Below are 104554 nucleotides of genomic sequence, written 5' to 3'. Positions count from 1 at the left end.
CACCCAGGCTGGAGTGCAGTGGCGCAATCTCGGCTCACTGCAAGCTCTGCCTCCCGGGTTCACGCCATTCTCCTGCCTCAGCCTCTCCGAGTAGCTGGGACTACAGGCGCCCGCCACCACGCCCGGCTAATTTTTTGTATTTTTAGTAGAGACGGGGTTTCACCGTGGTCTCGATCTCCTGACCTCGTGATCCGCCCGCCTCGGCCTCCCAAAGTGCTGGGATTACAGGCTTGAGCCACCGCGCCCGGCTTGAAAGCAGTGACTTTTGATGGTTTCTGGGATAAAGATAAGGCTTCCCTGTGGAAAAATTTGTCCTGAGGTGATTGTGTGGGCTGCCTTCAGCCATAAGATCAAGGCTTGCTCCCTCCATGAAGCCAAGTGAGGTTTGGAGGTCTGTTTAATACAACTCTTAAAGCAGAACTCACTCCACAATACTCCAGTCTCTGCTAATATACTGGGAAGCTCATTACTTAAAGCAAAAATGCCCTCTCCTTCAAAAACTACAGACATTTCACAGAAGAGATGCAAATGGTTAAAACAATCCGTAAAGAGATGTCTGACGTCACTCATCGTGGAAGAAATGCAATGCAACAAGAAGGTATGTTGAGGCTGGGCGTATTGGCTCACGCCTATAATCCCGGCCCTTTGGGAGACCGAGGCGGGTGGATCACCTGAGGTCAGGAGTTCGAGACCAGCCTGGACAACATGGTGAAACCCTGTCTCTACTAAAAATACAAAAATTAGCCGGGTGTGTTGGCGCACACCTGTAATCCCAGCTACTCGGGAGACTGAGGCAGGAGAATCACTTGAACCCAGGAGGCGGAGCTTGCAGTGAGCCAAGATGGCGTCACTGCACTCCAGCCTGGGCAACAACAGCCAGACTCCGTCTCGAAAAAAAAAAAGAAGGTATGTTGAGTTTTTCAGTTTAGCAGAGTGAATTTTTTTTTTTTTTGAGACAGGGTCTCGCTGTGTCACCCAGGCTGGAGCCACAGGATATATTAATATATAAAAAATATATTTATAATATTTATATAGTACGTAATACAAAAATACTATATATATTCCATATAAATATTACATATAGTATATAGATAAAATGTATCTACTGCTTACCTAGCTCTGTGAGGTACACTTCTTGGCCCTTCCCCACAGCTCGGACACATTCTCCCAAACCTTCAAGGTCCTTCAATATTGTTATTAGAGGCTAGGCATGGTGGCTCACGCCTGTAATCCTAGCACTTTGGGAGGCCGAGGCAGGTGGGTCACGAGGTCAGAAAATCGAGACCACCCTAGTCAACATGGTAAAACCCCGTCTCTACTAAAAATACAAAAAAAAAAATTTGCCGGGCGTGCTGGCGCACGCCTGTAGTCCCAGCCACTCGGGAGGCTGAGGCAGGAGAATCGCTTGAACCTGGGAGGCAGAGGTTGCGGTCAGCCGAGATTGCGCCACTGCACTCCAGCCTTGGCTACAGAACAAGATTCAGTCCAAATATATACATGTATATTGTTATTAGAGGGCTATGTGGAAGTAGCTATTAAACACATGGGCTTTGAAGCTAGAATTCCAAACCCGTCTGCAAAGTTGTGCTCTCAGTTAACATCCTTTATCTGTAAGAGGGAAATCAAAACTATTTGATAAGGTCTTGAGGAGTAAATGAAGCAATGCATATAAACTGTTTAGCCCAGACCGGTCTGAAAATATATATTGAATAATTTATTCTTATTTTGGCCATTATGTAATATGCCAAAGTAAGTGATTACGGTGGGTTTTCCCCGACTATGTTGCCTAGGCTGGCCTCGAACTATTCGGCTGAAGCGATCCTCAGCCTCCTGAGCAACTGGGACCACAGCCTGGCGCCACCCTAGCGTTAATTAAGGCCGTTTTGTTGTTGTTATTCCCCTGCTCCACACAAGGGGCGCTGCCGCTCCGAGGCTGCCAGGGCGGGAGTCAGGATGGCGGAAGTCTGTCTAGCCACGGCCACCGCCATCATGGAATACAGGCCCACCTCACCCCGCGGGTGTAGCCGCTTCGTACTGTCGCTTAGGCAGACCCGCTCGCAGCGACCACCAGCCCTCGGCCTCTTTTCGCTCTCCCTTAAGTAATAAACCGTCTTTCCCTTTGACTAGTCTTAAACTCTTTGGAAGCAATAATGCCGGCGTCTTCCGGGAGCCGACCTCGCCCCATGAGCTCAGAGGTATACTTCCGGGACACGGAAGTGACCCGTCGCTCCGCCCTCTCCCACTCTCTCTTTCCGGTTTGGAGTCTGGAGACGACGTGCAGGTAGGAGGACCGGGCGCGACAATCGGGGGGCATCCTGCGGCAGGGGGACCCTGTGGGGCTTGGGACGAGAGACGGGCGTCTTTCCGTGGGAACCGAGCTAGGTGCCGGGCAAGAGACGCGCGGCTGGCCCACCTGGATCCAGGCCAACTCGGGACTGAGTTCGCGCCTGGTCTCAGAAGGCTCGTTTTGCTTCAGGGAGGAGCTTGTGAAGTAAGGGTGAGTGCGGGTCCAGCCTTTTAAGGCCTCGTTCCCGCAATACGGCCACGGCAGCGTTTGAGCTGCACAGCGTAGTTGAGGGAACCCGGGACAGACGTGGGCTCCCGCCTCTACCTCGCCAAACTTTTTTCTTGGTGATCGCAGGCCCGCGCCTAATCTCGTTTGTTTCCTCGTCTGCAAAATAGGAATAACAATAGCACCGATCCCATAGGTTTGTAGTGATCATTCAAAGAAGGAAAGCAGGGAAAACTCTCGCACTATGTTGGATGCTTCTAAATCTGGGCGATTCTTTCCGTTGCTGAGTCGGGCACGTTGCAAGTTCTGGGCGCTCAGGGCCCAGCACCAATGTTTGCTGTGCGCTTGCCCTGCGTTTATATACCCCTGATGACCACTGTGCTCGTTACTTTAGGGGATGTTAGGAACGGAGAAACTGCAAATTGGCATTTACTAAATGGCCGTCATGCCGAAACATACTCATGCTTACATAGTTGAGATATGCTGGAGCCTTTCTATGCTTCTCGAAGCAGAACTATGGGCTTCTCTCCTGTGGCGCGTTCCTTACAGTAGTTAACGCACTGGGTCGTGCTCATTGGTCTGATTTGAAGATAGGAACAGTTAACTTCGTACACCCAAGACTTACACTTGAAGTACTTACTGTGGTCACACACTAACTAAAGTTTGTATAGGGAAGGCACAGGAGAGATCTAGGAACACCTGAGACAGACTAGGGTAGTTATTTGTGGTGTGGAGGCATCTTGGCAGGAGGCAGAGAGTGCTGGGCTGGGAGTCAGGACACGTTGTTTCTAGGTTTGGTTTTGCCACTGTCTTTACTGTGACCATAGGCTGAGACACTCTCTATCTTCACCATCTGCAGGATACCGATTAGTGTTAGTGTCTTCTGAAAATGTTAAATTGTTCTGAACACCAGGAGGTTCAGAAGGCTTGGGGCTTTTTAGGCAGGAAGCAGTCTTACCCTAGCCTTCCACTTTCTCATTTCATTCTCACCCGCCTTCCTCCTGTCAGTTTCTCCCTCCCTTAGATCCTGTGACAGTATGATTGCACTTATAAGGCCATAATAGGTTGAGTTATTTGGTCTCAGGACCCATCAGATTTCTGGGATGGGTCTTTTCCATTAGCCTGCCTTTTGGATGTATTTTAGTGCCTTTGATATTTGATGTTGGTGACAAAGATTTAGTTCTAAATAGTTGTGGGTGTCAAATCAGTTGCATTTTTGGCTTTTGAAGGGATCAGGTGAAACACAGGAAAACAGGAGATGAGAGGCTTGAGGGCTTTGTTGGTAAGGGACCCTTGAATTGTAAGCTGAGGAGTTCATGCAGGAATCAGGCAGCTCCCTCACCCCATGAAGGGTGTTAGGAATGGTGTTACCAGTACATGGATAGCTATTGGTCTTGGGTTTCTTCTTGCCTTTGGGGATGCAGCCTTCAGGCATCTGCTGCTAGATCCCTAGGCTTCTATCCTGTAGGTGCTGTGAGCTGCGCTGTTGGTAGTTTCTGGGGAAAGGTTACTTCTCATGGTACTTTGCTATATGGCCACAGTTGACAACCCCCCAAGTGCAAGGGAGAAAGAAGTTTTAGTGAGGCATAGATGAGAGAATACAGTAGAGTATTGGATGGAAGAAGACAGGGACATGAAGCAAGACTTAGGGTTTCCTTTAATAGCCAGGGGAAAGGGATTCTGGAAATGTTTTGTCTGTTAACCTTGAGTTTCTTTTCTTTCCACTCAGAAATGGCACCTCGAAAGGGGAAGGAAAAGAAGGAAGAACAGGTCATCAGCCTCGGACCTCAGGTGGCTGAAGGAGAGAATGTATTTGGTGTCTGCCATATCTTTGCATCCTTCAATGACACTTTTGTCCATGTCACTGATCTTTCTGGCAAGTGAGTACCTGGGTGGAGAGGCACGCAGCTGGCAAAAGGCTAAGGAAAGCAATGGCTGGGACAGGCTAGCAGTCAGGGGATTCTCTCTAAAGAAATGCTGTTTTGTCCAGGTAAGAAAATGTGCTTGTCCATTTAGCCCACAAATATTGTGATTTCCCAGGGGTTACAAGAGAGGAGACACATTCTTTGTCCTTACAGTGTGATGGTCATTGAATCCTTGGTTTCTTGGGAATTCTCCTCTTTCCTTAGTTCCCTTTGTAGGAGCAGCAATGGACTGCAAGTGAGCTCTGGGTGTGGGTTTGACTGCCATTTAGCAAGTTGTGACTTCTGTGAAATCACTCAAATTCTGAGTTTTGGTTTCCTCATATGTAAAATGAGGACAGTAGTGTCTACCTTGTGGAGTAATGGTAAGGATTAAATGCAAAAGTAGATATATAAAATGTTAATACTGAGTTTAGCTATATTGGGCCATTCAACCCCACTGGACTGAACTCCATGACCATCATCCTCCACCATGACTGAGCTGTGTTGCTCTTCACTCATTAGGATATCGTAAGCACTCCTTGTTGGATGAGGAAGAAATGACCCTGTGCTTTTGTCCCCAGAGAAACCATCTGCCGTGTGACTGGTGGGATGAAGGTGAAGGCAGACCGAGATGAATCCTCGCCATATGCTGCTATGTTGGCTGCCCAGGATGTGGCCCAGAGGTGCAAGGAGCTGGGTATCACGGCCCTACACATCAAACTCCGGGCCACAGGAGGAAATAGGTACAAGTCGCAGAGGGGATGGCTGGGTGGTAGAAAACCTGCTGGGCTTGGGTGCTGGAGCACCTGGATTTGAGGTTTGAGTTTTTTGTTGTGACCTTGAACAAGATATTTTAGGCATATACATATTTAATAATTGGCTCCTGTGTACACCCCCCAGCAGCTCAGTGTTGAGCACCCACTGTATACCAGGAGCTGTGTTTCAGGTACTAGAAGAGAGTGATGGGGAAACATAGACATGGTCTCTACCCTCCTTGTGTGGGACCGAGGCTGGTGGGAGAGTCAGACTTTAAACAACAGAGCAGCAGGGAGTATGTGGTTTTCATTTGTGACAAATGCCGGGAAGCACAAGTAAGGAGTTGGTGATAAAGTGTAATTTAAACTAAGGTCTAAACGATAAGTCCGGAGTCCTTCCAGTGAAATAAGGACAAGAGGGGAGGGTATTCCAGCTAGAGACAACTGCAAGGAAAGGTCTTCAGGTGGGGGTGAACCTGGGCACCTGTGAAGGAAAGAGTGGCATGAGGTGCAGTCAGAGGGGAAGAGGTGGAGTCCTGTAGGAGAGGGGAAGGACCTGGATTTGAGTGATGGGGGCATGAAAGCTGAAATAGATGACTGTTGCGTGAACAAGCCAGACAGTGGTCAGAACATAACAACAAACCATAGTGGCCGCCTCAGCCTAAAATATTTACTGTCTGGCTTTTTTTTTCTTTTCTTTCTTTCTTTCTTGAGACAGGGTCTCACTCTCACCCAGGCTGGAGTGCAGCGGCGCTATCTCAGCTTATTGCAGTCTCTGGCTTTCAGGCTCAAGCAGTCCTCCCACCTCAGCCTCCTGAGTAGCTGGGACTGCTAGTAGTAGTGCCACCACGCCTGGCTAAATTGTGTATTTTTGTAGAGATGGGGTTTCACCATGTTGCTCAGGCTGGTCTTGAACTCCTGAGCTGAAGCAGTCCGCCCTGCCTTAGCCTCCCACGGTGCTGGGATTATGGGTGTGAACCACTGTGTACAGCCCTGTCTGGCTCTTTACAGAAAGTTTGCAGACCTCTGAACCAGCGGGGTGTTGGGATCTTAGAAGGGAGATCGTCCATTGACTTGGCCAAAGGCTTTTCTTAACTTAAACCTTCATTTTCTAGGACCAAGACCCCTGGACCTGGGGCCCAGTCGGCCCTGAGAGCCCTTGCCCGCTCGGGTATGAAGATCGGGCGGATTGGTAAGTGCCCCCCTCTAGCTCATGCTTGGGTTTATTTTGAAGCATTGGCCCCAAAAAGCACATGCTGTGCCCAGTGGATATGCAGTGGCTGGTCTGGTTGCTTTTGGCAGTTAAGTTTGTTAAGGGAGGCTGCAAGAGGCACCTTGTGACTTAAAAATCTCTCCCTGAATATCTCTGTCACCTTGATGTGAATGTCCTGTTTTCACTTGTGAATCTCTGTCCTACACTGCCTGGTGCAGGTAAAACTGACAAGAGATGAATTGTCCTTTCCTCCATTCTTGAGGTCATTGCTATTAGCATTTTGTGTGTACCATCTCCTGCATTGTAGGATGTTCAGCATTTTTGGTTTCTGCCTACTAAATATCATAGGGCATGCCAGTCGTGTGACAACCAAAAATGAAGTGGGGGGTACCAGCTTCTGTTATTAATACCCTCAGGCCTGTGATCTCCTGGCTACTTACAGCTCTTAGGAAGGGGACACTAGTCCTTCCCTGCACATTGTTCCTGTGCAGTTAGTAGTGACATACACTGACGCCCCAGGCCAAAGTTCCTACTGTGTCCTACTTGAAGGATGATTTTGTTTTCTTCAGACAGGGTCTGGCTCTGTTGCGTGGGCTGGAATTCAGTGGCACAATCTCAGCTCACTGTAAATTTTGACTCGTGGGCGAGTCAAGGGATCCTCCCACCTGCATCTACCGAGTAGCTGGGACTACAGTGTGTGCCACCACACCGGGCTTTTTTTTTTTTTTTTTTTTATTGTAGAGTGGGGGGTTTCACCATGTTGCCCAGGTTGGTCCCAAACTCCTGGCCTCAGGCGTTCCACCGGCTTCAGTCTCCCAAAGCCCAAAGTGCTAGGATTACAGGCATGAGCCACCGTGCCCAACCTTAAAAGATTTTTTTCAGACTTTTTTCAGTGTCTTTTTACTTAATGAAAAGGAGACAGTTGCAGTTACCCTGTCTAGAAGGATTTTTCCTCTAGAGAAGACGGTGGGCTAGATGTCAGAACCTGGATTTGTCCTGTGCCTCTGACATCTTGCACACTGCTCAGCCTGTTTCCCTTTCTGGAAAGTGAGTTGAGACCACGTCAGGAAATTCGAGGAACTGGCAGATGGGGCCGCTTCATGTTCACATCCATCTGTTATGTACTGGGGAGTCGTTTGGGGAGCAGCAGGATCTGTTGCTGATTGGTTAGGCCATTGGTCTAGGGAGTCCTGGGGGCCCTTCCCATCCAGTTCCAGGCAATGACGCTTTCTCTTCCTCCCCACAGAGGATGTCACCCCCATCCCCTCTGACAGCACTCGCAGGAAAGGGGGTCGCCGTGGTCGCCGTCTGTGAACAAGATTCCTCAAAATACTTTCTGTTAATAAATTGCCTTCATGTAAACTGTTTCAACTCCAGTCCTCTCCTTCATCAGGGGCTACTCAGGCGTTTGATTTTTTCCTCCTATTTGGCTTCTTGGGAGAAGAAGCCTGAGGAGAGCTGAGATCCTGGTGCTGCATTTGGGGTCTTTTCCACGCCACTTGCGGCATTAAGGTGCCTTGGTCATCTAAAGCAGACCAAGGCGTTGGAGACCTGGTTTTGAGTGGAGATGCTGGTTCTAAAAATGGACCAATTCTTAAAGAGCCAGAGTGGGAACTGTTGATCCAAGTGTCGCCTGAAGCGAAGAGGAGCCTTCCAGACCCATGCCATATATAAACACACGTGGGTGTGCATTCTCCCTCCACACTTTCTGTGCAAAGCTGGGAGCTCACTCTACTGTGTCTTGCTTTTTTTCACTTGGCAGATCTTGGAGATTGTTCCACATCAGTACATAAAGTACATAAAGATTGTCACCCCGCAAATACACACCAAGTCCTATTTTCATCAGCGATAAAAAAGAAAAGTTCTTGCTTTCCGGAAGCTTGCATGCGGCTCTGAGTACCCAGTGACACCAGATGGTACTCAGTGTTTTGCAAGGGATTACCACAAGGCCCTGTGATGGTGCCTGCCATGGTTAGGACAGGCTAGTGGCTGGGTAGGGTTAGTGAGGCCTGGTGGAGAGGATGCTGTGTGTCACAGGCTGGAGAGGTGAGACCATTGATGGTAGTCAGTTGTAGAGGAAAGAAACCAACAAGGGGAAAGTGTTGGGATGCTGCTTTTAGCCTTTGATGGTGTCTTCCAGGTAGAGGGAATAAGCTAGTAAATGGGTCCTGAGACAAGGGGTTACTGTGATGAGGCGGTGTTGGTTACATGCCAAACCTTGCTAGGGATTTTTTTTTTTTTTTTGGAGACGGAGTCTCGCTCTGTCGCCCAGGCCGGAGTGCAGTGGCACGATCTCGGCTCACTGCAAGCTCTGCCTCCTGGGTTCACGCCATTCTCCTGCCTCAGCCTCTCCGAGTAGCTGGGACTACAGGCGCCCGCCACCACACCCGGCTAATTTTTTTTGTATTTTTAATAGAGACGGGGTTTCACCGTGGTCTCGATCTCCTGACCTCGTGATCCGCCCGCCTTGGCCTCCCAAAGTACTGGGATTACAAGCGTGAGCCACCGCGCCCGGCCCTTTGCTAGGGATTTTAATAATCTCATTGAATCTTAACCTGATGAAAAAGATACTGCTATGCCCATCATACAGGTAAGAAAACCAGCATGGGAAGTCACTTGGCAAAGGTCACAGCTTACAAGAGGATAATAGTTCTGACTCAAGTAATTTACATACAATTCACCTATAAAATGATTTCTAGCACTGTAGATTATGAAACAATCAAAATGAACTTTAGGGCATTTCACACCGTGCCCCCCACCCCCCACAGGCACCAAAACCCATACCCCCCACAGGCACCAAAACCCATTAGCAATCGCTCCTTCCCCTGCCTTGAACAATCATTAGTCCATCTATAAATTTGCCTATTGGCATTTCATATATAATTATGAATTGCTTAATGATGGGGATACATTCTGAGAAATGTCAGGTGATTTTGTGCAAACTGTACTTAACAAACCTAGATAATACAGCCTGTTGATCCTAGGCTTCAAGTCAGTACAGCATGCTATTGTACAGAATACTGTAGCCAATTAAAACAATACTATTTGTGTATCCTAACTTAGAAAAGGTAGAGTTAAGGCCAGGCGCTGTGGCTCACGCCTGTAATCCCAGCATTTTCGGAGGCTGAAGTGGGCAGATCACGAGATAAGGAGATAAAGACCATCCTGGCTAACGCGATAAAACCCCGTCTCTACTAAAAATACAAAAAAAAATTAGCCGGGCGTGGTGGCACGTGCATGTAGTCCCAGCTACTCCGGAGGCTGAGACGGGAATGGCGTGAACCTGGGAGGCGGAGCTTGTGGTGAGCCGAGATCGCGCCACTGCACTCCAGCCTGGGCGACAGAGCAAGACTCCGTCTCAAAAAAAAAAAAGGAAAGGTAGAGTTAAAATACTGTATAATCATGGGACCACTGGTGTATGTATGGTCTTTTGTTGACTGAAACATTATTTGGTGCATGACTGTAAGTGGAATCTCCTTTGTGTGGTCTCATGTAAGTTCCTTTTTTATTGCCAAATGATAATCCGTTGTCTGGATGTACAGACTGCACTCCACAACTCATTTTTCCCCCTTGGACAACCTTTTTGAATCTTTCTTGAGAAAAAAGTCTGGCTCTTACCCATGCTGGAGTACAGTGGTGTGATCACGGCTCACTGCAGCCTCAATCTCTGGGGCTCAAGCAATCCTCCCGCCTCGGCATCCTGAGTAGCTGGGACTACAGGCGTGTGCTACCATGCCCAGCTAATTTTTTTCTTTTCTTTCTTTCTTTTTTTTTTTTTTTTTTTGAGACACGGTCTCACTGTGTTACCCAGGCTGGTTTTGAACTCCACTCAAGCGATCCTCCTGCCTGTCTTCCAAAGTGCTGGGATTACAGGCGTGAGCCACTGTGCCCCACTGAATCCCTTCATCTTAAAGGGTGTGGGCTAAGCACAGTAGCTCGCATCTGTAATCCCAGCACTTTGGGAGGCCGAGGTGGGAGGATGGCTTGAGACAGAAGCAGCCTGGGTAACATACTGAGACCCCCGTCTCTTAAAAAAAAAAAAAAAAAAAAAATTAGCTGGGTATGGTGGTGCATGTCTGCAGTCCCAGGTACTCTGCAGACTGAGCCCAGGAGGTCGAAGCTGCAGTGAGCTGTGATTGTGCCAGCGTACTCTACTCCAGCCTGGGCAACCAGAGACCCAATCTCACTAAAAAAAAAAAAAGGTTTTTAAATAAAGGATGTGATTAAGCCAAAAGCATAAGATAAATGAGTCTGTGTTGATACCGATGATTTTAATAAATGGGGGAGAAGGTACAGATCTTAGAATTCTAAATAATGTAAGTAGATACTCCCCTCTTCAGTTAAGTGGAACTGCCCACCCCTTAGGGTGTAGGTTGAACTTACTTAGTGATTTGCTTTCCTAAGAACAGAATATGGAGGAAGAAAATAGTAACTTTACTGTGGAGAAACTTGGCACATGCTGACTTAACCAAACTGAGGTTGATAGCACTTGTGGAAAAATCACATGGATACATACTCTGGTTTGACATGATAAGAAGAGCAGTTCACCTCTGATATTCTCCTAAAAACCCATAACCCAGTTAGAAGACATCTACAAAATAACAGTACTCCTTAAATTATTAGAAGTCATGAAAGTCAAGGACAGGAGATTAAGGAGGCATGAAAACTAAATGCCCATTGTGGTATCCTGGATTGGATTCTGGAACCAGAATAGGGTATTAGCATAAAAACTAGTGAAACGGGATAAAGGCAGCGCACAGTGGCTCACGCCTATAATCCCAACACTTTGGGAAGCCGAGACAGGAGGAGGGATTGAGCCCAGGAGTTTGAGACCAGCCTGGGCAACGCAGGGAGACTCTGTCTCTACAAAAAATAAAAAATTAGCTGGGCATGGTGGCACATGTCTGTACTGCCAGCTACTTGGGAGGCTGAGGTGGGAGAATTGCCTGAGCCTGGGAAGTAGAGGCTGCAGTGAGCCGTGATTGCATCACTACATTCAGCCTGGGCCACAGAGCAAGACCCTATCTCAAAAACTAAATAAGTAAATAATAAATTAAAAAATATGAATAAAGTCTGGAGTTAAAGTCTGGAATAAAGCTAGTAGTAATGTACCAGTGGTTTCCTACTTTTGGCAAATGTATCATGGCGATGTAAGATGGTTAACAGGTGAAACCGGGTGAGTGGCACACAGAAACTCTATCTGCAACTTTTTGGTAAACTTAAAATTATTCCAAAGTCAAATTATTAGGGAAGAAAATGAGGAGTGCTTTTGTACTGTCAGTCTGGTTTCTAAGTCAGGATGTGGTGCACAGACCGTCAAGAGGTAGACACACACCTGGAGGAAAATCTTATTCCACAGCTTCAGACCGTTCGACCTTAGGCAAAGTACTAACCTCTCAGCTGTTAAGTGGAAACTCCTGTGATGATGGCTGTCTCAAATGGAATCACACAAGATCAAAGTGTTTAGCGCAGTGCCTGGCACTGAAGAAGCTGCTGCTATTCTTACACTGGTGCAGTTCTTGTGCCAAGCAGCATAAAGGACAGCTGGCTGGAATCGTGGTAGAAAAATGCTGCCAGTTGCTGGAGCATTCTTTTTATTTCCTGTGGTGAGACTGTAACTTGTCCTGCTCTTTCCTGGTAACAAGGGATGCAATCAGCCGGGTCTTTGAAAGCAGTTCCTTTCGGGGGTTTTGCCTGAAAGGAGAGCCAAGTTGTGGTGTGGCTCAGGTGGGAACGTAGCAGCCTATTGACGGCAGAGGCGGCTGGGCTGCTGCCCACCTGAGACTGCAGCCTGCAGCAGAGGCGCCTGAAGCTGACTGCAGCCCCAACCAGGCCTCTAGACACAGTCCCTGCCCCTCTCCCCTGCTCCCCTTCTGGCTGCCTTCTCATGCCATGGTTTCCTTCCTAGCGTTTCCCATTCTTCCCTCTGGCCCCTGCCTATCTCTAGACCACATTGCAACATGCCATCTAAAACTAACTGGATTCTGTCACTCCCTGCTGTTTTCTTTGAGACAGTTTTGCTCTGTCACCCAGGGTGGAGTGCAATGGCATGATCTCAGGCTCATTGCAACCTCTGCCTCCTGGGTTGGAGAGAGTCTCCTGTCTCAGCCTCCAAAGTGGCTGGGATTACAGGCACCCGCCACCATGCCTGGCTAATTTTTGTAGTTTTTAGTAGAGTTTCACCATGTCGGTTTCACCATATTGGCCAGGCAGGTCTCGAACTCCTAACCTCAGGTGATCCGCCTGCCCCGGCCTCCCAAAGTGCTGGGGTTACAGGCGTGAGCCACTAGGCCTGGCCCTCCCCTGCTGTTTTATCACTGCCCTCTCTGTTGTCTTTAGAATAGGATCCAATCTCCTCAGTGAATCTCCTGTGTTTTAGCTGGCCCCACCCCATCCTCCGCCCTCCTCTCACTCTGCCCAAGCCAAGCCTGGTTCCCTCAGTTCTCCCCTCCTCCACGCCTTCTCGTGCGTTCAGCCTCTCCTCTGTGTCTTCCCCCCCAGCTTGGCTCATGGAGCATCTACTCTCCCCAACTTGGCCTCACTATCATCTGCTTACCTGTTAGAATCTGTTTTGTTTTGTTTTTTGTTTTTGAGACTGGGTCTCACTCTGTTGCCCAGGCTGAGTGCAGTGGCACAATCACGGCTCACTGCAGCCTTGACCTCCTGGATTCAAGTGATCCCCCTCCGCCTCAGCCTCCTGAGAAGCTGGGACTACAAGTGTGCATCACCACGCCCACCTATTTTTAAATTTTTTGTAGAGACTGGGTCTCCCTATGCTGCCCAGTCTGGTCTCGAACTCCTGGACTCAAGTGACCCTCCTGCCTTGGCCTCCCAAAGTGCTGGGATTTACAGGCATGAGCCACCACGCCTGGCCTGGAATCAATTTTTCATCACTGTCTCAAAGGTATCTTCCTGGAGGCTAGGCGCGGTGGCTGATGCCTGTAATTCCCGCACTTTGGGAGGCTGAGGCGGGTGGATCACCTGACGTCAGGAGTTTGAGTTCAAAAGATATCTTCCTGGATGCCTTCAGGGTACCTCTCCACTGAATTCTCGTAACACCTCTATTCCCCCATGGTACCACTGGTCACTCTCTATCATAGCCTACCTGCCCCCCCACCGCCAAAGTCTGTGAGCCCTGAGAGGGAAGGGAGTATGTCTTGTTCAATGTCTGCCACATCAGCAACCAGCCTGCTGAGGCAGAAGAATCACTTGAACCTGGGAGGCGGAGTTTGCAGTGAGCCAAGATCATGCCATTGCACTCCAGCCTGGGCAAACAAGAGCAAAACTCCATCTAAAAACAAAAAAAAAGAAGAAGAAAGGAAAAAAGAAAAAACCGAATGGAAAGCTGCAGGCAAAGAATGGTGGAGAATCCTTGAGAGCGGCTGGGAGGTTAGACCTAGGTTCTATCACTCCCCATCCCCAACCCTAAACAAAGTGAGGGAGCTGAACTTGACATTCACATTAAGCCCTAAATACTCTGATTTCTGGGCTAGCATGAGCCCAGGTAGGAGTGTCCTTGAGCTCTTCACAGAAGCAAAAGCACATCCTTTCTGAGTAGAGTCCTCGACAATGGAAGCCCTCCAGTTTCCCACACATTAGGTAAAACCAAATACGGGCCCACTCCCTGCCCTCTCAGAGCTCATAGAAAAAAATCAACACACATGCAAATAAACCACCAGAATGAGAGGCAGCAGAAACAACAAACAGTTTAGATACCCAAAAGACTTCTGATGATATTAGAATTAGAATATAACTACATATGAAATGTTGAAAGAAATATGCAATGGAACAAAAAGAGTGGACAAAACCTATTAAAAAATCAGGTATATTCAAAATGGAACCAGAGAAAACCCTCAGAAAGAAAAATACATATGATCAATGAAAGGAAATGCTCAGTGGATAGGTTAAATGGCAGATTAGAGCCAGCTGCAAGAAGAGTTACTGGCCGGGTGAAGTGGCTCACGCCTGTAATCTCAGCACTTTGGGAGGCTGAGGGGGGCGGATCACGAAGTCAGGAGTTTTAGACCAGCCTGACCAACATGGTGAAACCCCATCTCTACTAAAAATACAAAAATTAGTTGGGCCTGGTGGCGCATGCCTGTAGTCCCAGCTACTCGAGGCTGAGGCAGGAGAATTGCTCAAACCCGGGAGGTGGAGGTTGCAGTGAGCCAAGATCGTGCCATTGCATTCCAGCTTGGGTGACAGAGCAAGACTCTGTCTCAAAAAAAAAAAAAAAAAAAAGTTACTGAACTGCAAAATAAATCTGAAGAAATTACAAAACAGAGAAGATTCCAAGAGGATTTGGAACTGAAGACAATTCTGCCTGAGGGAGCACCAGCCTTGCCAGCCACTCTGGTGCCCAGTGAGCCTCCATTCACCTGGGGGACCTTGCAGTGACCCCCTGTTGTCCAGAGAGGGCACTAGCAAGGCCATCCTCAATCTCTTGGTGCAGGATCAGGAAAACCTTTCCCAAGATGTGGCTGCAAAGGAGGGTTATTTACTTTAAATGGGCCAAAAAGGAAAACGTATAAGGGATTTCAAATAGATAAAGTTCTGTCTCAAGGAAGAGGCAGCAGTGTTGTTGTGTGTGGTCCTACAATGGTAGAAGTTGGCTAGGGAAGGAGTTGTAGAGAGGTAGACTTGACATCAAATAAACAGGGGTTTCCTTCCTTCCTTCCTTCCTTCCTTCCTTCCTTCCTTCCTTCCTTCCTTCCTTCCTTCTTTCCTTTTTTTTTCTTTCTTTCTTTTTTTTCTTCCTTTCTTTCTTTCTTTCTTTCTTTCTTTATTGTTTTTGAAGACAAGACCTCTGCCCAGACTGGAGTGCAGTAGTGTGATTGTAGCTCACTGTAGCCTTGACTTCCCAGGGTCAAGCAGTCCTCCCACCTCAGCCTCCTGAGTAGCTGGGACTACAGGTGTGCACCACCATTCCCAACTAAATTTTTCCCCACTTTTTGTAGAGATAGGGTCTCACAATGTTGCCCAGGCTGGTCTCGAACTCCTGGGGTCAAGCAATCATCCCACTTTGGCTTCCCAAAGTACTGGGATTACAGATGTGAGCCACTATCCCTGGCCTAAAGAGGAGTTTTTTATTTTTATTTTTTTGAGACAGAGTCTTGCTCTTGTTGTCCAGGTTGGAGTGCAATGGCACCATCTCTGCTCACTGCAACCTCCGCCTCCCAGGTTCAAGCAATTCTCCTGCCTCAGCCTCCTGAGTAGCTGGGATTAACAGGCGCCTGCCATCACACCCGACTAATTTTTGTATTTTTAGTAGAGATGAGGTTTCATTATATTGGCCAGGCTGGTCTCGAACTCCTGACCTCAGGTGATCTGCCTGCCTCGGCCTCCCAAAGTGCTGGGATTACAGGCGTGAGCCACTGTGCCAGGCCTAAAAAGTAGTTTTCTAAAAGAGCTGCTCAAAGAGAGATTTAAACTGCTTCATGAAGTAGCGATCTCTCCATCACTGGAGGCATACATGTGTAAAAGACTTCCAAAGGCTAGTTATATCAGAAACATAAAAGAGAAAGGTGCAAGCAGTGAAATTCAAATGCTTCCAAACCAAACATACCATCTCTCTTCTCCCCTACTGAAAACAATAAAACCCACTAGAATTAGCACCAAAGAAATACAACATAAGCCATGAAAGTGAGCCACATATGTAATTTCAAATTTTCTAGTAGCCATATTAATAAAGTACCAAAAAGTGACATTAATTTTAAGAATATATTTCATTTAACCCAATATGTCCAAAATATTTTCACTTCAACATATAATCAAAATAAAAATTATTAATAAGATGTTTTACTGTTTTTTTGTGGTAAGTTTGAGATTCATTGTACATTTACACTTATAGCACACTTCCATTTGGACTTGCCACATTTCAAGGACTCAACCACCATGTGGCAGAGACAATTGTGTCCCAGTATGCTTTCTCTTCATCTTCTATTGGAAATAGGAATCTCAATTTTTAGCTGCGTGTATGGCTGATCAGAATGAAGACTACGTTTTTATGGAGGATGGTCTGAGCAATATTAAAATAGAAAAAAAAGAAGAAACATAGAATTAAGAGAAACAAGGAATAAAGCCTACAGTTTCCAGCCCCCTCCCAGGCAGCTAAGTGTCACTCACACAACTAAGTTGTGGCCAGTGAGATGTAAGCAGAGTCATGTATGCAGTCTACAGTCCACAGGGAGAGTCTTGAAGAGGAGACGGCATGCATGACCTTCTTCTCTTTCCTCTAGATATTCACTTTTAGATCTCTGCTGGAACCTGTCGCCTTATCAGACAAACTTCCCTGACATCACAGATCCATTAGCATCCCTCACCTCTGCCCATCATTCTCAAGCTATTTATCCATGTATGCTGCCAAATGTGTAGATTTTTTTTTTTTTTTTGAGACGGAGTCTCGCTCTGTCGCCCAGGCTGGAGTGCAGTGGCGCAATCTCGGCTCACTGCAAGCTCCGCCTCCCAGGTTCACACCATTCTCCTGCCTCAGCCTCTCCGAGTAGCTGGGACTACAGGCGCCCGCCACTACGCCCGGCTAATTTTTTTTTTGTATTTTTAGTAGAGCCGGGGTTTCACCGTGGTCTCGATCTCTTGACCTCGTGATCCGCCCGCCTCGGCCTCCCAAAGTGCTGGGATTACAAGCGTGAGCCACCGCGCCTGGCCAAATGTGTAGATCTTAGCCCCACTTGGTATTAACATCTATATCACCAAGTCAGTGGTTCTCAAACAGAAGTATGCATCAGATTCAGATTGCTGGGCTCCCACCCTGAGTTTCTGATTCAGTAGATCTGGGATGGAGGCCTGAAGATCTGCCCGCCGGCCTGCCGGCCCGCCCGCCCCCCTCCCTCCCTCCCTCCTTCCTTCCTTCCTTCCTTCCTTCCCTTCCTTCCTTCCCTTCCTTCCTGCCTCCTTCCTTCTTTTCTTTCTTTTTCTTTCTCTTTCCTTCTTTCTTTCTTTCTTCTTTCTTTTTCTCCTTCCTTCCTTCCCTCCCCCTGCCTCCTTCCTTCCTTTTCTTCCTTCTCTTTCTTTCTTTCTTTCTTTCTTTTTCTTTCTCTTTCCTTCCTTCCTAACTTCCTTCCTTCCTTCTTTCTTTCTTTCTCTTTCTTTCTTTTCTCTTTCTTTCCTCTCTCTCTCTCTCCCTCCCTCCCTCCTCCTCTCCCTCCCTCCTCCTCTCCCTCCCTCCCTTCCTTCCTTCCATCTTTCTTTCTTTTTCTTTATTTAGAGACGGGGTCTTGCTATGTTGCCCTCACTGATCTTGAACTCCAGGACTCAATTGATCCACCCAACCCAGCCTCCAAAATGCCGGGATTACAGGCATAAGCCACCGCACCTGGTCTGAAGATTTGTATTGCTAAGTTCCCAAGTAGTGCTGATGTTGATGGTCCAGAGACCACATTTTGAGAACCACTGGGCTTGGTGACTACTGGACTTTTCTGTTCAGGTCACTGCTGTCCCAGCACCTGAGACAATGCGTACCTGGTATCATGTAAATATTTATGACTCAAATTACAAGTATTACCTCATTCAGTCCCTTGGAGGTAAGTACTGTTATTATCTAAATTTAACATGTGAGGAAACTGAGGGTCAGAGAGGTTAAGTGACTTGTCCAGGGGCACACAGCTGGAAAGGGGCAGGAGCAAGGATTCAAACATACATACGCTTGTCTATAGCCACAGACCGTGCCCTTAATCGCCACACTCTTTCACTTCTAGCAGGCTGGGGCTCAGTGCAATCAGGCTACCAAGGAAGTCGAGGAGGAGGAGGACTCGCCCTGTCTAAGCATCTCTTCAGAGGGCTGGGAAGTACATGGTAGCAGAGTCCTGCCCCTGGAGCCCCGTTGCCGTGGGAGCGTGCATCAGTCATATATAGGTGGCCACCAGGTGGCAGCATTGTTCTGACAGGAAGCCGCCTGCTGCCTTGCTGTGTTAGTTCTGATCTGGGTTCTGCCATCCCCGGTTCAGTGGCCCTTAGCATATCCGTTTCTTATGTGCCTCCGTTTCCTCATCTTTACAAAAAGGAGGTTGCATCTCTGTGATCTCTAAAGAGCCCTTGCAGCCCAGATACCGTGTAAAAGAGAAAGGTACAGCCAGTGAAATTCAAATGCTCCCAAACCAAACCGTATCTCTTCTCACCTACTGAAAACAACAAAACCCACTAGAATTAGCACCAAAGAAATATGATGCAAGCCACAGAAGTGAGCCACAGATGTAATTTCAAAATTTCTAGTAGTCATACTAATAAAGTATCACAAAATGACATTAATTTTAATAATATATTTCATGTAACCCAATATGTTCAAAATATTTTCATTTTAACATATAATCAATATAAAAATTATTAAGATGTTTTACTTTTTTTGTGTTAAGTTTGACATCCATTGTACTTTTTTTTTGAGATGGAGTCTCTCTGTCACTCAGGCTGGAGTGCAGTGGCACGATCTTGTCTCACTGCAACCTCTACTTCCCGGGTTCAAGCAATTCTCCTGCCTCAGCCTCCCAAGTAGCTGGGATTACGGGCGCCCACCACCACGCCTGGCTAATTTTTGTATTTTTAGTAGAGAGGGTTTCACCATGTTGGTCAGGCTGGTCTCGAACTCCTGAACTCAGGTGATCCACCCGCCTCAGCCTCTCAAAGTGCTGGGATTACAGGCATAAGCCACTGAGCCCGGCTGGTCCCTTATATATTTACACTTCTAGCACACTTCTATTTGGACTAGCCACATTTCAAGGGCTCAACCACCATGTGTAGCTAGTGGCTGCCATGTTAGCACAGCCTTAGATATTAATGCCAAACATTTATTGAGGTAGGTACTATGCCGAGTGTTTTACATGCATTCTCTTTTGTTTTTTTTGTTTTCTTTTTTCGAGACAGAGTTTCGCTCTGTCACCCAGGCTGGAGTGCAACGGCACGATCTCGGTTCACTGCAACTTTTGCCTCCTGGGTTCAAGCGAGATTCTCCCCTTCAGCCTCCCGAGTAGCCAGGAGTACAGGCACCTGATATCATGCTGGCTAGTTTTTTGTGTTTTTAGTAGAGACGGGGTTTCACCATATTGGCCAGGCTGGTCTTGAACTCCTGACCTCGTGATCCACCTGCCTTGGCCTCCCAAAGTGCTGGGATTACAGGTGTGAGCCACTGCACCCGGCTGCATTCTCTTAATCAATCTTCACAACATGCTATGAAGCAGGTAAGATTATTGTTACTATTAGTCCTGTTTTGCCGATGAGAAAACTGAGGCTTACTTAAGGAGACTAAGTGCCTCAGCCAAGATCACACAGCAAGTAAGTAGAGGAGTCTGGATTTGAACTTAGCTCTGTCTGGCTCCAGAGTCCGGGCCCTTCATCATGACATCATCCTGCCCTGATGGCAGATGCTTAGGGTATGCTGTCAGAGAGGCCCACTGACAGGGAGTCCAAATCCAAGTAATGCAAATTCCTGGGAGTAAACAATCAGGCCTGTTAGGGCAGGAGGTGAGGCCTCGAAGCTACACTCTCCCACCCGCCGCAGTTGTGTGTCTGGCAAAGTTGAGCTTGCCTGGCAAACAACCAGTGACTCTAACAAGAAGAAACCATGATCTTGGGGAAATTATGTTTGCATGATGAAAAATGGAACTTGCAAAAAGAAAATCTGGCATCAAGTGGCTGGATACAGTGGCTCAAGCCTGTAATCCCAGCACTTTGGGGGGCCAAGGCAGGCGGATCACTTGAGGTCATGAGTTCAAGACCAGCCTGGCCAACATGGTGAAGCCCTGTCTCTACTAAAAATACAAAAAAAAAAAAAAAAGAAAAAAAAATTAGCCAGGTGTGGTGGCAGTTATCTGTAATCCCAGCTACTTGGGAGGCTGAGGCAGGAGAAGTGCTTAAAGCCGGGAGGTGGAGATTGCAGTGAGCCGAGATCGTGCCACTGCACTCTAGCCTGGGTGACAAAGGGAGACTCCATCTCAAAAAAAAACAAACAAACAAAAAACAAAAACTCTGGCATCAAGAGAAAATTAAAATTGAGAAATGGACTAGGGTGGCTCATGCCTATAGTCCCAACACTTTGGAAGGCCAAGGTGGGCGGATCACTTGAGCCTAGGAGTTCGAGGCCAGCCATGGGGAGACTCTGTCTCTACAAAAATACCAAAATTACCCAGGCGTGGTGGTGTCAACCTGTTGTCCCAACTACTCAAGAGGCTGAGGTTGCAGTGAGCTGAGATGGAATCACTACACTCCAGCCTGGGTGATGGAGCAAGACTGTCTCAAAAAAGAAAAAGAAAAACTGAGAAATGCAGAACAATAGGAATAACCTGCAGGTGAGTGCGAAAGAGAGTAGAATTCCAAGGGACAGGGCTAGACCTAAAGTATGGAAGTTACAGGGAGGCAAGTTGTGGTGCGACTTTAGGGAAAATAGCACTACCTAGGCTGATGATGTTATACAGCTGAAATTTATTAAGCACTTATCAAGCAACTTAAATGTAGCAGCTTATTGGCTGGGTGCAGTGACTCACACCTGTAATCCCAGCACTTTGGGAGGCTGAGGCGGGTGGATCACCTGAGGTCAGGAGTTTGAGACCAGCCTGGCCAACATGGTGAATCCCAGTCTCTACTAAAAATACAAAAGTTAGCCAGGCATAGTGGTGCACACCTGTAGTCCTGGCTACTCGGGAGGCTGAGGCAGGAGAATCACTAGAACCCAGGAAGTGGAGGTTGCAGTGAGCCAAGATCATGCCGTTGCACTCCAGCCTGGGTGACAGAGTGAGACTGTCTCAAAAAAAAAAAAAGAAAAAAGTAGCAGCTTATTTAATTCTCATACTCACAGTAGGAAGTAGCATGCAAGTAGACCATCAGAGGTGTAAAGAAGTAGATACTGCTATTATTACCCTTTTTGTTTTTGTTTTTTTAGAGACAGGGTCTTGCTCTGTTGCCCAGGCTGGAGTGCAATGGTGTGATCATGGCTCACTGCAGCCTCAAACTCCTGAGACTATCAGAGATGTGAGGAATTAGGTATTGCTATTATTACCATTTTCTTTTTTGTTGAGATGGAGTTTTGCTCTTGTTGCCCAAGCTGGAGTACATTGGCACCATCTCAGCTCACTGCAACCTCCATCTCCCAGGTTCAAGCAATTCTCCTGCCTCAGCCTCCCAAGTAGCTGGCATTTACAGGCATCTGCCACCTTGCCCAGCTAGTTTTTATATTTTTAATAGAGACAGAGTTTCACCATGTTGGCCAGGCTGGTCTCGAACTCCTGACCTCAAGTAATCCGCCCACCTCAGCCTCCCAAAGTGATGGGATTATAGGCGTGAGCCACCACACCTGGCCTGCCTCTTTTGGTTTTGTTTTTTCAGAGATAGGGTCTTGTTCTGTTGCCCAGGCTGGAGTGCAGTGGTGTGATCATGGCTCACTGCAGCCTCAAACTCCCAGGTTTAAGTGATCCTCCTGCCTTAGCTTTCAGAGTAGCTAGAACTACAGGCACACACCACCATGCCTGGCTAATCATATATATATATATATTTTTTGAGACGGAGTCTGGAGTGCAGTGGCGCAATCTTGGCTCACTGCAAGCTCCACCTCCCGGGTTCACACCATTCTCCTGCCTCAGCCTCCTGGGACTACAGGCGTCCGCTACCACGCCTGGCTAATTTTTTTGTATTTTTAGTAGAGACAGGGTTTCACCGTGGTCTCGATCTCCTGATCTGGTGATCTGCCCGCCTCGGCCTCCCAAAGTGCTGGGATTACAGGCGTGAGCCACTGCGCCTGGCCTAATTTTTTTGTTTTTAAGAGATGGGTGTCACCCTATGTTGCCCAGGTGAGTCTTGAACTCCTGGGCTCAAGGCAATCCTCCTTCCTCGGCCTCCCAAATTATTGGGATTAGAGGGATGGACCACCGTGCCAGGCTGTTATTACCATTTTACAGGTGAGGAAACTGAAGCACAGGATGCTAGTAGGCAGAATTGAGATTCAGCCAAAGCAACTTGGATCAGAGTCTATGCTCTAAGCTGTCATGCAAGCCTACTGCCTAGAATGGGTTGCTCATGGAGATAGTGAGCTTTCTGTTTCTGGAGGCATGTAAGTAGACCATCAGGCATGTGAGGAAACGCTCAAAAAGCATCATTCTTGGGTAGGAAGGAAGCCTGGAGGACTGATATTAAGTGTGTCTCAAAAGTACTAGAGGTAGGAATTGCCCATAGGAAACAATGATTGGGAAGGAATCCCATCTGCCTGCCTAATCCATCCCCTTGGGAATAGAGATTGCAGGTGACCTGACCCTAAGACTGCTCAAAGTAAGAAGCCTGCGGGAAGCAGTATGACATGGGGATTGAGAGGAAGTGCTCTGGAGACAGCTCAGACCTGGCTTCAAATCCTGGCTTTGCCACTTACTAGCACTCAGCTGGTGCTTATGCGGCTCATTTAATCCCCTGAAACTCACAGGGCTTGTTGTGACAATAAAATGAGAAGCCACGTGGGAATAATTTACACTCAATCAAAGAGGTGAGGCTCAGGAGCCAGGGCCTCTGTGGGATTTGGAAGTTTCACTTTCCCTTCAAACCCAGCGTATGGGAACTGTGGTGGCAGCATTAAGCAGAGAGCCCGGGCTGTGCAGGACCACTCATTGATTGACCAATTGACACAGGGTTTCCCTGTGTTACCTAGGCTGGTCTCGAACTCCTGGGCTCCAGTGGATTCTCCTGCCTCGGCCTCCCATAGTGCTGGGATTACAGGCATGAGCCACCGCACCCGCCTGGACCCCTCCTTTGTTGCCTCCCCTCGTCAGCATCATTGGCTCTCCCTCCCCACAGAGTCACTCCCTCTGCGGACAAGCATGCTCGCACCCGGGGCCGCATCTTGTCCAGCCACTGCCTCACCTCCTGCCCCTGCTCCCAGTGCTGCTCCACCCATCCTCAAGCAGTTCACAAGCCTGCTCTTGTCAGCGTCGCGGGCGACCTCATATGCCCAAGTCCACCGGGCTTTCCTCTGCGCTTGTCTGACTCACCCTCTCAGCGGTATTCGACACAGCTGACCACACCATCTTTCAAGTCTTTCCTGGGACTATGGTGGCCCCTCTCCCAGGTTTCCTTCCACCTCCCTGCCCTTCCTCCTCGCTGATCAGAGCTGCTCCTCCATCCACACTCTTTTTTTTTTTTTTTTTTTTTGAGACGGAGTCTCGCTCTGTTGCCCAGGCTGCAGTGCAGTGGCGCGATCTCGGCTCACTGCAAGCTCCGCCTCCCGGGTTCACGCCATTCTCCTGCCTCAGCCTCCCGAGTAGCTGGGACTACAGGTGCCCGCCACCACGCCCAGCTAATTTTTTGTATTTTTTGGTAGAGATGGGGTTTCACCATGTTAGCCAGGATGGTCTCAATCTCCTGACCTCGTGATCCACCCGCCACGGCCTCCCAAAGTACTGGGATTACAGGCGTGAGCCACCACGCCCGGCCCCACACTCTTAAGTATCAGGGCACGTTGATAACCCACAAATGTACATGTTCATTTCTCTCTTTAGGAAGTTTCAGTCTGCATCCTCAGCCACCTACTTGGTGTCTACAGATGAGTGCCATAGCAGAAAACAGCCAGAACAAAACTGGTTTCTACCTACTCCAGAAGGTGTTCTGCCATCTCCCCATCTCAGTGGAGGCCAGCACCATGCTTTGTGCAGCCCCAAGCCTGGGCACTACCTTCACCTCCTTCTGCCTTCCTCCCACAGCAAATCCTGACGCTTCTGCCTTCAAGACAGCTATGGAATCTGCCCTCTTCTTCTTCTCCACCACCACTCAAAGTCACCATCATCTCTAAACCACTTTAGCCCCTCACTAGTCTCCCGGTCCCATTCCTGCCCCCCTGCTCCCATCCCCCTACTTTTTTTGAGAGGGAGTCTTGCTCTTGTCACCCAGCCTGGAGTGCAATGGAGTGGTCTCTGCTGACGGCAACCTCCGCCTCCTGGGTTCAAGCAATTCTCCTGCGTCAGCCTTCCAAGTAGCTGGGATTACAGATGCACACCACCATGCCAGGCTAATTTTTGTATTTTTAGTAGAGATGGGTTTCACCGTGTTGGCCAGGCTGGTCTCAAACTCCCAACCTCATGACCTGCCCTCCTCCACCTCCCAAAGTGCTGGGATTACAGGCGTGAGCCACTGTGCCTGGCCTCTGGCCCCCTTAAATCTGTGTGCTACACATAATTTTTGAACATAAACCAAACCCAGAACCTCCCGCCTGGCCCTCTGAGGGCTTCCCATTGTTCTTGGAATAATCCCCAAGAGACTACCAGGCTACATGACCTGGTCCCAGCCTGTCCCTTCATTTGAAACGCCTCTCCCCGCTCATCAGACGCACTGCACTCTTTCTGTTCCTCAAATGAGCTAATGACTTCCTGCTTTTATGAATGACATCATCTTCTTTGCCACCTAAACGTAAAAACTCAGTGGCACCTTGGTCCCACCCCTACCATACACAGTCTGGCCCGCGGTGTGTGGCCTTCTCCTGACCTCCACAGCCCCCAGCAGGCCTTGCCTCTCCAGCTTGACTTTCCACAGCCTCTTGACTGGGCTGCCTGACTCCAGCTGTGACCTGACCGCAGCCCCAGATAGACTCTTGACCCTAAGTCCAACACCAGCCTTCAGTAGCGTGGCCTCTAACAGTTGACTCCTGCACAGACCGACTGAGCCCCACCAGAGACCAACCCCACCAGAGACCAACCCCACCAGAGACCAACCCCACCAGAGACCAACACCAGAGACAACCCCACCAGAGACCAGCCCCACCAGAGACCAACCACCAGAGACCAACCCCACCAGAGACAGACCAACCCCACCAGAGACCAACCCCACCAGAGACAGACCAACCCCACCAGAGACCAACCCCACCAGAGACCAAACCCCACCAGAGACCAACCCCACCAGAGACCAAACCCCACCAGAGACCAACCCCACCAGAGACCAACCCCACCAGAGACCAGGACTTAGCCCTTGCCAGGTGTCTCCCAATGTCTCTAGGTCCCAGCTCCTAGTCCAGATCAGTGCCTGGCCCATAACTGGCACTTAACAAGTATTTGTGGAGTGAATGGATTTTCAGGGGAGGACTCAGTCCCTGTCAGCCACACTACAGCCATCACAGGTCCAAAGGCTGCACTACTTAGCCACCTGCCAGATGGTATTTGCCCTGGGAGAAGAGTGGGAAGTCCCCGATCCTGAATTGGTTGTAGAACATATGACCCTGGGCAAATCATAACCCTCTCCTGAGCTCCACTGACCCTTCAATAAGACGGTTGTGAGCAGAGCCACTCAGCTCTCTCCTGGAAGCCCTGTAACCACACTCAGGGCCTTTTGTTTCTAAGCTTTTCCTCGTCCAGTGTCCCCCCGTGACCTTCACAGCAGCCCATGAGGCACAGGGATGATCTGCCCATCTTGTACAGATCCCCCACGCAGCTGCCCTAGCCACCCTTTCACAGCACAGGTCAGGAGGCGACTCCTCTGCTCAGAGCCTTCCCATGGCTCCAGGCTTCACTCAGCATAAAGCCAAAGTCCAGTGGGTGGCTGCAGGATCTGGCTGCACACCTCGTGACCTCCCGTCTGTTCCTCCCTCTCCCTTTTCCTCTCAGTCGCTCCACCCCAGCAATGCTGGCCTCCTTGTGGTTTGTCAACCAGGCCAGGCACATTCCCACCATGGGACCTCTGCTCTGGCTGTGATTTCTGCCCAGTTGTGGGCTTGGTGAACTTCCTCCCCTCCTTCAGGCCTATGCTCAAATCTCACCTTGTCAATGAGGCCCATCCCAATACCCTATCAAAGACCTGCCTCCAACCCTGCGTCTCCAGAAACAACTTTCCTTTCCTCCATAGCACTTACCACTCTCTAACAAAAGTATAATTTACTGACCTGTCTCCTGCCCCTGGAATGTAAACTCCATACGGATGGGGATACTTGTCTGCCTTTTTCATCCATGTATCCCAAGCTCCTAGAGCAGTGCCTGGCATAAAGTATTCAATAAATAACTGCTGGCCGGGCGCGGTGGCTCACGCCTGTAATCCCAGCACTGTGGGAGGCCGAGACGGGCGGATCACGAGGTCAGGAGATCGAGACCATCTTGGCTAACACGGTGAAACCCCGTTTCTACTAAAAATAGAAAAAATTAGCCGGGCGTGGTGGCGGGCGCCTGTAGTCCCAGCTACTCGGGAGGCTGAGGCAGGAGAATGGTGTGAACCAGGGAGGCGGAGCTTGCAGTGAGCTGAGATCGCGCCACTGCACTCCAACCTGGGGGACACAGCGAGACTCCGTCTCAAAAAAAAAATTAAAAAAAAAAAATAAAAATAAATAAATAACTGCTGCACAAGTGAGAGAAGGGATGATGTATACTTGCCTGGGGCACATATGGAAGGTATAGGACTAGAGCCCAGGCCTGCTGCCTCCCCACAAACGGCCCCCTTTCCAGCCCCTTATTCCTGGCCAAGGTGTACTGGGGTCCAAGAGGCCCCACACAAGATGGGTGGGCTGGGCCATGTGGGCTGGTGGGCAGGGCTGGGTGCACACTGCCTGCTGCTTCTTGAGGCAGTTCATCAGGGACTCAGGGACCAAGAAGGAGAATGGGGAAGGGGAGGTCTCAGGATACCCCACCTGCTAGGCTCACCCAGGGTGAACTGGTAGGAACTCACACCTCTGGGGCCTGGAGTGTCCAGACCAAGAGAGGGCAGGCGTCTTAGGGAGTCACTCAGAGTGGCTCAGGGGTGACACTAGGGATGAGAACCCCGAGATGAGACCCCCAGGGAAGTCCAGAGAGGGAGGATGAGGCTCCCTCTGGCTCTTTTGAGCAGCTCCAAATCTCTGAACATGCACAGGGTGCCAGATTTGAATGAACACATTTATGGAAAAGAACATACTGCTGAGCTCTCTGACATGTATTGCATGCTGTCTCTATGTCAGCCATGTGTGTATTACTTCACTCAATCCTTTCGCAATCCAGTGATATGGGTTCTATTAGTATGCCCATTTTACAGGTGAGGAAACTGAGGCACAAAGGATTTAAGTAACTTGCTTAAAATCATGCATCTGGTAAGTGGTTGACTTGGAATTTTTTTCCTATGAAAATAGAAAACTGGCAGTGTCTCATGTCTGTAATCCCAGCACTTTGGGAGGCTGAGGTGGGCAGATCACTTGAGGTCAAGAGTTCAAGACCAGCCTGGCCAAAATGGTGAAACTCCATCTCTATGGGAAAAAAAAAAATTATCCAGGCGTGGTGGTGGGCACCTATAATCCCAGCTACTTGAGAGGCTGAGGCAATAGAATCACTTGAACCCAGGAGGCGGAGGTTGCAGTGAGCCAAGATCGCGCCACTGCACTCCAGCCTGGGTGACAGAGCAAGACTCCATTAAAACAAAACAAAACAAAACAAAACAAAAACACAAAAATGAAAAACAAAATAGAAAACTTTTCATAAAGTACTGAGACATTTTGATGAGGATTAAAACACACATTATGGGCCAGGCATGGGGGACCATAATGTAATCCCAGCATGTTGGGAGGCTGAGATGGGCAGATCACCTGAGGGCAGGAGTTCAAGACCAGCCTGACCAACATGGAGAAACCCATCTCTACTAAAGATACGAAATTAGCCGGGCGTGGGGGTGGCGCATGCCTGTAATCCCAGCTACTCAAGAGGCTGAGGCAGGAGAATCGCTTGAACCCGGGAGGCAGAGGTTGCGGTGAGCTGAGATCGCACCATTGCACTCCAGTCTGGGCAACAAGAGCGAAACTCTGCCTCAAAAAAACAAAAAAGACAACCACACACACGTTATGTGCCTATGCTGTGAAAGAGCCCATTGTCCCCCAGTTGTCAATATAACCACAGTGGGAATGAACAATGTCTTCTTGGCAGTGAGGACAATTCTTGTACAAAGGAAACTGAGTTTGTACATAATTGACTTAAATTTTTTTCTAACCATTTATTATGAAAAAACTTAACATACAGAAAAGTTGATCAGATACTCACCACTTAGATTCAACTACTATTAATTTCACTTCTCTCTCTGTGTTTTATTTTATTATTATTATGTTTGGGTTTTTTTTGTTTTTTTTTTTTGGAGACAGGGTCTTCTCCTGTTACCAAGGCTGAATGAAATGCAGTGGCACAACACAGCTCACTGCAGCCTCAATCTCCTGGGCTAAGTGATCCTCCCACCTCAGCCTCCCAAGTAGCTGGGACCACAGGCACATGCCACCATGCCCGGTGAATTTTTTCTTTTCATTTTTTCTTTTTTCTTTCTTTCTTTTTTTTTTTTTTAAATATTTTGTAGAGATGGGGTCTTTCCATGTTGCCCAGGCTGGTCTTGAACTCCTAGGCTCAAGGGATCCTCCCATCTCATCCTTCCAAAGTGTTGAAACTACAGATGTGAGTCACCGTGTCTGACCTTTTACTTTTATTTTTATTTATTATTATTTTTTGAGACATGGTCTCACTTTGTCACTCAGGCTGGAGTGCAGTGGCATGATCTTGGCTCACTGCAGCCTCGACTTCCTGGGATCAAGCAATCCTCCTGCCTCATCCCCCTAAGTAGCTGGGACTACAGGCACGTGCTACCACGTCTGGCTTATTTTTTGTAGAGATGGTGTTTCGCCATGTGGCACAGGCTGGTCTCGAACTCCTGAGCTCAAGTGATCTGCCTGCCTTGATCTCCCAAAGTGCTAGAATTACAGGCATGAACCCACCATGCCTGGGTCTTTATTTTTAGTTTTTCGAAACATGGTCTCTGTTACCCAGGCTGGAGTGCAGTGGTGTGATCACGGCTCACTGCAGCCTCGAACTCCCGGGCTCAAGTCACCCTCCCATACTCAGCCTCTCGAGTAGCTGGGACTACAATTGTGTGCCACCCAGCCCAGATAATAATAAAAAAAAATTGTAGAAATAGAGTCTCACTATGTTGCCCAGGCTGGTCTTGAACTCCTAGGCTCAAGCAATCCTTCTGCCTTGGCCTCCCCATGTGCTGGGATTACAAATGTGAGCCACTGCATCTGGCCTTTATTTTTATTTTTGAGAGAGAGTTTTGTTCTGTCACCCAGGCTGGAGTGCCATGGCATGAACACAGCTCATTGCAACCTCGAACTGCTGGGCTCCAGCAATCCTCCTGCCTCAGCCTCCTGAGTAGCTAGGACTACAGGCACGCACTACTATGCCTGGCTAATTAAAAAAAATTTTTTAAGAGGCAAGGTCTGTCCATATTGCCCAGACTAGTCTTAAACCCCTGGCCTCAAGCTGGCTTCCCAAGCAATCCTCCCACCTCAACTTCCCAAAGTGTTGAAATTACAGGTGTGAGCCACCACACCTGGCCACTCTCCCTCTCTTTTCTCAACAATGTAAAATAAGTTCAAACATCATGTCATGTTACCTCCAAGTACTTCAGCCTTCATCTCCTAAAAAAATTATCCCACCAGACTAAAACTTCATCTTCACCAGACTAAAACTAAGAAGAGCAATAACAATTTCCAAATGTCCATCTGATATTCAAATTTCCCCAGCTTCTAAAAAAAATCTTTTATACTTGTTTTTTCCAAATCGTTTATCTTGCAAAGATTTACAAATTGCATTTGGTTTATTATTTTTTACATCTTTTAAAATACAGATCCCCATGTATCTACACACATACACCTTTTTTTGTGACATTGATTCTTTGGAGAATGCAGATGTTATCTTTTTTTTTGGAGACGGAGTCTTGCTCTGTCACCCAGGCATCATCTCGGCTCACTGCAACCTCCGCCTCTCTGGTTCAAGCAATTCTCCTGCCTCAGCCTCCTGAGTAGCTGGGACTACAGGTGCATGCTGCCATGCCCGGCTAGTTTTTTGTATTTTAGTAGGGACGAGGTTCCACTGTGTTGCCCAGGCTGGTCTCGAACTCCTGAGCTCAGGCAATCTGCCCACCTCGGCCTCCCAAAGTGCTAGGATTACAGGTGTGAACTGCAGTGCCTGGCAGCAAGTGTTATCTTATAGGCTGACCCCGGATTTGTTTGATTGTTTCTTCGTGGTGTTATTTAACTTGTTCTTCTACTCCCTGTATTGACTCTAAACTGGGGTTTAGATCTAAAGCCAGAATCAGGCTGGGAGTTGGGGCTCATGTCTATAATCCCAGCACTTTGGGAGGCCAAGGTGGGAAGATCATGAGGTCAACAATTTGAGACCAGCCTAGGCAATATGGCAAGATCTTGTCTCTACTAAAAATAAAAAAAAAAAAAAAAAAAAAAGCCAGGTATGGTGCTGCATGCCTGTGCTCCCAGCTACTTGGGAGGCTGAGGTGGGAGGATCGCTTGAGTCAGGGAGGCAAGGAGGTTGTAGTGAGCCAAGATTGCCCCACTGCACTTCAGCTTGGGTGACGGAGTGAGACTCTTGTCTCAGAAAAAAAAAGAAAAAAGGCAGATTCAGGTTAACAATCTTTAGTAAAGATACTGCCCAGCTCATGCTGAGTATATTATTATTATATCCCATCCAGAGACACACGTCAAATTGTTCCACTATTGATGATGCTAAATCTGATCACTTGTCTGAGGTGGTGACAGCAAGACTGCACCATTTTTTTACTACTGTAAAGCACCTCTCCCCTTTGGCAACCAGTAAGAGGCTTCAGGTGGACTCTATGGTATGTGACTGTTCTGTCCTCTCCCAGTCTTTCATCCCAGGGTTCTGACTCCCTGGATAATCCTGTCAATTATTATATGATCAATTATTGATCAATCAATGATCAATTATTATACGAGGGGTTACAACAAGGTGATTTTCTATTTCTGTCTTTTCTTCTGCAAAAATGCAAGAAGCTTGCACTCTTCTGTAAAGAAAAGTTCTTTTCTCATCAACTGGGATTGAACTACAGTTCCTTCTAAAGAGGCAGGACAAATTATTATTACTATTATTATTATTATTTTGAGATAGGGTCTCTTGCTCGGTTGCCCAGGCTGGAGTGTGATTGCGCCATCACAGCTCACTGCAGCCTCAACCTCCTGGGCTCAAGCCATCCTCCCACCTTAGCCTCCCAAGTAGCTGGGACTACATGTATACACCACCACGCTTGGCTAATTTTTTAATTTTTTGTAGAGACAGGGTTCTTATGTTGTCCAGGCTGGTCTTGAACTCCTGGGCTCAAGCGATCCTCCCGCCTCGGCCTCCCGAAGTGCTGGAATTACAGGTATGAACCACCAGGCCTGGCCAAATTATTCTTATTGAGGCTGGCATTGTTCCATATTTGGCTGGCGGTGCCCCTTCAAGTTGGCTCCTGGGTCCTTCTTTCAAGCCCCAGGAGTGTTTGAGAACTTCTTGGCTTTCTGGAAAGAAAAAAACAAAGATGTCTCAGCATCGCCTGCACTCCCCGCTCTCCAGCCCTGAAACCAGCCATTTGGAACCTGCGATGTGACCCCAGGCAGTCTGCCTCAAGTTCTTTTGTTTTTCACACTCCTGGCAAACTGCAGGGGCCAGTTCCAGTTCTGGGGACCTTGCTGTGTGACCTTGGGCCAGTTCCTTTCCCCTCTCTAAGTCATACTTTCTCTGTATGAAACTCTGGAGAGCTGGATTCCACCTTACTCCATCTCCCCATCAGGGTGTGGCATCCAAGTCCCACTGCTTCCTGTTACTCTGTCTCCCTCCTCCTGTGGTCGGGGGTAGGTGGGACAGGGCTCCTCCCCTGGGCGGTGGAGCCTGTGTGACAAGTGGGAAACTGGGACTTCTTACCCTGTAAGGAAAGATCAGGGACCCATTGTCCAGGCCCTCTGGGAAACTCAGTCTTGGGACCCTCCCTCCTGGCTGGCATCAGTCTCTAACCTCCAAGGGCTGTGCCCTGAAACTGCTGCACAGAGAAAAGGGTTTGGACTGCCATTCTATCACCATTGGTTTAGAATCTAGTGACTGTGATGCATTATTCCCTTTATTTTAAATTTAGGCTGGGCGCGGTGGCTCACGCCTATAATCGCAGCACTTTGGGAGGCCGAGGCAGGCGGGTCATTTGAGGTCAGGAGTTGGAGACCAGCCTGACCAACATCGTGAAAGCCCGTCTCTACGAAAATACAAAAATTAGCCAGGCATGGTGGTGGGCACCTGTAATCCCACCTACTCAGGAGGCTGAGGCAAGAGAATCGCTTGAACTCAGGAGGCGGAGGATGCAGTGAGCTGAAATCGCACCACTGCACTCCAGCCTGGCAACACAGTGAGACTCCATCACACACACACACACACACACGCGCGCGCGCACGCGCGCAAACCAAAACAAAAAAAACTATAAATTTAGTTTTACCTTGTACTGAAGTTGTAAATTCACATAGTCTAAAGAATCAGACCAGGCGCAGTAGCTCACGCCTGTAATCCCAGCACTTTGGGAGGCTGAAGTGGGCAGATCACCTGAGGTCAGGAGTTCAAGACCACCCTGATCAACATGGTGAAACCCCGTCTGTATTATAAACACAAAAAAATTAGCCTGGTATGGTGGCACGAGCCTGTAGTTCCAGCTACTCAGGAGGCTGAGGCAGGAGAATCACTTCAACCCAGGAGGTGGAGGCTGCAGTGAGCCAAGATCGCTGTACTGCACTCCAGCCTGGGCTACAGAGTAAGACTCCGCCTCAAACAAACAAACAAAAAAGAATCAAATAGTTCTACAAGATTTGCTGTAAAATAAGTAGCAGATCTTCACCATCCTCTTACACCAGTTTCAAACTTAAAAAAATTTTTTTTTCCATCTCCGTCCCCAACCCGCCTACCCAATTTAAAACTTTTTCAGCTGGGCACGGTAGCTCACACCTGTAATCCCGGCACTTTGGGAGGCCGAGCAGGTGGATCACCTGAAGTCAGGAGTTTGAGACCAGCCTGGCCAACATCGTGAAACCCCATCTCTACTACAAAGAAAATACAAAACTTCCCCAGTGGTGGTGGCGAGTGCCTGTAATCCCAGCTACTTGGGAGGCTGAGGCAGGAGAATCGCCTGAACATGGGAGGCAGAGGTTGCAGTGAGCTGAGATTGCGCCACTGTACTCCAGCCTCAGCTATAGAGCGAGACTCCATCTCAAAAAAAAAAAGAAAGAAAGAAAAAAAAGAAAGAAATCTAAAGTCATTCTGATTCCTAATCTTCTGATTCCTAATCCTTTGTATCTGTCTTGATTTTTCCTTTCTGGAAATTTGCAGAATCTTCTCTTTGTTCTTATTTTGCTGAAACTTCACAACAGCATCCCTTGCTGTGAAATTGCTTTCACGCCTTGTCCTTGGTGCTCACTGGGCCCTTTCAGTTTGGAAATTTATGTCCTTGAGTTCTGGAAAATGTATTGACTTATTTCACTGATGATTTCTTCCCCTCTATATTTTCTGTTCTCTATTTCTGGAACTTGGTATTTGGCTGTTGGGCCTCCTGGACTGGTGTTTAATTCTCTTATTTTTCTGTCTGATTTTTAAATTTATCTTTGTGGTCTACACTTTGGGAGATTTTAAAAAAACACTTTATCTTCCATCTATTGACTGTTTAATATCTGCCCTCATATTTTAAATCTTCAAGAGCTGTGTTTTGTTCTTCTATACCACTTAGACTTTTATAGCATCCTATTCTTGTTTCATGGGTGCAGTATCCTCCTTTTTCTCCCTAGGGCTATTAATGACAGTTCATTTCCTCCATAGCCCTTTTTTTTTTTCTGTGTGGTTGTTTTGTTCACTCTCTTTTATGTTAAAGGCTTTCTTTAGATGTCCCAGGATTCTGGATTATCTAAAAAACCTGATTGTCTAAGAAAGCTGTGACCCGTGAGTAGGACTTCCTATAGGGTATTCTGGCTGAGTTGTTTCATCAGGAAACTCCCAGTGTCAGAGTCCTGAGGTCTTTTTTTCCTGGGATGGTCATGCTCCACAGAGAAGCTTCCTCCAGGCTGTGGCTTGGGTGAAGGCCTGGCTTTCACACTGTGGGTAGGGGAGAACACTGGGCCTCTCAGCTTCAGTACCAGGCTCACGTTCTTTACTTTGTCTGGGAAAGACACTTGCAGTTTTCCCTCAAGGAGGGGGACGGATGGCGCTCGGGGAGGGAGAGGGCGTGGGTATCTCACTGACTCAGAAACAGACTTCCAGACGACCTTCCTCTTTTTAGCCCCACCTCTACTCGCCACCCAGGTACCCGACACACCAGTTCCTGAGTCTGTTCTGCCACGTAACTACGTGGCTTCTCAGCTTTTCTAGCCGCAGGTTTAGGATGAAGTTTTTTTGGGGTCTACTAAGGGACTTAACACTTGCTCACCTGCTTTCCTGCTTCTAAAATTCTATTGTTTTCTCATCTCCTATTCTCTTTGTTCTTGTAGATTTACACTTAAAACAACCTATGGTCATTTTAGTGACAAAAGCAAAGTGAGAGAGGAAGCAAAAGTAAATGTGTGCTCTGTCCATCATTACAATCTTCAAAAAATGAGACCTAATTCATGTACCATAACATTCACCCTTTACAAATTGTATAATTCAATGGTTTTTTGTATATCCACAAAGTTGTGCCACCATCATCACTATCTATTCTAGAATATTTTCATTACCCAAAAGGAAGCCCCATACCTGTTAGCAACCACTCCCCTTCCTTTCTTCCCCATAGCCCCCAGCAACCCCTAATCTATATTTTGTCTCTGTGGATTTGCCTATTTTGGGCACTTCTCATAAATGGAATCATACAATGTATGGCCTTTTGTGTCTGGCTTTTTTCATTTAGCATAATGTTTTCAAGGTTAATCTACGTCGTGGTATGAATCAGTGCTTCATTATTTTTTAAAGTAACAGTTTTATTGAGTATTCATTCCTCTTTATGGCAGAGTACTATTTCATTCTATGGATACACCACACTTTGTGTACCTATTCATCAGTTGAATATTTGGGTTGTTTCTACTTTTTTGATATTATGAATAATGGCCCTATGAACATTCATTTGTGGGCAAATTTTTGTGTGGATATAGGATACCATTTGTCTTGACTACACAGAAAATAGCTTAATAAATATTTGAGCTGGGCGCGGTGGCTCATGCCTGTAATCCCAGCATTTTGGGAGGCCGAGGCGGGCGGATCACTCGAGGTCAGGAGTTCGAGACCAGCCTGGCCAATGTGATGAAACCCCATCTCTACTAAAAATACAAAAAAATTATCCGGGCATGGTGGCGCACACCTGTAGTCCCAGCTACTCCGGAGCCTTAAGCATGAGAATCGCTCGAACCCGGGAGGTGGAGGCTGCAGTGAGCTGAGATCACATCACTGCCCTCCAGCCTGGGTGACAGAGCGAGACTCTGTCTTAATTAAATAAATAAATAAATAAATATTTGAACAGTACAGTTTCACTTTTTTTTTTTTTTGGTGGGGGTAATATCCATCATCTCAAACTTTTATCATTTCTTTGTGTTGGGAACATTCAATATCCTTTTTCCAGCTGTTACTGAACCAAGCAAGGTTCTGCTCACATGGCATCATAAGGCCAAATATTTATACCGAGGTTTGTAGTGGAAGAAAAGAGGGTATTTATTTGTAGATGACCAAGTAAAAGAATTGGGCAGCTCGTGCTTAAGATCTGACCTTGGTTGGGTGCAACAGCTCATGCCTGTAATCCCAGCACACTGTGGAGCCAAAGCAGGAGGATAGCTTGAGTTCAGGAGTTTGAGACCAGCCTGGACAATATAGTGAGACACATCGTCTCTACAGAAGAATTAGCTGGGTGTGATGGCGTGTACCTGTATACGCAGCTACTCAGGAGGCTGAGGTGGGAGGATCCCTTGAGGCTGGGAAGTTGAGGCTGCAGTGAGCCATGATTGCATCACTGCAATTCTTCAAGTGGGACAGAGTGAGACTCTGTCTCAAAAAACAAAACAAAACAAAGAAACCCAACATCTCCAATGAATGGCTTATAAGGAAGGATTTTAAAGGCAGGGGTAAATCTCAGGAAAGCAGAAGTTATAGGCAAAATTCTAAATCAATACATGAAGGTTATATATTGGTTTGACCTAAAAAGGTTCACCTTTAGCCAGGATGGTCTCGATCTCCTGACCTCGTGATCTGCCTGCCTCGGCCTCCAAAGTGTGGTTACAGGTGAGCCACCGGCCCGGAGTCCACAGGTCATGGGTGAATTTAAAGATTTTCTCATTCGTCATTGGTTAAGGACATGAACCTTTGTCTAAAAATTTGGGGTCAGAAAAAAGGAATGTTAGCTATGGCCTATGGGTGTGACCTCTTCCAGGCCCCTCAGAAAGAAATTTATTTTTAATTTTTGAAATTTATTATTTGTTGAGACAGGGGCTCGCTCTGTCACCCAGACTGGAGTTTAGTGGGGCAATCAGTGCTCACTGCAGCCTCAAACTCCTGGGCTCAAGTGATCCTTCCGCCTCAGCCTCCCATCTAGTTGGGACTACAGATATGTGCTGCCACAACTGGCTAATTAAATTTTGTTTTGTTTTGTTTTGTTTTTGTAGAAATGGGGGTCTTGCTTTGTTGCCCAGGCTGGTCTTGAACTTCTGGCCTCAAGCAATCCTTCCACCTTGGCCTCCCAAAGTGCTGAGATTACAGGTGTGAGAGGAAGAAATTTAGAGCAAAGACTAGTGGTTAGAGTTTAGTCCTCTGCTCCCCCCTTGTCTGAGATCTATGTGCCAGTGGATCTGTTTGGTGGGGGTCTGGGTTTATGAAAAGCAATGCACGGACATAAGTTAAGATGTTATCTTTAGTTTCTATAGGGAGCCAAATACCCCATGATTCTAACTTTTTTGGCTATTGTCTTATTACTATATTTTTGTTTATCAGCTTGCTCATTTACTTCTCAAGGATAGCTAGGTGCCTGAAATACTTTTGAAGAAACTTAAGTTTCTTTTTCTTTTCTTTTCTTTTTTCTCTTTAGAGATGGTCTTACTCTGTCACCCAAGCTGCAGTACAGTGGCATCATCATAGCTCACTGCAGCCTGGACACTCAAGCCTCCAGGGATCCTCCTGCCTCAGCCTCCTGAGTAGCTGGGACTACAGGCACGTGCCACTACGCCTGGCTAATTTTAGAAACATTTTTGTGGAGATGGGGTCTCACTGTGTTGCCCAGGCTGGTCTCGAACTCCTGGCCTCAAGCGATCCTCCCACCTTGGACCTGCTAAAGTGTTGGAATTACAGGTGTGAGCCACCATTTCTGGCCTAGATTTTTCTCTATTTTTATGTTGGTAGGGTGCTTGGCTGGCCCCTAAGAAGGGTCCCTGCTCTGTCTCACAGCTATTTGAAACTGTACATTATTGTTAACTATAGTCATCACACAGGGGTATAGAAAATCAGAACTTAGTCCTATCTAGGTGCAATTTTGTATCCTTTTGCATCCCCATCCCTCCCTTCCCCCTACCCTTCCCAGCCTCTAGTATCCTCTGTTCTACTTTTCACTTCTATGAGTTGAACTTTTTTTAGCTTCCACATATGAGTTAGAACATTCTGTGTTTAACTTTCTGTTCCCGGCTTATTTCACTTACAAAATGTCTCCAGTTCCATCCAGTTTCATATCTTCAGCATCCTCTATGGTGCGAGGCTCTGGCTAAATGCTTATTTAGTCTAACAGCTCTGCAAGGCTAGTATTACCATCCCTGCATTACAAAGCAGAAAGCAAAATCAGAAAGGTTGAGGGGCCAGGCGCGGTGGCTCACGCCTGTAATCCCAGAACTTTGGGAGGCCGAGGCGGGCGGATCACAAGGTCAGGAGATCGCGACCATCCTGGCTAACACAGTGAAACCCTGTCTCTACTAAAAATACAAAAAATTAGCCAGGCGTGGTGGCGGGCACCTGTAGTCCCAGCTACTTGGGAGGCTGAGGCAGAAGAATGGCATGAACCTGGGAGGCGGAGCTTGCAGTGAGCCAAGATTGTGCCACTGCACTCCAGCCTGGGCAACAGAGCAAGACTCTGTCTCAAAAAAAAAAAAAAAAAAAAGAAAGAAAGGTTGAGGGACTGGCTCAGGGACTCACACACCTAGGATGTTTCTGACTTGGGATTTGAACTCAGGTCTGGCTACGTCAAAGGCCATGTCTGCTCTTCTCTCTCCTCCCAAAATGCATATACTATCTCCTTTGACTCTTGAAATCCAAAACTCATTGAACCTTCGAACCACAAGTCTAAATTTATAAAAAAAAATTTACTAATGCAAATTATAAAGCACACACAATACATAAAGATTAATAAAACAAATATGGTATATGAAAGGAAACTTGTTTTTTTACACCCACAGCACTTCTGACACCAAATGTGTGGATTTTTTCTACACCAACAACGAATGTTCTAACTCTCTGGACACCAGCTGGGCATCCTACAATTCAATTCCATTGAGACACTATCTACCTGGGGTTAGCATCTGAACCCATAGGTTGAGGGCTCAGTCAGACAAGACTCATCCACTTCAGATGCCAATCCTAAGTCCCAGGACTCCAGTACTTCTGATGACTTGGCTACTAATCCCTCTTCATACTTGACAAATGGCTACAATGGCCCACAGAACTGAGAAGCACTTTACTTACTATTACCAGCTTATTATAAAGGATACAGATTACTATTACCAGTTTATTATAAAGGATACAGATTACTATTACCAGTTTATTATAAAGGATACAGATACTGATGAAGAGGTCCATAGCGTACGGCGTGTGGGAGGGGTCCTGAACACAGGAGCCTCTGTCCCCGTCCTTGTGGAGTTGGGGTGCACCACCCTCCTGGCACATGGATGTGTTCGTCTACTCGAAAGCTCTCCAAACCTAGTTGTTTGGGATTTTTATGCAAGTTCCATTATGTAGACATGGTTGGTTAAATCACTGATTGAACCCACCCCCCACCCCCCCTCCCCTCTGGGGAGGGGGGGGGGGGGGGGGGGGGGGTGAGGTCTGAAAGTCCCGACCCTCTCCTCACATGGCACCCAGCCTCAATCTGAAGCTCTCTAGGGGCTTTCAGCCACCAGCACTTCCTGAATATATAAAAAAAGACATTCTTCTCACTCTGGAGATACTTTTTTTTTTGAGACGGAGTCTCGCTCTGTTGCCCAGGCTGAAGTGCAGTGGCGCGATCTCACACCTCCGCCTCCAGGGTTCAAGCGATTCTCCTGCCTCAGCCTCTCGAGTAGCTGCGATTACAGGCACACGCCAACATGTCTGGCTAATTTTTGTGTTTTTAGTAGCGGGGTTTCACTATATTGGTCAGGCTTGTCTCAAACTCCTGACCTCATGATACACCCGCCTCGACCTCCCAAAGTGCTGGGATTACAGGCGTGAGCCACTGTGCCCGGTCTTTTTTTTTTTAGACAGAGTCTTGCTCTGTCACCCAGGCTAGAGTGCAGTGGTGCGTTCTTGGCTCACTGCAGCCTCCGCCTCCTGGGTTCAAGCAATTCCCCTGCCTCAGCCTCCCAAGTAGTTGGGATTACAGGCGTGTGCCACCATGCCCGGCTAATTTTTAAATTTTTTGTAGAGACAGGGTTTCACCATGTTGGCCAGGCAAGTCTCGAACTCCTGACCTCAACTGATCCTCCTGCCTCAGCCTCCCAAAGTGCTGGAATTACAGGTGTGAGCCACCACACCCAGCCTTACTCTAGAGATTCTTTGGTTCTTAGTGGTCCTTGTGTCAGGAACCAGGGACAGAGACCAGAGACGTTTTTCATTATGTCACAGCGCAGGAGCCTTGCCAACATAGTCCCATCCCCCCAGGCACCCTTTCCCAGGCCCTCCTCTTCCCTCCCAGCACAGGCCCCCATTCTCCTGGATCTGAACCACACAAGGAGGCAGAGGGGTAGAGTGGTTAAAAATGCAGGCTCCCCCACTTTCTGGAGGTGTGATGCTGGACAAGAGCCCCTGTGTCCCTAACTGTAAATGGAGATGATAAAACACTCCTCAAAGGGCCTCCGTAAAGATCACAGGAAACAAAGCATGGACAATGTGCCTGGCACCAAGGAGGGCTTGGTAAGTGGAGGGAAGTCTGAGTGCTGGAGCCTTAAAACCATGGGCTCTTAGGTTTGAAGGAAATCAAAATATTCCTTTCTAAAAACCTGCGGATTTTAGTTAAAGGTAAAAGGTTAAAACACAGGGGTACCCTCTGCCCCTTCTCTCTGTCTTGATCGCTCAGAAGCACAGCTCAGAGGATACTAGATCAGACTTGACTCTTCCCATACATTTACCTTCCTACATTTCCAGCCCTTTGGAACCCTGAAGATATCCTCTTCTCTGTCCTGTCACTCTGTGGGACTTATGGCTCTTTGTTAAAATACTCTTTAAGCAAGGCCCCTAAGCCACTGCCTTGAGAGAGAAATACTTCTCAACTGAGGCCTCTGCTGCATAATGGGTAGAGCATGTGTTAATCAACTTTGGCTGGTTTTTCTTTTGTTAACTTGACTTTTGTTTCCAGGGAGTGTCTCAACTAAGAACCTGAACAGGGAAAAAAGAAATGTTTTCACCCCTGCACATTGTCCAAACTTCCTCCCGCATGTTTGAGATGACATAACGGAGGCCAGAGAAGAGGACTTGTCTGAGCTCACCGAGGGTGCACGGCCCCTTTCTGCACCCACTCATCTGTGGATGGGAAGGGGAGACAAACAAAGGTGTCTTCTGTTTCAAAGTGCTTTCCTGTCCAGGGAGTGGACATTTGCCTGTTTCTTGAAACATTCAAAGAGCCTTATGAATCCAAAGGCCTGCCCAGAAACAAGTGATGAGGGCCCTGGGCAGCCAATGGGATCGTGCTGGCCTTTCTACCTGCCTGGGTAGCCCCCCCGCCCCACATCCTGCCCCGCAAAAGGCAGCTTCACCAAAGTGGGGTATTTCCAGCCTTTGTAGCTTTCACTTCCACATCTACCAAGTGGGCGGAGTGGCCTCCTGTGGACGAATCAGATTCCTCTCCAGCACCAGCTTTAAGAGGTGAGCCAGGGGTTCAGGGTCCCAGATGCACAGGAGGAGCAGCAGGAGCTGTCGGGAAGATCAGAAGCCAGTCATGGATGACCAGCGCGACCTTATCTCCAACAATGAGCAACTGCCCATGCTGGGCCGGCGCCCTGGAGCCCCGGAGAGGTATGTGTGAGCACCAGGAAAGGGCACACCAATCCTGGACTGCAGAGCCGTGCGCATGTGCTGGGAAGAAGCACTGGCCGGGAGTCACAGGAAAGAGGGATTCAGGCTCTGACTCTAACATTGACTTTTTGGGTGATTTTGAGCAAGTCTTTGGCCTGCTCTGGGCTCCGGCTCCCTCTCTTGTCAAATGAGGGGGTTACTTTAAGAGCAGGAGTTTGTAACTTTCCTTGCATCAGACCCCCTCCTTCTGAAAAGCAGAAGAGAGCATGGGTTCTCTCCCTAGAGTTTCACATGCTATCCAGGGCTTTGAGACCCCACTAAAGCTGGGCTGTGAATGCTAGGTTAAAGGCCTTGGAACAGGCTGTGCCTGGTGGCTCTCACCTGTAATCCCAGCACTTTGGGAGGTTGAGGTGGGCAGATCAGCTGAGGCCAGGAGTTCGAGACCAGCCTGGCCAACATGTTGAAAACCCATCTCTACTAAAAATACAAAAATTAGCCAGGTGTGGTGGTGTACACCTGTAATCCCCCTACCTGGGAGGTTGAGACATAAGAATCACTTGAACCCAGGAGGCAGACATTGCAGTGAGCCAAGATCGTGCAACTGTACCCCACCCTGGGTGACAGAGTGACACTCTGTCTCAAAAAAAATAAAAATAATAAAAATAAAGAACTTGCACCAGATTTTGAAAATGTTCAAGATCCCCGTGGAGAAAGAGTTTCTAAAAGAGGATGGTGGAAGCAGTTCTTCACAGAGGAGTTCCCTCCTAATTACCACGGATCAGGGGAATGATAGTTGCAAGTGTCTGTAGAGTAGATGGAGACGTCTGCCATCACGGGAGGGATTGTGAGATGTTGGGGGCAGGCAAGAAAGAAGGGACAGGCTCTGGTTAAATTTCTGGAGGGGGCTCAGGGTTGACGGGGGTCATGTCCTTGTCTGTGCCCCTCTCCCTTGCAGCCAGAGGCCAGCACAGCCATCCAGAGGACCCCAGGCCCCACTTCCCAGCCCTAAAATAGCCTCACCCATGTGTTTCCCTCAAAAAGGGCTAGAAGGCTGTTACCCCAATGACCCTGCTACCCCCAGTCTCCAAAAAATAATTTGCGATCTACATGGACTTACAGCAAGGTGTGATGTCAGCTGTTGCCAGGCAGAAAGGGGTTTGGGAGAGCCCTGCAGAGATGTTATGACAAGCTATGTTCTGGGGAACAGGGTAACCTGCTGTAGACCATTAGAGCTGTGGCCTGTGAAAACCCCAGGGAATCCCATGGCAAGGAGGGCAGACTCTTTTGTGAGGAATGGATTCTGGTCTAGGCCACGTGTGACCTTGGATAAATCACTGCCTCTCCCTGAGTCCCTGTAATAATAGCCATAATAACATCCACAGTGTACCTGTCACCAGGCCTCAGCCACTATTAATTAGTACTGTGATTATTTACATATATAAAGGCTAAACTCAATTTTAATTCTTACAGTCACCCTATGAATCAGGTACTTTTGTTGTCCCTTTTTACAGAAGAGGAAATTGAGGCTCACATTGGTAAGTGACTTACCCAAGTAATCATAGCTAGTGAGTGGTTGGAGGCAGAATTTGAACCAGGAGTAGTCTGACATCAAAGTGTTAGCTCACTCCACCATTTGGCCCCCTTTCAGAGGTGCATTTTGTGGGAAGGGGAGGTGAGACCCCTCTGAGCTCAGACCACTCAGTGATTTACAGACCCAGTTGGGCTCAGTGTTCAGAGTGCATGCCCCCTTGTCTAATCCTTGTCTAGTTTTCCCTTTATTCAGTTACTGCTTCTAAAGCTGGCCATGTATGCTTAGGCCATTCCAGACTGGAGCCTGTTTCGGAGGCTTTTGTGAATGCTTCTGCCTGGCAACATTTGTGTCATGATTCCTGCTAGCTCTGGTTGGCTCCTGACTTTGGCTTTTTTTTTTTTTTAATTGCAGAAGAAGGTAGTGTAAATGAGGAAATAAAGAGGGGGGTGACAAGAGTTGGCACTCTAGCAGAACCAGGGGACAGGCATTCAAGATGCATAAAGAGGAAGAAAAGCAGATGCTAAACTTAACTACGAACTCCCCTGAGAATTGCACTGAGTGTAATTTATTTATAGAGTGCTAACAATGTGCTAGGTGTGGAGCCAAGAGCTTTACCCTCATCATCTTATTTAACGTAACAGCCCTTGGAGCAGATGTTTTACCCGACTTTACTCACACAGAGGGTTAATCAACTTAGATGGTCCCAGAACTAACCGACTCCAGAGCCAGGATTCCAATCCAGGTTATGTGGGCTTGTCTTCAGGGTGAATCTCTAGGTTCTTAGGCCTCCTGAGGAACTGTGGCGCAGAGAGGGGAAGGTACTGTCCCATGTCGCGTGTGGGAGGTAGAGCTGGGGCTAGAATTGGGTGTGGGGTTGCAGAAGCACTGAACAGGTGGAGGATGAGGCTGGAGAGCCTGAACACAGGCCAGGCCACCCCTGTTCCTGGAGAAGGCCAAGAAGTAGAATTTGTTTTCCCTTCCGTCTGATCTCCCCACTTCTCCCTCCCCGTCGGGTTTTTGCTGTTTCCTTCCCGAATAACTCTCCCTTGGGCTGGGCCTTATCCCAGAAAGCACAGACTGGCACACAGCAAGCCAATGAGAATGAGCCAGTCTGTGATGTCATGCGTTACCAGGCAGAAGGGCCTCCTGGAGCTTGCTGGTTGCTGGAGTAGGCAGGGTGCAGCCTCATCCTGGCAGTTCCCAATAGGTCTGTCTTAGTCCATTTTGTGCCGCTTTAACAGAATACCACAGACTGCGTAATATACAAAAAAACAAAAACAAAAACCCCAGAAATTTATTTCTCACAGTTCTGGAGGGGATATCTTTTTGTTGTTGTTGTTGTTTTTGTTTTGTTTTGTTATGTTTTTTGAGACAGAGTCTCACTCTATCCCCCAGGATGGAGTGCAGTGGTGTGATCTCGGCTCACCGCAACCTCTGCCTCCCAGGTTCAAGCGATTCTCTTGCCTCAGCCTCCTGAGTAGCTGGGACTACAGGTGCCCACCACTATGCCCGGCTAATTTTTTTTTTTTTTTTTTTTTGAGATGGAGCCTCACTCTGTCACCCAGGCTGGAGTGCAATGGCATGATCTCAGCTCACTGCAACCTCCACCTTCCAGGTTCAAGTGAGTCTCCTGCCTCAGCCTCCCGAGTAGCTGGGATTACAGGTGCTCGCCACTACGTCCGGCTAATTTTTGTATTTTTAGTAGAGATAGGGTTTCACCACGTTGGCCAGGCTGGTCTCGAACTCCTGACCTCATGTGATCCGCCTGTCTCGGCCTCCTAAAGTGCTGGGATTACAGATGTGAGCCACCGCACCCAGCCTAGCTTTCTTTTTTTTTTTTGAGACAGAGTCTCCTTCTGTCACTCAGACTGGAGTGCAGTGATGCGTGACACGATCTTGGCTCACTGCAACCTCTGCCTCCCAGGTTCAAGTGATTCTCCCACCTCAGCCTCCCAAGTAACTAGGACTAGAGGTGCACGCCACCATGCCCGGCTAAGTTTTTTGTATTTTTTGTAGAGATGGGGTTTCGCCATGTTGGCCAGACTGGTCTCGAACTCCTGGCCTCAAGTGATCCACCTGCCTCGGCCTCCCAAAGTGCTGGAATTACAGGCATGAGTCACCACACCCAGCCTGGTGAGGGGCTTCCTTGATGTCTCCTCACATGGTGGAAGGCAGAAGGGCAAGAGAGAACCAACTCCTTCCGTCAAGCCCTCTTACAGGGCACCTAATCCCATTCGTGAGGGAGAAGGCCTCGTGGCCCGATCACCTCCCAACACCTTCACATTGGCAACACCTGGACTAGGGTCTTAGTAGTCCCACCCCTGGGGTCGTCAAAGAACCGATCAGAAACTCCCAGGGTGTAGGGGCAGGATCCTTACATCCCCTGTACTGTAACATATGCATGCACCCCCAAATCGCATCCAAGTCCCACAGATACAAGGGCTTGCTGAGGTCTGAGGGTCTGGATGGTGAGTCCAGGGAGCATGAGAAATTCATCCAGGCCACACAGGCTTAGGCATCTATACTCCTGCCCACCCCCTGCAGGGTGGATATTAGCATTTGAAATACTTTGGCGCTTGCAGTGAGATCTTGCTTAAAAGAAGAAACCCACCAAATTCTAGAATCGCAGAGGTGGGGGCACTTATGTGACAAATGAGGGGACAGAGGCACAGAGATTGGCAGGGACATGCTCAAAGACATGGAGAGCCTGGGCAGAGGATGGTCCCAGAGTGGGTGGTGCCTGGCCCTGCTTCAGCCTGACATTGTCCAAGGCTCCCCCAGCCCACTCCTAAAATGGCCAGACCCCACTTCTTCCCAGGTGGGCTACATTTTCTGCTGTCCCGGTCCCACTTCCTTACCTTTCCTCCTTAAATCTGATTTCACTGAGAGGGTGGGAGGTTGGGCAGAGGGGTGATAACGCTCTTCCCCTTACTTGGTAAGCACATACAATTTTTTTTTTTTTTTTTTCAATTAAAAAAAAAAAACAAACTCAAAAGAGAAAAAAAAAAAAAAAAAAAAAAAAAGGCTGGGCGCGGTGACTCACGCTTGTAATCCCAGCACTTTGGGAGGCTGAGGTGGGTGGATCACGAGATCAGGAGATCGAGACCACGGTGAAACCCCGTCTCTACTAAAAATACAAAAAAATTAGCCGGGCGTGGTGGCGGGTGCCTGTAGTCCCAGCTACTCGGAGAGGCTGAGGCAGGAGAATGGCGTGAACCCGGGAGGCGGAGGTTGCAGTGAGCCGAGATCGCGCCACTGCACTCCAGCCTGGGTGACAGAGCGAGACTTCGTCTCAAAAAAACAAAAACAAAAAGAAAAACAAAACCAAACCTGTTCCTCTTGAGGGCAGCCCTGATCCTCAGGAGATCCCCAAGGCAAAGGGAGCCTGAGAAGACCCCCCCCCACCTCAACCCCTCATCGCACAGGCAGGACCCTAAGGTCCAGAGAGGATGAGCATGCCTCTTTGCTCTTCTCTGTCCAACTCAGGCCCGTGGCATCTGCAGGGTCTCTGCCAGGGAGGACTTCGGGCACATCGATGGTTGGAAGGAGGGGTGGGGCGAGGTCTTCAAGCTGCATTTCCATAGCCAGTTTATTGTTTGTGCTTCAAGTGCATTATTTGTTAGGGGTGGCTTAGGGGGCTAATGGAAATGGGGGTATACATTTCCCCATTCCTAGCCAGCCCTTGGGGGCAGCCACCACTGTAGATCCTCCTCTGACCTATCCTCCCCACCTCCCACAGCAAGTGCAGCCGCGGAGCCCTGTACACAGGCTTTTCCATCCTGGTGACTCTGCTCCTGGCTGGCCAGGCCACCACCGCCTACTTCCTGTACCAGCAGCAGGGCCGGCTGGACAAACTGACAGTCACCTCCCAGAACCTGCAGCTGGAGAACCTGCGCATGAAGCTTCCCAAGCGTGCGTGCACCCCTACATCTTGATACCCCCCACCTCCCACCATCCCTCACCTCAGAGACCCCCATCCCTGCACCCAGCTGGGCCCACTGTCCTCTCCCTTGGGTTTGGAATTCCAGCCCTTCCTCATCTGGGTCTGATACCCTCGTCCTTGGGCACTGGGGCCACACTTACCCTCGTTCCTGTCCCCACAGCTCCCAAGCCTGTGAGCAAGATGCGCATGGCCACCCCGCTACTGATGCAGGCGCTGCCCATGGGAGCCCTGCCCCGGGGGGTAAGGACAGCCCCAGGGTGGTGGTAGGGGCAAGGTTATCCCACCTGGATGGAGGACAGTGCCAAGGGGAGGGGCAGGGAGGAGAGCCCAGCTGGGGAGGGGTCCTTACTGCTGCGGGAGGGACAGTGCCTGCCTCAGGAAGAATAGGGCTCCCCAGGTGTGGAGGGCACAGGTGAAGAGTCTCTTGGTGCCATCCCTGGGAGGAAGGCTCAGCCCTCTACAGTTTACAAACTGGTAACCTTCTGTTACTTCCTCCCACAGCCCATGCAGAATGCCACCAAGTATGGCAACATGACAGAGGACCATGTGATGCACCTGCTCCAGGTGAGTGCAGGGAGCTAGCCAGGTGGCCCTGCCTGCCCACCCAGGACCTTGGCCAGGCCGAGCTCCAAGGCCTGTATACCTGGCTCGTGGCAGACTTTCAACATGTGCTCTCTGGATTAGCGAATACAAGGATGACCCTTAAATGTTATATGTAGTCCGGCCTCTCTGCATTTTTTAGATAAACAGGCTTGGCTGGGTGCAGTGGCTCATGGCTGTAATCTCAGCACTTTGGGAGGCCTAGGCAGGCAGATCACCTGAGGCCAGGAGTTTGAGACCAGCCTGGCCAACATAGTGAAAGTCTCTACTAAAAATACAAAATTAGCCAGGCGTGATGGCAGCCACCTGTAATCCCAGCTACTCGGGAGGTTGAGGCAGGAGAATCGCTTTAACCCTGGAAGTGGAGGTTGCAGTGAGCCGAGATCATCACGGCACTGCACTCCAGCCTGGGTGACAGTGAGACTCCATTTCAAAAAATAAAATAAAAATAAAGAAACTGAGGCTCAAAGCTTGGAAGTGACTTGCTCAAGACACCCCTTTTTCTCCCCAAATTTGTACTGCGTGTCTATCCTGTGCCAGCACTGTGCAAGGCTCTGGGCCCACAATGGGGAGCAATTGGACCCAGCTTCTGAAGCCATGGGGATCGCAGGCTAGTGTGGGAGACAGACAAGTGACCAGGTGATGACAGAAGTGCAGGGGGCTTTGTGAAGAAAGAGGCAGAGGACTCAACCTAGCTGGGGGCAGTCAAGGTTGGGTCATCACCTTCTGGAGCAGGTGAGACCTGAAAGCTGAGCAGCCATCCACAGGGAGGACACTGGGGCTTGTTGGTAGATCTGGCCTGGAATCTAGAACTCGACTCGCAACCCTGCAGTCTTGTAGCTGAACAGCTGGACTACCCTTACCCCTTCCCTCCCCTCCCATAATGGCTGAAGTCCAGGGTTTAGGCTTGGTGCAGCTCTGATCCATTCTGAGGAATGGAAGACCAAGGGAACATGGGCTACACATTTCACACTGCCTGCCAGGGAGCTCTTTTTGAACCATCCTTCCTGCCCTGCCACCCTGTAGAATGCTGACCCCCTGAAAGTGTACCCGCCGCTGAAGGGGAGTTTCCCGGAGAACCTGAGACACCTTAAGAACACCATGGAGACCATAGACTGGAAGGTCAGCAGGTTTCCCTGCATGGGAACTCTCTCTTTCCTCCGATGTCTAGGGCAGGGCTGGGAGAGGTGGGGTGAGGGTGGGCTGGGGAAGCCATTCTCAGGAAGCTGAAGGGGTTTGCCAGCACTTCCAAAGCCTGGATGCTGCAGTGTGTGGGGTTCAGCCCCATGGGTCTTTAAGTGGGAACCAGGCTGCAGCTGGATCCGGGTGTTGGGGCCCTATTTGGCCCTGCATGTTTCTGTCCCCAGGGGCAAAGCCAGGCAGTGTAGGGGCTTGGTGGTAGCCATTGAACCTGACCTCCACCTCTATCTGTATTAGGTCTTTGAGAGCTGGATGCACCATTGGCTCCTGTTTGAAATGAGCAGGCACTCCTTGGAGCAAAAGCCCACTGAGGCTCCACCGAAAGGTACAGGGAGTGGGAGATTTAGCGTGCCAGGGCTTCTGGACCCTCAGGGCTCTCCTGGAGCTGCTGAGGCCGGGGCCTCCAGCACTCCCTGGTCCCAGCACCGCAGAATCTCCCATCCTCTCAGCTCTCACTTCTTTCTCACTTCTCTCTCCTGTCTATTCCTTCTTGGTTTGGCTGTACCCCTCCCCTGACCCACCCCCATCTTGTCTAAGGGTTCCTAAGGGCCCACAGAGGCCTGTCACCACAGGGTACAGGTGACCCCTCTCACAGAGCATCGATGGTACAGCACAGGGTGCCTGGGGCAGAACCTGCCCGAAACACTGCAGAAAGGAATCCTTGTAATGACCTTGCCCCAGCGCTGCCTGCAATCCAGTGAGGGCGCCAAGGTCACAGCTGCTGCCAAGAGAGCCTTGGGCGTTTCCCACCTCATGGACAATGCAGACTAGGATGTTTTTAGACCCAAAGACAGAGTGCTGTTTCTATCCCGGTGCTGTCTCTAATTTGCTATGTAACTTTGGACAAATCTCCTTCCCTCTGGGATTCAGGGTCCTGAAGTAGAAGGTCAAAGGGCCACCCTGCCTGGGGCCTCAGTTTCTGCATCAGATTCATAGAAGACACCTTACATGCTATCTCCAACTCCTAGCTGATGCTTAAACCCCTCTAAGACATCTCCAACAAATGGTAACCCCCATTTCTACTTGGGAACTCCCAGTAACAGGAAGCTTAGACTTACCAAGGTGCCCATCGCTTCTCTCTAGAATCAGAATCGCAAGTGCAATTCCAAACTGTAATGGTGGTTTTTGGTTGTTTGTTTTTGAGATGGAGTCTGGCTCTGTCGCCCAGGCTGGAGTGCAGTGGTGCGATCTCAGCTCACTGCAACCTCAGCCTCCCGGGTTCAAGCAATTCTCCTGCCTCGGCCTCCTGAGTAGCTGGGATTACAGGCATGTGCCACCATGCCCAGCTAATTTTTGTATTTTTAGTAGACGGGGTTTCACCATGTTGGCCAGGCTGGTCTCGAACTCCTGACCTCAAGAGATCCGCCCACCTCGGCCTCCCAAAGTGCTGAAATTATAGGCATGAGCCACTGTGCCTAGCCCAAAACTGTAATGGGCTTTGAGTATCAGAAGAAACCATCAACTTCTGAGGTGAATTGGACACATGGCCCTTCACTTCCTTTTTGATCTCAGACCTTGTTGGTCTAGGCCTCTCGGTTTTCTCATCCATGTGATGGCTGGAGTGAGTAAAGCCACTTGGGAAGAAGGCATTAGGCCTACAGCAGTGGTGTGTGGGTCTCTAGCTCTGCTCAGACCCTGATTCAGAGCTCACTCACTCACTGTGTCCTCATCATGCCTGTCGCTTCAGTACTGACCAAGTGCCAGGAAGAGGTCAGCCACATCCCTGCTGTCCACCCGGGTTCATTCAGGCCCAAGTGCGACGAGAACGGCAACTATCTGCCACTCCAGTGCTATGGGAGCATCGGCTACTGCTGGTGCGTCTTCCCCAACGGCACGGAGGTCCCCAACACCAGAAGCCGCGGGCACCATAACTGCAGTGGTAAGCAGTGGCACTGTGAGAGTGTCAGAGGACCAGGAAGGACTAGGAAGGTTGAGGGGCAAGAGGTCCCCTCTGAAGCACACGACACCCGGGATGGCAGCTCCTGGGGGCAGCGATGTAGTCATGCGTCCAGCCCTTTATCCATCCACCCACCTGTGCATTCCTATTTGTCCATTTATCATCTCTCCTCTTACATCCACTCATCTATTTGTTCACTTATCCGTCAGTCCTTTCATCTGTGAATTTCATCCATCCACGCACCATCCTCTGGCATCCAGTCCTACAGACCCACCCATCTCATTTCATCACCCCCTTCTCACTCAAGCCCCCATTACCCCTCTTTGTTGCTGCTTGCAGCTGTCCTTCCCTGGGTACCTGCTTTCCCAGGCACTAAGCCTGCGGCTAGGTGGGAAGCACTGCCCTCAGGCATCTTGGGTCAGGTAGGCTGCACTTCAAGTGACAAATGGACTTGCTGCTCCTTTGCAGAGTCACTGGAACTGGAGGACCCGTCTTCTGGGCTGGGTGTGACCAAGCAGGATCTGGGCCCAGGTAAGGGCCTTGCATAGGGGCATCTGGTCACCAGCAGCTCATCCCCAGCAGGGCCAGCTCCTTTGTGGGCAGGTGAAGGAGTGTGACGCTGGGCCACTCTCCAACATTCCTGGGATGTCCATTTCACAGATGAAGGAACAGGGTTGGGGGGCTGTGGGGAGTTACACAAATCCATGATGGTCATTATTGGACCTGAGCAGGGGGCAGGGGAGGGTGGACAGTCCTTAACTGCTCTGCAGGTCCAGGATATTAGAAAGGGGCAGGGACAACAAATGGGTGACTCCAACCTCAACCTGCTGCTTCTTTCTCCAGTCCCCATGTGAGAGCAGCAGAGGCGGTCTTCAACATCCTGCTGGCCCCGCACAGCTACAGCTTTCTTGCTCCCTTCAGCCCCTAGCCCCTCCCCCATCTCCCACCCTGTACCTCATCCCATGAGACCCTGGTGCCTGGCTCTTTCGTCACCCTTGGACATGACAAACCAAGTCGGAACAGCAGATAACAATGCAGCAAGGCCCTGCTGCCCAATCTCCCTCTGTCAACAGGGGTGTGAGGTCCCAGGAGGTGGCCAAAAGCTAGACGGATCCCCGTTCCTGACATCACAGCAGCCTCCAACAAGAGGCTCCGAGATCTAGGCTCATGGACGAGATGGGAAGGCACAGGGAGAAGGGATAACCCTACACCCAGACCCCAGGCTGGACAGGCTGACTGTCCTCTCCCCTCTGGCCTTTGGCCTTGGCTTTTCTAGCCTATTTACCTGCCGGCTGAGCCACTCTCTTCCCTTTCCCCAGCATCACTCCCCAAGGAAGAGCCAAGATTTTCCACCCATAATCCTTTCTGCCGACCCCTAGTTCCCTCTGCTCAGCCAAGCTTGTTATCAGCTCACAGGGCCATGGTTCATGTTAGAATAAAAGGTAGTAATTACAACACTCTGGCTCCTGGCTCTTCTGTTGAGATCTGGTTCATTTATCCTAAAGAGGTAACTAAAGACGCTAATCCAGTCACTTAGGTGAGAGAACGCAGCCCAAGGAACCCACAGAGATGCCTGCAGGGCCAGGCAGGGCTGGTGGGGGCTGTAGTCTTTGGACACAGACATACTTGATTACATGTTTAACACACACGAACACTCTACTTCCAAAAAGAAATAGGCTCTTGTCTAGTTTAAAAAGCACAAGCTCTTCTTGGTACAGCTTTCATTTTCCTATGTCCCCAATTTCATTTCTATACTAAGAACAGTGTGAATGTGATGACAGATGGCAACCGACACAGGGCCTCCGTGTCAGGATGGACAGGAAGTAGGGGACTGTGGAGAACTGGGTGCCCATGCCTTACCTAAGGGGCTGACTGCTACTCAGCTCTATCTGGTTGCTGCTAGGAGGAAGCACAGCCCCCGTTGCCAGATGTTATCTTTTTAAGAGGAGCCAGAAATCAAGAACTGCAGTGAAATCACCCCATTTTTAAGTTTAAAGTCTTGCTGTGGGTCAACAAGGCCCAATGAGGACACTACTCTGTAGTTCTGTTCTAGAGCAACATGCTTGAGAGAGGCCAGATGGTGGAGGGTCTGGCCCCGGGCCCGAGTCAAGGGTGCAACTGGATGCCAACCTGGGTCTCCGACACCTCTAGCCACGCATTCCTTCTCTGCACTGCCTCTGGCTGTTTCCAGAATGAGGCTAAAAGCTCTGGAGACATCTCCAGGACCCCTGGTGTTCCATATGGCTCTGGGCCCAGGGAAGTGGGCTTCTGCATTTCCGGGCTGGAGCAGCAGACCACCTCCTTTGCTACCCCTCCCCTCCCTCAGTCCACACCCAAGACATCATCCTGTCTTTCATGTTCATCCACTTCTTGCCCTCACCACCACAGAACCATGGTGAGCTCGATGTGAGAGGCAACTCGCTTCCAATTTTCCTAGACCTGCTGTGCCTGCCACAGCTGTTCATGCACCTCCAGGGAGCCTGCTCCTAGCTCGAGGCCTAACTCAAGGATTCTCAGCCCCTTCCATTTCTTGTCTTTGGGTATTTGCATGACTTACTCTGGCAACAGGAAATCAACCATGACCATCCTTTAGTTTAGATGCCACCTCATCCAGGAAGCCTTCACTACCAATTCGGCACCCAGGCACTTCACCGCTCACCACCGCCTGTCCCACTAACCACAGTCACCCACAGCCTCAACACGCAGGCAAGAAGGAATCCTGAGTGTCGGCGAGACAGTCCCTTCCAAGAAACGTGTGCCCCAGATGCACTGGGAGCTTGCACCCTTCCTCCAAGTCTTTTATTTTTTTTTTTTTTTGAGTTATTAAAAAAAACCAAAAAACACAACCAAAAGAACTGACGAGAGGAAGACAAAGCCTTGGGATCAGCCAGAGACCGAGCGGCACGGGATGAGGCACAGGTCAGGCCTAGCTGGATCTGTGGAGCAAGGTGGTGGGAAGTCCCGAGGCCTTTGGGCGTGTGGGGTCTGTGGAAGGAGAGGAGGTCACTTAAAAAAATACATATACTGTACACATCTATATGAAGCGTCCCGTGTTGGGGGAGTGGGGTGAGGTCATGGGAGCTGGTCCGCTTTCTCCTTGGACCAGCCTCCCCGCAGGCTCACTGGCTTGGCCAGCACAGGGACCCCTGCAGCTGGCTGTCTTCTTCTGTGGAGCGAGGGAAGGTAACAGTTTAGTTCCAACCCATGGTGGGCAGAGGTCGGCGGAGGTCAGAGGCATGGGGATGGCCACTGCTTGGCTAGGAAATCCCTGGGGGAAGGAAACACATGCAGACATCAAATTTCCTAACCCTTTGCCCCTGCAAGGAAAATGAAATCTAGCATCTCCAATGCAGGGGAGAGGCATTAACCACAGTGGACATTTTTTAGCACTTGGAATGTTCTGGGAACTGGGCTGAGTCCTTTAGTGTTTAGCTTAGCTTCACATAAGCCTCACCACTGGCCCAGGAGGCGGGCTCTGCATCACCCCCATTTACAGGAGGCTGGGTGACCACAGGGCCAGCACAGCCAGGTGGAGCAGCTAACTGTCACCACCACTTGGCAGGGCCTGTCCTCCATAGGGAAGCATAGATCCATGGTGATAGCTCATCTTGAGTAAACCATCTTCCTTCCCAAAACGAAATGCCCCCAAGTTACAGGATCACGAGGAAAATGAACTGCTCACAAGTGAAGGAGGAACCAAGCCCTATCTGACCTCACCTACAAACAGGCTCCATCCCAGGGCACGCCCCCTAAAGCACGCACAACCCCTGCACCCAGAGTGTACTCAGTATCACCACTGCCATTACTGTTCTGGATCCTTCTGATGCTGCAGCACCAACTCCTGATGTCACCCCACTGGCCCCATGGACCCTTGGCAATAGAACCTCTTTCCCCAGCCTCCTTTCCCCTTAGAGCCCACCTATCAGGTCTGCCTGGCTCTCTGGGACCACAGGGGACACCAGAGCTGTCCTCCCACCCTGAATGCTCAGGAAGGATTGGGAAGCGTACCTGTGCCTGGTGCTGGTGCTCGTCATACAGTCTGCTCTGCTGTCTTCTTCTGTGAGGAGGGAAGTACGAGAGGCTCTCAGACCTGCAGCTTTTCCCCACCCACTGCTACCCCCACCTCCTGAGGACTAGTGAATTCCTCTAGAACAGATACTGGGTCTGCAGGGACCTCCAAGGGCAGAAGCAAACAGATGTTCAGCTCTCCTAAATACAGCTGAGGCCCTGCTGGCCAAGGTGAGAACTTCATCTGTGTCTGAGGTGCTGAGGCCCCAGGCCGTGAGGACAGCTGTTGTTCAGGGCTAGCCTGCCAGCCGGGGCACACGCAGCCCAGGCAACGTTTCCTTTCACCTGGAAACCTGCCACAGTCTACCTGGTTTCCCTATGCTGGGGGGAGTCTCTCCTTCCTTCCCCAACACCCTTCTACCTCAGGCAGGCCACTTCTACGGCTTCCATGTGCTCAGGGAAAATGCCCTGCCAGCCTCTTCCCTGGGGTGTCATAACTCCTGACGCCCCCCACTGGGCCCCGAAGATGGGAAGGGGGCAGGAACCAGGTCTGGGTATGTAGGAGGGGGCTTGGGTTCATTTTCTGGCCTGAGACCCCCCAGGAACTCTCTACCTTTTTCTTCTTTTTCTTCTGGGACGGTGACTCAGAATCTTTGGTTGAGGCCTTTTTTGCTTTCTTCTTCTTTTCTTTTTTTTCTTTGTCTTTTTTTCCTGAGGGAAGAAAGTAAAGTTCCTGAACAACAGATGGTAATCCTAAGTGCTGGGGTCAATGTTGGGAGGCGCACAGGGCAGGGCTCCCAGCTCTCCCCCCACCACCAGAAGCCATCACAACAGGCCAGCAGGGCCAGGCATGGTGGTTCATTCCTGCAATCCCAGCACTTTGAGAGGCTGAGGCGGGTGGATCGCTCAAGCCCAGGAGTTCAAGACCAGCTTAGGCAACACAGTGAGACCTGTCTCTACAAAAAATACAAAAATTAGCTGGGCATGGTGGTGCACACCTATGGTCCCAGCTATTTGCTGGGGCTGAAGCAAGAGGATCGCTGGAGCTTGGGAGGCTGAGGCTGCAGTGAGCTGCGTTCCTGACACTGAACTCCAGCCTGTGGAGCAAGACCCTGTCTCAAAAAATAAAAATAAAACAGGCTGGCAGCTGTGGTGATCACCCAGCAGGGCCAGCTCACCTGCCCCCTGGAGGCCAGCTCATGATTTCTGTCCCATCCATGGACCACCTGGATGACTACCATTTTTCTTTAGCTCAACTCACTTTTTGAAACTCCCGCAAATTTATTTTAAATGGACACTATCTATCCCTACTGTAAATGGAAATCTAGCACAGTTCTGAGCACCAAGGGGCTGCAAGTCCTGCTCTGAGGGTGCCCGACTTTTGTTCTAGAACGAGCTGGCTCTTCAGGCATCACTGGCAACCCACCGTCCAGGGTGATGCTCAAGAGTGCTGCCTAGGTTTGACTCTGGCTCCACCTAGTAAAACTCTGTGGCCCTGAACAGCATCTCTACTTCTCTGAGCCTCAGTTTTCTACCTGCTGAGCCTCATTTCTACCTAAATGAGGTCCTGCTGCATGCGGAGTCTAGAACAGCATTCAGTAAAGGGCCAGTGTTACTACGGAGGGAAAACTGAGGTCTAGAGAGAAGATGGGGTTTTGGATGAGGATTCTGACAGTCTGGTTCCTGGTCCATTCTGCACCCAGGAGCTGGCTGGAGAAGCAGGTTCCTCCAAGATCTGCTGTACTGGGCTTGGGGAAACAGGACATGACTCCTCATCCTTCTGGAGCATTCCTGGCAGTGCTGGCTCAAGTGCTCTGGAATCGAGTTCTGGCTTTGCCACAAGCTGCCCCCATGACTCTGGACAAACCACTTCTCAGCTTTTTTTTTTTTTTGGGCAGTCTTGCTCTGCCGCCCAGGCCGGAGTGCAATGCGTGATCTTGGCTCACTGCAACCTCTGCCTCCCGGGTTCAAGCAATTCTCCTGCCCCAGCCTCCCATGTAGCTGAGGTTACAGGTACCCGCCACCACATCCAGCTAATTTTTTGTATTTTTAGTAGAGACGGAGTTTTACCAGGTTGGCTAGGCTGGTCTCAGCCTCTCTTTTCTACATGGGAGGAATGAGACCAGGTGCTGGCTGAGGGTCCCTCCCCACCCCCGTGTGGTGTCCAGCAGCCCTTCGGGTGGGCTGGGAGAAGTGGTCACTCACTCTTGTCGGATTTCTTCTTCTCCTTCTTGCTCTTTGGGTTGCTTTGATCTCCACCTTCAACCTTCCCCATCCCCTTCTGAAGCTCCTCTTCTGGCTCATCCTTGGCCCCTTGGGAGCCAAGAGACCCCTTCCCTTTCTTCTCTTTGACATCACCACTCGCTTTGTCTCTCTTTGCTTTCCCCTTGGAAGTCGTGGAGGTCTTTTCTGGGGAAGCAGAGGCCTCCCCACCTTCCCCGGCCCCCAGCTTCTTCTTCTTCTTGCTCCTGGGGGTCCTGGCAGCCGGCTGGTCTCCCGATAGCTTCCGCTTGCGGCTCTCCCAGCCCTTCCTGCTGCTCTCCTTGGTGGTGTCCACCACCTTCTTTCTTTCCTGTTCCAGCAGCTCAGTCAGGACCTTCACCACTGAGGCCTGCACCTGGGCCTCATTCAGGGGCCAGGGTTGGCCCAGGAGGCACTGGGCGATGTTGCTTTGCAGTGCCAGGGTTGAGGCTTGGGGGTTCCCAGCCCCTTTCTTGGGCTTCCGGGACTTCTGAGGTGTGGTGCCTGAAGCAGCCTCTTTTCCACCTATGGAGAGAGAATGTGGGGTCACAGATCTGGGAAAGTTGGGGGACAAATCTTAATGGTACCTAAGAGCGAAGAGGGTGCAGGGAGTGACTCCATCTTTTCTTACAATGGCACAGATGGGGAGAGCAAGGCTTGGCGGTCACTCTGCCCCAGCTGGTCTCCTAAGCTCACATCTTTCCACCAATTTCACACTCTGACTTCGTTTCTAACTTACAGCTTTTCTCTGTCTCTTTATATAAAAACTCCAGTTAGGGTGGGGGACAGAAAATGACTCCAGAATGTTAATAAAAGGGCCTAAAATCTATCAATGAAATGAAAATTCAGACAGGAGGGAGATGAAGTCTGGAGCTGGGAGGAAGGAGACCTGGGTTCTAGGTCTGACTTTCCCACCAACTTTCAGTGTGATTCTGGCCAGGACCCATCTCCTCCCAGGGCCTTGGTTTCCCTGTCGATAGCCTGAGGGGTGGATGAACAGTAAGGCTTCCTATGATACATTGTAGATTTATAATAAAAGTGGGGGCCATGCAGACATTCAACTGATGATTACCCACACTCGGCCCTTCCTGGTCAGGGGGTCCAGGCAAGGTGGGGAGTGCTGGGTGCAGTGTATATATACGTGGTGGCTGACTAAGCAGGTTTACTGCCTGCCAGAGAGACTTCTGGTGCAGCCTTTGTTTAGAATTTTCCACGCCTCTGCTTGCCTTTGATAATTGTGTGCTGACTACACGTGTAAAAAAAAAAAAACCTTCCACAGCCCCCTCTAAAATGTCTCCTTGTCGCACCGCCTCTCACAGAGAATGTTGGGGAAGAAAGTGAGCAGCAATTCCTCTTCTGACCCAGCCTGGGGCAAGCTGCAGCTGAAAGCCCCATGACTGGGTCTCCTCGCCGGCTCTAACTTCCCAAGTGACTTGGAGGTCTCTGCCCCATTCTGGGTCTCATGGGCACAACACTCCTGCACACCGGGCTCTGAAAGGTGGCTTGGTGGTTTGGCCCTGGAGGTGTTTGCCTGGAGGAAGGCCCAGGTGGATACTCCATGTCACACTCTATGTGGTACTCATGTCACACTGAGGCTAGGGCTGCCCCCTGCAGCATGCAGTGAGCCTGGCCCCTCAGACCCATCCAGGATCCCTAGCAACTTTTGGCTCTAGAGCTGCGGTGGGCTGGGGGAGGTGGGCTGGGCAGGGCAGGCCAGGTTAGGCAGAGGGGCCCCTGGGATGGCTGGAGGCCCAATTCCATCCTCTGGGGATTCTTCAAGATGGCAGGAGCCAATGGAGAGGGAAGCTGGGGAAGGCACAGTTAGCCCTGGCAAATGGCAACCTCTCTCCCCAGAGCCTAGGTTTCTGCTGCTGTTTTTTTTTTTTTTTTTTTTTTTTTTTTGAGACAGAGTTTTGCTCTGTTGCCCAGGCTGGAGTGTAGTGGTACAATCTCGGCTCACTGCAACCTCTACCTCCCAGGTTCAAGCGATTCTCCTGCCTCAGCCTCCTGAGTTGCTGGGAGTACAGGCGCCTGCCATCATGCTGGCTAGTTTTTTGTATTTTTAGTAGAGACAAGGTTTCACCATGTTGGCCAGGCTGGTCTCGAACTCCTGACCTCAAGTGAGCCGCTCACCCTGGCCTCCCAAAGTGCTGGGATTACAGGCATGAGCCACTGCGCCCAGCCCACTTTTCTGCTGCTTATCTGCGAACACCTAGAACACCAAGGCTGGGGAAGCCCTGGAGCTGTCCCAGGTGTGCCCAGCTGGTACATATTTGACCCTTAGCTCCAGTAGGGTCAGGGATAGTGGAAGCCCCAGGTTGGGTGACTTGAATAATCCAGTCTGCCCTCCAAATACAATGTGACTATTTTCTACATGTGCCATGCCTTGACACAGACTGGACACATCAACTCCTGCTTTGTATGGTGAAGACACAGAGGTCCAGAGTGGCCAGGGGATTTCCAAGGCTTTATAATGAGTCAGAACAGCCTGGGGCCAGTCTACTGCCTGGGGTCTCCTGGATGTGCTGAGTGTCCTCCAAACGTGACTGTCAGCCTATTGTCTAAGCTATCCTCTGAGGCCCATGGCCCACGCCCCACACCGTGAGCCTATTTACGGGGAAGAAAAGTTGATGGGGATGGTTGGAGAGAGCCAACGCTTGCTCCATAAGCCAAAAGACGCAGCTTCCTCTGAAGCAAGGGCTATCCTACCAGGTGCATCAGCACCACCCAGGCCTGGATATACCCCCACTTCCAGGCTGTCCAGGGCCATGGGAGCCAGACACCTGGGCATGGGGCCCACCTGTACTTTTTTTTTTTGAGACAGGGTCTCACTGTACCACCCAGGCTGGAGTGTAGTGGCATGATCATGGCTCACTATAGCCTCATGCCCCTGGCTTCAAGTCATTCTTCTGCCTCGGCCTCTCAAGTAGTGCACCATCACACCGGCTAATTAAAATAAATTTTAGAGATGGGGTCTGTGTTGCCCAGGCTGGCCTTGAACTCCTGGGCTCAAGCAATCTGCCCACCTCAGCCTCCCAAAGTGCTGGGATTATAGGCGTGAGCCACTGCACCTGGCCCCACCTGCACTTTGATGAGCATCTCCAGGTCCAATGCAAGGCCACAAGGTCTCACTTGGAGAGGCTCTGGGGGCAGACAGGACCATGTTGGGAGGACTGTTGCTACAGGAGAGCAAGAAGGGGCCCACTGCCCTGTCCCTCTGTGTCCTGCTATGTGCCTCCTGCAGACCTTAACTTACCTGTTTTAGGGGACAACATGCCTGCTGCCTGTGGGGGCTTGGCCTCCTGCTTGCCATCTGGGTCATCTTTGGCGGCCAGAGTAGAGGAAACTGAGGGGCTGGAGTCTAGCTTGGGAGTGGCTTTTGAGGCCTGGGAATTGGCTGGGGTTATTCCAGGGGTCATATAACCTGAGAGGAGAGACTGAAGAAGCCCATTGTGAAAGAGGTTGCCACCACCCCGCCCCACTGCCATAACCCAGCCCGAGTCATGGCCTGCTGTGAGGAAAGCAGCCTGGGGCCTCTAGGATCACCCTGCCCTGTCAGTGCAGAGTGGGTGGACAACAAGGCGCAGAGCAGCACTTCAGCCCTTGGTGTGTGCCTCCTGAACTATTTTAATTAATACACTTTCTAGACAGGCACATTTAAAAAGGCAATTTCTTATTAATATGAATGGAAAATTACTAGCTTTTGCCACATACAGATAGTAACCTTAAAATAAATCTGCTAAAGAATGCTTTTGTCCAGACATCACCCAGAATCAAGGTCAATCCCTTCTACAGACCCCAAGGGTCAGCTATTCAGGGCTCTATGAGGGGAGGGAGGAAGCCTGGCTGTGGTCTGCTGGCTGGGCCACACGTGGTGCCTCGCAGACAGGACCTTGCCCAAGGCCTCTGTGAAGAGAGGGGACCCAGACCCCTGACCTGAGTGATCGGGTAGACAGGAGCCTGGCCTGGGGCTCCACCCTAAGGCCTGTGGGCTGCCAGTCCTCTCCCTTGCAGTTACCTGGGATGGCGCCACCACATCATCCTCGCTGGACTCTGCTGCGGTCTCCTCCACCAGGGTCTCTGTCCTGGAGGGGGTGGGACCTACTGGAGAAGCACAGTATCCTGTTGGTAGCCCCAGGTGGCCCCTGCCAGCCAGGAAGGGCAGAGCCCTTCAGGAAGGCCCTGGTCTCTTTGCAGGTCTCTCACCCCCATCCCCTGCCCCGCCTCACCCCAAGTCTTCCTACTGCTTCAACACTCCTTGCACACTCATCGCTAGTCACAGCATGCTAGGTGCGACATCTGAATGCCAAAGCCTTATTTCTAATTCCTGAGGCCCCATTTCTATTTCCCTGCTTTCCACTGTTCCAGAAACATGGCCCTGGACTTTTCAGGAGCCAGTGAAGGGAGTCTGATACCAAAAAGCTGAGAGTGGTCAAACAGCAAAGTCAGGTCTCTGAAATCATTTGGATTGACTTCCTCATGAAGTTGTACAGATGGGGAAACTGCGGCCCAGGCTCAGCCACAGGTGCAGAACGAGTCTGAGATATGGAGCTGAGGCCAGAGCTGTGGCTCCACCAGGACACACTCCACCCTCTTCCTGGCCCACCCTTGCCCTTTCCCCTGGCACCCTCACCCAGCGTGTGGGCCGACTTGGCCCCCTGGGGCCCTTCAGCATCTTCCTCACTCCCTGAAGAGCTGTCGCTGCTGTCCTCACTGTCATCTGAGCTCCCAGGGGCTTTGGTGGCCTGCTGGACCTCAGGAAGCTTAGGTTTTCTGAGCTTGTTGGTCCCTTTGGCCTGGACAGAGGTGCTCTGGGGACTTGTTGCAGGGAGTGTTCCCACAGCACTGTCAACCTAATTCGGTGAAAGAAGGAATGGAAGGAAAAATCAGGGCAAGTAAGAGCTGGTCCTTCCTGAACACTTCAATAGGGCCAGGAACTGTGTTAGATGGGGCACACATGCAGCCTCATTTGATCCTTCCAACTACGAAAGGTACTGTAATTCCTTCTTACAGATTAGGCCACTGAGGCCCAGGGAGGCAAACCAAGTGCAGAGGTCATGGGGCAGGTGAGTGCTGGTGCCGGGATGCAGGGCCACGCCTGCACCTTCTATGCTCCGCGGGCTTGCTTCCCCTGCTCCCCAAGCTCACCCCACTTGAAGGCTGGGTCCTGGCAACAGGAGGCTGAGCCTCACTGGCTTTCTGGGCGAGGACCTTCAGGGCAGCCTGGGTCAGTGGGAGGGAAGCTGGGTTCTTCTTTGACACCTGTGGGTGGCAAGAGGTAGCCCTGAGACTCACGAGTCCTTGGGATGCCAGCTGTGCCACACCCTGGTCAGATGCTGTCTGGCTGGGGTGAGGGCTGGAGCGGGGACTGACGGGCAGTCAAAGGGGCAAAATTGGTGGCAGGCTTCAGGTTATGAGCTAATCACATTGTTCTCAAGGAGCAAGGGATAGTTCCCAGCCCAGGGCAGGGAAGCAGCTTAGGCCCCACCACTCAATCTGCACCTTCACTGGGGACAATCTCCAACCTGGTGGTCCCCCATCTCTACTTCTTATACCCACCAGCAGTCAGGGAGAGTGGTGGGCATGGAAATTGGGCATGACCCCTTGCTGAGAGCCTTCAGATGTGGCATGGCCCTTGCCACGGCCTGGCTCCTCTCCTCTCTCCCAGCTCCTCATCCAGCTGTCCCCACCTCTCAGTTTCCCTCATCCCCAAGCGCTTCCCCTGAAGACCTGGTATCTGCAGTTTCCCTGCCTGGAGGGTGGCCCAGCTCATCCTGTGACTGGCTGCTTCTGCTTAAGCATCGCTGCCTCGGGAGGCCTTCATATAGCAGGTCACCCTACTATTCTCTAGTTTTTATTGTTTCATCTCCTACCAGCTGGTGAATACTTTTTATTTATATGTGGGTTTCCTTGTTTAATCGCTGCCCCTCACCACTCCCTGATTGGCCTGGGAATTCCTTGTCCCTGTCTTGGTTCCTGCTGTATCCCTAGGGCCTGGCAGGAACAGATGCTCATGGATGCAGTGACCACAGCCTGACTTCCCATCCAGCACCCAGGTTCCCAGAAGTTCTTGGCCTGGAGCTTGTAATGAGCCCAGGGAGTGGGTGGCACACCAGCACCCCCCCCCGCCGCCCCCGCCCCCCAGCCCAACCCTCAGGAAGAGAGGTCAGAGTGCGTCATGGACTTCATCCTCTCATTGGGATGGGAAACCAGACTGATATGGCCCAAAGAGCACTGAACTGGGTCTCAGAAGACCCACGTTCTGGCCTTGCTGAATGCTGGTCACGTCACAGCCCTTAGGGTGGGGATGTGTGCTGTTTTATGATCTAAACAATGCACCAGACATTAACCCTAAAATGCCCAGCTTTTAGATTCAGGCAAGGACCAAATAAAAATGCACTGAAGATGGTGAAGGCTGGGAAGAATGCTGAAGTCACTATTACAAACACCAAAAAATGGCAACTTTTGTTCATGGCATTCCAAAACTGGAAGAAAAAATATCAAAAGCCCCACTACGTTGGAAAATCTCATGAGGGACTCGAGTGCTGCAGGGCTTGCTTGGCCAGGAGGCTGTGTCCCCAGATTACTCTTCCTCATAACTCAAAGGTGATTTGGGGGGTTGTAGCTAGGAGGCCAAAAAGCCTCTGGCTGTGAGGCCACGACCTCTGGAGTGTGGGGGTGACAGCAATTGCAGGCCATCCCATCAGCACATGTGGGTAAGTATGGAAGTAGGGCCCCACCCCACTGGCCTGCACTACCCTCCCTTGCCCACCAGGTACCTGAGTGGCCGGTCCCTCCTGTTTCTTGCCATCTGATATCTGACTGGACTCCTTGCTGCTGCTGGCCCCAGCCATGCTGGCTTTGGGGGTTATTCTTGGGTGGGCAGTGGGCATGGTCACCACATTGGTTCTGATGCCTGAAATGGAACAAGATGTGGGCACATCAGGGCACAAAAAGCCCCATTGCCTCCTCAGCAGTGGCAATAACCCAATTTACCGGCCTGTGCTGGTGATCTAGAGCTGTGCTCAAGCCTTACAGAGGCAGAAGCTTATTTACTCCCCTCTCCAAGCCTCCCAGGCAGGAGATGTCATTATGTCATTTAACAAGCCTCAGGGAGCTCAAATGGCTGCTCTGGGGGTGACCCCAGGCTTCCTCATCCCCTCCCCTCCCAGCTGGTCGGGCTGCCACTCCTGAGCAATGGGCCAGAGCACCGGCACCAAATTACTCTCTTTGCAGTTAAAATCGTCTCTCCTAAGAGTCCCCGTGGTTATCTGCAGAGGCCTGGTTACATGCATGTTCTTCAAAGCACTGTTTATAACAGCCAACTCCTTCACCCCTCCACCCTGAAACAAAACCCTCTGCTTCCTCCAACATGGTGCTGGCTACACATACTGTGGCATGTCCACCCAACGGATTTCTTTGTAGCCATTAGGAATTGTGCTGCAAATATGCAAAGATGAAAAAAAAAAACCTGATGTCATAAAATATCCAGTAAAGGTTACTGAGTGTTAGATACGGTATGGCCTTGCTTTAAAAACACACATATATCTTAGGTTTTTATAAAGTTAGCATGTGTGAAATGTTAGCAGTAATTTTTGGGGCAGAATTACAGGTGATATAGTTTCTTATGTGCTAATCTGTATTTTTATTAAAAAATATACACACACATACATATATATGTATATGTATATATATGTATATGTATATATGTATGTAGGTAGGTAGATAGGTAGAGATAGGGCTCTCACTATGTTGCCCAGGCTGGTCTTAAACTCCTGGGCTCAAGTGATCTTCCTACTTTGGCCTTCTAAAGTGCTGGGATTACAGGTGTGAACCACCATGCCCAGCAGTAATCTGTATTTTGTCTGCTTTCTGTTTTTTTGAGACAGTCTCGCTGTCGCCCAGGCTGGAGTGCAGTGGCACATCTCGGATCACTGTAACTTCTGCCTCCTGGGTTCAAGCGATTCTCGTGGCTTACCCTCTCAAGTAGCTGGGATTACATGCGCCCGCCAGGCTAATTTTTTGTATTTTTAGTAGAGACGGGGTTTCGCCATGTTACCCAGGCTGGTCTTGAACTCCTGATCTCAGGTGATCTGCCTGCCTCAGCCTCCCAAAGTGCTAGGATTATAGGCGTAAGCCACTGCACCCGGCCTGTATTTTTAAATTATCCTATCAGGATCAGGTATTATTGCTTGTAAAACTGTTATAATAACTGTAATAGTAACATTAACCCTTTTCCTGCTGTCACTGGTAGAATCACAGATTCTCAGAAGTCAAAGGAAGAAACCTCAGATTGGTCCTGTCTCTCGTTGATAGATGAAATCTCTCCCTGTAATGTCTCTGGCTTAGGGATTGCCTAACCCACTTTACATGCCACCAAGGACGGGAAGCTCACTACCACCCTGACCACTTGTTCCACAGGCAGTCAACTGATACAGAATTCTTCCTTAGACTATGTAGGAACCTGGTCCCTGCAGCTTCTAGCCACTGGTCTGGGTTCCATGCCCGGGGCTGGCACAAAAAAGCCCTAGCAACTATTCCCCCAGAACTGCAGGTCTGAGCCAGGCCCTAATCAGAATGGCTAATGCAGGGCCCAGAGACCTCACCCCAAGCCCCTCCCGACCAACACCTTGCTATGTGACTCAGCCAGCGTCCTGTCTCTTCTGGGCCTCAATGTGGGGCAGTGCTGGCAGCCCCTCCCACCACTGCATAGGGACTGCGCTCACCAGGAGTCAAGCACTGTGTAGCGGGGATCACATCCTCATCCTCGCTCTCGGAGGAGGAGCTCCTGGCTGTGCTCTCCGAGGCTCGGGCCTTCCTCGGGGTGCTCGCAGCCTGGGCTTGTGCGGGTGTAGCAGCTGGGCCAGCTGGACTACGATTAGGGTCGACAAAAATCAGAGGGGGTTTAATCACCTTGAAAAACAAAAACAAAACACCCACCCAGTGATTAAAGGTTTGGCCAGGGAAAGGAGGTAATGGGGTTAGGGAGTGTTTTACAAGGCAAGGGGTCCACTGAGCTCAGGGCCAGCTGGGCACAGAAGCCATTCCAGCTGCCCAGGGTGCCCCCTCCCACCCCACACATCTGCTAAGACCCAACACAGCACTTCACAACTCACAGAGACCACCTGACTCTCACAGTGAAGCCCTATATTCAGTAGGATCAGCTCCCTTATACAAGTGGGAAAATCACAAGCCCAGAGGGAAAAGGAGCGACCCAAGGCTGCTGTCCCTACTGGAAGAAAAGCCAAGGCCAGAATGTCCAACTCTGCCTTCTTTCCCCGGCTGGCTTCAGAGACAGTTACTTGCTGAATGCAGGGGGTGGTCTAAGCAGTTTTCCAAGGCTGCCTGGTTGGAATATGCAATTCACCTGGGGAGGTATTTACAGTCTAGTTGCCCCCACCCCAGAGGTTCTGACGCAGCCCTCCTGATACGTGGCCCAGGATGAAACTCCCCAGCTATACCAATTCAGTTTTTTCAACAAAAAAATGCACAAGAGAAACAAGGGTTGGGTGAGTGGGTGAGAACCAACAGATTAAGACTTAGAGGATTAATAACTCAATGCCATATGTGGCCTTTAACTGAACTCCATGAGACAATCAGGGAAATAGGGACACTGACTGGGTAGATCAACTTATTAGGTGTGACACTGTATCGTAGTTGTGCTTAAAAAAGTCCTTATAACTGAGAGCTGCATACTGAAATGCTGGTGGATGAGCTGACATGTCTGAGACTGGCTGCAAAGTAATCCAGGGGCGTTGGGGAACTGAGTGGAGGGTTTGCGTGAAACGAGCCTGCTCAGGAGTTCCTAACTGTTGAGGCTGGGGATGGTACACGTGGGGGTTCTTTACATTATTCTATCTTTGGGTATGCTTTAAATTTTCCAAGGAAACAGTAAAAGAAAAAGCAAACAAGCAATAGCAGCTCCCTGGTATTCTGCAGGCCAGTCTGGTTCTGAACTGCACCATCCCTGAACATGTTCACTGCACACGAGGGCACCATCTCCAGGCCCATTTCCTTCCCGAACCTCCAGCTAACGAGAACACACATGGCTGTGAGCCAGGGAGCTGGTTAGGTCTACTTTCCATTCCCCAAGTGTCAGATCTGGTTTGAGCTCTGCTCCCTCTCTGGCCAGTGAAGAGCTGGAGGGCAGGAAGAGGGAGCTGCCTGAGGCTAAGAAAGGAGTGGAGTCAGGTCCAGACTGGTCTCTGCTTCACCATCCTGTTTACCCCGAGCCTGACTTAGCACACCTGGCTCCTCAGGGTGCTAAGGTGCTGTGGAGAGGCATAAAGTAAAAAGTAAAACAGAAAGGTACCTGCCTGAGGGTGGAAGCTTCTCTGGGCTTAGGCCTTTCCTGCCCCTGCCAAATAGCCTCCCCCACGGCTGCTCTGATCTGCCACTTCCAGAGCCTTCCTTCCCACGATATAAAAAAGAGAAGGATGGAAAGTGGGAGAAGGCTTACAGTTGAGGGAGGGGGGATCTATATATATGTGAAGACAGGAACAGATTGTCGGGGACGAAGAGAAGCAACGAACCCACTGAGGCAAACAATAGCGTCTTGGGATGTTAAAAGCAGCTCAGCAGCAAAAGCCTCCTGTTAGTTCCACCTGCCCACGCCACCCCACTGGGCCTCTGGGCCGTAGGAGGAGGTGGTGCAGGGGGCTTGGCTGTGGGGGGTCAGGGTGGGGCATTAGTCTTTAGAGTTTATAAAGGTGGGCAGTGAAGCTTGCCCAGGGTATAGGGGGAGACCTGCTTCTCATTACGCCTCTCTCATGACTTCACTGTGTGGTCAAGCCCCTCAACTTTCTGATCCTCAGTTTCCCGTTTAATGAAACGGCTAGTAGTTATCCCAGCCTGGGCTCATTCACTGGAGGGGTTCTAATGCACTGTGGAAACTGCAAAGCACAGTATACACAGGAATGTAGTTCTGGGGTCAGTTAGAAAAATACTGATGGGAGTGAAGCAGCAAAACCAGCACTGCCTGAACATTTGGTTGTACCTCCGTACAGGTGCTGGGCAGTAAGAACCCAGAGGGAACCCAGGGATACCCCTCCTACCTGTAGGTCTGATGCCTGCAGAACCAAACCTAGGGGCTTTCTGGACAGTGCTCACCCCCTCCTGTCAAAGCTGAGCTCATTCTAACTGTGCCTTCATTCCAACAAGTCCAGGGCACAGAGTGGGGAGAGGGGGCTGATGGCCTAGGCTGTGGACCCTGGCAAGGGACAAAGGCACAAAGGCAACAAACACTCCAAGAACCTCTCTCAGAATTGCCTGGGGTTAACATATCTAGGCCAGCCCCACTCCAGGGGACTGAGAAATTCTACTCTCTGGGGATGTGGCCTGGAGCCCCAAGGTCCACCCCACCCACCCAAGAAGTCTCATCCCAGAGATTGAGATGAATGAGGCTCAGAGAAGGCAAGTGGCCTCACCCAGGGTAACCAGCAAACTGGTGACAGAGCCAGGATTAGAATTTATTCTCCAGGCACCAGACTGGAGCTCCTTCTAGAACCAATTATGCTAGGCCTCAATTTAACACCCGAATTTAGTTTCTTACAGGTTTCCTTTTTCTTTGATTCAGCCTAAAACTTCGAGAGCAGGGCCTACGTCTTTGACAAACTAATAGAAGAAGTTGGCCTTAAAAAATTATTACTGACAAGTGAAACTGCATATATTTGTGGTATATTACATGATGTTTTGATACACATACACATTGTGGAATAGCTAAATTAAGTTATTTAACATATGCATCACCTCACATACTTGTTTTTAAATCTGGAAGCTATCCTGACCCCAGCACAGACTCTGGCCTGAGGTCTACTCTGCACAACAGGGCGGAGGCACAGTGAGGGGTCTAGGAATGGAGCCAAAGTATCTACCCCTGCCTCCTAGCCTGGGGCTCTGCCCACCACCCTGGCCTCAATCCCTTTCCCCACTGATGGGCTAATAAAATCAGACTGAAACTCGTCAATAGAGAGGTGCTCAATAAATGTACAATAATGAAAATAATCATAATTGGTGAGCTGGGGATTAGGAACTAAAAATCTCTCAATCAGGAAGAGGATGCAGCTTCCCCTGGCTATGCCCAGCTTCCCTGGGCTATGCCCGTTTTCCCCGAATCCTCCTGGGGGAATGTACAAACCGCTGACTTCTTTTCTTTCTGCTTTTTAAATAGAGACTCCAGAATCTTCAGGACTAACATACCAATTAAATGGTTCAGTTTAAGCAGGATGTTCATTTTAATTGTGTTAGTCCACCCCCACAGAGAAAGGGGGTGCGGTCCCCTCCCTCCCAGTTGTTTAGATCCCTCAGAGAGGCAGGTGGCCTCGTAAAGGCTCCACACAGAGCCAGAGGGCAATGCCCAAGCCCAGGAGAGGAGAGTGTCGGGGCAGCACCAGGCAACGGGTCAGAATGTGAATGGCCTGGGCTCAAACACCAGGTCTGTCCACTTGTCATCAGCCATGTGATGCTGGGACAGGTCCCTCAACTTCTCTGAGCCTCATTCCCAGTTCCTTAAAACGCAAACAACAAAGGGAGCCACCTCTTAGGGCTGTTGTGGAGATTAAACAGAAAAATGCAAATACAGGGAGTTACCGATGTTGGTGGTGGTTGTTCTTTACTTTTGTCATCTGTGCTACTGGAAAGTGAGAGGCAGTGAGCACCCTATTGCTGGAGGTGTGCAAACAGCATCTGACCTTAATGATGAATTGATAACAATGTGGTATGTGATATTCAAGGGGAGGTGGTTCATGAGACCACTCTGGTCTGGAGGTTGCAGAACTCCAGGATCTGTGGTTAGGCCCTGGGACAGGGGAGCTGGTGCTCTGAGGTACCTGGCAGAAGCTTCTGGGAGCTTGGGGCTAGAGGAGGACAAAGGGTAATGCTGTCTGATGGAAGGGCCAGGGTTCACACAGAAGCTTGGACCACACCAGCATGGCTGACTTGGGCCTCTGGAGTACAGGGAGATAAGGTGGGCCTAGTCTCACCCTTGGGGGTGTAGCCTGGGCAGGACTGTGGCTTAAGCTCTGGGTGCAGTGGAGCACATGAAGGTATGCCACAGGTGCTTGAGAGAGGGTCCTGGGCAAAGCTCATGGGATTCGAGAAGACTCCTGGTCCTAAACAGAAAACAGAGATATAGGGAGCCAGGGGACCAGCGTTTGCACCTTTCCTCAGCCTCTTATGAATCATGAGAATTTGGGGAAACTGCTTCAACTCTAAGGCTTGATTCCCAATCTGTCAAATGGGGCAACACTCCCTGCCCTTCTCACAGTTAACAGGCACCCTTTCTTAGGCAGGGGACTGTGGCAAGTACCTTGTGTGCTGGCACCAGTGCACAGAGGCAGGAGGGAGGTGCCAGTACTGTCCCCATTTTATGGCTGAAACAGAGCCTCACACAGGGGAAAAGGCATCTGCCCAGGACCACGGGGCTGTTGGGTGGTAGAGCTGGGCTTCGCCCCAATACCACCTGGCTCTGAAGCCTGTATGTTTAACTGTGCACTGCTGCCTGCCTCACAGGGCTCAGATGAATGTCACAATAGAGGAAAGAGCTCTGGAAGCTGTGAGGTGCTGTTTAAATATGGCGAGATTTTCCCTATGGGAAAGATCTGCCCTTTCCTGCAAGGCCTGCCAGCCCAGCTCTGATCCTGCAGCATCTGCAGAGAGAAGGCATGGCATACTTGGGTCAGTGGCAGCTCTTCCCCACTGCTCTCCGAGGACCCCTCCATGTTCCTCTCTGGAGGTGCTGGGGCCAGGATCTTGCTTCTGGAAGGTTTGGAGTTACTGTCCTTCTGAGGGGACAAGACCTGGATAAGCACGTGGTCGGGGACAGGGGCATTTGCTGAGGGGAAAACAGCCAGTAGGCAATGACCCTCAGGCACTCTGGTTTCCAGGAGAGGCAGCGTGGCCCCTTCCTGCACATGCACAGGGATACCTGCTGGCCTGACCTGCCCCACAGCCACTGGAAATATGCTTCCACCCTGCTAGCTCCTTCCAGAGCTGACTCCGAACATGAAAGGGATTTATGACTCCAATGCAGCTAAAACCTGAGGGCTGCAGGGCTGTTGGCCCAGTGTCTCGACAAGAGGTGACAGCAGCCTGGGACAAGGTTGCAGGCACAAGCCAGTGGTCCCAGCACAGTTCACCTCTGGTTGTAACACCCCCAGCCAAAAGCAGGAGCCGCTGAGAAGTGTTCCACTGGCTACCATCCCCTCCTGCTGGGGCAGGCGTGATGATGGGGGCTGGACCGATGAGCACTGCAGTCAGAGGAGGACTCAGAGATCTGGATGGAAATGCTGGTGGTGATGGCAGCTCAGTGGTCCCTACTGGAATGGGGGCCCCCCTTTTCCCTACTCAGCCTAGCCAAAAAAGTAGGACTCAGGCTGCCTGAGCTTCCAATTTCTCAAGAGAAGCTGGAAGATTTGTACATGTCATTTCCAATTTTTAAATGGGGCAACTACAATGCACACTGCAGGCTGTCTCCTAACAGCCATGCCCGCATCTGTTCCTTGCTAATAGAACCCTCACTGTTCAGTGGCCCCTACCACATGCATCAGGGAGGGTGGGCTCTCCTCCCAGCCAGTCATGGGAACTACCGGCCTCTTGCCTATGGCTAAGGCGGTAGTACGTCCAGCCTGAGGTCTCAGTAGCCTTAAGTCTACCCCCTAATCTCTTTTTTTTTGAGATGGAGTCTTGCTCTGCTCACTCTGTTGCCCAGGCTGCAACCTCCTCCTCCCTGGGTTCAAGTGATTCTCTTGCCTCAACTGGGATTATAGGCCGGTGCCACCAGGCCCAGCTAATTTTTGTATTTTTAGTAGAGATGGGGTTTCGCCATGTTGGCCGGGCTGGTCTTGAACTCCTGACCTCAAATGATCCGCCTGTCTCAGCCTCCCAAAGTGCTGGGATTACAGGTGTGAGCCACTGTGCCTGGCCTGCCCCCAGCACTTTAGGAGATGCTGCAGCTCTGCTATGACCATAAAGCTGGTGGAGCGCAGAGATGGAAGAAATCTGGTCACCACTGACGCTCAGCTGAAGGAACCAGCTTTTCAGCAGCTGGAACCTGGGACTTTGTGCACTTTAAGAAAGTCAATCCCTTTATTTAAGCTCTTTTGAATGGGGCTTTCTCCTGCAGCTTAGGCCATTCTGACTGATAGAAGAACTTGTTGAAAACTTAAAGACAAAAAAACTACACAGGCCAAAACACGGCTGGGGCCTATGTCTTAGTCTGGCATTTAGGTCCTCCATAAATCTACCAGTAACAAGCACCTGGGAGGGCCTACGGCCTACAGGACAGCTGCCTTCAGTGACCATGCGCCTTCATGCCCAGCTCCTCTGCACACACTGAGGGGCCCTCTCCACTTTTGCGCCTGGTCATCCTTCAGGTTCAGCTCAATTATCTCCTCCTCTTCTGGCCTCTCAGAGACCTGCTCTTTCAGCTGTCAGCACCACTAGCATACTCTGCGATAATCCGGTCATCTGTCTTGCCCCACAGACTGTGAGCTCCTTGAGGGCAGGGCCAATGTCTTTCACCCCCAGTAATTGTTGGTTTGGTGTATCAAAGGCAGAGGTTAGGGCTAGGGAGCATTCATCTCCGTGCTTGTTTTACTCATGAAGAAAACAAATCTAAGAGGTTATGGAGCTTGGCCTGGCACAGGGACTTCCAGCTTCCCTTAAGAAATGGAAGATCTGGCCACACAGAGGGTCCATTTCCACAGTCATGACCGGCTGAAGCTGATAGGAACTGTCCCTCTGGATGGGGCAAGGGCTCCCCGGTCTGCCCTACTTGCTACCACTATCTACCATCTCTCCTGACATCTATCATCTCTTTTCTTTATTTTTGTGACAGAGTCTCACTCTGTTGCCCAGACTGGAGTGCAATGGCACGATTTCGCTCACTGCAACCTCTGCTTCCCGGGTTCAAGCGATTCTCCGGCCTCGGCTTCCTGAGTAGCTGGGACTACAGGTGCCTGCCATCACGCCTGGCTAATTTTTGTATTTTTTTTTTTTAGTAGAGACAGGGTTTCACCATGTTGGCCAGGCTGGTCTCGAACTCCTGACCTCATGATCTGCCCGCCTTGGCCTCCCAAAGTGCTGGGATTACAGGCTTGAGCCACCGCACCCGGCCGACATCTATCATTTCTGCCAGGCCTGCATCAGTCATGTCCATCACACACCTGTGCCCTGGCAGTGCTGGAGTTTGTCATCCTACACTTCTGTAGGATGTAGCAAGCCCTGCTATCTTCTGCAAGCAGACAGGGGGAATTGTTCAGATTTTCTTTCTCCTCACCCTCCAGGGTCCAGGCTTTGCACTAAGCTAGACAAGCCCTGCCTGAGAAGATGCGCCTGCCTATGTGAGGCTCCGGGCCAAGGTGCAGGACGAGACTTCCTCCATCTCTCCAGGACCTCAGGGGGACCTGTGCCACACTCCAAGCTTCCCTGGGACTCTGACAGGGAGAGTCATTTTGTATTACGTTAACGTATGCACAATAACTAACATGTAGATTCTTGGTGTCATTACCTTGGTGGGAGATACTAGCCTAGCTTATAGAGCTAGTGGAGACCTCGACCTAGATATAGACCCAGGACACTTTTAGCTAGGAAGTCTTCGTTTGGGGGGTTTTAGTAGCAGGTTTTACCTAAGGAGATGTGGATGATAGCAGAGGGAAGAGGGCATGGAGCTGGAGCCTTAAGCCTTAACCTGGCCTTCCTTCCTTTTCCTTACCTGGCCCTAAACCCCGGTTTTTCACTTTTCTTCTTCTTTTTTTTTTGAGACAGTCTCACTCTCATCGCCCAGGCTGGAGTGCAGTGGCGTGATCTTGGCCTGCTGCAGCCTCTGCCTCCCAGGTTCTAGGGATTCTCCTGCCTCAGCCTCCCGAGTAGCTGGGATTACAGGCACCCGCCACCATGCCCAGCTAATTTTTATATTTTTAGTAGAGACGGGGTTTCACCATGTTGGCCAGGCTGGTCTTGAACCCCTGACCTCAAGTGATACATCTACCTCGGCCTCCCAAAGTGCTAGGATTACAGGTGTGAGCCACCGCGCCCAGCCCTATACCCCCGTTCTGAGGAGTGGGTATTGGTGGCTCAGAGGCCTGGCAAGTCTCACCTGGGCAGAGGTTACAGCTGCTGGTGCCTCCCCGTCACTGTCTGACTCCTCGCTGCTGCTTCCTGAGTCATCCTGCTTCCCTGCCTGGGCAGCCGAAGGCCCTGTCTTCCCAGGAGGTGTTGGGGCAGCCCCTTTCCTGGGGGACTCCTTGGCAGGAGCCAAGGCAGCTCTGATCTGGGGGGTCTTCCGTGAAGGCTTCGCCTGGAGTGAGAAACAGGATGAGAGGAGAGAGCCTGGAGGGTGGATGTGTGAGGAGACAGGAGCTGGATGTGGCAAAGGTGTTACATCCCATGTAGGGGATGATCTCCATTCCCTCCCCCTCACCTGAGCCGGCGTCTCTGCCTCCTCCTCACTGTCTGACTCCTCCTCACTGCTCCCTGAGTCCTCCTCTGGCCTTGTCTGGGCCTGAGCTGCTGCAGCCACGGCCTTCCCCACAGGTGGCACAGATGCTGGGCCCCTCGCCAAGACGGTACTGTTCTGGGGGTTTCTCACTGGTGGCTTCACCTGAATTGCAGGGGGATAACAGTATTGGAGGCAGAAGTGATTCCTTTCAGGTCCCACTCCCCACCATGGCACAACTCTGGGTGGGTGGCCTGCCCATGCACAGGCCTTCTCCTGGCTGGGCTCAGTGAGTGGTCCTCCTCTCTACCCCAACCCTCCACACCTCCTGTGGCTTCTGGCCCCACTTGCCTTGGATGGAGATCTCTGTTTGGCTTGAGCAGCTGCAGTGACAACTTTTCCAGGGGCTGAAATTGTCCCTTTTGCTGAAGATGCTCTGGCAGCAGCTGGGTTGGCTTTGGCCTGGGTTTTCTTTACTGAGGTTTTCACCTGAGTGGAGAAAAGGGAATTAAGGAGGGAGAAGGTGAGATAGAGTAAAGCAGCTAGCCAAGAATACAGACTCTGGAGCCGGAGCCCGAGTCTGGATTCTGGCTCCTCCATGCAATAGGTATGTGAACCTGAGCACATCACTTGATCTCACTGGGCCTCAGTTCAGTCCTCTATCAAATGGAGATAATAATAAGACCCACTTACGGGTTATGATGAAGACTAAATAGGACATTCAGAGTTCAACATGATGTCTGGAACATAGTAAACACTCAAACTCATTGTGCGTGCCTTCCTTAGCATTAGCTAAGCACAAGACTACCTAAAACAAAGATGTTTTCCAGGCTCCCTTTCAGCTAGGTGGCCATGTCATTAAATTCTGGTTCATAGAATGTAAGTTGAGTGCCATAAAAGGTCAGAAACATGTCTCTTCCTCCTCCAGGCTAGATGGAATGCTGAGGTCAGAGCTGGAGCTCAAGCAGCCACGGCAGAACAAGATACTTGTTGTTCAAGATTTTCTTCAGCTTAACCTAGTCTTAACAGATATCCAGAGAACCCCCAAAAGGCCTGTCAGGGACTCCAACAAATAGGAGAGCAAAAAAGAGGGAAATTCCCAGAGTGAGATCCTTGACAGGAGTGACAGCAAGCCTAATGTGAAACAGAATGAGGACTCTGGCAGCATCTCAAGGCCCCTGCCTCACTCAGGGACGGCATCTGGTCAGTGTTGGAAAACATCCCCATCCCCCAGCATTCCTCAGACACATGAGGTCAAGTGAGGTGAAGAATCAGGACTTCAAGAAGAAAGACTCCCTACAGTGTGGACCAAGTATGACTCAGGCCGAGGTGCTCATCAGCAGAGCATGTAAGTCCTCCAGAGGGGAGCCATGTTTTCCACAAGAAACACGACACAAGACTGACTTGACCTAACAAGTCTCAATACACAAAAAAGGATCGAAATCATACAAAATATGTTCTCCAACAACAATGTGACTAAATGAGAAATCAACAAAAAGAAACCTGGGTAATCCCAGGTATTTGGAAATTAAACAGCTTACTTCAAAATAGCCCATGGTTCAAAAAATAAAAATAAAACACCCACTTCATGGTACAGGTGGGAGGCTCAGAAGGGAAGACAAATATTTAAGTGATCTGCATAATGAAACTGTAAGGCATTGGGTCTGGAATGTGCCTGCAGCTTGGGAAAGAGGAGAGGCAGCTCTGGAAGGGGCCCCTGCAGAGCTTAAAAACCTCAATGGAGGAATCTTAGGACCCTGGGGTCCCACAAGTCAACAATGAGAGGAGGACAAAAAAAAAAAAATCGGTAGAAATGTGTGCTCTGGTACACAGAAAAAAAGAAATGACTAATTTCTGAGTGGTTACAGAAAAAAACAGAGCAACAATTAAAAATAATAAACAGTGGGTGGGTGAGTGCAGGGAGTGAGCCATCTTCTCTCAGCTCTTCCAGGCTGGGAGACCTGACTCCTGATCTGTTCCACATTAGCCTGGCCCATCGTCAGGGTGACAGAAGAGACAACTTGCTGTGTGCAGGTCCCTTGCTGGGTGTAGCAGGTGAGATCTCACCTAAATTCTCACCCAAACCTGTGAGGGCTGATTTCCTGTTTATAGGAGAGTAAGGGTTCTGAGGGCTTACAGCACTTGCCAGGCTGTGGGGCTGAAACTTGAACCCAGGTGGTCTGGCTCTAAACCCTTGCCAGCCATCCCACCACAATGTGCTGCCTGTGGCAAGGCACCCAAGCCAGGCACTCGCTCATTCCCTGGCCTCGCACAGACTGCTTCCTCTGCCTGGAACACTCTCCCTTCCCATTTCACCTGGCCAACTCTTTCAGCCCATGGCTCAGATGCCGCCATCTCCTGTAAAAGGCCTAGATGCTCTCACCTGTCATGCTGTGCAGCCCAGGCTCACACCCTCTGTCTCAACCCCATCACTCCACACTGGAGGAGCATGCCCATGCTCCACAGAGACAGGACTTCCCCGAGGAACAGGGCCTCAGCAGCCCCAGACAAGGGCAGCAGCTGGCAGGGTGGGAACTCCAGAGCTTGTGAAAACCACAGGGAATCAATCAGCGGGAGCTCAAAAGGCAAACAAGACAGAGACCCTGGACCTCTGATGGGCAGAGACATGGAGTGAAAGATGGGGAAGGAAGCTGTGTTGAGGCTACCTCTGAGGCTTCTGCACATCTGCAGGCAAGACTAGCCCCCAGTCAAGCCCATCCTCAGCCCTGGCTCAGGAACAGGTGTGGGTGGGATGGGCCTGCTCCTTCTAGGCCTCACCTGTGCTGGAGATGCAGCTGCCTCCTCACTGTCTGATTCCTCCTCACTGCTCTCAGAGTCTTCCTGCATCTCAGCTTTCACCTGGGTGACTGCAGGCCCCGTCTTCCCAGGGAGTACTGGAGCAGTCCCGTGCCCCAAGGACCCCTTGACAGGCACTGAGGCCGCTTTCACTTGGAGGCCTTTCCCCACAGACTTCGCCTGCGAGGACAAGTGGAAGAGAGGTGTCTCCAGGAGTCCAAAGGACCACGTAGGGGCGGCCCTGAGGCCCGCCCAGAAAACACAGACCTCACCTGTCCCACGGTTACTGCAAGACCTGTCTTCTCTTCCTCACTATCTGATTCCTCACTGCTTGAAGAATCCTCTGCTGGTCTCTGGGTGCCCCCAGCCACAGCTGGGCATGAGCCTGCTGGAGAAGTCGCAGCTCCTGCTTTCCGGGGGGCTTGGGTGCCCACTCGCACAGGGGCGACCTTGGCAGATGCAGTGGTATTGGTTTTCTTTGGGCAGGCCTTGGTCTGAGGAATTTTCAGAGCTGGTTTTGCCTGAGGGGACACCAAAGAAAGGCTGGAGAAGGTTCCTGAACTCAGAGTCCCCCATCTGTTCTGAGGTGGATCCCCACTGCTGTTCTGCCCCACCAGCCAGAACCCATGCTCTGCCTGAGGGGGCACAGCTCCCTGGGGGGCTGACTGTGGTGTGGCAGATCAGGCCATGTGGCAGCCTCCTTCCCCAGGCCTCACCTGAGGTGCAGTCATGGCTGCTGGTGCCTCCTCACTGTCCGCACTGTCCGACGACTCCTCGCTGCTCTCCGAGTCTTCCATGGGCTTTTCAGCCTTGACCTGGATGGCTACAGGCCCTGCCTTCTGAGGGGGCCCCTTGGCAGAACTGGAGGCGGGTTTGGCCTGGAGGATTTTCCCCAAGGACTTTTCCTGGAATGAGATACACAGGATCGGGAGACGGAGCCCAGGGTAGGTGTGTGCAGACATTAAGAAACTAAGATTGTAGACAGAGTCCCAGTGTGAGGCTGGGAGGCCACAGGCAGCTCTACTCTGAGGGGAAAAAAAGAACCTTACAGGAAGGGGCCTCACCTGAGCCGGGGCCACAGCTGTGGGCACCTCGCCATCACTGCTGTCTGATGACTCCTCACTGCTGCTCTCTGAGTCCTCCTCCCACTTCCCCACCTGGGCCGAGGGGGTTGTAGGCCCCACCTTCCCAGGTGGCACTTGGCTGGCGCCTTTCCCCAAGGGCCCCATGCCCGTGGTGGAGGCAGGTTTCACCTGGGGGCTTTTCCCCAAGGGCTTCACCTGGGAGACACAAAGGACAAGATTAGGGAGGGAGTCCAGAAGGAGAATGTGAGTGAGGGGAGGAGAGCAAACGAAGCCAGCCGCACAAGGCTCTAGGTTCAGAGAGGAAAAGTCAAATCCACAGGAAGTCTTTTGAGGCAGGGCACAGGCCATGCAGGGCAGCTTCCAGCCTCACCTGAGTTGCATTCATGGCTGCCGGTGCCTCTCTGTCACTGTCTGACTCCTCGCTGCTGCTTCCTGAGTCCTCCTCCTGCTTCCCCGCCTGGGCCTGGGCGGCTGCAGGCCCTGTTTTCCTAGGAGGTGCTGGGGCAGCCCCTTTCCTGGGGGACTCCTTGGCAGGGGCCGAGGCAGCTCTGACCTGGGGGGCCTTCCCTGAAGGCTTCGCCTGGAGTGAGAAACAGGATGAGGGGAGAGAGCCCGGAGGGTGGACGTGTGGAGACAGGAGCTGGATGGGGCAAAGGTGGCCACACCCATGCAGGTGCTGGGGTTTAGGCATGTGGCTACTCTCCACCCCTCCCCTTTGCCTCACCTGAGCAGGCGGCGCCTCCTCACTGTCCGATTCCTCACTGCTGCTCTGCGAGTCCTCCTCCCGCTTCCCTGCCTGGGCCTTGGCAACTGCAGGCCCTGTCTTCCCAGGGGGTGCTGGGGCAGCTCCTTTCCTGGGGGACTCCTTGGCAGGGGCGGAGGCAGCTCCGACCTGAGAGGTTTTTCCGGAGGCCTTCGCCTGGAGAAACAAGACAAGGGGAGACAGCCCAGAGGATGCACGTGTGAGGAGACACAGGACACCAGGTACAGAAGACCAGACAGGGCAAATGATGCCACACAGTGAGAGGGGAGTAAGGGGCTGGGGTCTGAGGCATGCCCGGGGCTCTGGCACAGAGTGGGGGAACAAGTCCTGAGAAGGCCTTCTGGGGAGGGGCCTGGCTGCATGGAGTCTCCCTCCTCAGGCCTCACCTGAAGCAGGGCCTTGGCAGCTGGCGTCTCCTCCTCACTGTCAGATGACTCCTCGCTACTGCTCTCTGAGTCCTCCTCTGGCTTCCCTGCCTTCCCAGGGGGTGCTGGGGTAGCCCCTTTCCCAGGGGTCCCCTTGGCAGGGGCCGAGGCAGCTCTGACCTGGAGAATTTTTTCAGAGGCCTTTACCTAGTGAAAAAGAAAGGGCAGCTTGCTCTCCTGCTTGTGACAACTCTCTGGTGATGCCTTTAGGATAAAGTCCAGAGGCCTTAATGAGGCTCCTAAGACTTCCCTTGCTTCCCTCCCCACTCCCTACCTTGACTGATACTTGGCCACACAGGCCTTCTGGTTTCTCAAAAATTGATCAGCTTCCCACACTCTCACTCCTGGAGCCTTCATGCCCCCTGTTCCATTTCACTTAGCCACTGCCTCCTCAGCCTGTGGCTCCCTAAGAGACACCACTTCCTTAACATGGTTCTCCCTGGTGCCCCAGCACACTGGGTAGTTAGAGCCTGTCCTCTGCTGGGCTCCCACTGGCCAGAGAGCTCTGGAGGCACAGGCATAGGCACTGGCTTATTGGGAGCATCATCAGACTGGGCTGTGGGGACGGGTTGTGCAAAGGCCCAGGGAAGGGAAGGAATGAAGAGGCAGTCTGAAAGTGTGGAAGGGACTGAGGGAGGCCCTCACTGGACTTTCTGCACATGGACAGCAGCAGGACCCCTGGGAAGCCCATCCTCAGCCTCACGGGGCAAGGTCTGCACACCTGGCCCCCTCTTCACTAACTCCTCGGTGGGGATCTGCACTGTCTTGGGGCTTTGGCAGGGTGGCTGCAGGCCCTGTCTTCCCTGGAAGGCCCCGGGTGTTCAGCCCTGGGCCAACAACCCTAGAAAACAGCAGCTCTGATCTTTTAAGAGCTTCCCATGCAGAAGGTGCAGGCTGCTCCACACAGATCTTGCTTGGCTAGCTCCTTTTTAAATTTTTGAGCCAACATGGAGAAAGCAGATTTTACATAAAAGTTCACATTTATGGCCAGGTGCGGTGGCTCATACCTGTAATCACGGCACTTTGGGAGGCCAAGGTGGGAGGACTGCTTGAGTCCACAGCCTGTGAAACACAGTGAAACCCTGTCTATACACACACACATAAGCTGGGTGTGGTGGTGTGTGCCTGTATTCCTAGCTACTCAGGAGTGAGGCTGCAGTGAGCTATGATTGCCACCACTGCACTCCAGCTTGGGCAACAGAGCAAGACTCTGTCTCAAAAAAAAAAAAAAAAAAAAAAAAAAAAAAATTCACATTTGTGTTCCTTCTCAAAGTGGATGCCCATCCAACACTGTGTAGCCCCCAGACACTGCAAAATAGCCGAGTAGAGAAGCTCCCTGTAGATGGGGTGGGAACACCAATTTATCACAATTCCTAGTCCTACTTCCACCTCAGGGCCTTGACACTTGCTGAGCCCCTGCCTGGAACGACCTTCCTAAGAGTGCTTCCTCCTTCTGGTCTTTACTGAGATGCCTTCTCCCGAGGCCAGCCCAGAGCACTCTGTTTCAAGTTGCCATTCCTATGTCCCCCACCCGACTTTCCTCTTTACCATTCACCAGCAGCTAACACAGGGGATCTGCTTATCTACTGCATGCCCCCGCCTTGTCCTGCCCCAGGCCTGGGGCTGGGTGGGTGACCCTCACTCTTCCTCCTTCCTGCTCTGACTTCCATTGCTTTCCAGCCCCCCTGTCTTGCCCTTGGGATGCACCCAGGGCCTTGGGGCTGCAGCCCTGCCCGCTCCCAGCAGATGGAGAAGGGAACTGGATTCCCTTTAGCTAACATGGTGTTTGCCTGCTCAGGGTCTGGTTTGTCCTGAGAAGTCAGAGGATTAGGGAATCAAAACTTCTCAAGTCCCTCACAGCAGGACTGGCTGCGACGAGGACAGCGGCCCATTTACGAGGCAGAGAAACTGAGGTAAAGTTGGTCACCGACAAAGCGGAGTGCAAGACTCCCCTGTGGGAAGCAGGCTGTTCTTGCTCTTCAACTTCACACCGTACTCCTCCCTCTCCCCAACTCCAGTGGCAGAGGTGCTCATGGGAGAGTGCTCAGGCTGCTGGGGGACCCGCAGGTCCTCCAAGGGGCAGCCCTCCTCCAGGCCTCACCTGGCTTGGTGTCCCTGCAGGGGCCTCCTCCTCACTTTCAGATCCCTCCTCACTACTCTCTGACTCCTCTTCTGGCTTCTTGGCCCTCTTGGCTGGGGGCAGGGCCCCTCCTTTGACCTGGGGTGTCACATCCCCCATCTTCCCAGGGGCTGGGGCCACCTTTCTTGCTGGAGACTCCTTAGTAGAAACTGATGAGGCTTTGACCTGGGCTGGTTTTACTGAGGGTTTCCCCTGGAATAAGAGGATGGAATTAGAAAATGAATGATAATTACTGTTTCCCCCTAAGGTTCTGTATCAGGTGCTTCAGCAGTTGATAAAGCTCTTTCCTAATGTCACTGGATTTTGAAGCAACTCCCTGAGACAGTTAATAGCTTTAGACCCATTTTCCAGAAAAGTACAAGAGGCTTAAAGAGGTAAAATCACTCATGATCAATATGAAGGGGCAGAGCCCCACTGGAACCCTGGACTGTCTGACTTTGGGACAGATCTCAAAACCATTATGCTCATCTCCCACCTGGCACACACAGGGCTCAGCCTGAGAGAAGGGATTGCATCTCTCAATCAGGAGAGCTCATCCTGTCTGCCCCTTAAACTCAAGTATCTGATCACGGCAGCCATCCTGAGGGCCAGGAGTTCAGGATGTGAACACCACCTCTGCCACTGGCTTGCTGGACACCTTGGGCAAATTCCTTCCTTCTGTGAGCTCTTTCCTACACTTCCACAATTCAGACATTTCCCAGGCAGTCAGTGCCCTACTTCCACCTCTGAGATCCATCAGACCCCTTGCGGCCCTGGGTTTCTGGGGCATCTGCTACTGGAGCTCCGCACAGCCTCAGCCCATTGAGGTTGTGTGTTTATGGAGGGCTGGGAGTGGTCCCCTTCCCTTTGGCAAGACCTGGGGTGACAGAAGCCAGGGATGTCCTTACAGCTGGTGGTATCTAGGGCCCAAGGGTGAGGATGGAAGGTGGAGGGCAGCCCTTGGTAAGGCCTGGGGTAGATGGGGATGAGTTTTCAACCTTCACAGGGTTACTGGGCCAGGCAGCACAGTAAAGTGAGAAGTTCCCTGGGCACCAGATCAGTTCATCCATGACTTGTGCTGGTTTTCCCTCGAAAACATCTTTCCAACTGTGGACACCTTGGTCTCCCAGCCCCCAGCCTCTTATGCCAGTATTACTCCAATAGTCTCCTACATGGTCTCACTGCTTGTATTCTGCACTGCCCTCCAACCTAGGCTGCAGCCAGCAATCTTATTAAATGCAAATCAGGCCATCTCTCCTTGCTGGGATGGCTTCTCACAGCCCCTAGAATAAAACCCAAATTCCTTATGGTGGTCCTCAAGGTCAGACAGAAGATCTGGCCCCTGTCTACCTAGGACTTCATCTTGTGTCACTTTCCCCATAATTTATTTGTTTTTTAAAAAATAACATCCTGTAGAGACAGGGTCTCACTACATTGCTCAGGCTGGGTTCAAACTTCTGGCCTCAAATGATCCTCCTGCCTTGGCCTCCCAGAGTGCTGCACTTACAGGTGTGAGCCACCATGCCTGGTTTCTCCCTCTCATTTAAAGATCAATGTTTTGGCCAGGTGCAGAGGCTCATGCCTGTAATCCCAGCACTTTGGGAGGCCAAGGCAAGAGGACCACTTGAGGTCAGGAGTTCGAAACTAGCCTGGCCAACATGGTGAAACCCTGTCTCTACAAAAAATACAAAAACTAGCCAGGCGTGGTGGTGTGCACCTGTAATCCTAGCTACTTGGGAGGCTGAGGCATGACAATCGCTCGAACCCAGGAGGTGGAAGTTGCAGCTAGCCAAGATCGCACCACTGCACTCCAGCCTGGGTGACACAGTGAGACTGTCTTAAAAAAAAATCAACGTTCTTTAAAAGCACCAAACTCTTTGCCTCCTTCTCTGCACATGCCATTCCTTCTGCTTACGCCTACTCATCAATGTCAGTTTCTGCCCTGCGTGGCTCTCTACATTTCCACTTCATAGCAGCCATCACCAGTTAAATATCTGAGGGACGCTCCCTTGCCCCATGGTAGCAGGAACTCTGTCTGTCCTGCTCATCACTATATTCCCTAGGTCTGCCACTTAGTAGGTACACAATAAAAAGTAACCTGTGGAGACCTTTTCCAGGTCAAAGTTCACAAACCCAAGAGTCCTGCCCAACTCTAGCCAAGTGTCCAGGCCTGGTATTCACCAGTGGGCCCCGAACCCTCTCAGCAGCTGCAGCCCTAGCCACACCACGACAGCCACACTGTTGCCCCTGGGCCCTGTTCTTGCCCCATTTCCTATCTGGAATGCCCTGCCTCCTCCACACCCCTTCCTAGTGAAGCCCACTGTGCTTTGAGGCCCTACTCCAGGGCACCTCTCCCAGGAAGGCTTGTCTAGTCTCACAGGCAGGAGGGTGTCCCTCTCCCACCCCCAGGGCTGATCTCACACTCAGAGTGCAGCAAGCAGCACCAGGCTCCTCTCCCTGCCCCTCCCTGGCTGCAGCCTTTCCAGCTCCTGGTCACCCTGCCACAGTTGCTGAACTGATCTGGGCCCACTGGTGTCTGAAGCCTCAGACAGGCTCCTGGGAGGGTTAGAGGCTGGGAGAGGGCAACTCCTAGGGATGGGTGGCAATTACCTCCACGTCTGTCTCATCGCTGGAGCTGGAGGTGTCCTCGCTGGAGCTGTCGGCCTGGCCCGCTGACGCCATCCCTGAGGATCGGACATGGAGGGGACTGAGGGACTCCCTTTCCAGCCTCATCTGCCCCTCCCCAGCACCTCCCCACAAACCAGCTGCTCATCAAAGCCAAGTGCTGAGTGCTCACCCCTCGTGTGCCTCGCATGCACTGAGCTGTGAAGCCCCCTTCTGAGGTGGGTACCATCACCATCCCTATGTTCCCACACATCTCTGAGGCACTGGGAAGGGCTGTGAGGGTACCCAACAAACATGCACCAGCACCTGACAGTCTACAGAACCTCCATCCACCATCATATCCACTGATGCAGGCCAGACAGATGTCTACTCTACATAGGAAACAGAGGCAAATCCAGGCCTTTCAGTTTAGTCTCTGAGCTGCCAGTGGTCTCTGTAACTCACCAGGGAGTCATAAAGCAGAAAATGCTCCAGCGACTAGGTGGGCTGTTCAGCCTGAGGCCAGGTCCCTGTAAGCTGACCCTCCCTCGTCTAGGGGACGGGAAAAGGCCTAAGGTGCAGGAACCTGGCTGTCATGGAGACAAACTTTTGATTCCAGAAATGTCCCAGAACTTAAAGCAATGCCTAGGCCTGCCTCACCAGCCCAAGTTCTGGGGACTAGGTTCCTAGAGGTGGGGGCTTCTCACCAGGCTTGGCAGCAGCTCCAAAGGCCGGGACACTGCCCTCCTCCTCAGTTTCTGAGACCAACGTAGTATTTGCTGAGGGCTCTGCTGACTTCCTGGGAGACTTCCCGGGAGACTTCCCAGAAAGAAGGTTGGCCACCGTCTTCCCAGTGGCAGGGTGTGGCATGGAGTTCCCAGTCTTGCCGGCTTTCTCTGTCCCTGCCTACAGAGAACAAGAGTGATAGACACATCTGGTATGGCATGGTGAACTAAGAGCACAGGCCACTTGTATCTGAACCCAATCTTACCACTTCTTAGCTGTGTGAGTTTGGGTAAACTACCCCTTCAATCTGTTTCCCAATCTTTAAAGTGAGGTTAAAAACAGCACCTCCTCTCACCAGAGGTGTTGAGAGAACAGAATCCCAGTTCTTGGGACATGGTAGTTATTTACCAAGTGGTAAGTAGCAGTTTGTTGTTGATCTTATCATTATTTCATAATTACTTTGAGACACTGTTGCTAATGCTCCAGGCAATTGCAGAGGCACAATTCTTTATACATGTATGTATCTAACTCTGCTTTCTGGATTATTAGAAAATGACACCTTGTTTTTTGAGCAGTTTCCAGTTTGGAAAATGCTTTTAGAGTTTCAGAACCACAGATGTCTTGATCACTACGGTGCCTCCACACCTGGCACAGTGCCTGGAACATAACGGGTATTAGTCAAGATCTGTTGAGTGAACAGGTGAATGCAGGCATGAAAGAGGAAAGAAGTCGCCTACCCCAGGTGTAGAATGTGCCCAGTGGCCCACTGCAGCAGGCATCATCCTCATCTTACAGAAAAGTCAACTGAGGCCCAGAGAGGTGAAGGAACTAAGATCCCACAACTGGTGACACAGGTTGAGCTCTGAATCCAGGTGGGGCAATTACTCACAACCCTATCCTTCTCTGACATGGAAGACTGTCCCCTGCCAGGCACCTTAAATCCCATAGGCAATAGCTTAGAAGGCAGTCCCACTCACCTTGGCTTTTTCTTTCATGCTTGATGGCAAGTCTGCCCCCAGGACTGAGGAGTTGGTAGATGCTAGTCTTGGGGCTGCAAGAAACAAACATCTGCTAAAGAAGCCAGATGAGCTTTTCTCATCTATGAATGGCAAACAGGTTTCATCTCACCTAACAATTCTATTGGTATTGGCTGCCTGGTGCTGGCATGAGGATCTGAGGCTGTGCCCAGACTTGCAGGAATGAGCTCTGTGATGCATCAGCCAGGTCCACCAGGAGCAAGAGAGAAGAAGATGGTAACATGAAGCTATGTGTCTGCATCCCTGATGGATTCCCAACTCCCCTGCAGCATGAGACGTTGAGGCCCCCGGAGGGAAAAGGACTGGCCCACATTCTTGCTGCCTACTGGGCACTGCACACTGCAATGGGCACCAATCACACAGGCCACCACACTGTAGCCCTGAAAGCTGTTCGGCAAGAAGGGGCAGTGGTCAGGCAGGCAGCCAGCCCCAGGTCCACAGAGAAAGTTGCCTGGAATTCAAATGGCTTCTTAGTGGACAGGTGGCTGAACAATGCCACCTGGGCCCCGTTAGATATTGATATTCACTGATTCTTAGTGTTTATTTATTTATTTATTTACTGGGACAGAGTCTCACTCTGTCGCCCAGGCTGGGGTGCAGTGGCACAATCTCAGCTTACTGCAAGCTCCGCCTCCTGGCTTCACACTATTCTCCTGCCTCAGCCTCCCGAGTAGCTGGGACTACAGGCGCCCACCACCACGCCTGGTTAATTTTTTGTATTTTTAATAGAGACGGGGTTTCACCATGTTAGCCAGGATGGTCTCGATCTCCTGACCTCGTGATCCGCCCACCTCGGCCTCCCAAAGTGCTGGGATTACAGGCATGAGCCACCGCACCCGGCTTCTCAGAGCTTTTATACCAGGGTATTGTCTCCTTAAATCTTAGATTTCTTTTTGTTAAGGAGAATGTTGCTGAGATGAATGGCATGATCTAATTCTTTTCCTGGCACTTCACTCCATCTCTCTCTTTCTGTAATTATGGAAAATTTTTAAGTAGTAAGTAAAAAGGAAGAACCAGGCAGCTCCAACCATTAGCAACTTGTGATCAATCTTCTCATCTCATCTATTATCTCACTCACCCTTCCCCATCAAGCATTACTTTGAAGAAAATGCCAGATATCCTATAATGTTGCCCACAAATACTTCAGCATGTTTCTCTCTCAATGAGGACCCTTTCTAAAATTTTTTTTGAGACAGGGTCTTGCTCTGCTGCCCAGGCTGGAGTACAGTGGCACATTCATAGCTCACTGCAACCTCCAATGCCTGGGCTCACATGATCCTCCTATCTCAGCCTCCCCAGTAGCTGGGACCACCAGTGCATGCCACCATGCCCAGCTAATTTTCTTATTTTTTGCAGAGACGGAGTCTCACCGTTGCCCAGGATGCCAACGAGGACTCTTCTTCCTTTTTTTTTTTTTTTTTTGAGACAGTCTTGCTCTGTTGCCCAGGCTTGAGTGCAGTGGCACAGTCATGGCTCACTGCAGCCTTGACCTCCTGGGCTCAAGTAATCCACCTACCTCAGGCCTCCTAGGCAGCTGAAACTACAAGCACACGCCACCATGCCTGGCTAAATTTTAAATTTTTTGTAGAGACAGGGTTTTGCCATGTTGCCCAGGTGGGTCTCCAACTCCTGGGCTCAAGTGATCCTTCTACCTTGACCTCCCAAAGTGCTGGGACTACTGGTAGATGTGAGCCACCATGCCCAACCTAGTGAGGACTTTTTTAAAAAAATTACATACTAGGGAGGCTGAGGCAGGAGGATCACTTGAGGCCAGGAGTTCGAGGCCAGGAGTTCAAGGCCAGTCCAGGCAACATGGTAAGACCTCATCTCAAAAAAGCCCCAAACCAAAAAAAAAAAAACGTAATTACACTTTCATTATCACAGCTTATAAAATTGATTAATACCAAATAGCCAATCAGTACGAAATTTTACCATTTGTGTTTCAAATAGCATGCAGGTCTGTATATATGCATGCATGAATACATGTTTGAACGACTATCGAGGCAAAGTGGGAAGTTTTAAAGGTTACCTACCAGGAGACGCACTTAGGAATGATGGGGAACAGGGTAGGAGAACAAGAAACCTTTAAGTTTTCTTCCATATGCTCTTCTACAGTTCAAAGTGAACTCGTTTTGCATTTATAATGTAAAATTAAGTGATATATAATATATATCTAGGGCACAGTGGCTCATGCCTGTAATCCCAGCCCTTTTGGAGGCCAAGGTGGGCAGATCACCTGAGACTAATCTGGCTAACATCATGAAACCCCATCTTTACTTAAAAAAAAAAAGAAAGAAAAAAACCCACAAAATTAGCTGGGAGTTGTGGTGCACGCCTGTAGTCCCAGCTACTCGGGAGGCTGAGGCAGGAGAATCACTTGAACCCAGGAGGCGGGGGTTGCTCTGAGCCAACATCACGCCATTGTACTCCAGCCTGGGTGACAAGAGTGAAACTCCGTCTCAAAAACATAATAAAATATATATCCAGTATGATCTCAAACACTTTAAAAGCAGGCTCAGGAAGCTGGGCATGGTGGTATATGCAAGGAATTCCAGCTACTCAAGAGGCTAAGGCAGGAGGATCACTTGAGCTCAGGAGTTCAAGACTAGCCTGGGCAACATGGTAAGACCTTGTCTTGAAAAATAAAAAATAAGTATTAAGAAATTTGTCTTCTATGTAAGCAAAAGAAGATAATACGATGCAAAGGAGACACAGCAATTCCTCTGTGGAGTTATGGCTGCTGTTGGGGAAAGTACAAGGAGCCCTGGGACCTTAGGGGAAGAAGGGGCTATAAAAGCTTTGACTGAGTTACTCCTGCAAATGGTGTAAAACCAGTGCCCAGTACAGCCTTCCAGTGCTAATGGGTACAATTCTAAAAGAACACAAAGATCAGCAATTACTAAAGCATCCCACAGGTCACACAGAAAATGTGTCTGCTAGCTGCTTTCTGAAATCCCTCCAGCAGTACTTCTGAACATGTCTTCTTTCCAGCTAATAAGAATCACCTGGAAGCCTGCAACAGGGCAGCTCCTGGGCCCCACACACCAAATGAGACTGGAAGGGCCCATCTGGTTGTTTTGGTTCAGCCTTGCATCCCCAGAGCCTGGAGATATAATGCCTGGCACAGAGGAAGGGCTCAAATACTGCCAAAGATATGTGGTGCCCTCCCAATCTTCTCCCCAGGGTCTTTTAGGTCTTCTAGTGATAATAGAAGAAGCTGGAGGTAGACTCTACCCTAGAACAATCAATATTCCATAGCCTGTTCCCAAAGCTGCAGGGCTCTTACTGGCTTTGGCGGTTTCGGCTTCTGCTTCCTCCTCCTCTTCCGAGCTCTCCGAGGTGCTGATGGGGTCTGACACACGGGTCTTCTTAGCTTGCAGTGCCGCATCTTCCTCTGCCTTCCGCTTCCGACCAAGCTCTGAGGTTCTGCAGGACAAGGGTGACTGTCTATACCAACTGGGTGACAGAACAACTCCACAAGATTTGACTAGAGCGTCCCGCATCCTTCCAGCTCTTATAAGGCAATGTGCATTGAATCTAAACAGTGGTGAAAACACAGTATAGACACAATTTTGTATTCTGCATTTTCACTCACTTCATAAAGTGCTTTTACAATTCTTGATTAGTCTTTAAAATAATCAGGAATGCTGGATAATGTTATGTCACAGCTGCAGCAGCTACCAGTCTGTAAGTGATAGGAGCTGACCCACTCAGGCACCTCACAGAACTGCCCAGGCTCTTCCTCCTGCAGAATGTGCTGTGTGTACTGTGCCTTCTTGGAAGACTCTGCCCAGGTCCTTGTCCTTCACATCTCAACTTTAATGCAGCCTCCCCAGAGAGGCCCTCGATGATTGCCCCCTCCTCCAAGGCATGCTCTGCCCTGTGATCCCGTTTCATTTTCTTCAGAGCTTTTCTCTATCTCGTTATTTTACTTACTTCCTAGACTCTTCCCCTACACAGAAAGGCCCAGGGAGAGGGGCAGCTGGCAGCTCACTACAGTATCCTCAGTGCCTCGCACATGTCTCAAAAACTGAACAACTAAGTGACTTGCTCATGGCAAAGTGAGTCTAGGGCATGGGTAGGATAAGCATCCAGATGGCTGAGCCCCTGCACTTTCAAGTCTCACGTCCATTGACCCCCATCCCAGGGAGTCACTGTCTAGGCCCCAGGTTTCCTAGCTGCGATGGACTCTGCTCTGTCATGGTTTGGGATGTGATACTCAGGTCCCTTGTTCCCAGGAAAGCCACTTGTCAGGATTCTCCTGTTAAAAACAGGTTTCATTTTTACATGTATCAATTTATTCTGCCTCTTTTCTCCCAATAAAAATGTTGAGCAGGGATTTTTCTCTGGTTTGTTCCCAGCTATATCAAGAATATTGCCTGGGTTGTAGTAGATGCTCAATAAATACTCAGGCGGGTGCAGGAAGTGGGGGGGCCTCCAACCGGTAGTTTTGCCACTTTATATGGACCACTGTGTCTAACCCTCACAATGCAATGAGATAACTGCCATCATTATTTTCATTTTACAGGTGAAGACACAGACTCAGGGAGGCCAAGAAATCCACTCAAGGTCATACATACAGCTAGTTGCTGAGTTTGAACTCTGCAGGGAATTGCTAGGCTAGGCTGCCTTTGGTGGGTTTGAGGTCCTTGTCCGACTCAGCACCCCTTACCCATAGAAGGGGCCAGTGGCAGGGAAGAGTGTGCAGAGCAGCTCACTGAAGCAGTTTTTTGGGGGAAGGAAGTACTACGAATAACACCCACCCATCTGGGCAAGTCAGGGTGAGGAAGTGTGGGCTGTGCCCTGTGCTCTAAGCTCTCCTTAGCAGCAGAGGACAGCTAAGAACTGAGGGTTGGCAGCGTTTTCAATGACCTTAGCTCTCCACCAGAGGCTGTAGTCCCTTCCACACCATTTCTGCCTTTGTTTACACACCTCTAATGACAGGGAACTCACCACTTCCACCCAGCCCACCTCATTTTTGGATAGCTCTGATGTCGTTATATTCAGAAGCTGAAACCTGTCTTCCTGAAGCCGGTATATTTGGGGCCCGCTTCTGTCACCAGGGCCTCAGAGAACGCACTATTCTTGGTTCTCAAAGATGTGCAGTGGTCCCTCACACCCCTCTCCTGCCTCCTTTCCATCCAAGGCAATTCAATACTCTCTACCATTCCTCATGGGATATGTCTGCACATCCTTCACTCCCTTAGTCAGCTGTGGTCAGGCCAGTGCATGAAGAGAACACAATTACTCTCTCCATTTTCAAACCATTCCTCTGTTGATACATCCTTGGATGATTCCCTCTTCCTTGAAGAGTACATAAATTTTACATGTTTAAAAGGCATCTCACACTCAAATGTCTTTGAAATCTTTCCCCTCCAAACTGGGTTCCCTTCAAGCTCTATGCATGGGTACACAAGTCAGACGTGGAGTCAATCAGATACTTCCTCTCCCACCCATCCACAGGCCCTGGTTTCATCCCTATGATTCTTGGGAATCCACTCTCTACCCCGTTCTCCCTGTTTCAAGCCCTACCAGCTCTTGCCTGGATGATGGTGTCCATGGTGCAGAGCGATCTCCTCACTTTTTCACCCTACCATGGCCCCACTGCTCTTGGATAAAGACAAAATTCCTCACCATGGATAACCAGCCCACGCGTGGCTATCCATGTGATGACCTAGCCCCATCTGTACTGTCCACCAGCCACAGGACTTAGCATTAGCAATTTCCACTGGCAGGTACACTCCACCTGCCGCTCTCTACCCACTGCATAGTTCACTCCTCCAATTCCTACAGCTCTCAAGTCAAAGATCACCTCAGGGAAGCTTCCCCTGGACCCCCAAATGAAGCCAGGCTTATTCATTTATGTGGCTGTGGCAACAGGTTCCTCTCTTTTGTAATCCTGACTACCACTGTAATTTAACATTCATTTGTTTCATTCTTTGACTCATGCCTATCTCCTTGGCTACAATGTCGGCTGCAGGAAAGGAGGAACCATGTCTGTCTCACTTGTGACACTATTTGCATACTAAGAACAGGACTTGGCTTTCAGGAGGTGCTCAATAATCGTTTGTTGAGCAACTGACAAGCTGGTGAGAAGCTCTTGTTCTTAAGAGATCACAGCTCTCAATGTCCCCTCCCACTACCAGATATCCACACAGAAATACCCACCCATGTGATGTGAGCTGGCTTTCTGGAGGCAACAATGGTGTCCACAGTGGGCTACGGGGACAGATCTTAGACCAGAAAGGTATCCCAGCTTATTCCAAGCTGAGTTGCTTGGGGTGTCCCTACTCCACCCTGTCGGCCCCACCACTTACTGTTGCCAGTGTGTATAGATGTCCAGAAGGGTTACGGGCTGAGCCAGGAAACACTTCTGCAGAGAGGTAAAGAGAAAGCCACAATTAATCCCCAGTACAGTAAGGATCCTCCTTGGGCCCAACTCTCCCCAAACTCATGACTTATACAGACAGGTGGTTCAGAAGAGGGTCTTTTTGGCTGGGCATGGTGGCTCATACCTGTAATCTCAGCACTTTGGGAGGCTGAGGCAGGAAGATCACTTGAGCCCAGGAGTTCAAGACCAGTCTGGGCAACATAGTGAGACTGTCTCTATAAAAAAATTTAAAAATTAGCTGAGAATGGTGGCATGCACTGGTGGTCCCAGCTACTCAGGAGACTGCGGTGGATCACTTGAGCCCAGGATATTGAGGCTGCAGTGAGCCATGCTCACGCCACCGCACTCCAGCCTGGGGAACAGAGCAAGACCCTTTCTTTAAAAAAAAAAAAAAGAGGGTCTTTTTGCTCTGGGAAGTATGTCTGCTTGGCCCTGCCAGTTCTGTCCAAAACCTTTCAGAGACAAGAAGGACAACCAATCCCAACTAAAACCTTTTTAGACAACCCCTTTGAAAGGCTAGAGGTGGAATGTTCCAACCTAGCATTCATCCAGTTCCCAGCCTCTCCGGCATTATCCATGCCTAGAGGCCATGAGACAGGGTTTTCCCCACCTTTGACCTTTAGAAAAGCTTTCAAAGCCGTGGCCAGCCAATCTTCCCAAAGCACGAATCACAGCCCAGACACCTGAGGCATCCAGGTGGCATGACCACAGTCCACTAGTCTGCTGGGAAAAGACTGGGCCCAAATGGTACCAGTCCCTTGGTGGAAGCAGAGGGAACCAGGTGGAATCCAGGCCTTTGGAGCAGAGGCCAGAGGGCCCACTGTCTCTGTAAATGTCAATAAGCCAGGATATCAAGTACTCTAATGAGGCTAAGCAATGTGGGGCACGGGTGGACTGAACTAATCTCATCACCTCTTCAAACTTCAGATTTCTTCTTCTTAACATGGGGACAACAGCGATTCCCACCTTGCAGGCTGCTATCTGGTTTGAACAAGACCATCTGTCAGTGCCCAGCAGTGAGCCCGTAACACTAAGATTTTAAGAGTCAGTTTCTCTCTGCTCCACCTCAGACAAAGTGTCCTCCTTGCTGTCCTCAAATGTGTCAGGCCACCCTGCCTCTAATGGGGCCTTGCTATTCTTGTTGTCTGGAGTGTTCTCTCCCCTGTTAACTACACAGCTCACTCCCTCATTTCCTTCAGGTCTCTGCCCAAATGACACCTTCTCAATGAGACTTCCTTGACCACCCTACCTATAATCGAACTCTGACATCCCTTTTCCCCCTTGCTTGCCTTACTTTTATAGCAAGCACCAACCATCATTGGATATACTATATCATTAACTTATTAAACTTTTTCTATTTGTCACCTGTCTGCTCCTACTAGAATGTGTGCTCCATGAGGGCAGGATATTTTTGCTCCAATGAAGATGGGTACTATCTCTTGCTCCCCTTATCTGTGATAGGAAGTAGGAAGAGCAAATGAGGTTCAGAGAGAGGAGGAAAAGCATAGATAATGTCTTAGGGCCCATCACCCTTTAGTCCCTCCAGGAGGTTCTGAGAGCAAGCATTAGGAGCAGAGCCTACACCACAGGGCAAAGGGATCTGACTACTTAGGATACTGTCTCACCAGCTCAAAACTCTCCATTGGTTTACCACTGCTCTTCCAAGGAAGATCAAACTGCCCACCAGACCACTCCAGCCAGCCTCTGCCTCCATCTCCCTAGGGGCATCTGGCCCTTGTACTTCACACTTCAGCCACTATGGACATTTTTTTTTTTTTTTTGAGATGGAGTCTCGCTTTGTCACCCAGGATGGAGTGCAGTGGCTCAATCTCAGCTCAATGCAACCTCTGCCTCCTGGGTTCAAGTGATTCTCCTGCCTCAGCCTCCCGAGTAACTGGGACTACAGGTGCACGCCACCATGCATGGCTAATTTTTGCATTTTTAGTAGAGACAGGGTTTCACCATGTTGGTCAGGCTGGTTTTGAACTCCTGGCCTCAAGTGATCAGCCTGCCTCAGCCTCCCAAAGTGCTGGGATTACAGGCGTGAGCTACCATACCTGGCCTGCTATGGACTTAAAAAAAATTTTTTTGTGTGACAGTGTCTTGCTCTGTTGCCCAGGCCGGAGTGCAGTGGCATGATCATGGCTCATACTGTATCCTTAAACTCCTGGGCTCAAGAGAGTGGACTTTCTCCAGGCCAGTGTGTACACCACAAGGCATTTACACCACAGCTATTCCTGACCAGGGCAATCTGCCGTCCATCTCTCTTTTTTTTTTTGAGGCAGAGTCTTGCTTTATCGCCCAGGCTGGAGTGCAGTGGCATGATCTTGGCTCATTGCAACCTCTGCCTCCCGGGTTCAAGCAACCCTTGTGCCTCAGCCACATGAGTAGCCAGGATTACATGCGTGTGCCAACACGCCCAGCTAATTTTTGTATTTTTAGTAGAGACGGTGTTTCACCATGTTGGCCAGGCTGGTCTCGAACTTCTGACCTCAGGTGATCTGCTAGTCTCGGCCTCCCTAAGTGCTGGGATTACAGGCGTGAGCTACCGTGCCCGGCCCATCCCTCTCATTCTTAACACTTATTGCAGTGCTAAGCATATAGTCACTTTTGTGATTCTTTGATTTGTCTACCTTACTAGAGTGTAAGCTCCAGGAGGGCTGGGAGACGGTGCTCACCATTCGAACACCAGGAAGCACCCTGAGTACCGGATTAACAGTTGAATTAATCAAGTAAGAAATGACTGTACCACAAGTTCGAGTACCAAAGCTGTCCGTCTCAGTACAGACAATCGCTAAAGGCCTGAGTTCCAGCTCAACTAAGGGGCTGTAGGGTCCCTTCTCCAGGCGCTCCCCCGAGGGGCTGGTCGCAATCCACCCCCGAGACTCGCAGCAACCTCCTTGCCCCAGGGGGGGCCGCGCTGAGCCTAGCCACGTGGCGGGAGACTTAGGAAACTTAAAACACCCGCTACCAGGAAGGGGGTGGAGGTAAGGGACGCGGGAATTACAAAGTTCGGCCCCTGCGAGCGCACTTTCTGGCCCAACCCACTGCCCGGATGTGGAAAGTGAGGCCCAGGGGAACTGAAGTCGCAGTGGGGAGGCAGAGATTGCGGCTCCTCCGGTACCCCTGGCCCGCGCCGTCGAGCACTGCGGGACCCGGCTCCGGGCGCCTGCCGGGTCGCCTGGGAAAGGGGCGCGGGCCGCGAGCCGCTGATCTCCACATCTTGCACGCGGCCCTCGCACACGGCCCACGAACGCTTACCTGGCCGCTCTGCTCCTTCACTTCCCGCGCCGCACGCACATAGCCAGCCCGCAGCAGATGGTGGTAGATCAGGGGAAGTAGCTCCCGCCGCTTCCTGGCCTCGGCCATGCCCGCGACCCCCGGCCGGCCGGCTACCTGCACGCCCCGCCTTAGTCCCCGCCCGCCACTTCCCTCGCGCCCTTAGACCTCGCGCGCCCCACTTCCGGCTCCTCTTTCGCTCCGGCCGCGCGGCGCGCCGGGAAACGTAGTCCCCTCTCCGGGAGTGGCCGGCCCCGCCCCTCAAGGCGAAAGGGGCGGAGACTCGTGGTTAACAAGACCGCCCATTGGCGCGGAGCAGGCGGGGCTAGACAGGGACCCGCCCCCGGGGCCGGCCGGGACTTGGACGACTCTCTTTTAATCCTTCTGGCTGGCTCCTTGAAGAGATTTATCTTCCTTGTTAATTCTCTGATGGCTGGGTCTGCGTTTTACTCATCTCTGAACTCCCTAATCTGGATCTTTCTCTTGATCCGAACTTTGTACTGCCATTACCTGCTCATTTATCCATTTCACACGGTTTTTGGTGCCCATAAACCAGACACGAGTTGCCAGTTTATTCATTCATTCATTCGCTAACTGAACAAATCTGTAGTAAGCACCGTAACTTGGGCTAGCACCCGGCTAGGCTAGGGGGATTCAAAAGATGCATAATACATGGCGGTTGCCCTCAAAGCTCACAGAGACAACTGTCCGTAACCAAGCAACTATAGTTCAATATCTGGTGTGCATTGTCAGGGACAGATGCAGCCTATGGGCACCCCAAGGAGGGGCACCGAACCCCACAAGAAATATCTAAGCTGAGGCATAAAGACACCTGAAATTGCTGGGTGCAAAGCAGAGGACTGGCAGAGGGCACTGCATGAGTCTAGGCATGAGAAAACACCCTGCTACTGCCTGGGAACCCTAAATCCAGAACCCTCAGTCTGCGCTGCTGGGCTGTCGAGGTGGGGTGGGGTGAGGTGGGGAAGAGGGAACAAATGAGGGCCCATGAGGATGAAGAAGTGAAGACAAGGCCTACAACACCCCCACCCCCAACAGAGTTTGGACTTTGCTCTGAGGGCATTAGATAGTCTCTGACTGGCTTTTCAAAGGAGGTTGACCCTGTTTTGTGTTTTTAAAAGATTGCTAAAACCAAAGCACATACCATTAATACTAAATGTGAGGCTGTTGTAGTTGTTGAGGGAAGGTTGGCAGGGAAAAGGTGAGGTAGGCTGCAGAATGTTAGAATCAGCTGTTCTTAACTTCATGGACCCATTGAGAATCTGAGGGCAGCATGTTTCTTACGGGTGCAGGAGTCCCTAACCCTAGGAGGTCCAGGTATGTGGTTATCTTTGTCTTGAACTTGAATGGAAAATGTTATGTGTCTGTACACATTCAACATTTCCCATTTTCTTGAGCAAATATTTATTGAGTACCTACCATTGGGGATGGAATAGTCTCTACTCCTGTAGAGCTTACAGTCTAGTGATGGAATGGTCTCTACTCCAATAGAGCTTACAGTCTAATGGAGGAGACACATACTAAACTAATAGTCATACAATACAGTGTTACAAACAGCTGGTAAGTGCAGGAAGGAAAAGGATAGTGTTTTCTTATGTAATAAATATAGTGTTTAAAAGCTGCATTGGAGTCATACTGCCTGGGTTCAAATTCTGGCTTTGCCTCATTAACTAGGTGACTTTGGGCAAGTTACATAACTTCACTGTGACTCAGTTTCTTTATCTGTACAATGGAGATAATTACAATTTCTACCTCACTGGGTTGTCATAAGGAGTAAATGAATTCTCAGCAGAAATGCTTAGAGGAGCCCTGAACAATAGCACTCTTTGTGTGCGTGTGTGCTATTATTGTGAAAGCATATAACAGGAAGGAGGCATCTATTTTTTTCTTGGGAGTTAGGGAAGGATTCCCTGAGAAATTGATGGTTATGAGGAAACCAGAACTGTGTGTAAGGGAGAGTCGGGGAGAAGAAATCTGAGTAGAGGGAAGAACCTGTGCAAAGGGCCTAGGGCAGAAGGTACAGCTGAGAGAATAGACACAAAAAGGCCTTTGTAGCATGGTCCAGAGGGAGAGCAGGGGGACTGGGGAGTGTAGAAGGTGGGCAGAGGGCAGACTCTATGTGAAGGATTGGCCACATCAGGGTTTTTTTTCTCCATCCTAAGAGCCATTGGAAGCCACTGACAGTGTAAGCCCAAGAGGTACAGGATGAAATCTGAATTTTACTGTGACCTGTGTGCCTGCCCAGTGGAGAATGGAGTGTGTCTGGTGGGTATGAGTAGATGTGGGAAGACAAGTCAGGGTTAGGAGTGCAGGCAGGCATCCAGGGAGAAGACAGTGTGTGTGTGTTGGGGGGAGGGGTGGTAGGTGGCGGGGCAGGGGGGAAGGTGCTGGTGGCAGTGGAGTTGAAGAGCAGTGGAAGGTTCCCAGAGTTAATCAGGAACTAAAGTTGTCACAGAGGTGTGTTGGAATGGGAGGGGAGGGAAGAGGCAATGTCAGAATGGACCTTCAGGTTTCTGTGCAAACAAGTAGGCAGTATCTTTCACTGAGATAGAAAAAGCTGGAAGAGGACTGAGACAGGGGGGTGGTTTGATTGAGGAGAGGAGGATGTGGACAGAGAAGTGAAAGTATATATTCCACATTAGACATCTTGAGCTTGAAATTCCTTATAGTCACCACATGCAGATGTTGAGAAGATTCTTGGAAACCTGGATTTGGACGTGGCATGGAGGTCTGGGCTAGAGATGAAGATGAGAAGTTGTCGATAGAGAGATGATAATTGCAGCTGTGGATGAGGAGAAGCTTACCCAGGGAGAAGAATGTGGAGAGAGAAGAGAGATGGCCCAGGATGAAGTTTTGAGGTACATCTACAGATTAGGGCTGTGTAGAAAAGGATCTGCCTGCAAAGGCTGATCAGGAGTGGCTGGACAGGTTGGAGAAAGCCCAGGAGAGTGGGCTTATGGAAGGAGGCCAAGGGAGACATTTTAGGAAGCCGGGAAGACTTGATGGAGGGAATGCTCTGAGAGGTCAGATAGGAGGAAGGTGCAGCCCTGGGCTTTGGTTTATGGACAGGCGTGGAGATTGTTGGGGCCTTAGGGAGGGCTATTTATGTATGGCATGATGGAGGGGGTCAGATGGCAGTGGTCTGATGAGTGCAGGAGGGATGAGGGAGGCAGTGGGTCTTTCGAGAAGTTTTTGTGTAAAAAGGACGAGAAAGATAAAGTGCTAGGGCCAATATGTATGTTAGGGGAGGTGTGTTTCAAGGTAGAAGAAACCTGAGATTTGTTTAAAAGTGAATGGCAGATCCAGGAGAGAGAGGTTAACCAAGAGTGTAGGAAATAGGGGAGATAATCAGCGAGTCAAGTTCTCTCAAACATGTGCGAGGGGCTGGGATCAGGCATGTGGGTGGGGGGGTTGGTCTTGGGGAGGAGGAGGGATAAGTTCTCTAGAACCCAAAAGCAGGAACAAAGAGAGGATGGGTGCAGATGTAGATGTAGGTTTATAGTGGGATGTTAAGGGAGATTTCATTTTGAGCTTCTATTTTTTCTGCAAAGTGGGAGGCAAGGTCTTCTGCTGAGAGTGAAGAAGAGGTGGTGAGGAGTTTGAAAGAAGGAGAATGATCATTCAAAGTGTTGAGAAGCAACTTGCCCACAAAATCCCCAATTGCCTGACAGTCTTGGCTTCCCAGTTGAGGTTGGTGGTCCTTAGTGTATCTGGGTCTTGTCCTGTCCTGCTGAGTGAATTCCTCCATCAGGGCTCACCTACCCAGCTGCAGGCTGGGGAGATGTATGTACATAGTGGGATTTATCCAGGCCTAGGGCTTTGCCAGATGGGTAGAAAAAAAAGGGCACAGGAGTCTAAAGTGTTGGCAAAGAGATGCTAAAATTCTGGGTCCTGGGATCTACACTGGGTAGCGAGGGAAGCAAGGCAGATGGGGTGTTTGCAGGGAGAGAGTGGAATCCTTCATGGGCCAGGCCTTATGAAGTTGGGAGCCCTGAGATCAGAGAGGGCTGGGAGCCGGAACTGGTGGTGACACCCGGGTTTCCGCTTGGGTGGCTGGATGGGTGATGAATATACATGATGAGCATACAAACCATTGTAAGATCTAAGATTTTTTTCCACCAACACCTCCAGGAACCAGTTTTCATTTCCTCGAGGGCGTCAAGGCCCCATTTGAGAATGCATGCCTTAGTAGAATGTAAACTCCCTGAAGGCAGACTTACCTTTGCCTTGTTGGTTGCATTATTTCCAACATTTTGCACAGTGCCTGCACACAGCAGGCACTTAACAAGTATTGGCAAGTGCAGGAATGGTTACAGACCTCTCCTGAAGAAGGGAGGGCAGGGCAGGCAAGGTGATCACTGAGTCTAGGCCTGGAAGCAGGAATGTGGAAGGCTTTGGAAGGCAGTGGGGAAGGAACTGGATTGTGCATCCTTGGCTGACCCTGGAAGAAATGCAGAACTGGAATTAAATTAAAGAACGAAAACAAAACCACACCAGGATGGTCTAATACCTTCTGTCTGGCAACAGGTTGTTTGTTTTTGTTTTGCTCCTAATAAAATTCATTGTCGGCACTTATGCTTTGTCCTCGGCTCCTGGGAGGCTGCCTCTTCTGTGGACAATTTCTTTATTTCCCTCATTTTCCAAATCATACCCTTCACTGAATTGCCTCAGGGCCCAAGCACAAAATTAGAACATTAAACTGATAAAATATAACATGGCAACAATTAAGACAGCAACAAACAAAACAGTGCATTAAAAAAAAAAAATTAGCCTCAGAACATTTCTCTACCAGTAAGAGAAAATGACTTTGTTAGTGGTAGAAACCAGATGCTCCCAGACCACTGAACTGCGAGTCCCTCTCGGGGAAGCAGCATGCTTTAGTCACCTTGGATTCCCATGCACGGCACAGCGAGGTCACTTAGGAAATGAATGAAGGAAGAATGAACAACAGAAGAGAAGGACTCTCAACAGATGGGGTACTCTACCTGTCTCTCCCAGCAGGAATGGCTCTGACACAGAGGTGGGAGGTAGCAGCGATACAGGGGAAAGGGCCTCTCCCCTGTGTTACTGTCAGGAGTCAGGCCCTTTACGCCTGGCTCAGCTGTGTGACCTTGGGCCAGTCTCTTGCCCTCTCTGGTCCTCAGCATTACCTTGTGTTAAATGAAGCTGTTGAACAAAGACCCTTCCAGTAGTGGAACTCTTAAGAGAAGGGCCCATCTGGGAAGGGTGCCCTTCCCAGTAGCTCCCTTCATCCATTGTAACAACAGGTTTTCCCTGGGCCAAGTCATTTTGGCCAGTAGATTTCCCAAGGCTTCCTTCTCTTTCATGAATTGACAATTTGTCTCTTTCTTTAATCTCACAGGAGCTTTAAAAGGTTTACAAGTTGTTACTAAAGTAACAAGTTAAATAATTCAGAGATATATTAAGACAAAGCCCATAATTTTTCCCTCCCTCTTAGCCATTCCCAGCCCACTTCTCCACACTAGAGCCTCTTCCTTTCCCAATCAGAAAGGAGCCTGGTATTTGATCCCTTCACATCCTTTCTCTGCCCAGACAAACACAGACATCCTTCATATGGTTTAGTCCCCCTTCTCCTTTTCCTTTTTAATTTCTCTTTACTTCTTTTCTTTTTTCTTTTTCTGTTCTTTTTTTTTTTTTTTTTGAAACAGAGTCTTGCTCTGTTGCCCAGGCTGGAGTGCAGTGGCATGATCTCGGTTCACTGCAACCTCTGCCTTCTGGGTTCAAATGATTCTCCTGCCTCAGCCTCCCGAGCAGCTGGGACCACAGGCATGCGCCACCATGCCCAGCTAATTTTTGTATTTTTAGTAGAGGCGGGTTTCACCATGTTGGCTAGGCTGGTCTTGAACTCCTGGCCTCAGATGATCCGCCTGCCTCAGCCCCCCAAAGTGCTGGGATTATAGGCATGAGCCACTGCGCCTGGCTTCTTGGCTTCTTTTCTTACAAAAGGGAATCATACTAAACACTCAACTCTGCAACTCTCTTTTTTCACCTAATAACAATACAGCAGAGCTGTTTCTCCAGATGCTGGGATCTGCCACACTCTTTTGAGTAATAGTAACAGTTATCATTTGTTGAGTGTGTGCAGTGAGCTGGAGCTATGCTTCCAGGCTCCAACACTAACCAATCAAAACCTCACAACATCCTATAAAGCATGTCAAATGGTTGTAGATGAGGAAACTGAGGCTCAAGACAGGCTCCAGCTGCCAGAGGGCTCATAACCAGTCCCCCGGTAGGGCCATCAACAGACAGAGATGGGAGATGATATGATACAGGTTATTCGCCTCTAGTTTTTTGGCTAATAGAGCAGTGTTGCTCTAAACATCCTAGTAAACACATCCTTGCAGACTGGAGCTTTAATTCTGTATGATGTAATTGAAAGTGGACCAGAGGGGATGCATGTGTTTTATTTTAATAGCTAAAGCCCAATTAACTGCCAAAAGGGTTGTAGCAATTCATAGCCTCATCAGCATAATTTCTTATTTTTGTGGTTTTATTTTTCAGAGCTAGAAGGGTCCTTGGAGAGCATCTAGCCCAGCTTGCTCCTCTTGCTGATAAGGAAACAGTCCCAGTGACAGGAAGTGACTCGACAAGGACTCCAGCAGGTTAGAGACAGAGGGAAGTACCTGTCTACCTTTCCCTGGGCCACTGCCACATCCTCTTCCCTCCGTGCTGCCTGTGCCTTGGCTCTCTCTCCTCTCCTGTCCACTCTCCACACTGCACTTGGCATCGCATCACTTCCCTGCTCATTAAACCTCCCCTAGCTTAATTGCTGACCACAGGCTCAAGTCACAGCTTCTTCTTAGGCATTCAAAGCCCATCCCAGTCTGTTCCCTGGTGTGTCTCCTATCATCCAAACCAGCAGCTAAATCTTGAGTACTCTCTGTCCTCAGAACATCTCACTCCCTTCACATGATTTGGACAGAACTGCCTTTTTGCTCTTTGAAGTTTGACTGTTTCCTATTTATCTTTCAAAGCCAAGTGCAAAGGCCGCCTCTGCAATGGTGCCTTCCCTGACTGCCCAGCCTTCCAAACCTGGGCAGTCAGTCATCTGTGTTCTGCAACAAGGCGGCCCTGCCTCCACCCCTGGCTGCTTCCTCCCAGAGGTCATGTGTTGCAGAAGAACCAGCCAGGAGGGGGCAGTGCACAACCAAAGAAAGGTCTCTCAAAAGGTCAAGGTCACCAGAGTGCCTGGGGCCTGCCCAGTGTGGCCACCTGTGGATATCAGGTTCCACCCCAGTGGCAGGACCTTTGGCGAGCTCCACCCCTCCGTGGGCCTCAGTTTGCATCTCTGTGCAACGGCAGGGTTGGACTAGCTCAGTGTTTCTGAAAGTGTGGTGATGCACAAAGTGACTTCAAGAGATAAAAAGATGGACATTTTAAAATGGAAATCATTATGTATTTATTTTAATGTGTATTAGACAAAAAATAACTAGCACATCAAACCTGTTATTTTGCAGATATTATTGCTTAGAATGGGGCTAAAGTAGGCATTCAAGTAAAAAACAGTGAGTCAATGTAAAAGAAAGTACCAATTAAATAATATACAGGTGGTAAGACAGCAGTGAATGGCTGCAATCGGGAAAACATTAGTCTGCTTTTGATGTTCTAGAATGCTGTGATTTGCAGACTCCTGCCTTTGGTAGGGGTGGAGACAGGGAGAAGGAGCTGCCCCAGGGCTAGGAGGCTGGGCCTTGGGCAGAGGGTCAGGAACTCAGCAGATGGGCCATGTGCCCCTGCCCCCTAGACCCTCCTCCACCTGTGGAGGGTACGAGGGCTGGCTCCCCCTCCCGCCTTCTTTCTCAGCTTCTCTGCGGTTACTAAGGAGTGGGAGGCTGAAAGGGGCCTCATTCTGGAAGCTCATCTGCTCCCTCATTCTCACCCAGCACCCTGCTTGGCATAAACTATTCAGGGTGATGATGATTAACAAGGATGCAGGAAGGCACTGGGGGTGGGGAGAGAAAATAGGCGATGTGGACAGAGTTTGCTCACATACCTGAGTGTCCAACCTGCCACGATTGTCTAATGATTCCTAAGCTTAGCTGTGCAGTGGAATCACCTGGCTAGTCAATGGAAGTACAATTCCAAGGCGTCACATCAAGCAACTCCCATTTTGGGACCCCCGCATCTGGGCTTTTAAAATCTCTCTAGTGGATTCTGAGGCTTCAAGGTTTCAAAGTGCACATCTCCCTCAGTGTACCTGTGGAGATTCAGAGAGGTTGTGTCACTTACTCAAAGTCACCCAGCAAGTCAAGAGCAGTTGTCCTGACTCCCAGCTCAGTTATTCCCACTGAGTGTCCCTTGTTGAGCCTAGTCCATAGTTAGCAAAGACAACTCCGCTGAAAAAGTGGTGGGGTTTCTTTGAGCCTCCCTGTGGGCTTGTCAAGGACTTTCTACGGAAGAAAACAGGCTGTATGAGCTACCATCTGCTGAGAAGGCCAGAGGGGTGGCGAGGGATGGTGGTGGGAGAGGGTGGAGGGAGACGCCAATGGCGGGGGTGGCTGGGAGACGCGGCCTCCTCTCACAGTTGCCAGCCTGCACAGTCAGCCTGCTGAGGGCAGGAGCTAGTCCGCATGCATGCCACTAGCCATTGGATTTTCACATGGGATCCTTAAGGAAGAGAATTAGGGCCAATGAATGGGAAGTTAATTCCAGATGAAACTCTCAAACAGTAATCAGTGACCTGGAAGACAATTGACCTTAGGACAACTGTCCAGCTCCCTGATTTTTAGTATCTAAGATATTTGGCATGTGAAAAATGCAGGGACACACATATACAGTTCCATGTTCCCATGATCTAGATTTCTTTCTTTCTTTTTTGAGACAGAGTCTTGCTCTGTTGCCCAGGCTGGAGTGTAGTGGCACGACCTTGGCTTATTGCAACCTCTGCCTCCCAGGTTCAAGCGATTCTCCTGCCTCAGCCTCCCAAGTAGCTGGGATTACAAGCATGCGCCACCACATCCAGCTAATTTTGTATTTTTAGTAGAGACGGGGTTTCACCATGTCAGCCAGGCCAGTCTCGAACTCCTGACCTCAGGTAATCCAAATGCCTCAGGCTCCTAAAGTGCTGCGATTAAAGGTGTGA

At 50.2% G+C, this 104554-nt stretch overlaps 3 protein-coding genes across 13 annotated transcripts; 2 read left to right on the top strand and 1 right to left on the bottom strand.

The window, feature by feature from the left end:
• The first annotated feature begins 2199 nt into the window (after window positions 1-2199).
• Window positions 2200-7755, top strand: RPS14 (ribosomal protein S14). 2 transcript variants are annotated; one of them, XM_032158362.2, is made up of 5 exons: window positions 2200-2281; window positions 4242-4392; window positions 4998-5159; window positions 6287-6363; window positions 7631-7755. In XM_032158362.2, exons 2-5 carry the CDS (start codon window positions 4244-4246, stop codon window positions 7696-7698), a joined length of 456 nt encoding a protein of 151 aa, XP_032014253.1. In that variant the 5' UTR covers window positions 2200-2281; window positions 4242-4243; the 3' UTR covers window positions 7699-7755. The 2 variants fall into 2 exon arrangements, with proteins under 2 accessions (XP_032014253.1, XP_058296019.1); XM_058440036.1 differs by lacking the exon at window positions 2200-2281 and adding an exon at window positions 2330-2497.
• Window positions 7756-41068: 33313 nt separating this feature from the next.
• Window positions 41069-52049, top strand: CD74 (CD74 molecule). Of its 2 annotated transcripts, XM_032158360.2 has the most exons (9): window positions 41069-41354; window positions 46625-46797; window positions 46989-47068; window positions 47330-47392; window positions 48455-48550; window positions 48866-48953; window positions 50316-50507; window positions 50994-51056; window positions 51369-52049. In XM_032158360.2, the coding sequence occupies exons 1-9, from the start codon at window positions 41230-41232 to the stop codon at window positions 51377-51379; spliced, it is 891 nt and encodes a 296-aa protein (XP_032014251.1). In that variant the 5' UTR covers window positions 41069-41229; the 3' UTR covers window positions 51380-52049. The 2 variants fall into 2 exon arrangements, with proteins under 2 accessions (XP_032014251.1, XP_032014252.1); XM_032158361.2 differs by lacking the exon at window positions 50316-50507.
• A 1248-nt stretch (window positions 52050-53297) lies between these two features.
• Window positions 53298-95568, bottom strand: TCOF1 (treacle ribosome biogenesis factor 1). Of its 9 annotated transcripts, none has more exons than XM_032158351.2 (27): window positions 95416-95568; window positions 92081-92136; window positions 89050-89189; window positions 85704-85777; window positions 84708-84906; window positions 84007-84080; window positions 81379-81609; window positions 79239-79424; window positions 78814-79008; window positions 78460-78669; window positions 78069-78284; window positions 77721-77909; window positions 77277-77525; window positions 76987-77184; window positions 74560-74697; window positions 74194-74373; window positions 73870-74070; window positions 65501-65687; window positions 63554-63690; window positions 61923-62036; window positions 61408-61627; window positions 60793-60878; window positions 60031-60211; window positions 56739-57299; window positions 55147-55244; window positions 54534-54582; window positions 53298-53793 (listed from the first exon to the last, which is right to left on the bottom strand). In XM_032158351.2, exons 1-26 carry the CDS (start codon window positions 95521-95523, stop codon window positions 54556-54558), a joined length of 4455 nt encoding a protein of 1484 aa, XP_032014242.1. In that variant the 5' UTR covers window positions 95524-95568; the 3' UTR covers window positions 53298-53793; window positions 54534-54555. The 9 variants fall into 9 exon arrangements, with proteins under 9 accessions (XP_032014242.1, XP_032014243.1, XP_032014244.1 ...); XM_032158352.2 differs by having other exon boundaries at window positions 53298-53510; XM_032158353.2 differs by having other exon boundaries at window positions 60793-60875.
• Between the last annotated feature and the right edge of the window lie 8986 nt (window positions 95569-104554).

The sequence above is a fragment of the Hylobates moloch genome, unplaced genomic scaffold (assembly GCF_009828535.3).
Source record: "Hylobates moloch isolate HMO894 unplaced genomic scaffold, HMol_V3 SCAFFOLD_6, whole genome shotgun sequence".
Classification (NCBI taxonomy): Eukaryota; Metazoa; Chordata; class Mammalia; order Primates; family Hylobatidae; genus Hylobates; species Hylobates moloch.
The sequence above is the reverse complement of the archived record's forward strand: the minus strand, read 5'-3'. Positions and strand labels throughout refer to the sequence as shown.

Excerpts from the sequence above, each read along its gene's own strand:
- RPS14 (XM_032158362.2), top strand. The coding sequence starts at position 4,244 with ATGGCACCTCGAAAGGGGAAGGAAAAGAAGGAAGAACAGGTCATCAGC. Across the intron at positions 4,393-4,997 it reads GTCACTGATCTTTCTGGCAA|AGAAACCATCTGCCGTGTGA; the intron begins GTGAGTACCTGG and ends TTTTGTCCCCAG. Across the intron at positions 6,364-7,630 it reads TATGAAGATCGGGCGGATTG|AGGATGTCACCCCCATCCCC; the intron begins GTAAGTGCCCCC and ends TCCTCCCCACAG.
- CD74 (XM_032158360.2), top strand. The coding sequence starts at position 41,230 with ATGCACAGGAGGAGCAGCAGGAGCTGTCGGGAAGATCAGAAGCCAGTC. Across the intron at positions 41,355-46,624 it reads CGCCCTGGAGCCCCGGAGAG|CAAGTGCAGCCGCGGAGCCC; the intron begins GTATGTGTGAGC and ends CACCTCCCACAG. Across the intron at positions 50,508-50,993 it reads CGGGCACCATAACTGCAGTG|AGTCACTGGAACTGGAGGAC; the intron begins GTAAGCAGTGGC and ends GCTCCTTTGCAG.
- TCOF1 (XM_032158351.2), bottom strand. The coding sequence starts at position 95,523 with ATGGCCGAGGCCAGGAAGCGGCGGGAGCTACTTCCCCTGATCTACCAC. Across the intron at positions 81,610-84,006 it reads GCGATGAGACAGACGTGGAG|GGGAAACCCTCAGTAAAACC; the intron begins GTAATTGCCACC and ends CTCTTATTCCAG. Across the intron at positions 54,583-55,146 it reads AGAAGAAAAAGAAGAAAAAG|AAGAAGACAGCAGAGCAGAC; the intron begins GTAGAGAGTTCC and ends CCCTCCTCACAG.